Here is a 118,662-nt window from a genome sequence, read left to right as displayed (position 1 = left end):
CCTAATTTCACACACACAAAAAGACTACACAACAGTTTAGTGTGATTATGTTGTTTTGGTTGTGTCCTGTGGGATCTTAGTTCCCTCACCAGGGCTTGAACTCCAGCCCTGGGCCGGGAAAGCACAGAATCCTAATCACTGGACTGCCCTGAAGCTTCCCTGGTGTGATTTTTTAAGAGAATTTTTAAAAATATTTTATTTAAAAAATATTTTATTCTAAAAAATATTATTTTTGGCTGTGCTGGATCTTCCTTGTGGTGAACAGCTATTGCAGTGGCTTCTCTTCTTGAGAGGAGCACAGGCTTTAGGTCGTGGGCTTCAGGAGTTGCCGCACTGAAGGTTCACTAATAGCAGTGCACAGACTTTGTTGTTCCACAGGCATGTGGAATCTTCTTGGACCAAGGATCCAACCCATGTCCCCTGTGCTGGCAGGCAAATTCTTATCCACTGTACCACAGGGAGGTCCCCTTAGTGTGATTTTGAAAACCACTTTATGAAATAAAAACTAGAAGCATATTTACCACATATTATCAGTGGTTGTCTCTGATTTTGCTCTCTGATCATTTTCCAAGTTTTTTGCCTAGGCCCTGATTTTCAGGTTTATTTCTCTGAGAAACATTCTAATCAGAGAAACATCCTATCTTCCATGTGAAACCTGATGGCCCTAGAGAAACTTTCTTAAGTTCCTACTTTCTGTAATTATATTTGTTTGCTTGTTTTCCGTAACGCTAAAACAATTTTCTGGTAGGTTTTTGTTGTTTCCTTTGAATTCTGTTCTCCAATTGGCCAACATACTGCTTAGCATATAGAAAGTTCTCCATTTGTCCAATGAGAGAATATTAAATACCTCACGTTTGTGCCTTCTGCCAGTTTAATGAGGCACCCTATGCAAACAGTTTGCCAGACCAGGAAATGAGTTTTACATTTCCCTCACCAGTTTCATCGAGGATTTCCCTGTCATTTTATGATCTGAAGAAGACATCAGGCATATTGAAAATATGGGACATCAGCTTACAGGTTATTTGGTATACATAGGAAACTAATATTGGAGACTAGAAACATGGGATTTTTATGTAATGGTAAAACATTTAATGTAACTATCACACACAATAACCTGGGAGGCAGAAAATATACTTACTGAAATTTGAGCAGGGTGAACTGAACAGAAGAAGTTGAAAAATAAGTGTATGTTGGGTACTACTGGATGCATTTGGCAAGCTATTATTAAAAACGAGTGGAGCTCAGAGAGCAATGCTTAATTTCTAAAGCTGAAATGAGGGAACAGAGGCAACCAGAATTTGAGCCTTATATGTTTATGATTTTCAACTCCAAGCAGGAGATAAACTTTAGTAAGCCTGTTAAATGACAAAGGATCATTAAAACTCAGCCTTGCAGCAAAGATCATACCTGAGGGTGTAAACATCATAGTTATTTTAGAAATTTTCAATGGGTTAATTAGGGTAATCTAATTTTTTTTTCTCACTTGGGAAAAAAAATACCTAAGGATGAAAATGTGGTTAAGAGGATGGCTCTCCCATCAAAGCTTATAGACAGAAGGTACCTGCCATAATGTCAGGAGAGATGTATGGAGGTAGGAAATCAAAGAAATACACCCAACCCAAGAACTACTTGTCTCAAAAAAAAAAAAAAAAAAAAGTGGTATTGGCATATAAATCTGACCAGGAACAAAGAGGTTTACTAAGCTTTTAAGAGTTGTAGTGAAAAAAGAAACCAAAAACCTTAGCTAACAGAACTTGTGACTATTCCAAACTTTAAAACTTCAGCTCCCAATTATCTAGGAAAAGACTGGAAAAAAAGCCGTGCAACTTCCAAGGATGTCATACTCCTCAACAGCCATTCAAATGTAGCCAAACGGTGACGTCTGAGTCACAGAGAACAATGGAGAAGGGAATTCTTAAGAGAATAGAGGAAAGGGCTGATTATGAACATTTCCCATACCCAGGGTAATGACAATGTCTCCATTCTTCTTCCCCTTTCTGAACGAGGATGTTTATTGTGGTACTAGTTCCACTGGTTTCACCACTGTACAGTAAGTGTGTGGAAAACAGAATATACTCGTTTCCTGGGTCTCCAGCCTGACCAGTGGGAGCAGTGTTCAGACCTGACATAGCACTTCCAAAGAGCCTGGTTTTGGAAAGGTAGATGGTACTCTGGGGCTTATCTCTTGAAAAGACAGTCACTGTGCTCCACATGCAGAAAGAGCTGAGTATTTGGTGACCAGAGGGCAGATTCTGAGAGACTTTAGTGCACTCACAATCCCATTCTCCTTTTCTTCAGAGCCCTGGAGACTTAACTCTTCTCTTCCCATTCTTCCTTGCGATCAGACAGGGCTATGTGACTACTCCTTTCTGGTCACCGGGGTGTGCGAAACACATCTAAAGTGAAGAATTTAATTGCTGGTGCAAGAGCTTTGGTGTTCTCTTCCCCTGCCACAGTGAAGAGGCCTGGTGTTCAAATGACAGAGCCAGAACGCAGTGAGTGAGGATGATAGTCACCAGTTGGCAAACAGTTGCTTCTGCAGATTGTCCAGACTCTCAGACTCTCAGTGGACTTTGGATGAGGAAGAAATAAACTATTTTCCCCCCCTCAGTGCACCTGGATTTATTAAGTTAGAAATAAACTTTTATTGTGATATCATTGTTACTACAGCATAACCCAGCCTATTCTAATACATATGGGGATGCAGAAGTTTTAGATATTTCTGCTTGAGTACAACTTTAAAAATGTATGAAAATGGCTTCAGGGAATTCCCTGGTGGTGCCATGGTGAGGACTCCACACTTTCACTGCTGAGGATGTGGGTTCAATCCCTGGGGACTAAGATCCCACAAGCCGTGTGGCATAGCCAATGTTTAATTAATTAAACATCTCATATAAAAAATGGTTTTAAAATGGCTTCATGGGGTCCACGAACCTCAGAAATTACATTCAAAAATCTGGGGCATATATTTTTCTAATAAAATATAAACGTCAAATTTCCCTTCCTACCCTCTCTATTGCCATCAGCAGGAGTGAAGAAATGGCCCCAGAATTAAAACCTTCCACTTCCTCCAACACTCATTGCTTTTCTTTGGGACTATCAGAACTAATATCATCCATCTTTTATCCCTAGAACATCCTTCATCCCATGGAACTCAATTCCCATATGGCTCTGTGGGTAACGCTGCTTGATTGTTCTCTGTATCATTTAACATTTGAAATTCTTTTCCTTAATTTTCACTCCTTAGAATGTCTATTTCCTCACTTTTTGAAGAGACTTCTATCTCCTGTGGTCAGTACTGTATCCCCAATGCCTACCATACAGCAGATATTCAATACTTATGAAGGATGGTCTATAACATTCAATATAATCTCAAAGAGCTTCGTGTCCTAAAAACAGTTAAATGAAAAAAGGTAGACAAAATATTTCCTAATGAATTATTCTGCCTAAATAACTCAAAACAGTTTGAGAAACACTTGAAAGGATGCAGACTTACACTTGTTACATACTGCAGTCAAAATGAAAGAGGCCCCTGAGATATTTTATTTTGAAATAATAAACTTCTGAAATATGAAGGATATTTTAAATATAGCTAAGTAAGCTGATACAGTGTTGATACACAAAATATTCTGTCAATAATGTGCATTGAAAAGACTCCAGAACCAGTCTTTAAACATAAATATGAATTTAATATTTATTTTGCATGTTTATATAGTAACATCAAAATAATGTTCCATAAGTTACATAGCTATTTTCCAAAAACACTGCAGAAAAAGATAAAATAGTAGGAATGATATATAATCATTATTACTCAAAATTAAAAATATAGTTATCTATCTTTTAAATAGATTTGAATTGATGCATTTCTACATGAAACAGAGTATTTTAAATATCTAAAAATAGTCTTTCTTAATGCAATAGATAATAAAGAATCACATTTATTGTACACATCTGGCTTAGCCTTATTTCTTCAGGTAACATGCAGACAAATTATGAGGATGAATTTAATAAAAGTAGGCAAGATACTATTTTATACCTCAAAAATAAGATGAAGTTGATACATTTCACAGCTTAATCCTCAGGAAATTTTATTCAGATGCCATATAAAATCATTGACTAAAGTCACACATGCGAACTAAGAGCTCTTAAATATATCATAGTAAAATAGCTTTGTTGGCATATTTACAGTAAGAAAACAGGTATCACCTACTCTTTGAACTGACGCCACTCTCCATGGCCATTCAAAACGGTGGCCTTTACATCAGTTTTAAAAACATTACATGACAAAATCTTAAATATAAACATACTTTGGTTATGTCAAAAATATTCACATAATTTATATATAGTCAAAAATTTATCATTTTAAATATGGAATAACAATGGAAAACCGAGGTTATATATACACTGTAAGCCAGTTTCTAAATAAAGCTAAACTCTCATTTCTTAAATTCATCTGGCCAAACACTATGGTAGTTGTTTTGAGGATCTGTAAACATTCTCACTGATTTGTACTATTTCCTGAGGTCATCTGGAAGCTACTGTTACTAAATTAGCTTCACAATTTAATACCCCTGCAAATGTGCTTTGAAAATATTCAAAATAAAAGCAAAAATTTAAATGTAGATCCATGTGTAACTTAACATACTTTCTCTATTACAAAAGCTATTTTTAGTCAATTCTTAGATCTCAAAATTAAATTTATTCTATTACTAGCAGACCTGAAGAAATAAAGCATTCATAAACTTCAGGCCATTAAAAAAAATTTCAGAATTAACTCATTTAACACTGTGGAAATGAAAATAAAAGTATCTCATTACCTCTAGAATAATGTCTAAAATTTACACAGGCCTCATTTTAAAACATGTTAAAATAGTGCCAGTCCAGTGCCTGACTCCTGGATGATGTTAAATAAAATATATACTTAATGAATAAACATGAAGTTAAGCATAAAAACTACTGTAGTACTTGAGTACTGAGTTAATATTCTGAAGCTACAATGTATCACTCAATGAAAAGTCACTCTTAACTGGTATTCAGAATAAAGTTTAACAGATTTCCTAATTAACAAATATAGCCCTAGTTCATGTCCTAGCATGCTATCAATGAAAAAAGGAACTAGGCATTTTCCTTGATGCTTGTCCTCAGGGATTATTCACCATCTCTACTTAACTGTGTAATGGGTAAGCTAAGAGGAAACAGAAAAGAATGCTCATGTCTTCCCCTTCTTTCTTCTTTTCTTTCCTTTCCCTGTTTCTTTCCTTCTCTTTTTCATCTATCCATCTACCTATCAATGAAATAAGAAGCAGGTGACATCCAGTGAAATCTGCATGCCTCTTAATGGTATCTTTTCTAGAAGAAAAATGAGGCAACTTAACATTTACATTTGGGCGAGTGACAATTACATCTTGGTAACTGTCATGACCTAGATGGCTGACTTGAATAAAGAGATTTAACTAATAGTTTTCCAAAAAATTTCACTGCTCTGGTGCTGAACTCTTCAATGTTAATGGATTAAAGTTAAAGAGAAAATCTTTAAACACTGTTTACCTTTTACAGGATACAACCTGAGTTTACAGGTTAACTTATATAAAGATATATTTTTCCATCATTTCACTGTTAAAAATCAAGGAAATCACAACTACTGAAATTTTGACAGCTTAAAAATAGAATTTATGAAAAAAAAATAGAGTTTATGCAATAACTTTTTAAAGCTCTGAATTTCATATATTACTGTCTTTAACACTCATCACAATTCCATTCATCCATATAGCAAAAGGCAGCACTAATAACCTTGATAATATTATATACACTTAAATATTAAGAAGGGTCAGAATCTTGGGTAAATATTTCCACACATTATCTATAGCCACTTCCTTAACAAGAGGATAATGAACTAGGACCAGGCACTTATCCAGCACCTGCCTGTACTATCATTTGTGAGCACTAATGATGAGGATGCTTGAACCATGCAGTTATGTTTTGATTTAATAATGTAACACCAAAGTAGTCATTTTTTAAACATTTAAGCCTAAGGAATAGTAACATTTTCATGGCAAGTTTTGACAGCTTAATAATTTGTTTTCTAGGAGTAAGGGGAAAATACCATCATTTTGATATTAATTATTTTAAAAGAAAATCAGAAATGCCAACTTAACGGTCCATTAAAATAAAAACAAAACCTAGCTGAACTTACTAATGATGCTTACTAAAGACAAAAAGTGATCTCAAAACCCCAAAATCATATTTATTGCTCTACAGAACTAGAAAATGCATTATATTTTCCTGTTAAGTATAAGAATATAATTCTCTATCATTTACAAATATGATTTGGTAATTTACATTTCAAAAGTATCCTATGGTTCCATATGAATTAACAACTTCTATTTACCAATTCTGCATGTAACATTTATCTATAAATACATTTTGATCTTGGTTAATCACCTGTAAATTATTCTCAACTCCATCATGAATAGGCTGAAAATAGTATGTTGATAAAATATTTTAGTATTTTTCTAGTTCTCAAAACCTCAAAGCAATAAGCTAATCAATGTTATTTGTAAATCCATATTACTGAAGTTACAGTGGTACTTTTTTATATAGTTGAGTCATATAAAAAATGATAAAGTCACTATGCCAATTGTGTAAGTATATGTTCCAAAAAGGGCTTCTTTCCCTGATAGCTCAGCTGGTAAAGAATCCCTTGCAATGCAGGAGATCCTGGTTCAATTCCTGGGTCAGGGAGATCCCCTGGATAAGGGTTAGGCTACCCACTCTGGTATTCTTGGGCTTCCCTGGTGGCTCAGACAGTAAAGAAATCCACCTACAATGCGAGAGACCTGGGTTCGATCCCTGGGTTGGGAAGATCTCTGAAGAAGGGCATGGCAACCCACTCTAGTATTCTTGCCTGGAGAATACCTATGGACTGAGGGGCCTGGCAGGCTACAGTTCACGGGGTTCACAAAGAGCTGGACTCAACTGAGTGACTAAGCACAGCACAGCACATGTTATAGCAATGTTTCCCACACAGCCAGGTAATACACCACTGGATAACCCTGAGATGATTTTAAGTGGAGTGCTACATGAGTGAACAGTCTTTCTTTAATAGTTATACATTTATTTTAATACTGATTAGAAAAAATATAACTAGCACATAAAATGTGGAATAGATCAAAATAACACTATGGTTTAAAAAGGCTAAAAAATAAGGTTAAGAATAATAAACAATGGCATAGGAGAAATATACACACACACATGAAAACAGTAAAGTGGTATGTAACTCACATTTGGGAAACACTGTCTAAGGAATGATTTGACTTAGCCAGCATCATTTCTGAATGCCTGCAATAAGTCACATTATAAGTGAGTTAACTATTGTGAATTCTCTTATTTTTTCCCAGGACAAATAAGTTTTTAAAAACATGTGTTTATGTTTATTTTAAGGATATAAGTTTGAAAGCATTTAGTTTTGTTTTACTTTGTTTCCCTTTGGGCTGCATCCCACAAGGTATGCAGAATTTTAAGTTCCTTTACCCAGGGACCCAACCCTGCAGTGGAAGCTGAGTCTTAACCACTGAACCACTGGGGAAGTCCCTGAAAGCATTTAGTAAATTTACTTTAAAAGGATTCGCCAAAATGGTAACAATGTTCAGGAACATTTGAGGGACATGCTATTCCTACAGAAAAGACTACAAAGGCACATTGCATATTGTGGTTAACACTGCAGCATGTAAATAAAAGTGACCTCTATAATCATTATCACTACTAATTAACAAATAATTATAATATTCTTTCATAAAAAAGAAGGTACGCTTGTGCACTAAGCGCTCTTGATTCTGGAACCACCTGCACATAAGTGTCACTAACATGGACCCACTGGCTTGCTGATTCACTATCAGGTTCTTTCAAACCTAACAAAACAAAAAGAAGTATAATTTTACAATAAGTATGTTCTGACTTTACACTAAAGTTATCATTAACTACACGTATCTAATGTTAGACTTTATTGCATAAGGCTGTTTGGGGTTAAACATCTTCCAAAATGAACTCTTTCAAAGCATTAATATTAAGAGCATTTAAATATCTAGTAGAATACTAGATAGCCTTATTTAAGGAAAAGTGCATTTACACTAAAAGAGAAGGAAAGAAATACATAGACGACTGAAGCAAATTTTTAACTCCAGCTCTATTCTGAAGACCTGGTATATCTTCAAAAACTACTGATACTGTTAAATAAAATGCTATTCCACTGCAATACACGATGACTTAATACCTTGAAAAACTGGGTGCCACTTCACATGAAGGGTACAGTTTTATGATATTTAAGATTATCTAGGTACTCTTTCGGAGAAGGCAATGGCACCCCATTCCAGTACTCTTGCCTGGAAAATCCCATGGATGGAGGAGCCTGGTAGGCTGCAGTCCATGGGGTCGCTAGAGTCAGACATGACTGAGCGACTTCACTTTCACTTTTCACTTTCGTGCATTGGAGAAGGAAATGGCAACCCACTCCAGTGTTCTTGCCTGGAGAATCCCAGGGACGGGGGAGCCTGGTGGGCTGCCGTCTATGGGGTCGCACAGAGTCGGACACGACTGAAGCGACTTAGCAGCAGCAGCAACAGGTACTCTTTAAGGTATTTCTCACTTAACAAAGTGAATCCACACGAAGTACCCATTAAAAAACTTACTTCTTCCAGAAAAAGAATAAATTCATTTGTTTCTAAGAATAAAATAAACTTAGGGTGGCATACCAGGTACATTTTTCTTTCCAGTGATGTATTCCAGTAATTTCCTGGAGGGTGTTCTCACTTTCACGTAAGCGGTGTAGTGACCTCCTTTCATTGAGCCGCTATGTTCCACTACGCCATAGAGACCATAGAGAACTTTACCTCCCACACTTACATTCTTTTAGACAAAGAAAAAAAAAAGTCAATTAGTAATATTTAGTGAAATCTTATTATACAGAAAATTAAATTAAATGCACATCCTACTTAAAATAAGGGCAATTAACACTACACTGGGGTACCTGCCCACCTGTACTAGACTAGCAAAATGCAAAAACTTGACCTTTTCTGTTGCCTAGCCTGTCAGGAAAAAGAGTGCTCACATATGGGAATGCAAAAGGGTAGCTCTATTCAGAAAAATTTCATGTTATTTAGCTAAGCTATACGTGCATTACTCTTGGGTTTATCAATCCCTTTTCTAGGACTATTTCTCATAGGTACCATGAGCAATATGTAAAAATACATGCACCAGACAAGTGATTGAAGGATTATTTGTAATACCAAAAAACCGTAGACTCAAAAGTGCACATAAACTGGGGACGGCTTGAATAAGCTATAATGCATCCATAGAATACAGTATTATGCTGCTTGAAAAATGGAGTGCAGATTATCTCTAAACACTGCTATGAAATATTCTCCAGGATACAATGTTAATACGGTAGAAAAAAAGGATACATCTTATAAGCTATGATTATTAAAGAAGTGAGATATTATATATATATATAAAATAGATATGTATTTATTTGTTTATATTTTTAAAAATTACACATGTACCCCAATGTTCATCGCAGCACTGTTTATAATAGCCAGGACATGGAAGCAACCTAGATGTCCATCAGCAGATGAATGGATAAGAAAGCTGTGGTAAATATACACAATGGAGTATTACTCAGCCATTAAAAAGACTACATTTGAATCAGTTCTAATGAGGTGGATGAAACTGGAGCCTATTATACAGAGTGAAGTAAGCCAGAAAGAAAAACACCAATACAGTATACTAACGCATATATATAGAATTTAGAAAGATGGTAATGATAACCCTGTATGCGAGACAGCAAAAGAGACACAGATGTATAGAACAGTCTATACTGTTCTAACATTGTATGTTAGAACATACAATGTCTATACTGTTCTAACATTGTATTAACAGATGTATAGACTGTATAGAACAGTCTATACTGTTCTATACATCTGAGAGGGAGAGGGTGGGATGATTAGGGAGAATGGCATTGAAACATGTATAATATCATATATGAAATGAATTGCCAGTCCAGGTTCGATGCATGATACTGGATGCTTGGGGCTGGTACACTGGGATGACCCAGAGGGATGGTACGGGGAGGGACGAGGGAAGGCGGTTCAGGACGGGGAACACGTATATACCTGTGGTGGATTCATGTTGATGTATGGCAAAACCAATACAATATTGTAAAGTAATTAGCCTCCAATTAAATAAATTTATATTAAAAAAAAGAAATAAAAACAAAGGGGGAAAATTATAGATGAATAAATAATAATTTGAAAAAATGGTTATCTCTAAAGGAAGGAAACAGGTAGAACAGACATGGAGAAAACCTACACTTGTTTGAATTTACCTTGATTTATACATTTGACTTTAAAACTACATAAATACTTTATGTAATTATTAAACAACAACAACAAAATTTAAGTAACAATCCCTAAAAATGAAAATTTAAAATAAGCAAATGAACATCCAGTTGGTGGCATAATCATTCTGTGAGCAACCACAGGGGTCATATCAAAAGAACCGAGGAGCCAACCTGAAGAGGCTCTCAGTGGCTAACAATGGACCCACTAGACATATTAGACTATGAATTAAAAGAAGAGTGTAGTAAATTCAAACATATTTAGTGTGTTAAAATCCATGAAATCATAATGATAAATTTACTGATCACAGTTTGAGAATGGTAGTAAATTCATTATTCTGAAAACTGGCTTAAAAGGGGGATGGGGAAAGAACTGAGCATTTATCCTGCCTTTTCTAAAAGAACTATAATGTAAAATACCTAAAGAGATGAAAGGAATTTCTCTTTATATAGAAGTATTCCAGTAAATAAATGAAGAAAGAATAACAGGATACCACCATTCTGTAACTGTTAATGAACTCATTGAGCAACACTGGTTGCTAACATCACGGAAAAGAAACTCGCATTATGTGCCACCTGATGAAACAACAGAACACTCCCTATGAAACAGCCTTATCAGGGGTTGGGATGGGAGTGGGGGGGGTGGGGTGAGGATCTATTCAAGCTTCTCTTGATCCAACTACCTATTTGTAGGAAATCAAGAGGATAAAGGAATAATCATCAAAATCTAAACTCTGTGAAACTACCAGAAAGATGATCCAGTTTCTTCAACAAATAAATTCCAAGAAGCAGAGATGGGAGAGGGAAACTATGTATTAAGAGAGATATTTTTCAATCATGACATGTAGTCCTTACTTGGATATTAATTCATTTAAAAAATTTATTAGACAATTGGAAATATGTATGCTAGAGGATAGAAAGTGGAAGTGAAGTCCCTCAAGTCATGTCTGACTCTTTGCGACCCCATGGACTGTAGCCTGCCAGGCTCCTCTGTCCATGGGATTTTCCAGGCAAGAATACTGGAATGGATTGCCATTTCGTTTTCCAGGGGATCTTCCCAACCCAGGGATTGAACCCAGGTCTCCCGTACTGCAGGCAGACTCGACCATCTGAGCCACTAGGGAAGCCCAAAAGATTTAAAAAGTAATGCTAATTCTTTTAGCATGAAAGTGGTATTGTGGTTATGTTTAAAAGGGCGGGGGGGGGGGGGTAATTCTTATCTTTTAGAGACACATAGAGGAAAAGATTTATGAATGAAAGGATACCTAATACTTGCTTCAAAATAATGTAAGAAAAAAAATTAATATAGAAGGAAGAGGTAGATGAGTATGTGGACGGGGTGGGACTGGCCATATATGTAGGGTCTGGGGGCAAGAGGTTTATTTGTACTGTTCTCTTTGGTGTTTGTTGGAAATTCTCCATAATAGGTACTTTTAAAAAATATGTTTCTGTAAGTTTAATACACAGCTTGCTAGACATTTTGTTTGCCACATTATCAAATTCTATGAATATATCAAATTCTATGAAGACTGAATGTAAACATCTGGCAGAAAGTGCTGGTATTCCACAGTAGATGAACTGGATTCACTGAAAAACTGCATTTAAGATATTTTTGTCTTGACTGATCAATGTATTGAAATTATTAAGTTCAGTAAGTTTATGTACCACAAAACCTAGACTGCTAACCAGAAATGGCAAGCAGGACAATATGTGAGTTACCCCAGAACTGTGTGGTGTCCACATGGAAAGCAAAGTCATCAATTTCACCTACAGTTAGTTCTCACATATAAGCACAAGCAATTATAAACCAGCTTGCTTTCTATGCCTGATTATTAAAATATTAGTAATTTTAAGTTTGTGCTCAGCTGGCAAGTATACTAGTCTCAGTTACGTACGTGAAATGGCATGAAAGACAACGCACTAGTACACTGGTTTACAAAAGAGGAGATCAGATCAGATCAGTCGCTCACAAAAGAGGAGAAAACTCTCCAAATGCTAAAACTACTGCCAATTAAGCACATCATTCACAAGAAACAGGAGAGGGCACAAAATCTGCTTATTTCTCTCAGCAACTATCCGACTCTAGCAGCATTTACAAGCAGCTTTGATCATGAACATCATGCCTCACTTATGCTTTATGCATCTTTTCAACTTATTCTGTCTCCCAAAGGACAAAAGTCATTTTCTGTGTTAAATGCTGGATGGAAGAAGAAAGGGAGGAAGGGGACATGAGAGACAGAGGGTAGGAGGTAGGGAGAAAGACATGGTCTAATAAACAATACATAGGATATTCTAAAGCATATTATTTGCAAGACAATTAAATATCTTAATAATATACTATACCTTACAAGTAGCAGAACAGAATGGTGCTAAGTCAAGCATAAGTGGAAAATCTACATGTCTGTTTACTTTGCGAAGACTCAAACCAGCCTCAAAAAAAAAAAAAAATGTAACAAACTTAATTTATAGATCAATGGGTTTGTTAATTTTAATTAAAACCAAAAGAGAAATACAAAAGGTTCGTTTCTTCATAGCTATTAAAACATCAACAATCCAAAACTGATATATGACTAAGTTCTCAATTAGGTTTCATAAACTTATTGCAAAGATCATTCATTTACATGGGTATTTTTACCACAGACAATATGAAAATAATTACTTTCACTGTGCATTACAACACTGAAAAATAAACTCAATGTGATTGAAGCTAAGCTACTGACACATATGCTACCTAAAAATGTACTCAACTGAAGAGTCAGGAGTCTGGTGTTACAGGCCTGACTCAGTGACTGGTTAACAGTTAACTTGACTCTAGACAACCTTATCTAGATCAAGGCAGAAAATGGGTATAAATGGGTTAGATTAGGTCATTTTCAGTTCTAAAATTCAGTGATATTCATTCATTAAAAAGAAAAAAGCCTGAACACCCAAATCATTTTATCAATAAAAGTAAACATTACATATTATATAAATCAAAATGAATCTTCATGTTAAGAAACTCTACTTCTTTCTCTATTTTTAGTATCCAAAGGCAGGCCTTGAAAAACATATATTTACATTAAGTAATAATAAAAATTTATTGACAGACCATCAAATATATTGGATAGGAAACTCAAAAATAAAAATGGACTCTTTTTAGAATAAGAAGATACTTGAATCTGAGATGTTTGGGTAGACAAAATTAATATAGATGCAACCTTTCATGAAAAGCTTTCATGACTTACTTCAATGATTAGTCTTTTTATTTGCATACTAATCACATAACACTACAGATCGTTGCCTATTTCTTATCTTTCTTTAAAGAAAAAAAAACAACTTATTTTTTGACCGAAATATTGCCAGTGATTTGTATTTTCAAGTAATCTTTAGGAGTCTTAACCTGATATCAGACATGAAATTATGAAGTCATATCAGGAAAAATTAATCTGTATTCAATTTGTTTGCCTCCTTTTTTTCTTATCAGGTGACATCTACAAAGCAGCTGATACCAGCAACGTCTGAGATCATGTCAGGCTTCTGTGTCCTCCCCAAACAGTACTTTGCTGTTGAAAAATTACCCCTTAAGAGAAGAGACTTCTATCAGCACTGTTATAATCTTTGCCATTTTGGATAGGCTAAAAGAGGAATCTCACTGTCATTGTATTTTGTATTTGTTTTGCTAGAAAGAATGGAACTTCCTTTCACATTTTCTTTGAATTCTTTACTTCTATGAACTGTCAATTCATGTTCTTTACCCTTTTACTATTAGAGTCTTGATCTTTTTATTATTGATCTTTCAGTTCAGTTCAGTTGCTCAGTCGTTTCTGACTCCTTGTGACCCCATGAATCACAGCACGCCAGGCCTCCCTGTCCATCATCAACTCCCGGAGTTCACTCAAACTCATGTCCATCAAGTCTTTAAGGGCTCTTTATTTATTTTCAATATTAATCACTTGCTATATTTATGACAAAGAGCTCTATCTTGTTGAGATCTCTCAGGTACTGTGGATGTTTCTAATAGAACTCTAAAATTAGTATGGGGAAATAGGTTTTCAGGGACACAAGAAAGCCAGAAGCAGAGACACTGCTTAGAGATTCTGATCCCTTTATTTCAGTTCCAGGGAATGAGAATGTGGCTTTGCAGACATTACATCTAGCCTGAGATCAAGAAGGGGCCTAGACATCTATAAAAATTTCCCTGTAAGGGCATGAACTCCTTCTGTAGGTTATTCCTAAAAGGGATGCAAGTACCGAATATAAAATAACCGTGGTATATCATTCTCAAGTCCGGCATGACCCTAGCAAGTTCACACCAAGTCCCTGCAGATATACACCTTCCATTTAGCATTCTGATGTACTGTAATGAGACACAACACATCTGCTTCTGCTTTCCATGGCCATTTCCACAGAGTTTCTGTAATGTTGGCTATAGAAAATCAAGAACTTCATCTAATTTCTGTGGGTAGGGATGGAGATACAGAGAAAAATCTCTTCCAGGCCATCTGTGGCCCACCTGAAATGTTGCAGATATATCATCAAAGCTTTCCATCTCTTGAGATTTCTTTCAAAGGTTTTATATTTAGAAAATTGTTCACACAAGGATCAGGTTAGTAATTTTCCTGAAGTTTTGTTCTAGTCTTTCAATAATGTTTCATAGAATTAAAAAAATCTGTCTGAAAACAGTACTGATATCAACATATTTGGTCTAGAAGGAAGCTCTAAATTTTTATTTCAAACATCTTTCTTAAGTCCTTTAGAGAATAACCTAGCCTCCTTCCCAACTGATTTGAGATTCATCCTATATCATAACAACAGACTTTAAATTGTACTAAATTCACTGACAATTCTGACCATAGTATTTAATTACTAAAGTTTCTTCAGGAGAAACTTTAAAATCATTTTATCAAATTCAAAAAAAAAAAAAAAAGAGAGAGAGATAGACATTAAAGTATAACCAACTGGAGAAAAACGTTTAAAAATAGGTTCTTTCCCATTAGAGTCCTAAAAAAGTGAGGCCTGCCTTGTAGCCCTTTTTGCAATTAGTCCCAGCCAATCACACTCAGCCCAAGCACTCTTCTCCATTGGGATAAAACCTCAGAAAGCTATGTGTACCTTGTTATTTCCCTGCTTCTAAGGGTTCCTTAAAAATTCTATTTTCCACTGACACAAACCTACACACACACTCTCTCTCTCTCACAGACACACACCACTGAGGTTCCTATCATACCAACTAAATGTTCAAATATTGTGAATTAGACAATCTTATTTAGAAAAGTCTTATAAGCTATCATGGCTGAAAAAGCAGTAAATCTCATGAGAAAATTTTTAAATTCAATAAATTACTGTCTAATCCTTGACAGTACAAGACTTGTGTGTGTATGCTTAGTTGCTCAGTTGTGTCCAGCTCTTTGCAACCCATCAACTGTAACCTGCCAGACTCCTCTGTCTATGGAATTTTCTAGGCAAGAATACTGGAGGGGGCTTCCATTTCCTCCTCCGGGGATCTTCTTGACCCAGGGATCAAACCCGTGTCTCTTGCATCTCCTGCATTAGCACTTACCACTGCACCACCTGGGAAGCCTTACAAGACTAAGGCTCCGCAAAACATATGATGAAAATATGTGTAGTGCTACTAAAGAGAATTTTACCTGATGAAATCTTTTAAGATGGAGAATCAGGATAGCTGGAACAGCAGAAATGAGCAATTGCTTCCTGGCATTAGTATAAACCCCCTCTGCTTTCTTTTCTGCATAAGATACAATAAATTTATTTATAAATTACATCTTATACATTATTGCCCATATAGTATAGTAAACATTTAAACAGAATCATTATACCACATTTTTGAAAATGTTAGAAAAGAAATTAGATTTCTGATTACTGGGAGCCTCAACTCAACCCTAAAACTCCAACAATATGAAAGGGATTTTTTTTTTTAAGGCATACAGTTATAAGGACAAAGAATAGGAGAGGTGACACTTGCAACACAACTCTGGAAGCTGGAAAGCTGATAGACCAGAAGTGACTTATGTCAATGCCTTCCAGTAAAACACCACCAGAAACATACCTGTAATTGAAAAAACTGGGTCATTACTCACTGCAGTGAAAGAAGATCACCTATCATGGGAACAATGGGATATTTTCATAAAAGGTTGTTACATATGTAAAATAGATAGCCAGTGGGAATTTGCTCTTTGATGCAGGGAACTCAACCTGGGGTTCTGTGACAATATAGAGGGGTGGGGCAGGGTAGGAGGTGGGAGGGAGGTTTAAGAGGGAAGGGACATATGTATATCTATGTCTGACTCATGTTGATGCATGGCAGAAACCAACACAACATTATAAAGCAATTATCTTCCAATTAAAAATAAATTAATAAAAAAATAAGAGGTTGTTAGAAATGACTTGTGATAGGATTTGAATATGGCCAATTGCATACTTAACTTGGATTAGTATAAGCTGGCATTTCTTCCTCTCCCATCTAGACATTAATTTTAATGTATTAATCATATTTTCATTCTGATGCTTTGACATCTGGGGCCTTGCTGACACTGGAAAGGGCCTTTTCCATAGCCTAATTCCTAGATAGTAAATAAATTAAGCGTGCCTTTCATATGTATTTCCAAAGCCCTTACCCAACCACCTCCTTTACTGGGCTCAGATACTCTAGGTCACTATTCACCTGCCCTACTCACACCAGAGCCAGGTACCAGACCTCTAGAGACAGCCCCTATACCTCAGATTATTCACTTCTAAACCTTTCTGCCCTCCTTCATTCATTCCTTCCCTCGGCAACCACAATAAACGCACTTGACTGCACTTTCCCCCTTGCTCCCCGTCTCCTGACCAACCCTGGTGCTTCCCTTGTGGCCCTTGGCGGCATGTCTTAGTGTGTCTCCTCCTCTTGGGAACTTCACTTAAGTAATAAACTACCTTTTCAGTGGCAATCATCTCATCTGTTAGGCTCATTATACCTGAATAATAAAACGTACATTTTAAAAGTCATTAAGAATCAGAATTTTTTCTTCATTTAATCAAGGCTAGAGGTACACCAAAAATTTCCTACTTGACAAATCAACCTTTTCTACTTTTCTCTTGTCAACAAAACATAGTTAGTATATAGCTAGCTTTATAATATACAATTACTTAAAATCTTCAAATTTATATCTCATAATATGACTTTTGTGAAGGACATTAATCTCACTGGTGTTGCAATTAAGTTTTACAGAAATTATTTCTGGAAAGACTTCAGATAGCTAGTTCCCTGAAATAAGATTATGTGAATTTGCATTTTCAAGATGGATACTTCCTGTTCTTCAATTTATTTGGACAAAATTCTATTGAAAATTTCCCCTGCCCAGTCAGTGTCTTCAATGCTAAGGTACAGATATGAATAAGACAAGCCCTGACTCCAAGCAGCTAATGTATGGTGACAGGTTCTTAGGTTCCTCCATGTGGGATCTATTACCCACTAGTCACTGATTATCAGATAATCCATGAATACTTAAAAAAAAAAGTTAAGCTAAATACTTACCTGCAGAAGTGGTTTCCTTTTGGTACTTCTGTTTCTTCTCAGTACAGTTCTCACACAGAAGCTTGTTATTCCCCATTAGCAATTCCATAGATGTAAACTGATAGAGACAAGACTGAACTGAACATTCTTTAGAAGTGGTTATATAGCTCTGAGAAAGGGTCTGAAAAGCATTTTGGGGGCTCTGAGACACCATATGCTTGTCCTCTGAAAAACACAAATTATTTGAAACACTTAGTGGCTGATTTTCTCTGTCAAAATCCCTAGCTCGAATTATAGTGCTGCTCAAATGAAGTTCAGAAATAGCTTCCGCCACTCCCTCATCACCATGGTCGCCCTCCCTAGTGAGTGGTTCACTCTTGGACGGGTAGTGAGGGTGTCCATTTGTGTGCGTGTAGTATCCGCTTCTGGATCTCAACAACAAAGTCTGTTTCGGAGCACTCTCAGACTCCGAAGCCTCGCTGTCAGCATCAACGCTACTTTCAGAAAGGCTGTCTTCTTTCTCACTGCCATCGGTGGGGCTTTCAGTCAGAGTCAACTCAGTGTTCATGATGCTTGCAAACAATGAAGAGTCTCTATTCACCTCAAGGCTTTCATTTTCCTGGTCTATGACAGCAGCTTTATCTTCTCCAGATGATGATTTTCTTGTACATTTTCTGCCATGAATTAGCTGATTCTGTAAGTTGATAGTGTTTTCAGAGAAAAGAATCTGTGACCTTACTGAAAATAAATGCTAGTAAGTCTTACTTAAACATTTCACAATTATTAAAATAATATTTCTAGTACCCCTGAAATCCATTTACTAAATCTACCCAAACTACAATGAACAGTATGCTAACAAAAAGCTCTAATTTAAAAATAAATGTTTACACAAGGAACCAACTTAATGGTTACCTATTTATGGGTGGGGAACAGCACTTGTGTGGAACAGTGCTATGCTGGAGGCTTTTCAAGTGTAAACCTCTGCACAATTTATGTAGTTTTGTCCCTTAAAGGACTTTTGAACAGAGTAAGTTAAATCTGGTAATACATCAATTTGCCAAGTTAGTATAAATCATATCAGGTAAAAAAATTGTTTTTTTTTTTTTTTTAACAAGGTGCAAATTCAAATGGATGTCTTTAAATTAATCTGGCTTTATTTATCAATCACCATGGTCACCCTCCCTAGTGAGTCCCTGGGGAAACAGTGGATCAGATAATGGTCATCAATTACTGATAACATCACAGGAAAAGAAATATCAAACATAATATGTACCTCCTGATAGAAATACATACCGTCACTTGAAAAAGTTTTCTTGCAAAAAATTAAATAATCAAACTTAAACCTATTTAGGCCTTTAGTTCTAACTGCCTTAGAGAGGAAACAAAGGGAACAGAGGCATCTCTTAAGAACATGTAGATGAATTACTGCTTGCAAAACGAACTACCACAATATGCAAAATGAATTACTATTGATATAGGAAGGTGAGACTGCTGAAAAAAAAGATTTCATGTCTTCAACAAATAAATTGCAAAGAAAACAAAAGGTGGAATCTGTGGATTAAAAGACATTTAAGACACGTGGGAAGCTATAGATCTTTTTAAGATCCTAAATTCAAATATGCTTGAAAAAGCAAAAACAAATATTTTATGAGACAATTACAGAAATTAAAATTATGACTAGATGTTTGTCCTATTAAGTTTTAAATATTTTTAGGTACAATAATGATACAATGGTTATGTCTTTAAAAAGCATCTTTTAGAGAAATACATTTAGATATATGTTGGGATTTATTTCAGAATAATCTAGGATGAGGAGGAGGAAAATGTGAGACAGACAGATAAAACATGACCAGTTGTGAGATGACAACTATGACACTGAGGGTACCTGGGGGGTTATTATACCTTTTTCTCGATTTTTGTATACTTTAAAAAATTTTTCTTACTAAAATGTTTCAAAAAGCAGGATGTTTCACAAATGCATATAATCTTACCATATCTTTAGATGAAGAATGCTTCCTGATTGCTCTGGGTTGATGAGTATTTTCTACAGGAACAGTGCCACTGTATTGACCATTATCTGTCTCTTGTAAACGTCCATATTTACTTATTCTTCCCAAAAGTACAGGTTTTGAAACCTATATAGATAACATGTACATAATACAAAATTTCTTTAGGAAATGAATTCTGGATATCTACTTTTTAATATTTGTAACACTTGAAATATAATTTCCTAAATGATAATTCTCAAAATATAAAGCATAAGCGTTTAAATTCCTTGAGATTAGGAACTATATCGTCCTTCACTCATCCATATACAAACTCCAATATCAAATACACTGCACAAACTCAATTACTGTATATAAAGAGTAATGACTCTCAGATACTTGATAATATACTCAAAAATGCCTACGTTTTGAATTTATAAATGTCCTTCACAAAAAGACTTAAGGTTTTTCTCCTTACCCTTTCTTCTATTATAGGAAGTGAAATATCAATAAAAGGATCTTTCACCGTGGAGATCTTAAAAAGAAAACACATTGAAAACTTCAGTTAGAATTCTAATGTAGACAATGTAGTTTTGTAAACTCCTTAAAGAAATCAAACTTCCCAGGAAACTTAAAATCTTAAGTTAAAAAGCATTCTTGGAAGAAACAGTAATTTAATTGGGTATAGCAACACATTTGTTCAGTCGCTCAGTCGTATCCAACTCTGTGACCCCATGGCAACACATATGCGGTTAATCAAAATAAGATAATCCAAAGCTTAAGTAAACGCAACACAGTTGAATTTTATAATACTGTTAATATGACTAATGTGGAATATTTAAAGTAACTTTTAAAATAAACTGTGTTTAATAAAACTGATTAACTATATAAGCATATTTTTGGTGAAATTGGGGCCATAACATATCACATACGTTATGACATAACATAAATAAAATATGAAATGTTAAGAAAAAGCCATGAGAAAAGCTAGAGAACTTGACGGTGTTTTGAAGATTCTTCAGGATAATTCTATTTTAAAAGATACTCTATAGTTTGTGAAAAAAGAAATCAACTTCTATGTTGAATATATTAGAAACCTAAGTGGAGCTGACTATTGAACAATGTGGGGGTTAAGAATGCTGACCCCCATCCCACTGAATAGTCAAAAATTAGAGCATAACTTCACAGTTGGCGCTTTGTATCTGGGATTCTGTGTCTGCAGATTCAACCAAATGCAGAGATTGTGTAGGACTTTAGCAGTATTTACTGAAAAAATTTGTGTATAAGGGAGCCCTTGCAGTTCAAACCCATGCAGTTCAAACCCATGCTGTTCAAGGGTCAATCGTAATATCATGATGACACATTCTGTGCTTCACTATGATAGGCTTGAAGGAGATACAATATATAATCCTGATTTTATAAGATTAGAGAGGAAAGATACTCTACAATCTGGGATAGGAAGACAGATATAAAGACTCTCTCTTTTATGATTAAAATCTGACAGAAATTTAAACCTATTATATGCCATACAGTTCCAGAAATATTCCTTACCAAGCAATTGAAAAACCTGTAAAAATTTATACAGTCCTTAAGAAGCTATTGTGCTTTCCTGGTGGCTCAGAGGTTAAAGCGTCTGCCCGCAATGCGGGAGACCTGGGTTCAATCCCTGGGCTGGAAAGATCCCCTGGAGAAGGAATGGCAACCCACTCCAGTATTCTTGCCTGGAGAATCCCAGGGACGGAGGAGCCTGGTAGGCTACAGTCCACGAGGTCGCAAAGAGTCGGACACGACTGAGCGACTTCACTTAAGAAGCTGTTACAGTACAGATGGCATTCAAAATGAAATTATCACTAAATTCAAAAATGAGTCAAGTCTTCTTTTTTAAAAAAAATTGAACAAGTAATATAAATATAAATTTTTAAAGAAGATCAGCCTAAATTATGTTATTGAATTATTTCTTTTGGGATTACAATTTAGGGCAATGCATAATGATATTAATGTAGTTACTCTCTTCACAGAAGTTTCTCTTTCATTTTCAATCCAAATGAGTAGCTAGCACATAGGATTATACTAAAATAGGCTAAATGAACTTCACAGGTGTGTCAAGAGGAAAATTTAGATAACATTTACTTAAAAAAATTATACATTATGTTTATTTTCTAACAGTGAAGGATATATTTTTTAAAGACTTTCAAAAACTACTACATAGTCATCTGTCACAAATAAAAATGACTGCTAATGATTACATGTGAAAGAAAACAATAAAAACAATATGACTATAATCTAGTCCATGTTGAAGAGAATTACAAAGTACCTACATTTGAACATTCTTCACACATGACCGTGCTAGTTAATTCACCAATAAAGATACGATCTATGAAGTTCATTTTCACACCTTCTCTTCCATATGCTGTAAAAATAATACTTTTAATGAAAAAAACATATCAACCATCAACCTAACAATGTAACAGGCTTTTTTCCTGTGGAATCAAAAGAAATCTGAATAATCTGGGACCATATTTAATAATATATTTTACTATATGATCTTATAATTTTCTTTACAATTCTATAGAGAAAATGTGACTATCAACTACTGTAGTCTCAAATAACAAACTGATTATTCTTAAACTTTAAGAAGTAAAATAAGTAGAGTAATCACCACTGTTCATACCACACTCAACTGCTCCCACTAAACCCTTTAAAAAGCCTCTGTGCCTAACCTAGAGGTAGACAGAGGGATGGAAAAAGAGATTACGATTTAGGGCTACAAATGCCAGGACCATAACTATGGACACAACAGGGCAGTAAAAGACAAGTAAACACTGCAAAGCATACGAACTGACATGGAAATTAATAACTTAGCTATATATTTAACTCCTGTTCCATAAAAATGTTAAAATCATTCTATTTCTATATGATATACTACATATTTATATATTTATAAGTAAAAGAAAATGATGCCTATGGTTTGATTCAAAATAATATGGAATTGGGGGAGAACAGATGAAACATGAATCAAGTGTAATTTAAGCATGATTATGGGCACACAGGCACATGGGCTTCACACTATTCTAATGGAAGTTTGAAATTTCTCACAGTAAACCACGGGGGAAAATATATTAAAAAATTTTTTTTCAAACCTACTCACTCCTCTTTCAAATTTCTCTTCCATCCTTTTTGGATCTCTATCCTCAAATTTCATGCAAACAATTGAAATCATTTTAAAACATTACTTGAAGCACTGAATGACAGAGCAGATTTTTATCTGGACATATCAAGAAATACCTTTTAATTACGATGGTAACTATTTAGAAGTTATGTTTAACTAAGATGTTTCATTAAGGAAAACTGTAGAAGGGATTGAAAGTAAGTAAGATTACAAAACTGAAAAGGAGTGAAAGAAAAAACGAACAGTTATTCTAAACATGCACTAGATGGCACTATCTCAAAACAAAACAGAGCATACTTGAGACCCTATTATTTTTTAAAATCTTGAACCTTCAACTGCACACAGTTTTGTTATATACAAGCTTAATGTATTTATATTTGTTTATATAGACACCCTTTATATATAATGCTATAAAAAACAGAATTAGAAAAGAGAATAAATAAAATAAATAATATTTTTAAACATTTTCTAAAAATGAGTTACTACCTCAAGGAAGAATATATTTATAGGACACAGTAAATTGTTAATAACATGGGATATAAACCTACATTTAAATACTGATCATTATAAATGATAATTTATGATAAATTATAAATTTATGATAAAATATAAATGATAAATTATAATCAGCTTTGATCAGTTAGTTAATCATTGTTTCTGCCTCATATTTTGGCTGATCAAGAGTCAACACTAGGAGTAGACATGTATGCTTGACGTAACAGTACCCTCTTAAATAATGATTTCCTTGTAGGAATCTCTGGAACACTGAAGCATTTTGTCTAGTTAAGACTAGACAATATCCATAAATCCACTATCTAATAAGCACACTTCAAATGAAAAATGACACAGTATGATAAAAGTGAACTTCCAAGTGAGGTTGCTACTTTCAACAACCTTTCAAATCTCCCACAGGATACTTCTCTTAAGTGCATCAGTCAAACTGTATATTTGATATTAGTTTTTTTTTTAATTCACATAGATTCTAATATTTTCTTTCTATGACCCATTAGACTGTCTTGCCACCACAGGAATAAGTAAACTCTTAGCAGCAGCAGCAGCATTACTTCAGAGAATTAGTTTACATAATGTTCAGTTCCTCTCCCACTTCCCCACTAAAAAGAAACTTACAATATTTTCTTCTAGAAAAAACTTTTAACAGTGAAACTGTCAACATACCTTTGACTTTTTTTCTAGTTTCATCATCAGCAGTTTTAGTAGTTGGGTTGTTGAATGCTTTTAGAATGCCAGCTTGTATTCGCTATAAAACAAAATAATAAGAATTTCTTAAGAATGTATACTAGAATGTATCCTTTCAAAGCATTATTCTGTGTTCCCGTGACTAGAATCTGGTTTCAGTGACAACTGACTCAAACTTCATCCTCTTAAAAGAGGATTTTCAAACAGCAACATACACTGGATCTCAGTTCCCTAGTCTGTAAATTAAAATGACTGAATTTTTAGAAAGTTAAATGTGTCCTTTAGTCCAGTTCTAAAACTCCATGCATGAATAATTTTGTGTTGCCAGATTCTCCCCCAAATAAGTCAAGGTTCCTACATACAGGTTCTCTTGTGTTTAAAGTATTTTTCACAGTCAACAAAAAGCAAGCAGCCTAGTCCCATTTTTTTTTTTTTACAGGTTTAGAATAAGTTCTCCTTTTTTCTTCTATCCCCCATCTTTCCCCATCTCTTGCTTCCTCCCTCCCTCTCGCCAACTCTGTCCCTAAGATGATTTACTCCTTAACCAGGACAAAAAGTAACAAGTAGATCATATGAAATTTCTTATCTACGAAGAAAGTAGTAATACATAAGCAGCTATTAAACTGGTCACTATGACCTCCATATAGATATATATACACACACACATGTATCAGATCAGATCAGATCAGTCGCTCAGTCGTGTCCGACTCTTTGCGACCCCATGAATCGCAGCACGCCAGGCCTCCCTGTCCATCACCAACTCCTGGAGTTCGCCCAGACTCACGTCTATCGAGTCAGTGATGCCATCCAGCCATCTCATCCTCCGTTGTTCCCTTCTCCTCCTGCCCCCAATCCCTCCCAGCATCAGAGTCTTTTCCAATGAGTCAACTCTTCGCATGAGGTGGCCAAAGTACTGGAGTTTCAGCTTTAGCATCATTCCTTCCAAAGAAATCCCAGGGCTGATCTCCTTCAGAATGGACTGGTTGGATCTCCTTGCAGTCCAAAGGACTCTCAAGAGTCTTCTCCAACACCACAGTTCAAAAGCATCAATTCTTCGGTGCTCAGTCTTCTTCACAGTCCAACTCTCACATCCATACATGACCACAGGGAAAACCATAGCCTTGACTAGACGAACCTTTGCTGGCAAAGTAATGTCTCTGCTTTTGAATATGCTATCTAGGTTGGTCATAACTTTCCTTCCAAGGAGTAAGCGTCTTTTAATTTCATAGCTGCAGTCACCATCTGCAGTGATTTTGGAGCCCAGAAAAAGCCTGACACTGTTTCCACTGTTTCCCCATCTATTTCCCATAAACATATATGTATATATATATATATATACACATACACATGACTAAAGTCCAGAATATTGTCCACAACAAGAAGACAACTTCAGAACTTAATTGTTATTTTATTTGAATTTAGTTGTCAATGAAAATCATGTGTTCAAGTGCTCAGCAGCTCTTAGTAAATAAGTTTTATGGTTCTACACCTCTTACATATGGCTTAGAAAAGATCTAACCTCACGAAAAACTCTCAGAATAAAACTACATATATTCCAAAAATAAAGATTTATTTAAGCTAATAAATTATCATCTTTTACACTAATTGCAGCCCTCTTAGTGGATAAATTTAATCTTCTCTAATTCACATTTTAACAGTGGGGTGAGGGGAAAGGTAGTAAGCAAAGTCTTAATTACAGGTTTTCATATATGTGAAACCACTGTTTGACTTAGATTTCTTGATATGAAAATGATACATAAATCTTTTGTCAAAAAATTATCATGTCAAAGAGAAATTAAGCAGAATTGCAATCTTCTCAGAGAGTAAGAAAACTCTATATGTCAGAATCCAAGATACTTTTCACTCTTCAGAACAGCTTTATATATGTAAATCGATTGAAAAGAATTAAAAACAAATTAAGTAGCTAACTTATACATTTAGAAAAGGACATTAAACTGAACACAAGTATAAGGAAAGAGTTAAGAGGATAGAAGTAGAAATTGAAGAGAATAAATAAATGAATCAAAAGCTGATTTTCTGGGCAGCAGGGAATAAACCCACCAACTAACCTAAATCAAGACAAGCGTGAAAAAAAAAGATAAGCGTGAAAAGCATAACATCACATATAACAAAGATGGAGAATCACTACCTAAATGAAAGATATTGCAAATAATCATGAGAGACTACTTTGCTCAACTCTTAGGTAATTATATTTGAAATTTCAGGAAAAAGAAAACCAGATAATTTTTCAAAAAATTAGAAAATTTTCCAGCTTTCAAGGAAGGAAAAAAATATCATTAAAGTCACTGAATTACATAATCCCTACACAAACCTCCAGTACCTAATAATTTCACAGAAACAGTAAACCTATGTCCCAGGGCACAGAAAAAGGAAAGCTATCAAATTATCTTCATGAAGCATAATATTGGTACCAAAAGCTGACAAGAGTGTACACACAGATATAATATTACCTAAAAAAATTCTAAATAAAATATCAGTGACAGAATAGAGCTAGCTGCACAGTAAAAAAAAAAACCCACAAAGATTATAGTATGACCAAGAGGCCTTTATTCTAGTAGTACAGGGATATTAGGGAACTCTAATAACATTAATTAATATAAGTCATCATATACACTGAGAAAAAATAAGATCAAATCCCTCGATACCCCCATTCACTACTACTATTTAACACTGTAAAGTTTTACTGATGTATTTGACAAAAAATAAATCTCAGAGATATAAAAGTATAAAAGAGAGAAAATTATTTGCAGATGACATGACTTTTTACTTCGAAAAGCCAGAGGAACTAAATGAGATAAAAAGCTACTATAATAATGAGAATTTAATAGGGAGTATATAAAGATAATGAAGTCAATCGCCTTCACACAAACAGAACTGTTAGAAGATATAGAAGAAAACAAACAATAATCGCAACTGAAAATATAAAATAACTAGGAATAAACTAAACAAATGTGTAACATCTAAAAAAGGAACACTACTGAAAGAGACAAAAGAAAATTTGATCAAATGGAAATACACAGCACGTTCTTGGATAAGTCCTATCATTATGAACATTTCAATTCACCTTCCACCCAATTTATTTATTTAACATAATTCCAGTGAGAATGGCAATAGTATATAGATTTTAGAGTTTTCTTTTTCTCTTTTTAATGTGAGAGGTTGAAGGGAGAGGTAGGTTCTACCCAGGTATGGAAAAAATAAATAAGAATAGCAATGAAAACCTGGGGGCAGAGAGAAAAGTGTAGTAAGAGATGATTGACTAAATGCATTAAAATCTTCATAACTGAAAGGTTAAATCTAGTACTTAAACATATAAGCAAACACAACCAAGGGCAAGTTGAGAAAAAACCCAAATAATATGAAAAGTTAGTATAATTAGAGTGCTACCAATTTAGTGGGGAAAACATACTATATAGTTTGGGTAACTATAGGATAGCCAAATGGGAAAAATGAAAATATCATGGAACAGGGTAAATTTCAATAGATCAAGCTTTAGATAAAAGTCAATCATAAAAGTACCAGAAGAAAACATGGGGAAATTCTTTTATAACCTTGAAGTAAATTTAAAAATTTGCCTTTTCAACCAAGACTCAATATCCAGAAGCCATATAAAAATAAAAAAAAAATTTAAGATTTTTAAATTCAAAAACAAAAAAATGTTTAGCATTACATTACATTTAAAAAAAAAAGCTATTGTCACATTATAGGCAAAATCACATCACAAATGATAAACTTGGTAACATATTTCCTCTCTAGTACACAAAAAGCTTTTAGAAATCAGCAAAAGATCAAAACCCAGTAGAAAAATGGGCAAAAAAATAAGAACAAATGAAAAGATACTGGGCTTTATTCAAAAAGAGAAAAACATACACTAAAATTACTCTGAGATACCATTTGCTACCTATCAGATTGACAAAAATTTTAAAGTTTGGTATAACAGTCTTTTGGTGAGGTTATGGAAAAACCCTCTCCATATATGTTATGTTGCTGACAGAGTGAAAACTGTATGCCTATGGAGGACAATTTGGTAACAGTTATCAAAATTCCAAATGCGTGCATCATTTGACCCAGAAAGCTCACTTCTGTATTTATATAGATATTCTTACAGACATGTGAAATAACACACATACATTATTCATCAGAGCATTGTTCATAAAGGCAAAAACACTGGAAACCACATATAAGGAACAATCAATAAGGAAATGGTTAGAATTGGTTATAAAGGAACAAGTTTGTTTTTTTAAAAAAAGGAAACTTTTTATCTTCTGCTATGGAAAGTTGCTATAATATGTTACCTTAATCAAAAGGAAAAACATACATATGCATACACACACACAACCAAATGAGAACACAAACAAAGACAACAAAGTGGTTTACAGGCAACAGCAGGGGCATCATGTAAGGGAATGCCCAGGAGGACAGTTAGGAAGAATTTCACAATGATGCTTACACATCTAATGTGGGAGGCAACCAATCTAGACTGGGGCAGTGAGACTTACAAGAAGGATATATTGTTGACACCAAGATCCCTTCTGCCATTCTACCATGTTTTTCTCTGAGAACAGAATGTACAGGGAATGAGCTGCTAATGTTACATCTCCCCTCTCTGCTCTGCTACCTTGATCAGGAGAGGAAACAAACTACCACCCCAGAATTGTTCTGCTTGGGCCTATTCCCGAGAGTCATGAAGTGGGCCATGATGAACTCAGAAGCAGAAAACATGGAGCAGTCTCCAACTTTCTGGGATGAGAACTAGTACCTGGTCTCTTCTAATCTCTGTCAATTGACCTTGATTTTGACAGGTGTGACTCAGAACACATTCATGACCTTGCCTACTGACTTTCCCAGAAAGAGGTCTTCTAAATTGGGGAGCCAAAGCCAGACTACGTTCCAGAGATTCTCTCAACTCATCTTTTGGGAACCATCCAATAAAGGCAGTTAAGTTTGTGCTTGCTACCCAATAAAACTAAACAACATATTGTTTAAGCATATAGAAGTAGCTCTCAAAACTATGGAATGATTTCTGTAAAAGTCAAAATAGTGGTTTCCTGTGCTGAGGAAGAAGTATTTGAAAAAAAGAAACAGGTAGCTTTTATGGTACTAATAATCTATTTTTTAACTCTGGGGGTGGTGGTAGGGAGGAGTGCTAATAGTATTTATAGTATGCTTTAAACTATATCTGTACATGTTCTTCTATATGATGATATGTTTTATAATTAGTTTTTAATATTCCTCCCCAATAATTATGAAAGTAGGCTCTATTTATTAACTAGCCTATGATCAGCACATTATATTTCCTAGAACTGCTCGCTATTCTCTTTATTTTGAAAGTTAATGCAAGATTCAAAAATTTAAATATATACAAAGTAGGATATAAAAGTAAACATACAACAATTCATACCATGTTACTCACTCCTAAAATATACTTACATGTGAAAGAAATTGAAATATGTGTCCCAGAAGCTATTAAATATTGAAATAATCTCTAATTCAGACTCAATAAACTTGAAAATTGATATAATTTTGATACTGAGGTAAAAACTTGACTTTTTTACCTTGAAAAGAGAACACTGAACACTGAAAAAAGAAGCAAATTAGAACGGTGCAAATTCCATGCAAGAGAAATATTCAATGGACTTAAATGAAAGATGCCAATAAATACCCATGTTCACCTATAAATATCATCTATAGATAAAACTGTAAAAAGTCTATCCAGCAACTAAAGACCTCTAATTCAACTTACAAGTCTACAAATTTATTCTACAATTTGAACATTTTACCATTTCAGACATGACTTTTAATGAGCCTTTACCATACTCTGATATGTAAGCTGCAATATCACTCTTTTTTAAAAGAGTAAAAACAATGAAGCTGTTTAAACTCTTAACTTTTATTAAACTATTAGATATTTGCTTTTTTCATTGTATCCTAGCCACAAATTTACATTCTCTGCTCTAAACTGTTAAACTTAGTTAAAAGGTAGTTCATCAAGTTGAATAAAATAAATGGGTTTAGGTCCATCTACAACCTTCATTGTTAAGAGTTGTGCTTTGAGCCATTTAGATTTTAAAAAAAGACTGGTCAGAGAGCTACTAACAACTGCAGCACATTAATCAATTCACAGTATCAAGGTTCAACCAGTTCAAACCTCCTTGTTAAACTCTTTTTAAAAATAAGAATGCAAAACACATAATTTAAGTTAGCAGAGCTATTCTACCTTTAAAATCATGTTACCTAATAATGGATTAAAGTGATAAATCTTTGATAATAAAAATGTAATAATACCATTAATTTAGTGATAGCTCAAACTAAAAGGAAAAAAAGTCAAGAAGCATATATTTCTAAGCTGAAAAGACTGCCTATAAAAGAAGCCCTTATTGTGAATTTGACTTTATTTCACATATAAAAAATTTACAAATTTTCCACAAATGATCCCTTTTATCTCTCTACTTAGCAAGAAGGAGTCATATTCCTCAACTTCATAGTCATAAGAAAAAGACCTTAGTGAAACAAGATGAAAGGAGGTCAGCCATTTTTTAACCATCACTAGAAGGGTCTGGTGGCAGACATACCGCTGTAGCCTTCCTTCAATCAAAGAACACATGGCGCTGACAAACCACAACAGCAGCCAGACTAACAGCTGTGGAGTTCCCAGGCTAGACAATGCAGCTCCTGCCCGGGTACTCACTGTACCCAACCAGCATGACTGTCCTTGCTTACGAGACAGAAGAGATCCAAGACTTGACATTTTAATTCTGCCACTCCATCTAAAAGCCTCACGTAGAGGAAGAAAGATAAGAGCTTTCAAAAACTAATGTTTCCTGCTGTACTGCCTGAGTTTTCAAGATACTGTGAATCCCAATGCATCATTACGACAAAAGAATAATTACAACAAAGAATGCCATCAATGAAAGCAAAATCGGAAAAAAAATTACGATAGATTTTATTGTTTTACTTGTAATATCAACAGAGAAAAATATTGTAAAAAGGTGACTTTTAATTCCATTTACAATGATACATGACCACCATGTAGTAAACATATTCCTGTAAATCTCAGGGGAAAAGAAAAAAAATCTTTCTAGCAACTGATGGCTTCAATTAATCCTAAAGTAACTACTGTGTCATCTGTAGGCTCAGAAGGTCAAAATGCATTTACTATTCCTAACACAGAGCATCTCTTTCTACTTTGCTACCTTGTATCAATCCCTTCAATAAGAATATCAATTCTTATTGTATCAATCCCTTCAATAAGAATATCAATTAGTAAATCAGATTCAATACTTTTTCAAATAGTGAAATAATTATGGTTACATTTTAAATAGCAAGCTTTAAAATGTATATTCATACTAGTCACTGATGATCAAGCATTAATATTAAACTTTTTTTTTTGGCCACACTGTGAAGCATGTGGGATCTTAGCCTCCCAACTAGGGATCAAACTCGTATCCCTTGCAATGGAACTGCAGGGGAAGTCCCTAAAATTAAAGTTTAATCAGCAGTATTGTATAGAATTAGATCATTAGTTTGGTAGTCTGAAACACTTAAGTTTGTATCTCCATTCTTGGTATCAGTTTCTAGATCTAAGAAAATGTAATGAATTATTAGCTCAGGGGGACTGTGCTAATGTTCCCAAAACTTACTCTTAACTGATTTCTTCAAAACAAATTACAGATAAAATATAATGCGAACTACCCTTCAATTTAACAGTTTATTCAAATTATAACATATTCAAAATAAGTGCAAATGCCCCCCAAAACTAGCTAGTTTATTCATTTAAGAAACTGTTTTCTTCCCAATTCAATACGTAAATGAAATTGTCCATTTAGAGTAAACACAGACAACATATTGAACAAACATTAAATGAGCACCTACTAAGTGCAAGGCACATAGAATACCATTCCTTGAGGAGATCACAATCTGTTCAGAGACAACAGACCTGATTTTAAACAGTAGGTGAGTAAAAAGTAAAGTCGCTCAGTCGTGTCTGACTCTTTGCGACCCCTGGACTGTAGCCTACCAGGCTCCTCTGTTCATGGGATTTTCCAGGCAAGAGTACTGGAGCGGGTTGCCATTGCCTTCTCCAGGGGATTTTCCCGACCCAGGGATCGAACCCCAGGTCTCCAGCATCGCAGACAGATGCTTTACCATCTGAACCACCAGGGAAGCCCCATTAAAATGAAGTGGAAATTCAACTCATTTAATATGATACCCTATAAACAGCCAATTAAGGATAGAACTGTAATAAACACTGTTTGGTAACTGACTCATTCTTTAAGATAATTTACGAGAAATTATTAGAACCATTACTGTCTCTTCACTGAAAACTGGCCATACAGAATAAAGAAACACTACAATGCCATGTACAATTCAAAAAAACCGAATTAAAAAAGAAAAGATACCACCCTTCATAGTAACAAAAGAAACACCTACCACAAGCACATCAGCACTTCACTTGCACCTGGTTGTTCTACTGCATATTAACATATAGATTAAGAAATATATTCACCTTGAACAGGAAACAGGGTTTTCACCTGTTACGACAATTAGGATTGGCAGGGGCTGTCCAGAGTGCTATGTCAAGAACGATTCTGAGACTGAATCCTGACTCAGTGGAACGGCGATGAAATGATTAGCAGGGTCTGCTCCAAGTGAGAAAGGAGGAAGTGGGGGATATGTGCTTTATACTGGACATCTTTAATGTCTGGCATTTTTTCCGAAAAACTGTATCCTGTTTGCATAGGACCCCACCAAAAAAGGTGTAAATAACTAATTTAATATTAGAGTCAACGAACAGCCACTAAATTAAGGGACAGGGTTATAGTAAATACTGTTTGGGAAATCTATCTAGATCTTCTTTACTCAATAGACCCTGACTCAGGAGGCTGGGACCCCAGTCCTCTAATCCCTGAGTGAATTGTAATCCAACATGGGACAATGAGGTTTCTCTCTTTTGGGAATTTAAAATTAGGATTCACAAGCAGCCAGTTCATCTTTATACATGTGGAACTGCAACATGCAAGCCGTGGAACTGCAACATGCAAGCCATGGCAGTTAGGAGCTACCATTCAGACAGGGAAGCAAAGAAGCTACTCAGTCTGCAGAGACATGCATAAAGAAAATCTACAGAGCCAGAGAGACCAGGAGGAAAAGGAGAATACTTTCTGGATTTCTGAAAAACTTCCTGTCCTGTATCCCCATTTATCTGGAATATTAGATTCCTTTTTCTTTATTTAAGCTAGTTTTAATTAATTTGTTATTTATAGTCAAAGTATATAAACTAATAAAGGATAACAGAGCTGTAAAGTGATAAAAAAAATAATCTTGTGGTAGGCAGGGCAAAAAAGAGGAGGAGGATAAACAGAATAGTTTAAAGAAAAGTCAAATTACTTTCAACTGTACGTTAAAATTTTGGTAAAATTCCTTCAATTTTGTACCTTCTTCTTAAAGAGTATATGTGATAAACATTGAGAAATCTGACCTTTGTTTCTTCTGTCCTCACTGCATCCAGCAAATAATGAAGAAGTTCCTGACTGTCCTGTTGTTGAAAACTTTTAAATGCAGGGGCCCTATGATTTAAAAACAAAACAGGAAAGAAAAATAAAGAAATAAAGTAATTATATCAATAATATATTACTATTATTTAAAATCACCTCGAAATAACATATATTCAATATTCATATATTCCAAGGTTCAATTTACTCTTTTTTCTATAAATAGAAGCACAAAATATGGTTACTGTTCACATGAGGATGAGATCTTCAGGACACTGAAAACAATATAGCTAACATTTATTAAGCAATGACTACACATCAAGTACCGTAAATGTGTCAAGCTTCACAGTACAGTACACTGAACTTTTGAGAATTTGGGGACACCCTTAAGGTACATGATACACCACAGAATATCACAAAACTAGGAATATATATATATATATACACACACACACACATTTTTTTTTTTTTCAAATTTCTATGAAAGAATAAATGAATGCTTTAAAGTTAAGCCAGGTCCTTTATGAACGTGTTTATTTCTAGGCACATAAGGGTTTTGTTTTTAACCATATTGGCAATATCTTGGGAAATTTACTTAAACTCTGCATGCCTCAAAACTCATCTTAAAAAATAAGAAAACTAAGCTAGATGATCTATAACGGCACTTTTAGATTTTACAATTCTATAATTTTCTTACTTTATGGTATTACATAATGGGCTTCTGAGTCAGGACAGACATCTATTTAAACCCTGCCTTGTTCTCATGAAACACAGGAAGCTACTCAACTTCTGGCAGTCTCAGTTTTCTTATACATAAAATGGGGGAAAACAATCACGTCTTCAGAGCATTATGAGACACAATTTACATACAGGACACAGCTGCAACTAAACAAACGTTAGTTCCTTCTCTGCATGTGTGCTAAGTAGCTTTCAGTCGTGTCCAACTCTTCGCTGACCCTATGGACTATAGCCCACCAGGCTCTTCTTGTCCATGGGATTCTCCAGGCAAGAATACTGGTGTGGGTTGCCATTCCCTTCTCCAGGGGATCTTCCCAACCTGGGGATCAAACCTGTGTCTCTTATGTCTTCTGCATTGGCAGGTGGGTTCTTTACCACTACTGACACCTGGAAAGTCCCTTTCTCTTGGTAGTCCAAGACATAACAGCAAAGTCACAGTAAGTGTCAAACTACTCATATTAAGCTCTAGGAGATCTTCCCTACCCAGGAATCGAACCAGGTCTCCTGCATCATAGGCAGACTCTTAACTGTCAGAGCCACCAGGGAAGCCCAGATAAGCATATTAGTGCTTCGTAACTCATGATCATTCATATTAAGACAGTAGATGTACCCACTTCTGACAAAGCTGATTAAAAAGAACTTTGGGAGAAAGTGGTCCTCTTTCAGTCTCCTTCATGCTGTGAAGAAACAGGAACAAGGCTGAGGTCAATGGTCCAGGGCTTGAAAGTTCCACCACTAACGGGTCCTTTAAAAACAGGATCAATTCTTTGTCAGAAATAAACAATTTTAAAATAAAATGTCATTAAAAAATCTAAGAGAGAGTTATATTGTTTAAATGATGACTAAACCATCTCAAGTGTATTAAAAAGCTTTATTCCCTCATATACAAGAAAACTATATAAAAAATGAAATTAAATGCCTTACCTTGAAAAATATAGGTATTCTCATATCTTCTGCCCTTTATTTTATATAACTATTAGCTCAAGAGTGAAAAACCAATATTTCATTGCTTTTAACTGTCCCTTCATGTACTCTCCTAAAATTATTCATTGACTTGTTATTTGTACATATTCACAAATAATCATAAACATTTATTAGCAAAACCCCATATTCTTTTTTCCAAATATTTTACTAATAAAATAAGGAATGGGAATTATGTCACAAAATACATTACCTTGTACTTATTTTATACCTACTCATATTAATAATGAAGTACTGAGTGTTTTCTCTCTAATTCGGGGACTAAGACATTTATCACTTCTGTTCAACATATTACTGGTGGTTTGAGCCACAATAAGGTACGGAAAAGAAAGAAAAGGCATACAGATTACAAAGGCCCAAAGAAAACAGGTGGTGAAAGAGCAGTGATCTATACTGATAGTCCCACAACTCAGGTCAACTATTATGTCCTAAAAAACTAAGACCTAAGATTGAAAATTTCCCTCTTAGAATGACAAACCTACAGTGATCAGCTATAATATCTGATTGCCATATACTAATTTCACAGCTTCAAGTGTGAAATACTTAAATCTAACATCAGATCACAGTTAGTCAGAAATCTTTTCAAACCCTATCATTATTTTGTAAAGCAGTCTTCACTAGCTCCCAAGGTGGCAACTGGGCTTCACCATAAAAATCTCAAGAGAATGAAAGGGCAGTGAGTTTACAGACTGACTTTTTAACAAAAAATACAACCATAGTGTCTTTCAAAATTGCTTCCTTTGAAGAAAAACCTAAGGTTACTACATTGGGCTAAGAAGTTTTAGAATTCCTCTTTTTTAAGAATTTCAACAGCCAGATTATGAGCTATACCTTCACTCTTTGTTCCTCTAAAACACACATAGACAAATCAATTTCTGCTGCTGCTGCTAAGTCACTTCAGTTGTGTCCGACTCTGTGTGACCCCATAGACGGCAGCCCACCAGGCTCCCCTATCCCTGGGATTCTCCAGGCAAGAACACTGGAGTGGGTTGCCATTTCCTTCTCCAATGCATGAAAGTGAAAAGTGAAAAGGAAGTACCTCAGTCGTGTCCGACTCTTCGCGACCCCATGGACTGCAGCCTACCAGGCTCCTCTGTCCATGGGATTTTCCCGGCAAGAGTACTGGAGTGGGGTGCCATCACCTTCTCCAAATCAATTTCTAACTGGACTCTTAATTATTAGTGTAATACCCTCCAAGACCACCAGGAACACACTTGGAGCAGAACAAGATGGGTTCATTACTTGTTGGTTTGAGGGGGAACACACACAACAGGGAACCATGGAGTGTCTCAATCAGAGGTATTCAAAAGAACCAATGGAGGATTTGGGTTTCAGGTGGGTGGTTTAGGGAAGAAATTAAGGAAAATAATTTTAGAAAAGGTCTGTTCTCAGTTGGATGCTGTAATAAAGTGGGGGTATTTCTACGATGAAATATCTCAATAAAAGGAAACTAGAATGAAGCTAAAGCTGTAACAAGTGAAAAAAAAAGTCACAGTGACTCCTTTTGGCCAAGAGAAGGTGACTGGGATTTTCTCACTGGAAGAGTAATCTTGGTTTAGACAAAAGTATTAAGCGGACTTGTTTTGTCTCATTTAACAGTCTTGGAGTAACCTTGCTTGAGGCTGGTATTCTGTGAGGTTACGTGAACAACATGGCCTAACAGTGGGTATCAGGATAGCTTCCAAATGTCAGAGGCTGCCTTTTCCCCTTTCTCACTAGTTTAAAAACCCAATATCAAACTAGGCTCCAGAAAACCTTCAGATGATCACTATTAAAATTAAATCTACCTTTAAAGGATAAAAATGCTGTATTTAAGTAAATGTTACCATTAACTATCAATTTTATAATACAGATTTTATAATATAGAACAAGAATCCTAGATGTTTCATTCAACAAAAATCAAAACGCTATAGTCTTTTCTAGTATGTCTACTCAAAAGCTGCCTCAGTATTTTTTCTGTTGTTTGACTTATGAGATGTTTGAAGCATAACATATCTTAAAGCTCTGATCTTAGAAGTTTTAAGTCTTATTATTTATTTTCACAAAATGCTTTTGAATTATTTTTTCAAATTCTCTGACTACCATCTCAATGGATAGCTCTGAGAAGTAAGAAAAATAGATTTTGGCAACATCACCAGCTTATCTAAAAAGAGCTATTATCCAGATAATTATAATTCTTACCAGTTGAGAGTCAGAGGAAGGAACAATCTTGAGTTTTGTACCATGTTCTTTGATTTCATTCATCAATTCAGTAAGAATGTAAGACTGTGCCAAGTTCTGAAAGAAAATAAAAGTATTATCTTCTGATTCAGTTATAATATGCCTCCAATTTCACAGAATAAATACTCTCTCCAAGTTTCAAATATCATCTGATATAGCAAAAATGTCTTTAGGTTTTAAGAAAATTTAACTAAATACATTTTACATTTAATAAATATCACTATTACTGACAGAGCCATGGTAAACTACAGAGGTCTTTCAGAATCAATGTGGAAAAAGAAGGCATATGTACTATATGACAATGGCTAAAGTGAAAATGAAAGTCGCTCAGTCATATCTGACTTTTTGCAACCCCATGGCCTATACAGTCCATGGAATTCTCCAGGGAGAATACTGGAGTGAGTAGCCTTTCCCTTCACCAGGGGATCTTCGCAACCCAGGGATCGAACCCAGGTCTCACACATGGCAGGCGGATTCTTTACCAGCTGAGCCACAAGGGAAGCCCAATGGCTAAAAACAGCCAAAAACAATCAAAAAGAAAACAGATAAACTTCTAGATGAACATTTAGCAGTCCAAGGTGTGCTTGCTATTTGACGTCCAAGGTGTGCCAAAAAACACAAATTAATTAAAACAAACTTTTACATTTTACAAAGCTTTCTCATGGCTCTTACCTGCATGACCGCATTAAAGAAGCAAGTATTTCCTAAATTTGTAATTCCCTTTACAGATGTTACACTGCCACCTTTTCTTCCCTTATTTTTTTCACCTGTTTCACATTTTTCTTCACAAAGTTTTATGATTCTAGAAAATGCACCTAAGTTAGAGAAAACACAATGGATATGAGATTTTAAATACATATCATTTGATACAATTTAAATATATTATTTAAAATTAAACAAGATTTTTCCTCTGAATCTGTTTCTGAGGGGCAAGAATACAAATGGAAATAAGTAGTTCTTGTTTTGTATCTTACAGCCAAAGTAATTCATTTTAATTCATCCTAATACATACACATCCATTCTTCAAACCTCCCTGTAGAATTCCAGGTGAATTTAAAAATAAAGTAGTTTAAAATGAATTTTAAACAAGCAAGTAGAAAAGATCTTGGTTTCTAAATACCATTGTCCATTAAAACAAATGAAGACTCTTTGAAGAAAAGGCTGATTCTAAACCTGGGGCAGCAAAAGAGGCAAAATGAGCCTCTACCATTTTTGTTATTCCAGAAAATAAGTGCTCCAAAGAAGAAAAAAAGATGAGTATGTCAAAATACACAGGCATCATTTTGAACAGGTTTCCAGTGGTCCAATTTGGAACAATTTGTATATCAAAATAAAGAAGAGTACTGATAAGAGTATTACTCAATGAACAAAATGAGAATGGGTCTGAATTGATAATAGACTTTTTAAATGAGGATAAAAGAAAAAACGTTTCCTGACAAAAGAATGCCAATTAATAAACAGAAGAAATGTGATGGAATTTTAAAAACACCATACAGTAGTAATTTGGGGATGGTATAGTTCTTGCTTTCTATAAATTAGAAACTGTCAAAATAAAATCCATGGATGCTCAAGTCTCTTATATAAAATGGCACAGTATTTGCATGTAACATACACACATCCACCCATATACTTTAAATCATCTCTAGATCACTTATAATACCTAATACAATAAAAATGCTATGTAAATAAATAGTTGCCAGTGAACAGCAAATTCAGGTTTTGCTTTTAGGAAGTATCTGGAATTTGGGGGGGAATATTTCTGATCTGTGGTTGGCTGAATCCAAGGATGCAGAACCTGGGGCTAGGGGGTGGGGAATCCCACAGCATAATATAAAAAGTAAAATATCTAATACTTAAGAGTATGGTAAAGTGCATGTTTTGGGCTTACTGACTTGCATAATTAACACTGATTTGCAAATTATATCAATTCATCATGTTTAATAACTATGAAAATGAAGAAAAATTTCTAACATTTATGAACTGGTATTATTGATTATTATCTATTTAACAGATTTCTAAATCATTATAATTTGAAGTTTGACATGAAACTGCGAAGTTCTCAAATCTTCTGATTTTAAAGGGATGTTCTTTTATATTCCTTTCAACTCTCAGATTTTACAGTATTTACAATTATATTTTTATTTACTTAATACTGACAATGGAGAGGGAAATGGCAACCAACCCCTTCCAGTATCTTGCCTGGAGAATCCCATGGACAGAGGAGCCTGGCAAGCTGTGGTCCATTGGGAGTTTCAAAGAGTTGGATACAGCTGAAGTGACTTAGCATGCACGCATGCAATACTGACATGCTGTCCTGCATTGCTAATTAACTTTTAAGTGGCTGTCTGCTTCTCCAACCAGATTCATGGAGATAAGAGAATGTCTCTTATGACTGCTCTATCCTCCACAGGGGTATGATGTTGAAGAGAACATACATATTTTAAAAGCTCAATATAAATTAAAACCAACAACATTAAACAGCAAATACTGTCAAATTTTAGCTTTATATGCTTCCAATGACTTCTTAAGAGGAAATAAATTAAGACATCTCCTCCCCAGCCTTCTGTACAAAAGCATTATGGGAGATACAAAGGCGCTGAGGTGGCCCTTTTCTCATGGACAGGAGTGGAAAACAAACACCATCAAGAGAAACCTCAGTCTCAGGTACTGGCAGACTGATATCATGCACACCTTGTTGGTCAAAGGAACGACCTGTGACTTTTGCCAAAGGAAAGGCTTCTAGCCATAGGGTTCCACTATCAATCAAGTGGGATGATTAACATATTTTCTTATATAGTTTTTATAAGGATTAAATGAGCTAAACTTGCTTTGCAAAGTATCGGGCATGCTAAGCACTTTGTAAGTGTGTGAAAAACAGCCCAGAGAGCCCCCCGAAATTGCTATTCATGCCAACATCCACATCTTCATGAGCTATTTGTCATGTCCATTGTTTGTCTGCTCTCACTTTCTTCTCTTTAATCATTTCCTGTATTTTCTGGGGATTTTCCCCTCAAGTTTATCTCATTTCTAACTGGATTTCCTAAATTGCTAATGTGAGTTTTGCCTTTTACATTGACTTCATGGTTTTTGTGATCCTGCTTTTTTTCCTCATGTGGAAACATCTTAGGGAGAAAAATAGATTTGTGGATTCTCAGATGTTTCTTTCACTAACCAAATCTATTACAAAGAAAAGATTTTTCCTTCAACTCAACTTTTACCCTGTGACACAACATTTTATCATTAACTCTATTACCTGTTTTCCCCCCTTTATTCCTACGTTAAACACTATTGGTTGTTACTGGATATTTGTTATCCAGATAACGAGGAGTTGTTTTTAAATCCCAACCCTAGAATTCTGAATTAACACAGAAAAGAACTAGAAAAATAGACCTCTCCTCCTGTCCTCCAGATATTAAAAATAAATGATAAGAATTATACCCCATACTAGAGCCTGGAGACAAAGCTCGGTACAATCAATGGAGAGGGTCACTGAGGTACAGAGGCCAGGCGTAGAGAAAAGGAAAAGCGGGAAAAGGCCAGACAGTATTCAAACTTGCAAGGAAATGCAAAAGCAAATGAAAAAAGCCAGCCAGTGCTGAAGAAGCACTGCACAAACAAGAAGAAGCCCCATGCTGATCCTGGCTTGCAAACGGGAGCAGTCCACCTCTTAATTACATCTGATATTCCAACTGAAGTCCAGAATTGGCAGATTTCAGGCTCTCATTGTAGCTATTGCCACTGGATGGCTTCACAGTGATTTTTAAGAGATTTAGGACAAAAGAATAATTAAATCCAAGCAGTGTCCCGTCTTTTGGGGCAAGGTTGTTGCTGTGATTTTACAAAACTCATTCTCCAACTGGTTAAGTGATTTGCCCAGAATAAAAATGATAATCTTTTGATTATAAATCCATTGTCATTTTGCCAGGTAATTTCTCTTCAGTGATTTATGCACAATGAGAAGAATTACAAAAAAATAGCAGGCAAGATTCGTACAGATTTGACTGTTCTCAACCCCTAACAAATATGACTTCTCACAAGTATTCCCTTTAGTTAATGTTCTTAATAAATGTTGCCATGTTTTAGCTTATTATGAAAACAGAGTGGCTGGGGGAAATAAACTATTAACTCCATATAAATATATACTATATATCTATAAATTATATTTATTATTCACTTGGGAAAATACTTCCAGAAGTAACTTATATTTTAATCTTATAAGGCCAAATAGTATTTGTTAAACCATAAAGTGCAAATGATTTATGTATCTGTATATCACATTTACCCATCAGTTTTCAAAACATCTGGGATAGCATCTTAAAGTAAACAATGTTCATAAGACCATCTGGTCAAAACTGCAGGCAAAAAAAAGCATAAGCATATGGAAAACCAGATTTTACCCTTCCCTTCAGCAGTAAGGGATGACAAATGTCAAACCTAGATATATCCACGCTTCACTGTGCGATGCTTTTCAGCACCACCTGGCTCTCCATGCAGAGCCACCAAATATGGACAGCACTGCCAGGAAGAACATATCCACGGGGCAATGGCAATAAAAATAGTTTATTTCATGGTTAAATAGCTACTTCACATAAGTGGCAAGAGTCTGTTTTGTTGACTTATACATGTAACTCTGTGAGAACACGTTCAAAATTAATTATGTTATTAGGCTTGAATATTAAATAGATCCAATAATAGGACTAGAAAATGGACTGACATTTTCTAAGAACTATTTATATGTATCTTATTTAAAGTGCACGTTTTTCATTTTACTAAGCAGCATGGTTACAATGAAACAGTTATATACGAAATAGTTTATATAAATATATGTAAACTATAAATGTAAAAGGTAACAGTTCAAATAAAATTGCTTTATTAAATGTCCACTGTGTACCAGATACTGTATGTACCACTATCTATAATTATTTATAATTGCCTATGATTTATGACTGGAGTATAAGGAATTGACACACAGTGAATAGCATAGAGAAATTTAGCCTGAAATTCATGATTACATCATAGTAAAACTTTTAGAAACTAAGTATTCATGTACATTTGCTTACTGAAACTGTCAGCTGCGAGTTTAAGTTTCTAGTTGAAAACAAGGGTGTTTGAATCAGTCTCACAGTTATCTGACCTACAGACAGGTATGCATTTTAATAAAATGCAATTTGTTACTTCCAACGTAGAATAATTACTGATCATTTTGCTTTTAGAGACAACAAAGCTTTCTCAATCTGGCAGCAATTTTAGATCATATTCACTTTAAGAACTCTTCCTTTATGAACACAGAATGAATGCAACTAAGGGCTGAACTTCAAGATGTTTTGAAGGATGGTATAATTAAAAGGACAAAGCTGCTGCAACAACAAAAAAATAAACCAGACAAAGTCTTCACTTTCTGGCTGAAGCACCAGCAGAGCCAAAATAAAGAGAAAAGAAAATGTTTTCAAAATTTGGCTAAGATTATCTAAAAAGTAATCTTAAGCACCTCAAATTTTGCTACAATAAAAATGAGTCCAACACAAAGATTACCTACCGTTTAAACCAACTCTAGATATTAAATCAGAAGAAGGCAACTGCACCCCACTCCAGTACTCTTGCCTGGAAAACCCCATGGTCGGAGGAGCCTGGTAGGCTGCAGTCCATGGGGTCGCGAAGAGTCGGACACGACTGAGCGACTTCACTTTCACTTTTCACTCTCATGCATTGGAGAAGGAAATGGCAACCCACTCCAGTGTTCTTGCCTGGAGAATCCCAGGGACAGGGGAGCCTGGTGGGCTGCCGTCTCTGGGGTCACACAGAGTCGGACACGACTGAAGCGACGTAGCAGCAGCAGATATTAAATTATAAACTTTAAAAAATCCTTAATGTACCAGAAAATTGTGAGTGAATATGTTTATAACCTTAGAATAAAAAGACTTTCAAAGCATGATCTCAAAGGCTAAAAAACCGTTACAGAAAAGACTGGTGGACTTAGTAACAATGACTAAAAATTTCATTACTGCTCCCTCCAAACCCCCAAAAACAAAACCAAAAAAATCGCTAAAAACTATAAAGAAAGTTAGACACAGAAAAAAGAGTATTCTTGCCAACTATATCCTTTGCATAGTCTTTCTAGAGGGCAGCTTAACAACAGTAATCAAAATTCAAGATGTGCTTATAAATTGGCCAGAAATTCCAAAAAATTTAACCTACAGAAACAGAGAAGCAAATACAGAGATGCAGTTTTGCTCATCACAGGACCAAAGATGCAGTTTTGTTCATCATGGGAGAAGGCAATGGCAACCCACTCCAGTACTCTTGCCTGGAAAATCCCATGGACTGGGGAGCCTGGCAGGCTGCAGTTCATGGGGTCGCTAAGAGTAGGACATGACTGAGCGACTTCACTTTCACTTTTCACTTTCATGCATTGGAGAAGGAAACAGCAACCCACTCCAGTGTTCTTGCATGGAGAATTCCAGGGACGGGGGAGCCTGGTGGGCTGCCGTCTATGGGGTCACACAGAGTCGGACACGACTGAAGTGACTTAGCAGGAGAAAACTGAAAACAACCAACAGTGGATTTGTTGCCAAATAATATCAAACGTCGCTCTTTTCGCAAAGGCATAAATATTTGTGAACTGTCTTGGTTAAACCAGAGCTGGAACACTAGTGCATCCTGAGTGTCCCATAGGCATGAGGAAAGCAAACTTATTTTGCAGTTTGCTTATTTAAAGAAAGAATCTGAAAGCATCATCTCCTCTGTTAACTTTCCTCATTGTAAAGATCATGATCAAACGAAGGCACACAGCTAATTGTACAGAGTAGATTCAAACCTGGGCAATCTGGGTTCAGAATCCACACATCCATTATGATCTGCTATCTGTCTAACAATGGATGATAAGGTTTCTAAGTGTAACAACTTGAGACACTGATGAAATGCTAGTGGTGATAGAAAAGACTACTGCTTTCAAGCAAAAGTTGTATATAATCAATTGCTGGTTGTCTTTGGTGTATGAATTTATACCTTTATTAAAGTTTATAGCAGCCCTTCTCAAAGGGTTCATCAAAAAATATTAAGCCCTAATACTCTACGTACCCACTGTATGCAATTTAACATCTTCCTCTATACCCAGAAGGGTACAAGTTAGCACCATTTTGGGGAGAACTGAGTAAATTCATTCAAGTGGTTTTCTGTGTTCTGTAATTCGGAAGAGGAACTCCAGATTTAAATCCCTACAGGTAATAAGTTGTTTTTTTAAATGTTCAACATTTTTTTTGTCCCTAACCCCGTTCATATATGGGAATAACTATTTTTAGTACTTATTTTTGGAAAACGCAAATTTTAGGCATACGACTGTCACTTTATAGCAGAACTGTATTATTTATTTTAAAAAGTATTACATTATATATTGTTATTGTAAAAGGGTACAATATTATTTATACTCAGATATATTATTTCAGATTCCAAATGTATATACTTTCTTATTTCAAAAACAGGTACAACAAACTTAATAAAACCAAAGAACCAACATGTCTTTTTACATCAGGAGCATAAGCTTGATGAATTGAACAGAATATAATATTTCATGCTCTCTTTAAGTTCTTTGAAAATGGCATCCCATCAGTATTACTCAAATTTACTGGTTTAGAAAAGAATGTGGGATTCTCTATCATCTGCCTAGTTCACATATATGCAATGACACAATTTCGACGGGAATTCCTGTGTTTGTAGAATACTTCTGTGACATTTACAAGACTACCAAAATGAGCAATAAGCCCTCTGAGAAAACTGGCCCACATATTTCTGGTTTTCTGGATGGGTCTCACAAGAAAGTTTTCTTGCTCTTTTTCCAATCTTGTGTTATATATGACCTTTTCATTATAAGGAGATTTTATTTGTTGTTTTTAGTTTTCTGATATGTGTTTGAGGTGGAGATTGTGGAGAGTTTTTTTTTTTTTTTTTTAAAGCAAATTCTAGCATCAGATGTGAGATCTACACAGCTGTAAGCATTCTTCTGGGAACCAGCACTAGGGTTCCCTCAACTGCTTAATGCAATTACCTAAACCAGTCATGTAGTATTAATGTAATTTGCCCATTTCTACAGCTGAAAAGATTAATCTTTAAAGAATAAAAAGGAAAAACTTGCTATCCCACTATTCCTCTACCTTGGAATCAAATAACAATGACTTCACCTGTTTGTTCTCCACATTCCTCTACCTCCTGGCTAACCACTGTCCTCAGAAGTCTGGATTGAGTCATACAATAAAATGACACTGCCATATGAGTGGGCAGGTATACATACAAGGGCATTCCTATCTAACTCCATTGCACAGTAAGTGGTCTTTCTAAACTACGTAACTGATCATCCACTTCTCTGCTTAGAACCTATAAGTGGCTCAATACTGCCTGCAAGATAAACTCTAAACTTACAAGGCCCTTCAATTGGTACTTCCACTTACCTCCAGATTCTCACCTCTCACCATGGCCATCATCACAAAACTCAATCTTGCAGCTATACAATCCCTAAACAGATCCTTCATCAATAAGCTATCTCCCCTTCCCTTTCTGCTTAGCTAATATTTAGCTGTCCTTCAGCTCCCTGCTTAGCTAATATTTAGCTGTCCTTCAGCTCCCAACTTAGAAATCTCTTACTCTAAATAAAAATTTCCTGGATCCTCTAGGTTAGATACCACTCCAAACTGTTCTCATAGTCCACTGTACTTGCTCCATCACAGCACTATTTAAGCAGCAATTATAATTATGACTTGTCAATATCCCTCACTGACTAAATGATCAATAATGGCAGGAACTGAGAAACAGATCTGTCTCATGCACCACTGTATCTCCAACATCTAGCAGTTTCTGGCGCAAGGTAGAAACTCAGCTATATTAGAAGACTGAATGAACAAATAATTTGATAATATTCAGGGGTGTTTTGGTGAAAATGCAAGAATTCAGTTCAACAGTATTTACTGCCTAGTTCTATGAGAATCAGAAAGAACATAAGCCAGGGTACATTCCTCAAGACACGTACAGTTGTATAAATCAGACACAGATACACACAAAAGCTGAACACCACAAAACCGAGTGTTAAGATTATAATGTAGGTTACACAGAGAGATAAAACAAAGGACTGGGAAAGTGTCACTGAAGTAGGATATAAGCCGAGCCTTCAGGCAAGAAAGATGGAAGACAGAAACTACAAGGATAGAAATGTGCTAGTTCAGCAGTTCTCAAAGTGGATCTGAAGATGACCTCCATCTCTTGAGCGTCCTTAAGCTTAACAGTATTTTCGTAACAAGCCCAAGATGTTATTTGGTTTTTTAACTTTCATTCATTCTCAATTATACGAAGCAGTTTTCCAGCAGCTACATGCCATGTGATATCAGAACAGACTGGATGCATAAGTAGCTATGAGAATCCAGCTGTTTCTATTAAGCCAGACATTCAAGAGAGTTGTAAAAATGTAAAACAACGCCACTGATTAGGTTTGTGTTGTTCTGGAAACAGTTCTCTGTCCTAAAAATATGATATTTGTGTTAACATGTCATGGAATTACTACTATTTTCCAGTAAAATTAAAAAACATTCTAACTTTTTTAGTTTTAATATCTAATATGAGAAATATTGATAGAGTCTAAAGAGCTACTGGGAACAAAAGTTGAGATTCACTGAGCAGAGAGGCTAAACTAGATGCATCAGATGTGAAATGAGACCAGGCATCATGTAACTTAAAAACATGTTTAACGTACAGGTACAGGCTTTCCTCTCAGTAGTTATTTTTACTTAACATATAAAAAGGCTCCTTTTAAGTCACTCTTATCCTTTCACTTGAACACAGTGAATACGGTTTAATAGTCTTTTTGAGTTCCCATATACAGACGTTTTTATATTTCCACAATCTTCATGATTATCATTTAAAATAACTATATAATCATATCCAGCATTCTTACAAACCTCAATAGCAACTTCCATATTTGATCTGTAAAGCATTTTATAATAATATTACTATCCCAAAAAACTTACTTCTAGAATACCATGGGATCTTATTTTGAATCAAATTTGCCCAAGAGCTACTGAAACTTGGAACACAGAGATAATAACATTTTGACCTAGACCTTCTGGAAACCCTGAATTCAGAACTATGTCTCTCCCTGACTTTAAAGGTTCTACACACTCTCAAACTCTTTCAAGAACCTGTTCCCCCATTCCAAGTGCTACCCTGGTTTCATAAACAGTTAAAGCTTACATTAGCACTTCCTTCTCACCACCTGAAATGATGTCTTCTACCTGTCCAAAGTTTATCCTTTAAGGACCAACTTGGAAGCCAGCTCATCCACTCATGCGTGATTCCTACTGAGCTCAATTGAACACTGTATTCCTCTTTGAATTTCTGAAGGACTCTATGTGAATATCACTCAAAATATAAATTCTATTCGAATTACATCATTATATTTTTTATTTCACACCTTAAACCTTAAGAAAGGTCTTGTCAACCTCTATTCTCATGGGAAAGATGGATAAAGTGCTGAGGAAAATGAGGCTCAGACAAGACTTCCCTGGTGGCCCAGTGGTTAAGACTCCACACTCTCAATGCAGGGGGCCTGGGTTTGATCCTTGGTCAGGGAACTAGACTTCATATGCTGCAACTAAAGACCCCACATGTAGCAACTAAGACCTGGCACAGCCAAATAAATAAATAAATTTAATATTTTTAAAAAAAAAGAAAAGAAATAAAAGAACCTGAGACTCAGATAAACAATAATCTGTTCCAGGTCACAGAGCTAGTGATTGAAAAGAGTCAGAATTGAATGTCAAATCCCCCCACGATTTTTGTCCCATTCTACACTCCCTACCTTACAATATCCTTTGTGATAATAAATACACAAGAAATCTGTAAAATTCAATGGAATCAGACTGTCTTTATTCTTAACCTCAAGGAAACTCTAATGTAAAAAATCCAGAGGGAATAATTTCTACAACTGTATTTTTGGCACCCATGCCATCCTGTCCCTACATTTCTTCTTTTGGCCAATGAAAGTAATGTGCAGCCTTCAGGAGACAGCCATCAAGACCAACATCTGCTCTCTAAGTATTAAATATCTACAACCACCATATTTTCCAATGAGTGAGTGATAAAATTAATCGTTTCTTCTGCTGTCCAAGAACCTGAGTTTACCTCCTCTAGCTCCTCCTCTAGTGTTTTCACCATTACTGTCTCAGAGCAATAGCTAATAAAAATCATTCTCTACTGGGCTACAGAAAACACAGCTGAAAACTATACTTTTACATAATTTTTCAGTTTCTGATGCCACCTACTAAGCAGTTCAATTCCTGCTCCAAAGGCATTTCAAAATTATCACGGCCATTTATCCCCATTTGCCTTGTTAACCAAAATCCTGAGATCCGTACTTGATGCCTCCTACTCTCCCTCACTCATTACACCTAGTCCACCACTCTCCACCAGAACCCCTCCTCATCTCTTACCTGCTCTACCCCAATAACCTCCTTAAGGATCTCCCCACCTCCACTCTTCACGCACAACAGTCCATTCTCCATTTGGCAGAGTAATCTTTATTTTTAAAAAAGATGGAATGACTACTACATTTTTACTTAAAGCACTTCAACAGTTTCCATGACTTTTCCAATAAAATAAAAATTCTTTACCATGGAATTCCCTATGGTATTCTTCATAACCTGATAACCGTATCTTAACTTCATCACATTCTGCTCTCTGCCAGCAAACCACACTCCAGCCACGTAAGCCTTTCTTGATCACTATGACCATGAGACCACCTATCATGGCAATCTGTTCCTTTCCTTTGTAGCACTTATCAGAAGTTACATGTGTGTTACGTTTGTCTCTCTCCCTATGCTCTAAACTCCATGAGGACAAGTTAAACCTGCTTTTGTTTTACCACTTCATATCAAATAAAGTATTAAGTGGTAGGCACTTAACATTTTTGATTGAATAAACTGCTTCTCTATGTATTCTTAATATATATTAACATGTATTACATATTACTTGTATGTTAGATAAGAAAATACAACATATACATCACTTCCATAATAAAGAATTTGGCTGCTCTTTGTTCCAAGTTCCTGAGAAGACCTCTCTAAATCCTTGGATTACCAGAGTGACTGGAGAATCTATTCTACTTATGGTGGGCCCCTCACATCACTCTTGATAGTTTATGTTAGCAAAGTATCTTTTTTATTCATGTGGGACTCTAGAGGGTGTACACTAATGAGATGACTCGGGATGGGGGCCAGCCATACCAGAAAGAGCAAACGTGTGATTAGAGGGTTGGGATACTGGAGGCTCAGTTAAATCCTGTGGCCAGTGATTCAATCAACCACGCCTATACAATGAAACCCTACTAAAAACTCCAGACACCAAAGCTCCAGTGAGCTTCCCTGGTTAACAATACCCTGGGTGTACTGACACATCACTGCACTGGGAAGGTGATGCATCCTGATCCCACAGGAAGAAGATACAAAGCTTCATGTCTGGTACCTTCCCACATCTCAGCCTATATCTTTTCTTTTGGCGGGTCCTGATTTGTGTTTTTTTTTGTTGTTGCTGCTATATTGAAACTATAATTTTAAGTATAGCACTTTCCTATGTTCTGGGTCATTCCAATAAATTATTGAACTAAGAAGATAGTGGGCACCCTGATAGCCAGTTGGTCAGAAATGCAGGGGGCCTGAGAACTCCTAGCCTGAGAATGGTGTCTGATGTGAGGGCAATCTTTTGGGAACTGAGCCCTTAATCTGGCAGGTTAGCCTAACTCCAGGTAGTGAATGTCAGGATGGCATTACAATGATAACAAATAACAGACGTCATTTCATAAATATGTGTCAAGGTTTATGTAAGTATTTTTATACACATTACTTCCTAATCTTTAGAGAACATGTCTAAGCGTTACAACAATCCCACTTGATAGAAGTATCATATAAATAAGAAGTTAAAGTCACATAGATAATTAAATTATTTAGGTGGAACCGAAATTCAAATTCAGCACCATCTGACTCCAAAGCCCACAATCCAGTAACTTATCCTTTCCATCTTCTCATTATTAGTTATGTAAGATAACATCACAAAATCGCTACCTAAGAATTCACAGCACTCATACTGAGAGGTCACACTAAAACTCAAAGTACTCTTTATAAATGTATCATTTCTTTATAAGAATTATAAAATATTATACCTTAATACAAATTTCTTTAGCAACTGCTGTGAACTTACTTGTTTGTGTTTTAGAAACATGTTTCTGGAGAAAATCAACTATCTGAGCCAAAACCTTCTTATTACAATGTGTTGATAATTTTTCATCACACTCATAACACCTAAAAAGAAATAAATTTAAGCAAATATTATGAAAACATGTTCAGTAGTTTTGCACATCAAGAAATAAAGTTAGTATTTATCCACTTTTGTCTTTAAATTAAGGGGTAAGGGAAATACTTAGGGTGAGGCAAGAGCAATGAGATACATCTACAGACATAACCGGGGACAGTTCATACAGAGCCTTAGTATTCAAATTTAAGAGTTGGGGTCACTTATCCTAAGTGTAATGGAGTGCCATGAGAGGTTTTTAAGCAAGGGTTGCCATGATCCGATTTACATTTTAAAAACATCACTCTGTGTAATGGCAGATTGGATGGCATCAGGAATAGCCGGAGATCAGGGTAGATGCAATGGCTCGAGAGAGAAATGAACAGATTTATATACTTTCAGGTACAGGCAGGAACAAACTGGACATGAAAGAGACAAGGGAGAAGCTGATGTGGGTATGTCAAGTGACTCTCGAACAGGAGCAATTCTGCCCCACCCACACCCCTGGGGACATTTGGCAAAGCTGTGAGACAGTTTTGATTATCACAACTGGCAGAGCTACTCTTGGCACCCAGTGGTTAGAGGCCAGGGCTAACTCTGTCCTCTCATGAGACAGGCCCCTTCACAATGAAGAATTATCAACCCAAATGACAACAGTACTGAAACTGAGAGATCCTTAAGTTTTCACAAACCATATATGCTTAGGCTATCCCCTGTAGAGAATTACCAAACCAGTTGACTATTGAAGAACTGATACTTTCCTCCTCTGGAATTCTAATTTAGCAAAATCAACTAGCAAGAATTTTTCTTTAATGTACAGAGAAAATGTTAAAGAAAACTAGAGGTATGACTAAATTTCTTTCTTACTTAAATTTTATATTCATGGATGTTAATTTTCTTATTTTACAGATTGTGTTCAGGCTTAAAAGCACAAGCTGATATAATAGCTTTAGATATATTACCTTATAAAACTCAGATATTTTTTATAGTAGACACAAGTACTAACCAAATCTAACTTACCATATGATCCATGTGCTCAGATTAATTATAATACAGTGAAGCTCTGCTCTCCAACTCTTGAAATGCTTCAATGAATGCTGGCCTTCTGAGTTTTTACCACATCCCTAAAGATAAATAGAACACTCTTTGTATGACTTCCATACAAGTTCATTTCAAATTAATCAAAACCTAAATTATCCTTAAATGGCAACCCACTCCAGTATTCTCACCTGGGAACTCCCACAGACAAAAGAGCGTGGCAGGCTACAGTCCGTGGGGTCACAAACAGTTGGACAGGACTGAGCATGCAGCAGCACGCAGCACACTCTTGATATGTCAGATAGGAAAGTGAAAGTGGAGAGTGAAAAAGTTGGCTTAAAGCTCAACATTCAGAAAACGAAGATCATGGCATCCTGTCCCATCACTTCATGGGAAATAGATGGGGAAACAGTGGAAACAGTGTCAGACTTTATTTTTTGGGCTCCAAAATCACTGCAGATGGTGACTGCAGCCATGAAATTAAAAGACGCTTATTCCTTGGAAGGAAAGTTATGACCAACCTAGATAGCATATTCAAAAGCAGAGACATTACTTTGCCAACAAAGGTTCACCTAGTCAAGGCTATGGTTTTTCCTGTGGTCATGTATGGATATGAGTTGGACTGTGAAGAAGGCTGAGTGCCGAAGAATTGATGCTTTTGAACTGTGGTGTTGGAGAAGACTCTTGAGAGTCCCCTGGACTGCAAGGAGATTCAACCAGTCCATTCTGAAGGAGATCAGCCCTGGGATTTCTTTGGAAGGAATGATGCTAAAGCTGAAACTCCAGTACTTTGGCCACCTCATGCGAAGAGTTGACTCATTGGAAAAGACTCTGATGCTGGGAGGGATTGGGGGCAGGAGGAGAAGGGGACGACGGAGGATGAGATGGCTGGATGGCATCACTGACTCAGTGGACGTGAGTCTGGGCGAACTCCAGGAGTTGGTGATGGACAGGGAGGCCTGGCGTGCTGCGATTCATGGGGTCGCAAAGAGTCGGACACAACTGAGCGACTGAACTGAACTGAACTGAATGTAAACTGGTCTTTGTAAATGAGAATGTTAACTGATACAGAACTAATGAACCCCACAGGAATTAAAAGATTAAAAAAAAAACAAATGGCTGAAATTTGGCAGGGGGGGGAGTTTTGTTTTAAACTTTTTAAAAAAGTTTCAGAAAGCAATTTAGATTCTCATTAAACTCAACTTCTTGCAGAGAGGCTAATTTAATTTACTTCTTGTCATACAGTAAAAACAGGCATGAGCCAAGTTAATTTCCATACCATTTCTCTGATGCACAGTGGAACACTGAGCATCTTCACAGGGCAGCAGTGCCCGTCCCCTGTACACACACTTCTAATACTCTACACACCTCACCCAACTCCACTGAAAACTACTGAGACTCAGACCAATCACAGTAACTCCCATCACCAGGTAAGTAAAGAAATGAGATTCAATTTCTGTCAATGTGCCATGAGGGGCAGTCTAATGTATGTTTCTGAGAAAGTTTTACATATGGGAAGGGATGTACTTTTTGCCCTCCTTCTGACCTTTGGGGATTGCTGTATGATACATAATGCATGAAACATCTTTGACTATCCTGAAACCGTGGAATAGGATAGCACAGCAGAAAAATGGAAGACATCTCAGTTTTTAATGTTTTTTCCACTGAAGTAACTGACTCAAGAGTGACCCTACTTCTGGCTTTCTATATGAGATAATAAAGATAACTCTTATTGAAAAATATACATATATACTTTTAATTTTCTTTAAAAATTCCCTTGTTAATAATATCAGTTGCGTCTAAGCTCTTAAGAGAAGATACTCTGCAAAAAAAAAAAAAGAAAAACCACTTCTCGTAGAAAAGAAAATGAATCCCAAAAGATTTCTTAAAAAGGCTTGGATCCATTTCCTAAGTAAATACAAATAGGTAAAGGAGGGTCCACATATGAGAATACTGCAAGTAGGTTGGATTCCCTTTCAAAATACTTATAAACCATGCACTATAACTTTCTGAACACAATGTACATTTTACTTTACCTTAAACATTTCTAAGCTTGGCCTTGGAGAGTTCTATCTAAACACAGAATAAATTTATCTTAAATTCTAAGCACTACCAACAGTCCAACTCACAGCGAGCAATTAAGGAAAATATTTAAGACAAACTGTCACAGAAAAGAGACTTTTCTCACCTGAAAACCACACTTGAGGCACAACCAGATATCAGGAGGAAGTACTGGCTGTCCATCACAGAATCTTCTTTCTTTTACACATTCCAAGCAAACTGACCACAGGTTCTCAGCTATTGCTTTTTTTACATGGTGCACACTGACAGCATGACTTATATGTTGGCAAGTGAAACCTACTGAAAGAGGCAAAACAAAATTTGAACATCAGCAAGCAAAAGTCAACAATATTAAAATACTATTAACTAAAAAGCACAAAGATTCAAAAGACAAAATAACTTAAAAGAATACAAATGATTCCATTTATAAAACATCTGTGAAATAACATAATTATAGAGTTGGAGAACACATTAGCAGTTGCCAGGGACTTTCGATGGAGAGCAGTGGTGTGGCTATACATAAGCAGAACTCGGAGTGGCCAGAGTGTAGTCAAGTATCTTGACACTGCTGGTTATAGAAAGCTATACGTGTTATTAAGCTATACACACACATACATACACATGTATGTACAACTGGTGAAACCTGAATTAGCTCTAAGCACTGTACCCATTTCAGTTTCCCGGTTTTGATGCTGTGCGATAGAAATACAAGATATTATATCAGAAGAGATTGGATGAAGAGTGAATGGGGCCTCCTTGCATATGTTTTGTACCTTCCTGTGAATCTAAAATTAGTTCAAAAATTAAAGTTTAATAAATAAATTAAGAAGATTATTTATTGAGCAGCTACTATGCCTCAAGCATTTTGAACATATTTTCTTTCCACTAAGATACACAAGTAAAAATTTTTCCCATGGGCTAGCCCTGCTGTGATACTATTTTCACCACTGCTGAAAGAAAGAAAAGAGAGGAACAAACAACGGCATAGTTTGCAGGAACAAGAATTCTTCTCAATGAATATTCCCGAATAACGAATATATTTTGCATGGCCATTAATTGTCCTTTATAACAGATTCCAACTATGTGCACTGTGTGGAGACAAAAGGCCAAAATGAGCAAATATGTTCTTAATTCTTCAAATAACCATATTTGTCTCCCAAGGGCTCAGTACACTTCCATTTTTCCTAAATAACTGAACTCTTCAATTTCTCCACCTCAAATGTCCAAAATACCAAACCTACAGCTATCTGCCAAAATCAAACAACAAAGGCAGAGACTGAATACCTTGAAGAGGGAAACAGGAGTATGTACATTTCAATTTTCTCTACTTTCCTTTCTGAACATAAAGCATTCCTTTTTATCTACTGGTTAATGAGACTAAATATTACTTCCATTTCATTCTGAAGACAAAGAATGTGACAAATTAAAATACATAATTTCAACAAAAGTAAAATGTAAATCTGATAAAAGATTAAAACTTCTAATTTTACACCAAGAGCAAGTTGTAAGAATTGGCATAAAAGAAGTAATTCTGAAGTCCTTTGGTTGAACAGCAAAGATGCATGCCATTGAAAAAATGCATCTCTCTCTGTTTAGACAAAGACTGATAAAAAATGACCACACAAGAACTAGAAATGGTTTACCAAAAGTCATCACTTTTTGAGTTTTTATATTTTAAAATTCTAAGGGAAAAATCATTCCACACTCCTTTTGAATCATCTCTAGCATAAAATGTAGCCAAGGTACAACTTAACCGTCTCTGACTCTACAATTCAGACATACAAAACTGAAATTGTTAATGAATTCAGAGATAAGTGAATGCAAGATAAAAAGGTTCCAGGTTCTTCAATTAAACTTACTAGCTTTTAAATATCTCAACTGTATATACTTTTTATAAGTATAAACAAATTTAAAAGTCTGAGGTTTTCCTATAAGTGTTTAAACAGTATTTACTACCTTCTGTGAGGAGGGGAAATGTGAAAAATATCCTTCTACATTAATAAGTAAATTTCCTCAGTTTCCTGCAATTTGTTTAATCATATAATTGTCAAATTTTCATTTGACAAACAGGTCCTCTAGAGATTCCTGAATAAAAATATAAAAATGTATTAAAAGCAAATAGTTGTTTCACATTCATAAATCAAAAGCAATAATCAAAATCTTCACATTTTAAAAATATTAATAAAAATTTTACAAGGAGGGCTTCCAGCGTGCGAATGGTGACATAAAATCAACACTTCCCCTTTCTCCTCCCCAAAACTATCCAAGGGCAAAAAGAACAGAAAGCAGAAATGCAAACTTCATTCTCAGAGCAACCAGGACATAGCTGAAGCCCAAAGTCACAAATTAAATGGGAAGACTTCCACCTCAAAGCAGTGGAGATCAAACAGGAGTGCGCACAGAAGGAAGTGCAGAGAACACCGCAGCAGTGGATTCAGAGAACCACGCGTGCTTTGCGCTTACACAACAAAACCTACATCTCTGTGCTGCAACAACAGTGGCAGGAGCTCCCCTTTATCCAATTTTGTTTTCAGAAGAAATGAAAGAAGGGGATTTCTCATTCACTAAGTGAAAATAAGAAAGCAAGCCATAACGGCAGAGAACAGCCTTATTCCTACGGCAGTTGGAAAGAAGCGAGAGAATTTGGGTTCTGAAAAAGCCCAGGACTGAATAATCCTGGTAGTTGGAAAGAAGTAAAGGCTAACTGGGCTCAAACTCAACAGTTAGGTCTCAACAGTGCTCTGGCCCTCCTTCTTACACAAATATTCTAAACCAAACTGGCCCAAGAAAGGCAACTCTACATGAAAGAATAGGTAATCAAAGAAAATAAAAAAAAAAAAAACAAAAAAACAAAGAAAATCAAAGCTTGTGTGCTAAGATAGTAAGAAAAAGGAAGGAAGGAAAAGCAAAAATGGCAGCACGATCACTGCCATGAGAGGAAAACACACACAAAAAAGTGAACACTTGAGGCTCAAGTGGCAACACAAAGGGAAGGGACCAGAGAGTTCAGGAAAAATAAATAAAATGAAGGTAAAACCAAAAAGAAGATGAAAGAGACACTGCTGAACACACTAAAAAAAAATAAAAATGAACAGCAGACAAAAAGAAAAGGAAAACAGGAGTTTTAGAGGCTTTAAGAAAATACGGTAACTAGGGTAGATAGGCAAAAGAGTTATAAGAATAATCAAACCCCTGAAGAACACCGTATTAACAGAACAAATATTTAAAGACATAGTTCAGACTCCCTCAATTCAACAATCTGTCCTGAAACACTGTCCAAGTTAAAAACACTCAAAATGGAAATAACAGATTAAAAACATCTTTTTTAAATGGAGAACTGAACTGGTAAAGTCAGTAAGGAAAATCCTCAGAGGCTAAAACCCAAGGCATGAGGCTAAAGAGAAAGACAAACCAGGAAGCCCCTCAAGGTCATCAACCAACCTCACGGGCTTGAGGGCTCGGTTCTAATAGTCATGAGAAACAACAAGAGAAGATGCCAGTTCTAAGTTACTTTATAAAATAAACAAAATCTCAGCAAAAATGCCAACAGGGTATTTTGGAAATCGACAAGCTGATTTTGAAGTAATGCAGAAAATGGCTAAAATAAAGAGCAAAGGATTTATTCATTAAAAGCACATATGATTCGTCCTCTGAAACACTGTTCAGGATGCGAGACATCATAACTTACCAGCAACGTCATCTGACGAGTCTTCATCGTGAGGTATAGGAGGCCTTTTACTTCTCTTAGCTTTCTCAGGTGAAGCTTTGGATGGCTCTTTCACCCGCATCTGTTATTTACTGAAAAGATTGGGGGTTGGGGGGAAATACACATTAATCCTCAAAATTAAAAATTGTATGTATTTGACTTAATGCATATTAAAATGACTTCAAGTTTAACGAGCCTCGTAAATTAACAGAGGAGAAAGAGGGAAACATCAGCTGAAACTAAAGAAATTTTTATTATACCAACACACAAAGGCCACATTACATCTGACTTTAACCAACAGTTCCCTATATGTATGATGTCCAGGTGAATTAAAAAAAATAAACTTTATGCCACCTCTGACTCCTGTGCTCGCCTCGCCCTTTCTCTTTTTTCACCAGCTAGGAAACAGTGGGAGCTGGAAAAGCCTCAACAAGCCAGGGATGGATGCCAAGTGCCAAGCACAGTACAGACACCCTTCCTGCACTGTACGACCCAGTGGACTACAGAGAGAGAAATACATTTCCCACTTTTTAAGCTCTTGCCTTTTTTGTGTGTTTTTTCCCCATTTTTTAGTTATGAAAAATTTAAAACTATCACACAAGTTGAAACAGCAGTATAACGAACACCATAGACTATCTAGAGTCCACATCTGGAACATTCTGCCATATCTGTTTTATCTAAATATCAATGTTTATATAGACATATATCTACACATGTATGTGAGTACATCCTTTTTTGCTGAACTATTTAGAAGTTGCAGACAACATATATTCCTTAAGGAGATTCTCCTATACAGTCACATCATTATTTCTAAGAAAATTAAGAGTAATTCCCTAATATCATATCTTATCATATTCTAATTTCTTCAGCTAACCCAAAACGTCTGCTTTTTTGAATAATGATTCAATTGGTTACAGCAGTATCTTAAATCGACAGCTGTTCTTCCTGCAAGAAATGGGAGAATAGTGTTTCACCTCCCTAAGACCCTGGCTTTTTTAAGAGATCAGGACAGTGCATATGAGTCACATTGGAGAGCCTCTCAAAGTGTGGATTTTGATTCAAGTCTAGCACAGGACCTGAGAGTCTGCCTGTCTAAAAAGTTCCCAGCAGGAAGCCACTGCTGGGGTCCACAGACCACACTTTCAACAGCAAAGTTGTATAATGTCTCACACAGAATTTAATTTTTTGTTCATGCTGTTATTTACCTCTAAATATATTTTTAAGAAATCTCTTATATTTCATAAAAATTCAAAGTTAATTCTAAAGGTTTTAGATAGAAGTTAATGCATTTTTTAAAAACCACTATATCCCTGGTAGCTCAGCTGGTAAAGAATCTGTCTGCAATGCAAGAGACCCCAGTTCGATTCTTGGGTCAGGAAGTTCCCCTGGAGAAGGAAGAGGCTACCCACTCCACTATTCATGGGCTTCCCTGATGGGAATCCACCTGCAATGCTAGAGACCTGGGTTCAATCCCTGGATTGGGAAGATCCCCTGCAGGAGGGCACAGCAACCCACTCCAGTATTCTTGCCTGGAGAATCCCCAAGGACAGAGGGAGTCTGGAGGGCTACAGTCCACGGGGATCGCAGAGTTGGACAAAACTGAGCAACTAAGCACACACATATCCTAAATCCTACCTAATATCATGGTGCTACCTGGCTAAGCTATACTGTAATTTTTGTGGTTGTGTATATGCTTTGGTTGATCAAGGTAGAACAATCACTCAATTCAATAATAAATTCTGAATCCTGATTTAGTTGTACCAAGTTCCACATAAGGAAGCTTTTGAGTTTACCATTTTAAAAGCCATTTCCTTAGGCCCAAGGGTCATCACTATTGAACAACACTGCAATAAATTAATGCCTTCAAGGTTACAGAGATGAAGAAGGCCTCCAAGTTTCTGACCACTTCATTTCTTTCTGCCTTCACCCTCCAGACTACTTCATTAACTTATGGCTACATTTCAACCTCACAAAATCACTAATTCAAGTATTCCATTCTCTGACCACAACTTCAAATTCTGCCAGCTTGCTTGATCAGCCACTCCTATTCTCTTTTAATGCCCAGGTTGAGAAGAGGCTACATCTCAACAAGCCCTTAGCAGGGAAGGGAGAAAGAGAAGCAGAAAATCTAGCGCTGGTTCTTCAAGCTTTACTTGCAAATGGTGCAAGTCTGCTTATGTTTTACGGGCAAGTCATATAGCCACATTTAATTTCAAATAGACATCGTGGGGAAAGGGAGGGGTGAGGGTAAGGGCAGGTGTACAAAGAGTACAACCTTATCATGTACCTAGCAAGAACAGAATACGTGTACACAGCCTAATGGCTACTATGTCACCCCACTAACAATCTCAATCCTAGATGAGCCAATTAACCACGTTCTCCATGACAGTATCCAAAGAGGCTGGAGAAAAAGTCTTGTACGAAAGGCGACTGGGTCTACTAAATTAACAACCACAACTGCAAACAGATCAAGACATCCCATTATCTACTACAACTTCTGGTCAACTTATTACACAGCAATCTGAAATTGTTTTCACTCTCCCAATCTCCAACTCCTCTCCCTACTCTTTCAAATATCATCTGGTCTTCTACTTTACTGACAGAAAGGACACAAAAGAGATTGCAAATCAGATATTTCCACCCTTAAACTTACACACTTACCATTGTAATTATTGTTACAACTATTGTAACTTGATGTCCTGAAAAAGAGATGGGCATGACTAAGAGCATCCAAGAAATATGGTCCATAAGAAACTGGTCATATTTTTACACCCCCCCACACAGCTAAACTTGAAACTTCCAATGGTGGCTCAGATGGTAAAGAATCTGCCTGCAATTTAAGAGACCCAGGTTCAATTCCTGAGTGGGGAAGATCTCCTGGAGAAGGAAATGGCAACCCACTCCAGTATTTCTGCCTGGAGAATCCCACGGACAGAGGAGTCTGGCAGACTACTGTCCTTGGGATTGCAGAGTCAGACATGACTGAGCAACTAACATGTGCACACACAGGTAAACTCTTGATAAAGACGAGCATTAATACATAGCTAATCCTGGCAGAGGAACCAAAAGAACCAGATACTTAGAATCTATAAAAGACTTATGCCTTTTCTCAAAAACACTGACTCAAATGTGGCAATGTAGTCAATTTCCAGTGATTTTTCTGACACATGCAATATGTCTAAACATAGAGTCATTTTGGACAGTAACCTACTATTAAGCAGTCACTCATCTGTATAGCTTTCTTTTTCAATTCCCCGTTCACGTAAAAAGAGACAAAATTAAAGTCCAATTATTACAAAAAATTCCAATTATTAGAGCTTCACATATTGCATATCATCAATAATGTGTCTGGGGAGTTCGAGATCACTCTCACATGTGGAGATTTACTGCAAGGACTCACAAGACCTAGCATAGAGGTGTACTCACGGCTAACGTTTATTGCAGCAATGTAGTGTGAACACACAGACTAGCATAATGAAAAACACACAGGTGAAGTCTAGAGCAATCCAAATGCAGGCTTCCTTACCATTCTCTCCCTCCCAAGACTGGTCAAATACCCTACATCCTTCCCCCAATAAGTAATGTCTGTGCAACGTTTCTGCTCACAGAAGCCCATTACACACTCACGGGTGCAGGATTTTTATGGGCCTAGTAACTTCTGGATAAACCATGTCTTACAGAATAAACCATATTGTTCCCAGGCAAGCCAAGCAAGGGCTAACCTTGCAAGCAGACCTTTTTAAGGACAGCAGTCTCAGGCCTGCTATGTTAAGTCTTTTCAGCACAAATAAATTATGGCCATTTTTCTCAGGTGGTTTCCTAATAAAACTTTCCAACTTCCAACTTCTGCATTACCCTAATATCTGTCCATAATGTAGGATGTGCAACTAAACTGTTTATAAGTTGTTTTTTTTTTTTTTTTTTTAAGGCCATGCATGTAGAAGCCCATATTCTCAAGAAAGAAAAAAAAAATTATTTTCCTACTCTTGGGCCATTATTTTCTGCAAGGGTGCGAGGGGAGAGAAGAAAGGGACAAAAATTCTTTCAGAGGTTTAAAAGGGTACCAGGCTCAAAAAGATGACCAGCACTCACTTTTTCGTGCATCACACTCGGTTCTAAGGACTTCAATGATATTAACCCACTTCATTCTCCCAACCATCAATCACTTTATGAGGTAGGTTGCTATTATTTCCCCCATTTTACACTTGAAGAAAGACAGCCAGGCGTTAGGTGATTTGCACAGGCCAAGAGCCAGTAAGTGGTGGATGGTGATCTGGACCCAGGCAGTCCATCTCCAGGGTTCCTAATACTACACGATGCTTCCAGAAGACCTTGGTAAGACACGCTTTCTCTGGTCTCTAACAAAAACATCCCAAATTCCCGAAAAGAAAATGCGCCGCGAGGCTGAACGCGGAAGGGCGGCCGGAAGGTTGCTGGGTCGCCGCCCCGCTAGGTCAAGGTGAGGCGGCCCCGTCCCGCCTCCCCGGCTCCTCCCGCTGCCGCCCCGACACCCTGCCGGTTCCGCCACTCTTTCATGGCCCTCGGTGACCGCCTGGAGCCCCCAAGGACCGAGAAAGGCGGGGAGAGGGTTCTCTCCCAAGCCCTTCAAGCCACAAAGGGCCAGGGTTACATAAACGAAGTTGGACAAAATGAGGCAATCCAGCACCGGACCCGCAACTCACCCTGACAGGCCGAGCAGCCGCGTCCACAACCCCATCAGACTGCGCCTGCGCAGCTGCCCCTCCCGTCGGCAGGGGCAGGGCCTCGTGTGCCCGCCCCAATGTCCGGACAAGTTGGGACCGCCCCTCGCGTGGCGGCTTACCCGGAGGTGGGCGTGGACACCCGGCTCTGCTGGCTGCAGTCGCAACTGCTTCCCGTACTTACACAGGAGTAGGTAGACCCCAGCTAATCTTAGGGTAACCTAAATAGACTCCTAATTGGATCCCGATAGAGCTTGGAGTTTGCCCACCTCCCGAGTTCTCGGAGTGGGGTTTAAGTCCCACTTGTGGCTGGACACCCTGCCCAGACTGCCTCCGACTTCCGTGCTGTTAAGTCACATCTGACATCATACGTTTTCTTGCCTTTTTTCATTATTGTTGCTTTACCTGCCGTTCTTTTTTATTTGAAAATTTCCTGACCTATACCTAAACCTCTTTGAAGCTCGATTATTCAAAGTGTTTGCACTTTGCATATGTTTAGTAAAAGTAGTTGGTTGAAAAATATTTTGTTTGAATGATATAGCAAACATCCACCCTAGTTATGGATAAATGCTACGAGACATTTCGTAATGTCTTTAGATTCGTAATCTTTAGCAGTTCTTGAGACAAGGGACAGATGTGGGCTTATGGAGAGAGTCTTGGATTACGAGTTAAAAGTTACTACAAATAACCCCCCCCAAAACTGATTTTCTCTTTTAAAAACTTTGGTTCATTTCTTAAGAAATAGTTTAAATTATTTACAATTATTTACACATAGAGAACTTGGCAAAGGAAGTTATTAGACTTTGGCATTCTGTGTATGGAAACCATTCATTCAACAAATACAACTGAATACAAATATGTGAGTCATTGTGCTAAGTATTGGGGTACATAATCATGTATTAGGGTAGGGAATCATGTATTCCCCTAGGGAAAAAGAAAATACTCCACAAATAAGCCCAGGTTGTGTTGTAATTTTAAAGTAAAAAATGTCTGCTTCATAAATGATTTAACATTGGATTGGAAACAGAACATGGAGGAAAAAAGGACATGAAAATGAGCAAATCTAAATAATTTGAATACTAAATTGCATTATAGGGGCTTCCCTGATAGCTCAGTGGTAAAGAATCTGCCTGCCAATAAAAGAGATATTGGTTCTATCCCTGATCAGAGAAGCTCCAACGTGCCACAGAGCAACTAAGCACCTTGAACTAACCACAACTAACCACAACTATTGAACCTGTGCTTTTTAACCAGGAGCAGCTTGAACCAGAACCCGATGTGCCCTAGAGCCCCTGCTTGGCAGCAAGAGAAGACACCTCAATGAGAAACCCACTAACCCCAACTAAAGAGTAGCCCTGGCTCACTGCAAGAGAAAAGCCACAGCAACAAAGACTCAGCACAGCCAAAATTAAAAATAAATAAATAAAGGACACTATAATCAAAGGAGTTTTTTAAATATATCATGTACTGGAATCCAATTTACCAGGAAAAAAGGAGGGGACTGAATCAGAATATGAAATTTTAAGTTCTCTCTCATAAAAAGAAACTTATGAATTATGCAAATCATGATACAATACTTAAATTTTTCTTGAAAATGATGAATTTCCAAAGTTATTTTGATTTCCAGCAGATATACCCAAATCTCCAGAGACTGCAATTTCCATTTCAAAATTTACATGAGTTAAGGGAAATTGTCTAACAGATTTTGTTTCTGATGTTCTTCAAATTATTTATCTTTTCAGTTAAAGTGAAATTTATTATTCGATGGATGCTTCAAAGGAGGGAAATTATTTTTAAATAATACCTAGTAAGTATACTTTTATTGCTATTGTCAAGACATTATGGAAAAAAAAAAAGACATTATGACAAAACATCAAACAGAAACATAAGTGTGCTTAAGGTCAGCTGTATATACATTTCAAATAATGTTAAATATCTTAATATTACCATCATTGTTGTCTGGAAATGTATGGAGTACTTTGCTAAGCTATAGGCTATACATATATTAAGCTTTTATCATGTGTTTTAAGAGGTACATTCTTTATTATAAAAGTAATACATGAGAGTTTGGTATAACGTTCTTCATCTTTTCTGCCTTTCCACATTCCCATTCTCTTCCTCAGAGGTAACATTTCCTCTCCTCTATTTGCTGTTTCTTGTGTATAGTTTCAGGAATTGTCTTTGCACATGATATGCATTTGTACTACATTTTTATATGATTACCATTTGTTAAAAGAGATCATGGTCAGGTTAGATTACGGTCTACCTTCTATTCTACAACTTGATTTTTCTTTTTCACTTGATTATATATTTTGAACTTATCACCATACTAACCTTATTCTTTTTACTGGTTGTTTAAAATTCCACTGGATGCATCTTTTTTTCCCAATCAGCCCCCTCTTGGTGTACATTTATCTGTGAGTACTTGTGCAGGTATTTTCAATAAGTGATTGGCAGTGAAAATGCTGCATCAAAAGAAGTTTTGACAGAAACTCTTGAAAAAAATGTTGCATGAAAGGCAATAAATTTCCTAATTCTTCATTGAATTATCTAAAATGTGGGGGCTTGATGTGGATTTAGAAAGAAATGGAAAAAGTGCTAAGTCTCTTAAGAATCCCCTCCTTTCCAATTGTCTTTCACCTGCATTGTGGCAAAAAATAGAATGAGTTGTTTGAGAATGAATGATTGATATCAACTCAGCACTAGTAGACCTCTCCCAGAAAAGTTACGTGATTTCTCTCCCTTGCATCCCACTTTAAGCCTTACTTCCTTCCCTCAAACTAACTCTGAACGAAGAACTTGGGACATTTATTCAAGGAGCAATGATCAGTACTTCTGTTTGACAAGATCTTTTTGCTCTAAGCCTCTTAAATAAACTAAGTTTGGCACTCTGCTGGTTACAGAAGGACAAATTCATCTCTTCAGGAAAAAAATAAAAAAAACACAGAAAAATATTTCTCAAATAAATAGCCATGAACACTTGAAAAAGAATTGTTTAGTAATAAATGCTCTTGCAAAAGTATAAATTAGATTAAATGTGACTCATTGAAGTACATCGTTTTCATATCTGTGTCCATTCTACTTGTGGTTTATGATGGGGATCCTACAGAGAGTACTTGAATCTACAGTATTTAATGATATCTTAGTTCAAAGTCAGTCCACAAAGTAGATTTCACAGAGACTACGGTTAAACTCCAAATGACTTGGAAAAAACATAATTGTAAGTGATGTCATTGGTATAGAAATCTGAAGTGGTTTTATTATTAAAGTATTAAAACTGAATAATTTAAAACTACACCCTTCATGAAATTATTCATTGGATTCATACTTTAATAATGCCAGTTGGAAGCTTATTTTTAAAATTTTCACTGTGAATCAATTTGCAGTTAATATGGCTTTCATTATCCTTGGGAAACAAAATTGAGAATAAAAATAAGGTAATAAACCAAGTTGAAAACAAATTTAAAACAAGGTAATAAACTTTATCTAACAGGCTTAATATGCTCTCCCCACAACTACATACAATGTGTTCTAATTCCAAGAACCTATTATTATATTAGCTTACACGGCAAAAAGATTTTGCACATATGATTAAGATTATCCCAATGGTCTCACTGTAATCAAAGTTCCTTGTGAAAGAGAGGCAAAAAGGTTAGGAGAAGTGGACGTGACAACAAAAGCAGAGATCAGAGTCAGAGAGAGATGTGAAGATGACAAACTGCTGGCTTTGAAGATGGAGAAAGGGAAAAATAGCCAAGGAATTCAGGCAACCTTCAGTAGATGTAAAAGTTAAGTACAGAAATGCTCCCCTTCAGAAGGACCTTCAGATTTGCTGACACCTTCAGACCTTCAGAAGGACCTTCAGAAGGACCACAGACTTGCTGACACCTTAATTTTCACCAAGTGACTTCTGACCTATAAAACTGTACATAATAAAATTGTGTTTAGTCAATAAATTTGATAATTGTTACATTAGCAATTGCAAACTAACACACTTAGTTCAGTTCAGTCACTCAGTCTTGTCCTACTCTTTGCAATCCCAAGGACTGCAGCACACCAGGCTTCCCGGGCCATCACCAACTCCCAGAGTTTGCTCAAACCAATGTCCATCAAGTCGGTGATGCCATCCAACCATCCAACACATTCATGTTATCATCAAATATAGTCAACTATCATCATGAGTGAGGGAAAGATGAGATTATCTTAATACTGACATCAGTTGGAGTCAGCTATGGGAGTTAAGAGTGATTCTTAGCAAAGTGTCCATGTATTAAAGTTTGCTTTAATCCAATACATAAGAATCCTTGTTTTGAAGTAAACCGGAGGAATTTCTTACTTTATACCTTTAAATATTGCCTTCTATTTTCTTTTCACTTTTAAACTTTGCCTCTCCTTAAAAAAAAATAATTAAAATTAAAAAAAAAAAAAGCCCATACCTCAGTTTCTTCCCAACCCTCAGTTTCTTTCCCATTAATATTTTAAATTTTAAAACAGGGCACGTTTCTGTTCGCGATTACTCCTAGTGGCACTACCGGGTTCGGCCAGCGCCTAGTTGGAGGGCGCTCGAGAGCCCGGCACCGCTCGCCGCGCGGCCGGAAGTGAAGGAGCAGGAGAACGAAGTGGTTAGCAGCGATGGTGCTGCAGCGCCTGCTGCCCTGGAGTACTTGCCGGACGATCTTCGGGTCTGCGGAGGCTGTGCTCTGGGGTGAGTTCAGTGGTCCCCGAGGAAAGGGAGGACGCCTAACCACGAGCCCCTGGGAAAGGATGGCGTTCGTGACCGTGTTTGCTTCTTTAAGGCTTCCAGTTAAAAGTCAGACCCAGTACACTTGAGCCCTGGGAATGTAACACCCACTTAGAGTCCTTGTTTCTTCAGATTCCGGGCTACTGGGGTCTGGGGTTGCTCTCGGCAGACGCAGAGAGGTAAACATGACTTCAGGGGGCTCTCGTGGGAACAGTTAGAAAGCTTTGGTGCTTGACTTGAGCAATGAAGGTCAATTCGCGACTCAGGGAAATGAGCCGAGTGGCCAGTTCCTGCCATGGAGAGTGGCAATGAGAAGCCGTCTTGCGAGTTTTACTTGTGACCCACTAGAGAGCAGCACTCACGGGTTGATCAAACCCAGATACCTCGTTCGGCCTGTAATAGTACCACAACTGGCCGAACAGAAGCCAGAGAAGCGAAGGTGGTTAGTGGAAGAGGTGGTCTAGAACTCAGAGCAGACCTCCTGTCCCTTATCTCTGTTTAATATGCTGCCTCTCCTTTAGCAACAACTTTTGTGGATAAAGATATAGGGGCGCCAGTGTAACACTTCCCCGCCCCAGTTATTCCCTGATAACTCGGTACAGCCTGTGTAGTTGAAGATGTGTCATTCATACAAATTCTGTTATTTGGTTTTACCTTTAGTCTGCAATCATTTATTGAGCTCCTAATCTGACAGACATCCTTCTGGGATACAGTTTACTTCACCAGTTGGGGGTGAAGGTGAAAGTAGCTCAGTCATGTCTGACTCTGTGACCCCATGGGTCCATGGAATTCTCCAGGCCAGAATACTGGAGTAGGTACCTTTCCCTTGTCCAGGGGATCTTCCCAACCCAGGGATTAAACCTAGGTCTCTAGCATTGCAGGAAAATTCTTTACCATCTGAGCCACCAGGGAAGCCCATTTGGGGGTAAGACAGACACAAATAAACCATCACCATACACAACCCAGTCAAGTGAGACTGCATTGGAAAGGATGGAGTTGGAGGTGTTAGAGAAAAGGTGCCTGTTTCATTTTTTAAAAAATACTTGTAATACATGATTATATTCATTAAACAATAAAGCAAAAATTATATTAAAACAAATAAAGCACACTCCTTTATATACTCTCCCCAGATAGGAGTATACCTATATAAATGTATGTGCTTCCCAGGTGGCTCAGCAGTAAAAAAAATCTGCCTGCCAAGCAAGAGATAAGGGTTAAATCCCTGGGTCTGGAAGATCCCCCAGAGTAGGAAATGTTAATCTGGGTATTCTTGCCTGGGAAATCCCACGGACTGAGTAGCCTGGTGGGCTACAGTCAACGGGGTCACAAGACTCAGATATGACTTAGCAACTAAACAACAAATCTGTGTGTGCACACTCAGTTATGCCTGACTTTTTGTGACACCATGGACTGTAACTCACTAGTCTCCTCTGTCCATGGAATTTTCTACACAAGAATACTGGAGTGGGTGGCCATTTCCTTCTCCAGGAATCTTCCCAACCCAGGGATCATGTGTCTCTTGCATGTCCTGCATTGGCAGGCAGGTTCTTTACCAGCTGAGCCACTGGGGAATATTTAATATATAGTGTGATCTTCTGCACTTACTCTTCTGTAATTTTTTTTCTCACTTAGGTATTCAGAAGCTTAGGTATTCATGGCAGTACATAAAACTCTTTTAACCACTGCATATATCCCATAACTATGAATTACCCTAAAGCTAGTCCCTTATTGATGGATATTTTAGTTTCCAATTTCTTTGCTATTATTAAAAGTTCTTCAAAAATTATCATTGTACACGCTTCTTTTTGTATATGTACACCCTTCTTTGTGTATAAGTATTTTACGGGAATGGATACATAGAAGTGGAAGTGTTTGATCAAAGGGGAAGTGGTAAGTGACATTTAACAGGGTTGTAAAGGAGGCTTAGAGTGCCTGGTAGAGACGAGAGAGAAAGGTGTTCCCTTCAGAAGGAACAATGTGCATAAATCATGAAGGAAAGGTGGAGAGAGATTATTGTGTACTGTATAGATTATTTAAACCTCACAGCAACTCTAAAAGTTAAATAATATTATTTGATTTTACTCTCCCAGAGAGTTTAAGTAATCTGCCCAGGGTCACAGAGCTAAATGGGCAGGCCAGGATTTGAACCTTGATTTATCTGACTCTAAAACCCCTGTTCTTTCCACTATGAAAATGAAACTTTATATAAGAAGTCAAAAGATTGATATGGTGAGCTGACTTGAACATGAGGAAAACTCCTTTGACTTACTCTTTCCAGATATTAGTAACAGTGTCATTTTGAAGATAGCTAATTTTATTCTTTCCAGGTTTGAAGTCAATAAAAAGAAGCTGCCTCAATTTTTGTACTGCTATTTGTGAAGGTGTCACTTATAAGGAACTTAAAAACCTCCTGAAGTCTAAAAAAATTATGTTAATTGATGTTAGAGAGCCATGGGAAATTTATGAGTCTGGAAAAATCCCTGGGTCTGTCAATATACCATGTAAGTGATGTGTTTTAACCTGATTTGTTAGGAAAACATACATCCACTAATTGACTGTATCTAAAATTTAAATGAAATTCTTAACATTTTCTTTCAGTGGATGATGTAGGTGAAGCTCTACAGATGAACCCAAAGGACTTCAAAGAGAAGTACAAAGAAGTAAAGCCATCCAAATCTGACAGTCTAGTGTTTTCTTGTTTAGCTGGAGTGAGAAGCAAGGTGGCTATGGTCACAGCAATATCTCTGGGCTTTAACAAGTAAGTAGCTTAAGGATAAAAATGGGTTTAGGATATGTACTGCAGTGTTTCATAGGCATATTTTTATTGGTCTACTGAAGAATTTTATACTTACTATATTAACAGAAGTATAGAGTACAGATTATTATCGACTGGCTGTACTTTTCATTCTATGATCCTTTAAATATGCTTCAAGTGTAAATATTATGGTGAAAAGTCAATGCACTGCTAAATCTCTAAAGTCATCTTATCTCTAAAGTTCCTGTGAACCTTGTGCTGTAAAGCAGGAAAAATGGTTACAGCACTAATTATTTGATGTATGTTTTTAGTGCTCAACACTATGCTGGAGGATGGAAGGAATGGGCAACCTATGAACTTTCAGAGAAGAAACAAGGAAATTGATTTTTGGAATATAAGCTGACCCTTTCCTTGTGTACATGCAGCCCAGAATAGTGGAATAGGCAAAAGAATAAAAATGTAGCCCTGGAACCACTGGTTAATGGGAAAGGGAGTTTGTATATGTCAATTATTTTTTGTTGAATCTTTTTCTCACCTATAAATGGGGAATACCACCTCCCCCAGCCTATTTCCAAAGGCTAATGATGATTAAGGTAATGTATGTGACTCACCATGTAAACATAAAGGCTTCTAAAGTAAAGGGATTCTAAAATTAATTTTTAAATATTTTAGTAGTATTCAATCAGTTCAGTCGCTCAGTCGTGTCCAACTCTTTGTGACCCCATGAATCACAGCATGCCAGGCCTCCCTGTCCATCACCAACTCCTGGAGTTCACTCAGACTCACGTCCATTGAGTCAATGATGCCATCCAGCCATCTCACCCTCTGTCGTCCCCTTCTCCTCCTGCCCCCAATCCCTCCCAGCATCAGAGTCTTTTCCAATGAGTCAACTCTTCTCATGAGGTGGCCAAAGTACTGGAGTTTCAGCTTTAGCATCATTCCTTCCAAAGAAATCCCAGGGCTGATCTCCTTCAGAATGGACTGGTTGGGTCTCCTTGCAGTCCAAGGGACTCTCAAGAGTCTTCTCCAACACCACAGTTCAAAAGCATCAATTGTTTGGTGCTCAGCTTTCTTCACAGTCCAACTCTCACATCCATACACGACCACTGGAAAAACCATTGCCTTGATGAGACGGACCTTTGTTGGCAAAGTAATGTCTCTGCTTTTGAATATGCTTTCTAGGTTGGTCATAACTTTCCTTCCAAGGAGTAAGCGTCTTTTAATTTCATGGCTGCAGTCACCATCTGCCGTGATTTTGGAGACCAAAAAAATAAAGTCTGACACTGTTTCCCCATCTATTTCCCATGAAGTGATGGGACCAGATGCCATGATCTTCGTTTTCTGAATGTTGAGCTTTAAGTATATTCCAAAATACCCGGTTACTTGTATTACTTAATCATAATGTGTGACCAGGTGTTCAGCATAGCTTCTATACTCTTCATCAAAGAGGCTATGAGCTAGACCAGTAGATTACCAAACAGACTTAACCTTAAAATACCAAGAATCTGGGATGAAAACTAGGTGAAATATGAACAATGAAAATATATTAACAATATGCAAAGACTTATGGCACTATGACCAACATGGTAGTGATACAATTTGGAATCTAAAAAGGTAATATGATCTATAGAGATAGTAATCAGAACAGTGGTTGCCTCCATTGAGGATAAGAGATTAACTAGAAAAACAAGGAGGAAAATTTCTAGGGTGATGGAAGCACTTTCTATCTTGATTGAGGTGCTGGGACACAGATATAATCATTTGCCAAAACTCACTGAAGCAAACATTTTTAAACTGTAACTATCTGTAATTATATCTCAATTAAAAATAATGAAAATATTAGAAGAAAGTTTAAATGCAAATGATTCCCACTAGCATGAGTATATTCCTTTAGAATGTTAGGTCTTATACTTGTTCATATATTGGTGAGTGGTAAAACAACTTTGTGCTTTCTTCCATCTGTCTCTTCAGACCCATCTGTTTTTAGTCTCATTTATATAGTCACTCAGAACATGCAAGGCCTGGAAAGTAAACTGTAAAGACCTGGTTTTTGTCCTAAATAATTTATTAAGCTATTGGAGAATCTGGGGGTAGAGATGTGATGTTATCACCTTGAACTTCTATTTCTGACACATCAGTCTAGTTTCTAGCAGAGCAAACTCCCTACAAGAACTAGAAAAGATGGAAAATACATGTAATACACACACACACAGATACACTTTTCAATGTTGGCTCATCCTCCTCAGCTTTCCTTCTCCCCAGATCATGACTCTTCAAATCCTTGCTGCCTTTAAGCAAATTATATAAACAAATATTACTAGGGCATATATATTAACAAAGTGAGGATATTAAGAGCCACAAGCTCACAGAGAAGAAAAACTATAGAGAGTGAACTGCAGTTGAACTACTTGACCCAACAAGGAATAGGTAAATACGTCAGGGTAAAGAGTCTGCATAAACATACCAGGCTTTTAGTTAAAACCCCTACTCCCAGAAGGCAAAAAATATTCAAATAGAAAGGAAATACTACAGAACACAAAATTATCTGTGTATACTTAATATATACTGAATATAAGTTTAACAACATTTATGCAGTTTACCTGGGAGGATGATGGGAGTAGAAGTCCCAGGCAGGGTGGTGGTGGGGTAGATGGGAGTTGGAATGGAGAATAGGAGGTATGCAGGAAAAATTAAATCTTCAATAGTAGGAAGTTGCAATGATATTTACAACTGAAAAAAATTAAAAGAAACTGGAGGGTAAGCAGAGCAGGCAGTAAAGTGAAGTGTTTAAGAGCCTGGGCCTTGGAGTCCACTGCCCAAATTTTAATAAAAATCTAATCCAAGCTCGCTGGGAGAAATATCAATAACCTCAGATATGCAGATGATACCACCCTTATGGCAGAAAGCAAAGAAGAACTAAAGAGCTCCTTGATGAAAGTGAAAGAGGAGTGTGAAAAAGTTGGCTTAAAACTCAACATTCAGAAAACTAGGATCATGGCATCTGGTCCCATCACTTCATGGCAAATAGATGGGAAAACAATAAAAACAGTTACACACTTAACTTTTGGGGCTCCACAATCACCACAGATGGTGACTGCAGCCATGAAATTAAAAGATGCTTACTCCTTGGGAGGAAAGTTATGACCAACCTAGACAGCATATTAATAAGCAGAGACATTACTTTGACAGCAAAGGTCCGTCTAGTCAAAGCTATGGTTTTTCCAGTAGTCATGCATGGATGTGAGAGTTGGACTACAAAGAAAGCTGAGTGCTGAAGAACTGATGCTTTTGAACTGTGGTGTTGGAGAAGACTCTTCAATGTCCCTTGGACTGCAAGGAGATCCAACCAGTCCATCCTAAAGGAAATCAGTCCTGAATATTCACTGGAAGGATTGATGATGAAGCTGAAACTCCAGTATTTGGCCACCTGATTTGAAGAAGTGACTCACTGGAAAAGGCCCTGATGCTAGGAAAGACTGAAGGCGAGAGAAGGGGACGACAGAGGATGAGATGGCTGGATGGCATCACCTACTCAATTTTTGGGGACATGAGTTTGAGTAAACTCTGGAAGTGGCGATGGACAGGGAGGCCTAGCATGCTGCAGTCCATGGGGTCGCAAAGAGTTGGACACGAGTGAGGACCTGAACTGAACTAAATCCAAGCTCTTGACTTGTGATTAGGTAAATTATTTAACTTTCTGTTCCTGAGGACAAGAACATCTCTGAAAAGACTGCCTGAGAATTAAATGACTTCATAAGGTAGAGAGCTTAGAATATACTTGTTACATAGTAAGTAAGTGCTCAATAAATGCGATAAGCATGTTACTTGAAAATGTGGAAGTAACACAACAGCAAAGAAATGACTATAAGTTGCTCTGAGAGCAGGAATAAAAAGCAGAGAAAATGGAACTGGATCTGACATTTTCCTTATGTCTTATGGCAACACTGTCCAAAAGAATTATGATGCAAGCCATTATGTGATTTTTAATTTGCTTACATTTAAAAAGAGATAAAAGAGGTGAAATTAATCTTAATATTTGTATTTACTCCTAGGTATCTAAAAAATCATTTAAAACATATAATCATTATAAACAAATTTGATATCTTACATTCTTTTGTACCGAGTATTAAAATTCAACATATATAGCACATTTCAATTCAGACTAGCCACATTTTGAGTGTTCAGTAGCCACACGTGGCTAGCGGCTGTCTTACTAAATAATGCAGCCTACGCTAATACTTAACAATACACATCCTCGATGGCTGCTAAATAAAGGAAGAGACAACCAGCCATTATATGCCTCCTGAGGGAAAATATCCATACTTTATACAGTAGTTTATAAAGAAAAAAAGAAAAATTGAGCCTGAACCTGATCAAGCTTTTGCATTCCATTACCAATATATAGAAATACAGAGAAAAGAACATGTTAAGTAGCACCTCAAAGATACAATCAGCAAAGTACATATGGTGGGAAATTCTTAGTGAACAAGCAAACCAAAATGGGGAACTTCTGAAATGAAATAAAGGAAGAATCCAAGAATTTTAAAAGATTTATCAATGAATTACACATATGGTCTATATTTAGATCCTAAGTAGAATTATTTAATAATTTTTATGATATTAAGGAAACAACTAAAAATATAAACGCTAGATATTTGATTATTACAAAATTATTTTGACAAATTCTCTTCTAGGTATTTTACTCTTAGGGTTACATACTAAGAAAATTATGGACAAAATATTTTGGATTTGCTTCAAAATAATATGCATATTGAAGGAAGTGGTGGGAGTTTAAAATGAAATTGGCCATGAGTTGACAGGTATTGAGGCTCATTATAACATTTTATCTACTCTTATTTATGTTTTTTACATTTTCTACTTAAGAGGTTGAAAATAAAAGTACCAGGCATATGTATTTTCAAACTAAAAACTTTTTAGAAATATAGGTAGGCTTAAAAAAAAATTAGGGTTAAATCAATGATTGTGATATATATAATCATTCTGCCCTTCCAACCCAAGCCCAATCTTAATTCCTTCAGACCTGAGGAGAGCTTTTTTTTCTTATTTCATAATCCTAGGAGACCAATGTTTATCAATGGTACTGACTTTATAATCTTTTTCCAGCTTATGTGATACTCTCCACAAGGAAGCAGAATTCTAAGTCTGTTTATAAACTATATGAAATTACTACTTGATAAACCATAGAAGGCTTTAATACTTATCCAAAGGAAGAAAGACTCCAAAAACAACAGAAAGAAGAGTCAAAAAAGATAAATTCAAGACACTAGCCAATATAGCTGGAGAATGTATTTTTATTCTTGTAGTTTTATACTAGGAAGTCAACATTTAATAATCCATTATTCACAATTGAATTATAAAAATTTTTAATCCTTAAATTGTACATCAATATCCTATGACTCCAAATTTTATCACTCTCCTTCAAGTCTGAAGAAAACGATCATGTAATTTAGTAACTTCTACAGACAGCAAAGTCCCACTGATATAACATTTAGTCTGAAGTCCTACACTCAGATAAGAATTAAGAACAGCCAGTATCTAACTGGCCTGAAACCTGACTGTGTTCCTGGCTCAGGATTCCTGTAGTAAATCTGTAAGTCCACACTAAGACACAAAAATAAACTAGAGTGTGTACATCATATAAAAACTTCACAGTAAAAATAACAAAAATGTTACCAAATTTCAACCATATTACAGTTTTCATCCAATTAGCTTTCAAAATGCCTGATTAACTGAATTAAATGCACGTTTTTTAAATGTTTGCCCAGCATTTCAAAATGGTTATGGAGTATAACTTTTAAAATGTCAAAGTATGCTGTACATATTGCACTTTTCTGCTAGGCTGGGCTAGTATCCTCCATGGCAAGATACCAAAACTACTGAATAAAATACACTTTAAAATCATAGGTAATTGATTCATTTCCCTGAAATCATCATCATCACCAACACCTTCCAGGATTTTGTAAGATTTGATTCCTTAAATACAATTTTAAAGTTTAACTTAAGGAGGGAAAAAAAAAAAAGACCCTCATATATTTGACTTATTTCCTTTTTTTGGTCATTCAGTGACCAAAGAGAATTTTAAACAAATTATGTTTCATGTTTTCTGGCTTAATAAAAAGTTAAAATTTCTATTATCCAAATTAAGAAAAATTATACTAATCAGAAGCTATTAATTTTCAAAAGTCTGTATGTCTGTCTGTAGGTCCTCTTAGAACCTTTCCAAACTTTCATAAACAATAGATTTTAATCAATTATGTATTAGAATCAAATTAGGTAAGGAAAACATTTTGCAAAAATAAAATCACTTCCCAATATGCTTGACAGAAACAAGCTATTCATTTTCATTTGTGTTCCACTGAAGACATTACTGAAATCTGTCCAATGGTTTATTTCCAACTGGTCCACTATGAAATTCTTCGGAATGTTTTAAGATTGGCTGTAGCTAGAGTTCTGACTTCCATTTGGACCCTGCTCTCCTTCACTGTTCAAGTGGGGAAGAAAGAGATTTTACACCAATTAAAAGACTCATTTTCAAAACCCTAGTAAGGCTACTAATTTTTAAAGTTATTCTTTGCTATAGGCTCTACAAAACAAAGACATTTCCAATCATAAGATACAGATGTGGAAAAATTAAAATCCAGAAGACTACATTTGGTTTTATGTTTTTATTCTTATGTAACTTGGTGCCCTCATACATATAGCAAGCATTCTGGAAGTTAGTGTCCATACACACTCAAAAATTTAAATTAGGGTATTTTGTTGTCATTACAGGTATCACTCAACATAGAGATTCTTCTAGACAAATTTCCTATGAAATTAAATTATACATGGAAAATCTTATTCCTACTAATAATAAAAATCAAGAAGTGTTCTTCCAAAAAATCATTGTCCAAAAGCATAATAAAACCATACGTGAATACAGCAAACCTTTAAAAGTCAGAAAGAAATATGGTAATTTCCTGGAAAGCACTGAATATTTAAACACTGAAACTGAAAATACCAGTAACTGTGGCAATAGGATAACTGCCTTATCTTGTCCATCAGCATCTTGCAGCTTCAGGCCCTGCAACTAGTGAAGAATCACTCAGGGAATTTCTGCAAAAAATGCATCCAAAGGCAGCTGTTTGAATGGCTGCTTTAAACAGCTCCTTGTAAAAGTATTAATTTTTCCAAATGGTAACCTTAACATACCAGATCTACAAATCAATCTTAACGTTATATAACTTATTTATTTTTCTTGATAAATGATTAAGATGGGTAGTTTCCCTTCTGACCTTTTCCCCCTAAACGAAATGATCTGATGTACATTGACAGCTGAGAACCACTGAACGTAAATGAATAGATCCAGTTAAAAAACAATAAAACACATAAAAAACCCCACCACAACAAAAAAACCCTTTTAGCACAAGTAACTCATACTTAGCAAAATTATGTTATTATGTGCAATGGATCTCTGAGTCACTCGAAAGTCAAAATTATTTATCTTTACAGTATCAGATCAATCATCTAAGTTTTTGAAAAATGATACTGAACTTTATCAACAGGGTAACAGCCACTACTGGGGGGAAAAAAGATGACACAGAGTGAAACTGACATGGAACTACTACAAAATTCTTTATCCCTGAATTTTAGATGGACTTGCCTATCTCTGTTCTGTTTAAACTTATGTAAGTATATAGCCATATGTTGAGGGATACCTGTAATAGACCTGCCATTATATCAAGAAAAGTTACTTAACAGATGATCAGATTAATGTATTTTTTAAAATGAGATGTCTTCAAAATATTAAGTCACAAAAAAACATGTATCATGAAGTTTTAGAAGACATTTTATAAAAACAAAATAGCATACTCTTATTAAAAATATGATAATGCCTATGATATATATAATTAAATAAAAGCAATAATTAAACTCTACAAAGTACCTGTTTGGAGGAGGTTTTGGTTTCGGCATCTTACTAAGAATAGTTGCCATCTCTTTTCTCTCATCAAAATTTTTCCATTGCTCATACAACTTTAAAATAACCCTGATTATTTCCAAAATCTAGAAGAAAATATTTGAAAAGTTCTCAGTGGCAATATCAAGCAACATTTGGTATATAAAGACCACACATCACATCCTAGACATCATTTAGGAAACAGTGAAAAGACAGTCTCTATCCTTCAGATTAGGTTAGTCAATCCCAGTAAATGTGAAAGCACATGTATGCTAGGTCTTATCCTTATCCATCTCTGCAGTTGGTTTCCTTCTATCTACTGATATCTTAAACCAAAACAAAACAGTGAGGTACGAGGAACAAAAGTCTAAATCATTAAAAAGAATACCACTATAGAGCGTGTGTGTTCTCCGTCATATCCAATTCTTTGCCACCCAATGGACTGTAACCTGCCAGGCTCCTATGTCCATGGGATTCTCCAAGCAAGCATACTGGAGTGGGTTGCCATTTCCTTCTCCAGGGGATCTTCCTGACCCAGGGATCGAACCAGTGTCTCCTGCATTGGCAGGCAGATTTCTTACTACTGAGCCACCTGGGAAGTGCTACCACTACAAAGTACACTCCTCTAAAATCATTGTTTCAAAAAATTTAATGAGAGGTAGTGCACAAAAGATTTTGATTCTCTACTAACTACTCTATACGTGAATTAAGGTACTCAAAAACCAGCAGCTACAAATCTATCAAGTCCAGTTTCCAAATTAGATCTTTTTTTTTTCCCCTGAGTAAATCTATCCCTGGACTGATTCTAGAACACTTCAGCAAAAAAAGGTAGAAAAAAGGGCAACAATCCAATGTCAGGAGATAGGTTGTGTTACTGGAGTTCAGAGTAGTATTACAGTAGTCACTAGGTAGCTTTTAAAACAATTTTGGCAATTAGAGACTGCTTTGCAACCTCTAAGTTTACCATTGTATGTAATCCTAAACTGAAGAGAAATATAACCTAAATGGTCAAAATCAATTCTTCTTGCCAACGTATTTCTTAACATTTTTTTTTTTAACCAAGAAGTACTCACTGCCTGGCTGACATCATGAAATTTTAGGCACATGGTAAATAAATACGACATTAACTTCAAAATGTTCAAGTTTATATTCAGTTAAGGGAATTCTAAAGATTACCTTCTCCATATCCACAGAAAGCTCAGCAAACCACTGTCTGGCATCTTTCTGCTGTACAACACAGGCTACATGCAGGCAAGCTGGAGAGAAAATGAGACACAAATTACATGTTTAATTGCACATGGAATTTATGGAGTCACAAAGATATTCATTCACTTATGTGTATTTTATTATATTCTTTTTAAAAATTATACAGATTCATATAATTTATGAATTATATGACCATCCCATCAATTTAATCTTACAGGGAGGAAAAATTACTGGGTGATATATATACAATTTTTTTTTTAAGGTTTTTGACATCTGCTCCTCATGGTGAGCATGAGGTGAGCTAGTCATGGTGCAGTTGCCTTAAGGGTTAGGGCATGTCAGAGAGGAAAAAGTCCACTGAGAAAATTAGCACAGGGGAAGAATCCCTGAACAGCAGTACAAAGTAGTGGTCAAAATGCACCCAAAAGTCAGAGTGACAAAAAAACAAACCAGAAAAACCAGCCAATCTATGCAATGATAAATTTCAACACTACTCTGTTTTGGTATTTCAATTAAAAGCAGTGTTGCTTCTGCTTTTTCAAGTCATTAGCATATGATCAAGTTAGGTGAAAACTGGGCATTCTATACAGAATTTAGTGTTGTAATCCAACAGAGCGGAAGAAAAAAAAATGTAATGAACTATAACAATGTATTTATATACATTACTTACAATACAAACTAACAAAGATAATGAAAGAGCCCAAGGATGACAATCTACATCTTAACTTTGCCTACTATAATTTTTCCCAAGCAGCCTGCCTACCCTGATCCCACAGGCTTATTAAATATTGTATTCCCTGGTCAGGGAATGTGACCATATGACTTTGTTAAGAGTGACATTCTAGGCAAAGAGTAACTCAAATGTGAAACAACATACTGGTTGCCCCAAGTTAAACAAAGTTACAAAGTAGGGCTTGTCCAAGATGAACTGAAAGGCCAAAGGTCAGAATTATAAAAATAGGTAATAAAAATACAGTGGAAAATGCCATTTCAGGGCATACACAGAGTATACTAGGGACAGAGACATCCTAAACAAAGACTCAGGTGATTCAGGGAGTACGAAGTTGAGGAGCATGTCACTAAAGAGATGATATCTAAGCTGAGTTTTTACAAAAGGTAGAAGTGGAGCAGACAGTGACAGGTATATAAATGCTAAAACAAAGCTATGGATTTTATCCAGAAATTGGGATCAAACTACCAACATCCACTGGATCATCGAAAAAGCAAGAGAGTTCTAGAAAAACATCTATTTCTGCTTTATTGACTATGCCAAAGCCTTTGACTGTGTGGATCACAACAAACTGTGGAAAATTCTGAAAGAAATGGGAATACCAGACCACCTGAACTGCCTCTTGAGAAACCTATATGCAGATCAGGAAGCAACAGTTAGAACTGGACAAGGAACAACAGACTGGTTCCAAATAGGGAAAGGAGTACATCAAGGCTGTATACTGTCACCCTGCTTACTGAACTTATATGCAGAGTACATCATGAGAAACACTGGGCTGGATGAAGCACAAGCTGGAATCAAATTTGTCAGGAGAAATATCAATAACCTCAGATATGCAGATGATACCACCCTTATGGCAGAAAGTGAAGAACTAAAGAACCTCTTGATGAAAGTGAAAAGAGGAGAGTGAAAAAGTTGGCTTAAAACAACATTCAGAAAACTAAGATCATGGCATCTGGTCCCATCACTTCATGGCAAATAGATGGGAAAACAGTAGAAACAATGACAGACTTTATATTTTTGGGCTCCAAAATCACTGCAGATGGTGACTGCAGCCATGAAATTAAAAGATACTTGCTCCTTGGAAGAAAAGTTATGACCAACCTAGACAGCATATTAATAAGCAGACATTACTTTGACAACAAAGGTCCGTCTAGTCAAAGCTATGGTTTTTCCAGTAGTCATGTATGGATGAGAGTTGGGTCTACAAAGAAAGCTGAGCACTGAAGAACTGATGCTTTTAAACTGTGGTGTTGGAGAAGACTCTTGAGAGTCCCTTGGACTGCAAGGAGATCCAACCAGTCCATCCTAAAGGAAATCAGTCCTGAATATTCATTGGAAGGACTGATGATGAAGCTGAAACTCCAATACTTTGGCCACCTGATGCAAAGAACTGACTCATTCGAAAAGACTCTGATGCTGGGAAAGATTGAGGGCAGGAGGAGAAGGGGATGACAGAGGATGAGATGGTTGGATGGCATCACCAACTCAATGGACATGAATTTGAGTAAACTCTGGGAGTTGGCAATCGACAGGCAGGGCTGGCGTGCTACAGTCCATGGGGTCGCAAAGAGTCAGACACAACTAAGCGACTGAACTGAATTGAACTGGGAGAAGCACTTAAAGATTTAATTGGGGCACAAATTCTGCATTTTAAAAAGTTCTTTCCAGCTCAGATTCTAAATCTCAGCACTACTGACATTATGAACTGGACAATTCTTTAAGACTGCACTATGCAGTGCAGGATGCTTAGCGGCATCCCTGGCTTCTATTCACTAGAAGCCAGGAGCATCCCACCCCAGCTGTCATGACCAAAACCATCTCCAGACACTGCCACACATCCTGTGGGGAGAAACATCATCCCTGGTTGAGAACCTCTAGCCCTGCTCAACTGTGGAGGACAGACTGGCTCATGAGAACAGGGATGCTGGAAGCCAATTAGTCAGGAAGGAGATAGCTGTAATAATCTGGATAAAAATGAGAAGATAGCTATGAGATTACTAAAGAGAGATACAACAGGTGTTGGTTACCAGCTAGAAGTAGGTTATCAAGGGAGATAAAAGAGCCTAACTACTGGGTTTCCAACTAACTAGTCCTATTCATCAACATAACAAAGACATTTAAAAGTATATTTTGGAGCAAACTGCTGAGTTCCGTCCTAATTAAGAGTCTGAGGGCCAGTGAGATGCCAAAGGAAGCTATCCAAAAGGCACAGATTGATATAAAGACCAGTTCAGGAGCACATCTTGGTTGAATAAAGAAATTTAAATGTTTCAACACACAGAGACAGCAGAATCGATGAGCCTGCCAGGGGAAGAACAAAAAGAGCATGGATGACAGAGATGTGGCACACAGCCTTCCTACCCATGCAGATCTCTGCATTCCTCCCCACTGAACCCAGATGCCACTTCAGAATCCTTCCAAACACAGGACTCCAGCGAGCCTCCAGTACTATAAAAGTATAACCTATTTGCCATCCCTCATGTAAGAAGGCTGAGAAACATAAACATTAAAGGGGTAACTGAATACAGAGAAACCAATGAAAATAAGTCTGAACTGGTAAAAGAATACGGAGGAAATCAAGAAGACAAGAGTTATGGAAATGAAGACAGAAAGGAAACAGAAACTAACAAGTGCCTAATATATGGCAGGCATTATTTAAAAGAAAGCTTAATTCCTGTAACAAATTTATACAGAGTTTTAGTACCGCCCACATTTTATAATTAAGGAAACAAACTCAAAAAGGGTTAGGTAATTTTCCCACAAATGTAAATTAAAGGAAGTTTAAACCTAAAACCATCTGTTCTATTAGTAATTCATGACAGTACTGCCTTTCACAGATAAAACTGACAGAATAGTGGCTAACTTTCCCTCCAGCAAGGCACTAAGGACCACAAAAGGCTCCTTTATTTGACCTCTGAGGACTTAACTGGGCTCAGGAAATGAAAGACTTAATTTTATATAAATATCAACTAATGTTAAAAGTCTTAATTCCAAACTTCTCTGCCAAAAAACTCATATACTGGTTAAAATTATTTTAAGCGATTAAAAAAAAAAACTTACCAAAAAAGGGGGGTGGGGGGGAAATAATCCTGATTTGTGACAGTTGCAGTTCATATTATTGAAAGTTCACATGCAAGGAATAGTCTATTACTTCAAGGAACATAAAAACATAAAGCACAATAGGGTGAAATTTCTTTTAGGATGAGCTAAATAGGTTTATAATAATTTAGCTAATAAAGATACACCACATTTACATACCTAAAGCTATCATGAAAGGAGGATACAGTAGGCAAAGATCCGTTCTGTAGGTATCATTCACTATCCTCCTATAGAAATGTAAATCATGTTATTACTGAAAGCAGAACTACTTCATATGATTGTACATTTCCCTCCAGAGAGGGCCAGATTTCCCCTATCTGTATATATTTATATCTCTTTTATATTACTTTAACAGACATAAAGGTGAAAACATCAAAGGAAAAAGATGGATACATGAATGTGACAATAAGCCAATTTATTGAATAAAATTACAGCTAAATATATTTAAATTTTTAAAACTTCATAATAAATTTTAATATAAGAAAGTTTTTTCTAAAATTAGAAAATCAGTTAGGAAACTAGAAATTATACAAAATATTAATATGTATGCTGAATACCACCCAAAATATTCTGATTAAAGATAACATTTTTAAATTTATTTTACTGAAGTATAGTTGAAATCAGTGTTCATTTCTGCTTACAGCACAGTGATTCAGTTATACATTCCATTATTGTTTAAAGATAAAATCTTAATTTTCATGTAAACTGTTTTTCATAAGAATCAAATTTTAATGGAAATATCCATCAAATAGATCTTTATCATTTTAGCATTTATTCCCACATAGTTATTAAAATTCAATAAGCAGATATTTCACTGAACATAAAATATCTTGGGGCACTGTTTACTTTAAAAATGCTAAACTTCATATTTAATTGTCAACCTTCCTAACTAATAACATGTCACACTATGAATAACTTCTGTTCTAATTACCATGCAAGGGGAAGCAACATGTCTTCTTGGCCCATGTCCTGCACATACTGGAGCAAAGGTCTATAAGGATGATACACTATCAAGCAACAATCCTAGAAACAGTTTAAAAAATGTGTATGTATAAAAACAGATTTATTATAGCACAAAAACCTTATCATTACCCAACTGATTTTTAATTGTATATTTCAAAATGTATTTTTTTCTATTTTTAATAGTGTATTTCAAAATGTATTTTTTTTCTAACTCATGCTTGCTTCCCTCTTGTTCTCTTAAGCAAGCAGCATGGCAGCCCTAAACTCTACTGTAACAGTGAAGGCAGTGCTCTCTCTGGAATATACCTTGGTAAATCGGTTGGCAGTCAGTCAGCATCCATTCCCTTAGAGACTCAAAGTGTCACATCTGCAACACACTGAAACCTCTTATTAGCCTATAAATCCGTAATTCCCAACTGGTGGAGCAGAATTCTGCCAAAGACATAATCTATCTTTAAATAATCCCACACATATACACAAATTGTGCAAATAATTTACAGTGGTTTACTGTCCTGACTGGTTTGATTGTAATCCTATTATAGTTACTATAGAACAGAAAACACTTCCCATCCTAAGTAAGATATACAATTTTACAGGCTTCCAAGAGCATACAGGTGATGATGCCACTACGAACTATGGTTTACCATCACATATTACTCGGATGGTTTTAAAATGCACCTCCCTACAATTATTTCTTTAAATTTATGACTTCACTAAATTTCAAAGTTAAGTTTTACTCTATTAACCATAAGGAAGAAATATACTTACCATTAATTCTAAAAGATAGAATTCACATTCTAATACCTGTTTTAAAAAGATTATAAATGTCAACATGAAAGCAAATTAAATTGAGTCTACTTAGGTTAACATAAGAATATATAGCTATTTATCAAAAGTTCTAAAATGTTTTTAAATCAAGAAAACAACAGCTTATGTCAAAATGAACGTATGCTATAAAAAATTACTTTTTACACAATGCATGCAACTGTGATTATGAGACATTTTAATTCTTGTAAGGAAAAGCCCGTCTCATATAAGCATTCTTATTACTTGTTTTTATTTAAAATATCCTGTATAAACTTCAGATTTTATAATACACTTTCCACTCAACAAATGCAAAAACACAATTATCTCCACTTAAATATCATTCTTGTTACAAATCAATAATAGAAGAGTACTAAAATGAAACAAAAATACAATTTAAAGAGAAAAAAAAAAAACCCTTGCAAGGTGGAAAAAGAATATGTCTATTAAAATGGCAATAGAAATTCATCTTTTCCAGAGCGCCCCTGACATCAGTATTATTAAAAAAGCTCCCAATGTGATTTAATGGGCACCCAGGGTTAATAACCACAGCTATAAATTATTTTTTTTTATGATAGAAGCAGGTTACCTTTAATTTAGAAATAAAGTCCACATTCTTGTACAATTTTAAATTGCCATTTCTAGGAGACTATTCAGTTTATTTTAATATAAAATGGAGATATAGTTTATATACACAGCTTTGACAAGTAGTTTTATTTTATACAATATACTTACATGGTTCATCTTATAAGGAAATTCCTTTGGAAAGGCATATGAAAATCTAGTTTTCACTGAGAAAACAAACAAAAAAACTTAAACTGAGAAAATGGGGAGATCATTAACACAAACTTTTTTAATACAGTGTAAAATATTCATGGTAAAGCTAAATCATTTTTAGTAAGAACTCTTGAGGAAGCTTAGAGATGAAGATTTTTCTTCCTTTCTCAGGCAATGGGAAAGACTGAGTGGAAGAAAGCTCTAGGACCCCATCCAAATTACAATTAGAGAGTTTCAATGATATATTTAATATATTAAGACAGGATTCTGCTGCTTAAAAAATACAGGAAATGGGAAAAAAATCAATGGCTTTTATCATTTCTAAAATCTGTTCAGCTCTAGAATGGTATTGCTTTATTCTTTAGTAATTTAGCTTAAAAGGAACACGGGTTATATATGTGTTTACAAGTATCTATCTATTTGTAAATATATACAGTTGACCTTGGGCTTCCCTGGTGGTTCAGACGGTAAAGAATCTGCCTGCAATGTGGGAGACATGGGTTTAATCCCTGAATTGGGAAGATCCCTTGGAGGAGGGCCCTGGAGAATCCTCATGGACAGAGGAGCCTGGTGGGCTACAGTCCATGGAGTCACACAGAGTTGGATACAACTGAGCAACTAAGCAAAGCACAGCTGATCCTTGAACAACACAGATATGAACTGTGTCTACACATACATGGATTTTCCCAATAAGTAAGTACTATATGAGCCAAAGTTCTATATGCAGATTTCTCAACTTAGCAGAGTTGGTGTCCCGATCCCCTGTGTTATTCAAGGTAAACTATATATATAAATATTAGAAGGATAATATAACCAAAAAATGTTAACAGTGGTTATCTCTGAGATTTAAGGGTTTTTACTGATCTGAACATTCTAAACATTTTATAATATGTATTTTTTTTATCAAATGATACATTTTAATAAAATCATGAATATACATGCAAAGGGCTCTAGGATTTTCTTCAAAACTACACACACACATACACACAGTTACTACTTAGTCACCAAAAAAGTACAAATGAAAACACTGTTAATCAATCCTCTTATCTCCTCAAAAAAGGTAGGAATTGAGTATTCTAACAGCTCATTTAGATAGGTAACATCTGTCAAGATCTGAAATCTTAAACCACTTAAACTTGACATTAGGAACTGTCTACTTAACCTTTCCATTCCTCTCCTTTTAGTTATTAGTAACTTAAAAATGATCACCTATTAAAGTTTCTAAGATTTATAAATCTCCCTCTGCTTTTTTTGTTTTTAAATAAATTTTTTGGCCAGGCTGCATGCCATGTGGAATCGTACTTCCCTGACCAGGGACTGAACCTGGGCCCCAGCAGTGAAAGCTCCAAGTCCTAACCACTGGTCCTCCAGGAAACTCCTGGTGGCTTTTGAATTATGATAAAATATACATTACATAAAATTTATCATCTTTAACTCTTTTTAAGTATATAGTTCAGTAGTATTAATTACATTTGCAATAGTGTATGGGCTTCCCCAGTGGCGCTAGTGGTAAAGAAACTGTCTCCCAGGACCAGAGACATAAGAGACAAGGGTTCAATCCCTGGGTTGGGAAGATCCCCTGGAGGACATGGCAACCCACTCCAGTATTCTTGCCTAGAGAATCCCACAGACAGAGGAGCCTGGCAGGCTACAGTCAACAGAGTCACAAAGAGTTGGACATGACTGAAGTGACTGAGCATGCATGCAGGTACACTTCATCTCCAAAATTCTTTCTCCTGCAAAACTGAAAATGCCCCCTTTCTCTCCCTCCCTCCAGTCCCTGGCAGCCACTATTCTACTTTCCATCTCTATTAATTTGATTATTATAATTACCTCATGTAACTCAGCAGTGGCCACAGGACTGGAAAAGATCAGTTTTCACTCCAATCCCAAAAAAGGCAATGCCAAAGAATGCTCAAACTACCGCACAATTGCACTCATCTCACACGCTAGTAAAGTAATGCTCAAAATTCTCCAAGTCAGGCTTCAGCAATATGTGAACCGTGAACTTCCTGACGTTCAAGCTGGTTTTAGAAAAGGCAGAGGAACCAGAGATCAAATTGCCAACATCCGCTGGATCATGGACAAAGCAAGAGAGTTCCAGAAAAACATCTATTTCTGCTTTATTGACTATGCCAAAGCCTTTGACTGTGTGGCTCACAATAAACTGTGGAAAATTCTGAAAGAGATGGGAATACCAGACCACCTGACCTGCCTCTTGAGAAATGTGTATGCAGGTCAGGAAGCAACAGTTAGAACTGGACACGGAACAACAGACTGGTTCCAAAGGAAAAGGAGTACGTCAAGGCTGGATATTGTCACCCTGCTTATTTAACTTACATGCAGAGTACATCATGAGAAACGCTGGACTGAAGAAACACAAGCTGGAATCAAGATTGCCGGGAGAAATCTCAATAACCTCAGAGATGCAGATGACACCACCCTTATGGCAGAAAGGGAAGAGGAACTAAAGAACCTCTTGATGAAAGTGAAAGTGGAGAGTGAAAAAGTTGGCTTAAAGCTCAACATTCAGAAAACAAAGATCATGGCATCTGGTCCCATCACTTCATGGGAAATAGGTGGGGAAACAGTGTCAGACTTTATTTTTTTGGGCTCCAAAATCACTGAAGATGGTCACTGCAGCCATGAAATTAAAAGACACTTGCTCCTTGGAAGGAAAGTTATGACCAACCTAGATAGCATATTCAAAAGCAGACATTACTTTGCCAACTAAGGTCCGTCTAGTCAAGGCTATGGTTTTTCCTGTGGTCATGTATGGATGTGAGAGTTGGACTGTGAAGAAGGCTGAGCACCAAACAATTGATGCTTTTGAACTGTGGTGTTGGAGAAGACTCTTGAGAGTCCCCTGGACTGCAAGGAGATCCAACCAGTCCATTCTGAAGGAGATCAGCCCTGGGATTTCTTTGGAAGGAATGATGCTAAAGCTGAAACTCCAGTACTTTGGCCACCTCATGAGAAGAGTTGACTCACTGGAAAAGACCCTGATGCTGGGAGGGATTGGGGGCAGGAGGAGAAGGGGACAGCAGAGGATGAGATGGCTGGATGGCATCACTGACTCGATGGACGTGAGTCTGGGTGAACTCCGCGAGTTGGTGATGTACAGGGAGGCCTGGCGTGCTGCGATTCATGGGGTCACAAAGAGTCGGACACGACTAAGCGACTCGACTGAACTGAACTGAACTGAAGTGGAATCACACAGATTTACATTTTTGTGACTGGCTTATTTCACCTATCATAGTATCCTCAAGGTTCATCCATGCCGTATCACATAAAAAACTTCAAAATTTGTCCATCGACTTACACTCAAACTCTCCTCCAATTCATCTTACGTAATTCTGCCAGAATCACTTCCCAACACACAATTCTGGAATCACCCTCATGTTGAAAAAAAGCTATGAAAGGTACCACCACTGACAACAGAACAAGCTACAGATTCCTCACTGAAGGCCATCTATTATCTGGCCTTAGTCAGGTAGTGCTATTTTCCCACTATTTCTTTACTCACCATTTGCCGAATGTAACTCATTAGCTTTTCCATATATTTATTAACTGCACTGTTCAATGTTCCTAGGGTGTCTTTCCCCTGCATTTCCTTGGGTACAAATTCTTTATCAAATTCTATTTAAGTCTTTTTGGATTCATCTAACAAATCATCTTTGCCCGTGTAAAACATTCACTGCATCCTCTATTACTCTTTTATGCCACTTACTTTCTTCTGTATTAGTATTTCTATATTGATGTCTTATTTTCTTGTCCTTTAATTCTTTGTACTTATTTTTCTATCCACCACTGCATCCAGTATAGTGTTTTCCAGTGATAACTGATGCTGCTACTGATGAACTTGATGATAGTCACAAGTTTACTGAGTACTATGGGGTGAATAATGTCCCTTCCCCCCAAATTACATTTTGAAGCCCTAACCCTCAATCTGACTAGATGCTGAGACAGGGCATTTAAAGAGGCAATTAAGGTTAAATGAGATCATAAGCATGGGGCCTTAATTCTATAAGAGCGGTATCCTTACAAAGGAAGAAATACTAGGGATGTACACACACAGAGAAAGGGGCATGTGAGGACACTGCAATAACGTAGGCATCTCCCAGCCAGGAAGAGGCCTTAACAGAAACTAACTTGTTGACACCCTCATCTTAGATTTCCAGCTTCCAAAATCCTGAGAAAATAAATAAATGTTTAAACTGTGCAGGCTCTGGCATTTTGTTATGGCTGCCCTAGCAAATTGCTAATAACACACTGAGCAAAGCATGGTTCTAAGAGCTTTATTAATATTAACTTATTTGATCCTCTCAACAACCCTATGACATAGATGTTAATATACTCATATAACAGAGAGGTTATATTTTGCTTAATTTGCATGTCAAAAGCACTGGAGCTGAAATCTGAAACCTAAGCTGTCTGGGCCATATAATACACTATAAAAAAAAAAGCTTCGAAATAGGTATTTTACATTTTTTAAAATATACACCTTCTAAAAAATCTGGATAACAGAGACTAACTAAAGTAAGAAGAAAATAAGGCACCTATAATCTTCTCAGAGATGAGCACTGCTAATATTCTGGTAGATTTCCTTGTAGTCATTTTTCAATTTTTTAATAATACTGATTTTCCAGATGACAATTTAATACTTCATCACTGGGATACATTTGGTATATTAAATTCTATGGCAACACTGATTATTACTCTTCTATCCTCAAAATAAGACATGACATGATAAAGATTCAATTTTATTAATACACTCTTTTCAGAAAGGGGAATGACCCCATAATATGAAACCTTGGCTCATAAACTTAAAACACCTTCTGTCTCTTCTGTGTAAGATCACAGGAGGAAAAAAAAAATTATCTTTTGTTAGGCGATATCTTTTGGCTTAACCTAGGAAGACGGAGCATAAGATAATATTGTTATTACCTTGTGTACAGTACTTTACAGTGTTATTTCCTTTAATTCCATCATTCACAGGTAGATAAACCCCATCTTTTTAGATAAAAAACTAAGTCCAAAAGGTAAAACAACTTGCTCAAAGTTACATAGCTGCTGCCTAGACCCAAACTGGTGCTTAGAATCAGCTCTAGGACTAAAGAGTCAGCATATTTTCCTGCACCGTATTTTTCCATATGGAGGAAAAATACATAATCTCCATCAAAGACGTAATTACAATTGCTGAAGAAATAGTTTACTTCACCCACAAGAGTAGCACAATAGCTAGTCATTATGGAGCAATAAAGTATAATAAAATTGAAAAACAAAAATTTTCTTTACCCTAATTACAAAATTAAGAGCCATAGAACTGATGTTTTTTGATCAATAGTAACTACCCATTTTTAGTAGTCAAAGTAATAACCTCACCTCAAGAGATTTAACAGACCAAACTAATCTCTCATAGCTCTCATAAACTGCAAAACATCTATGTCCTATGGAGCCTTCTTCAGAATTACAATTTTAAAGCAGGATATAATTTTTGCACTTACATACAGAAGTAGCAGCAGCAATCAATCTTGTATTTGAAACTACTCCAAATTCCTAGACAAAGAAAAGTAAATGAGACTAAATAAGTACACAGTAACCCAATGAACCTAAGTATATCTGAAGTCTATTAAAACAGAGTATTTCCTATGTTTCTCCGATGTTTGCAAAAGAATGATGTTCTTAAATATCTAAATTTATGACCTTTCCTTAAAATTACTTTAAACACAAATGCTTAAGTAATTTTATAATTTATTATTATTGGAAGGTACCAAAGTAGATAGCTCAGTTGGTAAATCATCTGCCTGCAATGCAGGAGACCCGGGTTCGATTCCTGGGTCGGGAAGATCCCCTGGAGAAGGAAATGGCAACCCACTCCAGGATTCTTGCCTGGAGAATCCTATGGACGGAGGAGCCTGACAGGCTACAGTCCACGGGGTTGCAAGAGGCAGACAGGACTTAGCAAATAAACCACCACACCACCAAAGTAGAAACCAAGCTCTAAAGTGACAGTGCCAGTTTTCTGTACTCAAATTCATTTCCATGGTATGGCATTAAGGCTTTGGACATCAGTTCCTATTTCTTCTTTGAACTTAACATACCACTGCTGTAAAAATAACAAATTTATGAGGTGATCTACCTTACATAGTCTTAATTAATTTGTAGCTAACCTTATAAAGTTAAAAGGTTGTATTCTTTTTTTTTCTGGCTGCACAGTACAGCCTGCGGGATCTTAGTTCCCTGACCAGGGATCCAACCCAGGCCCTCGGCAGTGACAGTATGGAGTCCAAACCACTGGACCACCAGGGATTTTCCCAAAGCTTCATTTTAAAACTGAAAAATCAAGAATTGGTTCCTTAGTCAAAAAAAGAAACTAATTACTAGAGCCTGTCCAAAAACCTTCAACCTACATCCTTATCTAATTGTGTTTGAACCCATGTATGCCTGTAGTATATATTTATATTTCATATAAACTTCAAGCCATAATAAATGAAACTGAAATTTAAACGGCTCAGACATTTTCTTAAATGACATTTCAATATAGTTCTCACACAACTGGATAAAACACAGAAAGATTTGGTCAAAGTTAAAAGATTTTTTTAAAATGCTATAACCAAATATGAAAGAATACATCATCTTCCAGGATAATTCTACCCAAAATTCTTCAAGCAAATACTTTCACTTAGTAAATTATAAGAGTTCTATTCAGTAAATCATGTAACAAAAGATATCTAACAAAGAAGACAAATTAAAACTCTAAGTTAATCTACAAGAAGTTTATAAAGATTTTTGTCTTGGTTTCCCATACTGGTTGTCCTTCAGATACATACAATTACATGGTAATATTTGGACAAGCCACCCCATAACACAGGCCTTTTATAAACACCTTCTTTTCCATTAAAGAACTTAAAAACAAAGTTGGTTCTACCTCCTTAAATTACCACTTACAATTAAATTCCATTCAGTATTCAGAAATACAATTACTATTCTAAACACAGCATCTAAAAATAGAAACATAATATAAAGGATTCATATTACTAAAGATTACAATGGATTATTATAAAGACCAGTTAATTATATCTGCTTTGTTGTCTGGATTTTAGCTGAGCTCTCTCAAAAATACTGTAAAGGTTAAGTAAGGTAAACAGAAATTTGGTCTTAGCTGAAAGTTCCCATCTTTCTCTTTCCCTCACCCAAACCATTCTTTGCTGGAAAGCATATAATAGCTATAACCTCCCCAGTGCTTGCTTTCCCACTTGCTTTTCCACAGCCCACTAGGCAGCCAATCAGGAGGCAAGAAGGGAAGCCAGCAGAACACAGGAAGCATGCAGAGGAAAAGGGAAAACATTCTCAGCTTACAGTGGACAAGCCGTACCATCTATGCAATACTCCTTAGTGCCAAACAACAAATGTCTTAGAGGCCAAAGATATTTCTTTGATCCTGTACAAATTTCAATATTTTATATAAATCGCCATCTGTTATTATTTTTACACAGGTAATGTGAAAACTGGAACAGATGAACCAATATACGTTGACTGTACTTTGATGAAGAACAGAAAAGGAATTCATACCTCTACTTTGGATGCCAAAAACACACATGTAGGAGCCATTAATACAGGATCTATACTTTTCAGAGAATACCTAAAATATGATTAAATAGTTAAATGTCATTCATACAGAAAACATATACGAAAACATTTCATATAGAAAATATTTATATGAGAAAAAAGAATAACTCTGGCAAACACATGATTCACTTATACAAGGTCATCAACATTAGACAAGGGTTTAAAATACGCATAAAATATTTCCAAAATAACACATCCCTACCTTGCATAGAATCTCTTGAAATAGACCGTAGCAGTGGCAATAACTTGTTGTCTTAATTTAAGATGTTCACCTAATGCTTGGATAACTAAAAGAGAAATAAAGTTAAATGTATTTCTGATATAATTAACATTTAACAATAGTTTCTATGTGGTTAAATGATGACTATATTCATTTTAACACAGAGAAAAACCTATACATGCTGTACAGCTCTACTTGGATCACAGTGGTCTAGTACTAGGGCTGAAAATTTGTTTAAAAATACATAGATCCACATAAACAATAACAAAAAAACAGAAATTGTCTCACAGTAAAAACTATTCTTGAATCAAGGAGACTGAATGATTATTTCCCTTCTACCTGCTAAGCATTTTCAATGCTTTTCATATTATTAGACACCTATCAGCATTATAACAACTACTTAATAAAGCTGATAAAAAACCCAAAATGAATCCTCAAAACAACAGAGAGGTAGTATTGCAATGAAAGTGGACAGAGAGTAATAAAGATTCTGTGACAAAGCTATCATGTGGCAGAACAAGGATCTTCTGACTCTAAATCCTAAAGCACACCTGTAAGATAGGAATGACCAATACAGGATGCCAATCCAAATAATCATTTATCCTCAAATGATTTAGCCAATCTTAAATTAAGTTTAATGATACATTATAAAAGCTTTGGGAAATTAATACTTTTGGGCTGTCTTGAGGGTCTCTAACATGTAAAATTCACAAAAGACTTTAAATCACTTTTAAAATGATATATAAATTATAAAAAGAACATACATGCAAATAAAAGTATAAAATAGGGACTAAAACAGTACATCACAAATTACTACAGAAAAACATTTAATTCAGAGGTAACCAACCGCACCATTTCAACCAATTAAAAGAAAAGTTTACCATTTGTAAAAAATATCTGTAATTTCCAATACTCTTCTTCCGAGAGAAACTTTAAATCTTTCTGGCGTTCCTTCAACAGATCTTGTTTATCCAAAATCCATTGTAAGCTAAAAAAGGCAAAGATTCAGACATTCTATAGAAAATTCACTAACAAAGTTATATAAAATATTCTAAGATTGAACAGGCTGCTAATATTGTGAGAAGTACAGAATACATGTAACCTTTAAATACAGTTTTTCACATTTCTTGGAACATTGACACTGAGAATGATCTCACTAATAAATGTAAATATGCCCTAAAAAAATCGGCTGTTTTATTCCTTCCTTCTCAGTCTATTGATCTGTCTCTCCCCACCCCAACCTCGTCACTATTCTGGTGTGTTTCATTGATCCTAAGACTGAGATCAAGATGCATCTTCAGTGATGCCTAGCATTTTAATTAGGCAGTAATATTTACACTTTCTTAGTGACACAGAAATTATTTGATACCAATTGATGGTGCCTAAGATTTGAAGTGTATCTTTTCTCAGTTGTTCATGAGTAACTAGAGTATCCTACTTCACAAATTCCATTCATGTTAAAAGCTGCTTCAGAATTTATTTTACCAATAGTCTCCTCCTCCTGCCTAGTCTATTTTTAAATAGACAAGGCAATTGACATGATCCCACAAAATACTCTACAACATGCTTTTGTCACTCAGTGTGTCTTGAAAGTTTTATGTCAGTGAATTTGTTATTCAGCATCCCTTTAAACTGATGCATGTTATTATGATGGATCATTATTTTGTTAATCCTTATTGATAGGCATGTAAGTTATTTTTTTCACTATTACAAGTAATGCTTTAATGAACATCTGTAATTCACCCTTGTATATCTGATTAATATATGGAACAACTTCTTAAAAGTAGAACTAATGGGTCAGTTTTGCTGGTAATTTTGATATGCGTTGTCGGCTTGCCTCCCACAGCAGTTTCCATTCACACGAGTGACATGAGTGTGTCATGAAATACTTGACCCAACAGGTTACTACCTATCTTTTTTTTTTTTTTTAAGTTTTAAAATCTTTTAATAGTTCATTACACAGTATTTAAAAAAAAAAATACTTGGGCCTTTTAACTTTGTTGATCTACAGAGAGAATTAACAGTTAATTTTAAGGGAAGAAATGTGCTTAAGATATTGCTAGGTAAGATACCTATTCAAAACAAAGCTGTTCCTACTATAATCAAGCAAATTTTATACACAACTAGTTTGGGATATGACCTTTCTTGAGCTTATCCACCAGAGTGGAAATAATGTCTGTACCAAACCAAATGTTTGCATCACAATTAAAATCCAAACAGTTTTTTTAAAACAGTCAACTCAATCAAAACCCACTACTTCAGAATCAATAACTTCTTTGAAGCCACATTAACGCTCAAATATGGTTAAGACTCAAATGCAGAAATTTGTTTGGTTGGAAAGCTAATTAAACTTCCAACTTTCTCAAACAGAATTACAAAAAGGCAAAATTGTGTTTTTCACAGAGATACAGTCCACTGGAATCCCTAGCACTGGACGGCTGTTAAGAGTATTAGAGTCCTGAGATAATAAGGAGTCCAGGCATCCTTTAGACAGTCTTCTGTTGTCCTTTCTTCCCACTACCTATGTTTTAAATAATTTACAATTTTAAGGCAAATTAGCATTTCACTATTTTATTTAAATTTACTTCTAAGGTAAAACCTTTATTGTTTTAATAAAGTTCTTTGGTACACTGTAATTCTAAAACTGAGCGACTGAACTGAACTGAATTCTTACATGACCATTTTTCTAATAGTATGGTCATCTTTTTTATGATTCAGATAGTCTTATGATCTAAAATTTGTATATTATGGATTAAAAAATCATTTCTTTGTCAAATATGCTCTATACATTCCCCAATACATGATTTCTCAGTATTTAATGATTTGTGACACAGAAATTTGAATCATGTATTTATTCAAATTTATTTACATTTTACTTTGATTTTATGTTTGTCACACATGGGAAGGACTTCCCTGACACAAAATGACTTACAAAAAAATTTCCAGTTCAGTTCAGTCGCTCAGTCATGTCCAACTCTTTGCAACCCCGTGAACTGCAGAACACCAGGCCTCCCTGTCCATCACCAACTCCCAGAGTTTACCCAAACTCATGTCCACTGAGTCGGTGATGCCATCCAACCATCTCATCTTCTGTCGTCCCCTTCTCTTCCCACCCTCAATCTTTCCCAGGATCCAGGTCTTTTCAAATGAGTCACCCCTTCGCATCAGGTGGCCAAAGTACTGGAGTTTCAGCTTCAACATCATTTCCACATATTTTCTAATATCCCTAAGGCTTTTTTCTTTCAGTTTTTGTGATCCATCTGGAAACTGATATGGGGTATAAAGCAAGGATCCCACTAAATGTTATGTTAAATGGTTATTCAAATGTCATCAGAATTTCACAGTGTATAATTCTATCATCATATTTGGATCTTCTTTATAATTTCTTATTTTTAATTTGTTTTTCTTGTTCTTATGCATTGTGCTTAGTCATTCAGTCATTTCTGACTTTGCAATCCATGGATTTTAGCCTGATAGGCTCCTCTGTCCATGGGATTTTTCAGGCAAGAATACTGGAGTGGGATGCCATTTCCTCCTCCAAAGGATCTTCCCAACTCAGGGATTGAACCCGCATCTCCTGTCTCCTGCATTGCTGGTGGATTCTTTACCCTCTGAGCCACAGGGGAAGCCATGTTATTTTAAAACATATATGCTTAGTTGCCCAGTCATGTCTGACTCTTTGCAACCCCATGGACTGTGTAGCCCACCAGGCTCCTCTGTCCATGGGGCTCTCCACGCAAGAATACTGGAATGGGTTGTCAGTCACTTCTCCAAATTTAAAACATACAAAATCAAGTAATTAAAATCTGGTATGGAAAAAACCTCTTGCTACTATTCTTTAGAAAATTTCTGGCAGTTCTATTATAATTATATATTATTCTAAAACACAAACTTTAGAATCATTATATCACGTCCCCAAAAAGGAAATTCATACAAAATTTTGTTTGGGACTGCATTATATTTAAAGGTCAATTAGGGAGAAATTATACCCTTACAATGATAGCATTCAAACTTCATTTATTAAAATCTTTATGTTCTACTTCTATAGGTCTTCCACATTTAAGTTTATTCTTGAATAGTTTATATTTTGTTACACTGTAAATTATTTTTTTCCATCAACATTAAAAAAAAGTTTTCAATTTTTAAATTTTGTTAACTGGTCATTTTATCAAACCTTTATTATTTCTAATAATGTTTCAATTAAATTTTCTGGTTAATTTTATCTCCTTGTATTTATAATTTTGTCATGTTTCATTATCCTACTAATTGGGCCTCCCCAGTGGCTCAGGAGTAAAGAATCCACCTGCAATGCAGAACACTCAGGAGACCCAGGTTCCATCCCTGAGTGGCGGAAGATCCCCTGGAGAAGGGCATGGCAACCCATTCCAGTATTCTTGAAGAATGAATGAACTGTCCATGGACAATCTCATGGACAGAGAAGCTTGGCAGGCTACAGTCCATGGGGTCGCAAAGAGTCACGACTGAAGTCACTACGTACAAGCACGAGCATCCTACTAATTACATTAGTAGTAGCATATTCAGACCAACCTTAAAGAGGCATCCTAATTTTCCTAATGTTTCACCATTATATATCTCCTAATGTTTCACCATTAATGCTCTGATATGTATTCACGACATTACCATCCCATTTCTCTTTTAGTAAGAGCTTTAGTCAAGAATGAATGTTGGAAAAAAAAAAGAATTAATTTTATTAGGTGTCTTTTTAATGCCTTCACTGTTTACTAACAGATTTCCTAATATTGACTAATTTCTACAATAAAACCAGTGTCATTTTTTATACTTGTAATGTGGGACTCTGATAGTAATTTACATTTATATCAATATTTGAAAGTGACCATTGTTGGTGCTACATTTGCTAGATTTTTATCTGTGTTACCATGGCCTCAAGAGAACTGGAAAACTTTTCATGTGAATTGGAACAACTTTAATGGCAGATCCTCTTGAAAGTGGGTAAAAATTTACCTATGAAATAATGTGGGCCTGGAGCAATTTTTAAAGAAGTAGCTCTCTGATAACTTTGTTCTGGCTTTACAATTTACTTTGAAAATGGAGATAACCCAAAGGTACATCTGTGATTACTTACTTTTCTCATACATAATTCTGTATTTCTGCATCACCGACTAGATGGACATGAGTTTGAGCAAGCTCCAGGAGTTGGTGATGGACAGGGAACCCTAGTAGTGCTATAGCCCATGGGGTCACAAAGAGTCGGACACGACTGAGGGACTGAACTGATCATTCCTTTTCCCCTAAATTCAGTAGCATAGTTTAGTCTACTGTTTTGGTTTTCCCTTCCAAAGAGGCAGCTTTTATAATTTGACTGTTTTTTCCTTTTCAATATCAGTGTTACCTTTATTATGCCTGTTTTTTCTTAGATTTATTTCACTGTTTCCTTTTTAATATTCTGAAGTAAAATATATAATTTTTATTCTTTTTCAGTTATTCAAGATGTTAACTTTCTTATATATTTGGCTTTGGCCACATTCCATAGACACGAATATATATTAATCTCGTTATACCATTTCCTAGATAATATGTAACTGTATTTTAAATGTTCTCTTTGATACAATAAAATATCCAGAGTTGGTTTTGTACTTTTATTTTTTGTTACCTGTTCATTATTTCAGTCAACCAGCAAATGTCTAGTGTCCTTCTAGTTTTACTGCACCATGGTCAAAGAATGTATCATGTTCTACTTAACTTCCTGAAAAATACTACCAGTGTCTCTGTTTCAAAATCATCAATTTCTTCTCCACAGTCATTTCAAATATTTAAAAAGATAAATTCCACAAACAACTATTTTCAAGTTTTTCTTCACCAGTTAACACCACGTATTCTCAAATTTAAAATTACACATGATTCACCATTATTTCCTGTGTTACTAAGGAAAAAAAAAACTGCCATGCTGATAGCAGCAATGTTATCCATTTTTTAACTGCTGCTGGCAGCAGTTAACGTTAAAGGGCAATTTAAAGCCATGAAAACTCATATCAATCTTCCTCTTTCACCAAAATCACCTAAAACAGTGGCTTTCATGTTTTTGTTTTTCCTGAATTGACTGTCTTGTCTTTCATATTTGTTACCTTTTGCAGATCAGGGACTCCATGATTCCCAAGGGATCTGAGTAAGATAAAGTGGCCCCTTCCTTCAGGACTATTTGAATAGGGAGGCAAGGATAGTTTTCAAAACAGCACATTTAACATTATAATAATTTTATATTTGAAAAGTGAAAAAGTGAATTGATTTTATAAAATAGATCCTGCCCCCCTTTTAATAAGCCAACAGTAAATGAAAGCATAATGAAAAGACTTATCAAAGGGTCGAACTTCTTTTTTTTTAAGTTGAAAAAGGGCTGTAACTTCTGATAAACAAGAGCTGGCTATCTGTCAAGTTTTTCAGCTTCTTTCAGAGTTTACCAGAATACTACTGCTTCACTACCGAAATTTCCCAAATTTTAATTTTGCCCAAGCAAATATTTCAGTCAGTGAACACAGTGCAAATTAAATATGATCGTAAAGCTTCTATAGCCTTTCATCTCCAGAGAACCACTTATAGCAAGAAAACCTGCTTTTCTGAAAGTAGGTTTTAAAGCCCATTGTTTCTTTTTTCTAGTGCAAACTGCTAAAATACCAATTGAATAATATAGGAATCCATCCTCACACTCAAAATTTAGTTACTTATGCTCTCTTGGCATGAAAAACTATTTACACTAAGATACCATCAGGTTCTGTTCGTCTTTCAACTATACACTGTATAGCCTACCCAAAGTTCAATTAGTCCCACCACTATCGTCCTATCTGCTTACACAAATGTATTTAGGGAGAAATGTTTTCAATATTACTCTAGTTATTCCACGGTACAGACGTCAACAAAAACTTATTCATGAAAACACGTTAAAGATATTGGTAAAGTCTCTAGAAAATACACTTTTAAAACAAAACAAGAGACACAGACTAACAAAATGGGCAAATGTTGAGAGCACTTGATCTATATCTTACAAACATAAATACCATATAGGCTTAAAGGCAGTGGCAGAATGCGGTTCATGAGCAGAAACAAGCCTGACTCCCTCCTTTCCCTGGAGTAATATTAATCCGCTCAACACAGAAGAAAAATGACAAAAGACTACTGATGCCAACCTACTTTACAAATATCAGGCGAGAGCGAACCACAACTGTCCTGAGAAGCCAGCCTCACAGTTCTGAACTGTGTCACATTTCCCATACCTGTGCCCATCCCATATCCCAACCCTCGCCAGCCCCGCCTCTCCCCTGCCCCCAACCTCGGCCTAGCTAAACCAAAAATCAGAAGCTAAAACTCTCGAACCTTCTTTCCCCGGAGACGCAATCCCTCTTTACCCACCGCCGCCAAGAAATTTTCTACCACTCCGAAACCCGGCCAAGGGGGCGCGGTGACGGGAGTCGCCGAAGAAAAAGCACATCCCGCCTCCGGCCGCCGCCTCCCGGGAGCCTCCGCAGCGCTCCGGACAGGGGCCGAGATCCAGGCCAAAAGGAGTCGCAGGCCCCGTACACCCAGCACGTCCAAGAGCCAGGACCGGAGAAAAAGGAAAGTCACTTACTAGTGGGAGCTCTGCCAAAAGTTCCCTGCCATGGAACACAGCTTGCCCTGATAAAAAAGCACCAGCCGGCGGAGCGGCGCGAGGAGCGACCATAGACCCAACACTCCCGGTCACCGCGCTCCTTGATCTGATGGACTCAGCTCCGCTCCGCGGCGGCGACGGTGAGAGGAAGAAGATAGCACCCTATTCTCCTTGACGCCGGCCGGCAACACTCTGCAGTATAAACCAGTTCCTACGGACAAAAGTTCCGGCCCGCCCCGCCGTAGCGGAGGAAGGAGGCGGGGAGGAGATAGCCCTTGCGCACACTGAGAAAGAAGACGGGAACTGACTCTCACGAAGTCTCGCGGCAGTTGGGAGAGTATCGCGAGAGTTTTTCGTCATTTCCGGCCTAGAGCCCGCGCGGCTCGGGCGTCTGTGGTAATTCCGACTGACGGAGAAGGGTTGGGATGGCGTAACCGTCCCTTGTTCGGGTTAACGTTACTCCATCTTACAGGCTTCCGAAGCAGCACAGTGGCTTTGTATTAAAGTATACGACTTCCTGACTTCTGTTCTTTCTTCTGTGTTTGGAAAGAGAAATAAAGTTAATTTTGGCCTCAAAGGGCTTCCCTTGTGACTCAGCTGGTAACGGAGCCAGCCGCAATGCGGGAGACCTGGGTTCGATCCCTGTGTTTGGAAGATCCCCTGGAGAAGGGAAAGGCTACCCACTGCAGTATTCTGGCCCGGAGAATTCTATGGACTGTATAGTCCACGGGATCGCAAGGAGTCGGACACGACAGTTTCACTTGGCCTCAAAACCTACCAAGCCAAATAGGTTCTTAATGGAGTTCATTTGGAATGAAGTGACTGCGAAACAATGCAAAAAGAGGTACGATTAGAGGCTAGGAGACTCAGGTCCCTTCCTTCTGTGAACTTTTAGGCAGTTTACCAGAATACCACATAGAAATACTTGCTGTGTGCAACCTGGTTTCTGCTTCCTACCCAGAACTCCAGCGTCTAAATGTCCAGCATCCCTCAGTTTTCTCAGTGGCCATGCAAGTAAGGGGCATACAGCTTAGGCTTCATTAGTTCAAGGGTAAATCATCTTTGAGGGACCCCATAAATGTAGGTTAAATTGAATTGGCTTGAACCAAAAACTAGTTTCCACTCTTTCCCCATCTATTTGCCATGAAGTGATGGGACCAGATGCCATGATCTTCGTTTTCTGAATGTTGAGCTTTAAGCCAACTTTTTCACTCTCCTCTTTCACTTTCATCAAGAGGCTCTTTAGTTCTTCTTCACTTTCTGCCATAAGGGTGGTATCATCTGCATATCTGAGGTTATTGATATTTCTCCCTGCAATCTTGATTCCAGCTTGTGCTTCTTCCAGCCCAGCGTTTCTCATGATGTACTCTGCATAGAAGTTAAATAAGCAAGGTGACAATATACAGCCTTGACATACTCATTTTCCTATTTGGAACCAGTCTGTTGTTCCATGTCCAGTTCTAACTGTTGCTTCCTGACCTGCATATAGGTTTCTCAAGAGACAGGTAGGTCAGGTGATCTGGTATTCCCATCTCTTTCAGAATTTTCCACAGTTTGTGGTGATCCACACAGTCAAAGGCTTTGGCATAGTCAATAAAGCAGAAATAGATGTTTCTCTGGAACTCTCTTGCTTTTTCCATGATCCAGCGGATGTTGGCAATTTGATCTCTGGTTCCTCTGCCTTTCTAAAACCAGCGTGAACATCTGGAAGTTCACAGTTCATGTACTGCTGAAGCCTGGCTTGGAGAATTTTGAGCATTACTTTACTAGCATGTGAGATGAGTGCAATTGTGCAGTAGTTTGAGCATTCTTTGGCATTGCATTTCTTTGGGATTGGAATGAAAACTGACCTTTTCCAGTCCTGTGACCACCGCTGAGTTTTCCAAATTTGCTGGCATATTGAGTGCAGCACTTTCATAGCATCATCTTTCAGGATCTGAAAGAGCTCAACTGGAATTCCATCACCTCCGCTAGCTTTGTTTGTAGAGATGCTTTCTAAGACCCACTTGACTTCACATTCCAGGATGTCTGGCTCTAGGTGAGTGATCACACCATCGTGATTATCTGAGTCGTGAAGATCTTTTTTGTACAGTTCTTCTGTGTTTTCTTGGCACCTCTTCTTAATATCTTCTGCTTCTGTTAGGTCCATACCATTTCTGTCCTTTATCGAGCCCATCTTTGCATGAAATGTTCCCTTGGTATCTCTAATTTTCTTGAAGAGATCTCTAGTCTTTCCCATTCTGTTGTTTTCCTCTATTTCTTTGCATTGATTGCTAAGGCTTTCTTATCTCTCCTTGCTATTCTTTAGAACTCTGCATTCAGATGCATATATCTTTCCTTTTCTCCTTTGCTTTTCGCTTCTCTTCTTTTCACAGCTATTTGTAAGGCCTCCCCAGACAGCCATTTTGCTTTTTTGCATTTCTTTTCCATGGGGATGGTCTTGATCCCTGTCTCCTGTACAATGTCACGAACCTCTGTCCATAGTTCATCAGGCACTCTGTCTATCAGATATAGTCCCTTAAATCTATTTTTCACTTCCACTGTATAATCATAAGGGATTTGATTTTGGTCAAAATCAAATGGTGCAGATGGTGATTGCAGCCATGAAATTAAAAGACGCTTACTCCTTGAAAGGAAAGTTATGACCAACCTAGGTAGTATATTGAAAAGCAGAGACATTACTTTGCCAACAAAGGTCCATCTAGTCAAGGCTATGGTTTTTCCAGTGGTCACGTATGGATGTGAAAGTTGGACTGTGAAGAAAGCTGAGCACCAAAGAATTGATGCTTTTGAACTGTGGTGTTGGAGAAGACTCTTGAGAGTCCCTTGGACTGCAAGGAGATCCAACCAGTCCATCCTAAAGGAGATCAGTCCTCGGTGTTCATTGGAAGGACTGATGCTGAAGCTGAAACTCCAATACTTTGGCCACCTCATGCGAAGAGTTGACTCATTGGAAAAGACCCTGATGCTGGGAGGGATTGAGGGCAGGAGGAGAAGGGGACGACAGAGTATGAGATGGCTGGATGGCATCACTGACTCAATGGACATGAGTTTGAGTGAACTCCAGGAGTTGGTGATGGACAGGGAGGCCTGGTGTGCTGTGATTCATGGGGTTGCAAGGAGTTGGACACGACTGAGCGACTGAACTGAACTGAACTGAATTGAAAAACTAGTTTAGGATATCTCTGGTGGAATGCAGCAAATTTCAAAAGCTGTTAAAATGTCTAAATACCTCAGCTTATCTGGATGCAAAAGGTAATGAGCCATGTAGTTTGCTGGCATTTTTTTTTCTTCTGATACTTAAACTTCCTTTATAAGTTTAGGAATATTCTTTCTCAGTCCTTACTACACATATAATTTGAACTCACTGATATTAAATCAGTCTGAAGATTCCCAGTGAAGGAAAGTTACACAGCTCAAAACTCCCCTCTGGGTCCTCCCCACCATTCTATGCAAAACAAAGAACTCTCACACCAAAAGAAAAAAAATTTACAGAAAGGTTGATTATGCCCAGCTCCCAGCTGGTACCAGCCTCTGGCCAATCTCCAGAATTCCTTGCCCCAGACATTTAAGAGATAACTCTGAACAACCTTGGAGAAGAACAGGCCCCCTTAAGACAGTAGATTTCCACATATATGCCTGTATATTGGAGAAGGAAATGGCAACCCACTCCAGTGTTCTTGCCTGGAAAATCCCATGGACAGAGGAGCCTGGTAGGCTGCAGTCCATGTGGTCACAAAGAGTTGGACACGACTGAGCGTGTCCAACTTCACTTTCAATTTTCACTTTCATGCACTGGAGAAGGAAATGGCAACCCACTCCAGTGTTCTTGCCTGGAGAATCCCTGGGATGGAGGAGCCTGGTGGGCTGCTATCTGTGGGGTTGCACAGAGTCGGACACAACTGAAGTGACTTAGCAGCAGCAGCAGCCTGTATACATTTACTCTTTTCTTGGGTTAGTACAGTAGCTCACTGATCTGACTGCTGCCCCTTCTCACCTTATTAAAGGTGATCTGTTCCTGTAAAGTGCTGGTCTCCTTTTTCCGAACCTCCCCTTCTCTAACTCCCTTACCCTACACCCAGGACCAAGAAACAGAATATTCCCAAGAAGATCCTCCAGAACAAAAAAATGTCTAAATAACAAACATGCTAAGCCTAGGCAGCGTGAACCAATTACAGAAGCCTGTCTGAACTGTGATTTTAACTAAAAGTTTACACCAAGTTACTGTATTATTTTGCTTAAGAAAGACGGTATTTAAGGAAGGGAAATTTCTGAAATATATAAATGGAGATCAGAAAGATCAAATTTGGCAAGGTGTGTGTTTGAGTTTACTATTGCTATAACAAATGACCATAAATTTGGTGATGTGAAACAGCACACATTTACTATTTTACAGTTCTGATGGTCAGAAGTCCTGAATTCATGGGTCTCTCACTGAGGCTAAAGTCACAGAGTCCCCAGGACTGTGTTCCTGCCTAAAAAGCTCTAGAGGAGAATTTTTTCTTGTCTTTTCCAACTTCTAAAGGTTGCCCACATCCCTTGGCTTACAGCCCCCTTTCATTTTCAAAGCCAGCAATGGCCAATTAACTCACATAGCATCACTCTGACAGTGACTCTTCTGCCTCCCTTTTCTGCATGTAAAATACTCTGTGATCACTACGTTGGGTGCAGCTGAATAAGCTGGATTCTTTATTTTAATTTCAACCTATTAGCAACCTCAACTCCATCTTCAGACTCAATTTTCCTTTGCCCTGAAACTCAAGATTTGATCGCTGGCCCACCCACTCACCTCCTATTGTGTGCCTGGTTCATAACATGGGGTGGAGGACCCTAGACCTAACTTATTCACAGGTGTTGAGGATTAGGATGTGGACATCTTTGGATGGGGTGCGCTATTCTGACTTCTGTAATGCCTTCCGATTATTCAATGGCTCTGGCTCACGGACTTAAGTATTGAGGCTCTTCAACAGATATGGTCTTAGAATGCAAGTGATGCTTCAGAGTGATATAGCTTAATAGCCCTGGCTCCTACTGATTTTTAACTGTGTACTTACTAAGTAATCCTCCAGTAATAATTTGGCTTTTCACATGGATTTGCCTATAGAAACATAATGCTCTGAATAATGAACAAAAGTATTTAGTCAATTTGGCAATTATTATTATCCTCATAGATTAACAAATTTATACTGGCTTTTTAACATATGAATTCCTGTGTGTTTGGTTAATGTGTTTCCACACCTAAGAGATGGTCTAGACTTGGTAGACTGGCAGCTCAGGTTTTTGAATCTGTGAGAATAAAAGCCAGATTGTAAGACTCTGAAGAAATCCATCTGTCTCAGTAATCTTCCCAAATGATTGAAATCTGACTTTAATATATTTTTCAAACTCATACTCAGAATGGATCTCACAGTCTGGCTGTGGACTGAAAGGCTCTCCTAATTGCTCCCATCACATCCTTTACTCCTGGAACACTGGCTAATTTCCTTCAATGAATGAATCTTTTCATTCATTCTTTTTTCAAATTTGTGTGTTTTAATTAGACTCTTTTGATTGCTAATGTTCCTTTCAGAAATGTACAGTTCACAATACAAAGACACATGAATTGACAATATAACTGTAACTAGAAAACTATGCAAGATTGAGGCATACTTCTTTTTTTAATTATCTTTTTGAACTAGGTTTCATTTTAGACTTGCTTAAAAAGTTGAAATATAGGTGATTTACAATTTATGTTAATTTCTGCTGTACAGCAGAGTGATTTAGTTATACATATACATACCTTCTTTTTTAAAAAATACTTTTCCATTATGGTTTATTATAGGATATTGAATATATTTCCCTCTGCTATACAGTAGGACCATGTTATTTGTCCACTCTATATGTAATAGCTTTCATCTGCTAACCCCAACCTCCCACTAAATCCTCCTCCCCAGCTCCATCCCCCTTGGCAACAGAATCTGTTTCTGTTTCATAGATAGGTTCATTTGTGTTATATTTTAGATTCCACATATAAGTGATATCGTATAGTATTTGTCTTTCTCTGACTTACATCACTTAACATGACAGTCTCTAGTTGCAACCATGTTGCTGCAGATATTTTATTCTTTTCATGGCTGAGTAGTACTCCATTGTAAATATGGACCACATCTTCTTCATCCATTTATCTGTTGATGGACATTTAGGTTGTTTCCGCATCTTGGCTGTTGTGAATAGTGCTGCTATGAACATAGGAGTGCCTGTATCTTTTTAAATTTTTTAAATTGTATCTTTTTAAATTTTGTCTGGATATATGCCAAGGAGTGGGATTGCTGGGTCATATGGTAATTCTATTTTCAGTTTTCTGAGGACCCTCTGTACTGTTTTCCATCATGGCTTCACCAACGTACATTCCCACCAACAGTGTAGGAGGGTTCCCTTTTCTTCACACCCTCTCCAGCATATTTTATTTGTAGACATTTTAATGATGGCCATTCTGATTGGTGTGAGGTGGTACTTCATTGCAGTAGTTTCTCTAATAATTAGCAAACTTGAGCATCTTTTCATGGAGGCATACTTCTTTTTGTATGTTTTCTTGTTTTTGGCTAGCCTGTGTAGTTCCCCCCATTCTGTGTCTACTTCATAGTCTCTGCTCACTGTAATTTTTGTGCTCTTCAGCTTTTCTTTACATCGTGAACTTTGAATTTAGCTTCCACTCTATTTCATTCATCATTGCTATTCTGGTTTATTCATATATGTACAGGTCACACACACAAAAAATATTTTTCAGGGATTCCACACCATACAGCTAGGGGCAGTTCTGATTAGAATTACCATGACTGGCTAAGAGGATGATCCTTAACCTTGACTGTTTTAGAGTTTACTTGTGGCGGGGATTGGGATCAGGAGGGTTCCTAAAACATTGTATTTCTCAAGCTTTACTTCCAGACCAAAATCTTCTGTAGAACTAATGTACATATACATGTATTTATATGACTGTATATGTATTTAAGTTCGAACAAGGAAATACTGGAAGAATATGCACACAAAGTTGTAATGGGATTAGTGAGATAGAACAAGGCTACTGCTAAGATATGGATTCTTGGGCAAAAATTTTTGTGGGCTCTCTTTCTGTATTAACATTCTGACTAAAAATGTACTCCACTGGAGACGGTAAAGTTAAAACCAAAAAGAACTGTAGAAACATTGTACTCTGGTTTGTACATTCATTTTTCATAAGAATATTGGCTAACAATTCTGAATATGCTTTGCATGTATGCTGAGGTTGAACAAATAAGTAAATGGATAGTAGCTAATAGGAGCCAGATTTCTTACTATCAAATAAAGAAGTTACAGATAATCAACAGAGAAAGGATAGACTGAACTCTATGGTAATGAATTAGAGTTAGAGATCAGAGAATTAACTCTGTTTAACTCTGTTTAGCTCATTATATCGGAGAAGGCAATGGCACCCCACTCCAGCACTCTTTTTTTTTTTAATTTAATTTTATTTTATTTTTAAACTTTACAATATTGTATTGGTTCTGCCATATATCGACATGAATCTGCCACAGGCATACATGTGTTCCTCATCCTGAACCTTCCTCCCTCCTCCCTCCCCATACCATCCCTCTGGGTCGTCCCAGTGCACCAGCCCCAAGCATCCAGTATTGTGCATCGAACCTGGACTGGTGACTCGTTTCATATATGATATTATACATATTTCAATGCCATTCTCCCAAAGCATCTCACCCTCTCCCTCTCCCACAGAGTCCAAAAGACTGTTCTATACATCAGTGTCTCTTTTGGTGTCTCATATACAGGGTTATTGTTACCATCTTTCTAAATTCCATATATATGCGTTAGTATACTGTATTGGTGTCTTTCTTTCTGGCTTACTTCACTCTGTATAATAGGCTCCAGTTTCATCCACCTCATTAGAACCGATTCAAATGTATTCTTTTTAATGGCTGAGTAATACTCCATTGTGTATATGTACCATAGCTTTCTTATCCATTCATCTGCTGATGGACATCTAGGTTGCTTCCATGTCCTGGCTATTATAAACAGTGCTGCGATGAACACTGGGGTACACATGTCTCTTTCAATTCTGGTTTCCTCAGTGTGTGTGCCCAGCAGTGGGATTGCTGGATCATAAGGCAGTTCTATTTCCAGTTTTTTAAGGAATCTCCACACTGTTCTCCATAGTGGCTGTATTAGTTTGCATTCCCACCAACAGTGTAAGAGGGTTCCCTTTTCTCCACATCCTCTCCAGCATTTATTACTTGTAGACTTTTGGATCGCAGCCATTCTGACTGGCGTGAAATGGTACCTCATAGTGGTTTTGATTTGCATTTCTCTGATAATGAGTGTGTTGAGCATCTTTTCATGTGTTTGTTAGCCATCTGTATGTCTTCTTTGGAGAAATGTCTATTTAGTTCTTTGGCCCATTTTTTGATTGGGTCATTTATTTTTCTGGAGTTGAGCTGTAGGAGTTGCTTGTATATTTTTGAGATTAGTTGTTTGTCAGTTGCTTCATTTGCTATTATTTTCTCCCATTATGAAGGCTGTCTTTTCACCTTGCTTATAGTTTCCTTTGTTGTGCTGAAGCTTTTAAGTTTAATTAGGTCCCAATTGTTTATTTTTGCTTTTGTTTCCAATATTCTTGGAGGTGGGTCATAGAAGATCCTGCTGTGATGTATGTCGGAGAGTGTTTTGCCCATGTTCTCCTCTAGGAGTTTTATAGTTTCTGGTCTTACATTTAGATCTTTAATCCATTTTGAGTTTATTTTTGTGTATGGTGTTAGAAAGTGGTCTAGTTTCATTCTTTTACAAGTGGTTGACCAGCTTTCCCAGCACCACTTGTTAAAGAGATTGTCTTTAATCCATTGTATATTCTTGCCTCCTTTGTCAAAGATAAGGTGTCCATATGTGCGTGGATTTATCTCTGGGCTTTCTATTTTGTTCCATTGATCTATATTTCTGTCTTTGTGCCAGTACCATACTGTCTTGATGACTGTGGCTTTGTAGTAGAGCCTGAAGTCAGGCAGGTTGATTCCTCCAGTTCCATTCTTCTTTCTCAAGATTGCTTTGGCTATTCGAGGTTTTTTGTATTTCCATACAAATTGTGAAATTATTTGTTCTAGCTCTGTGAAGAATACCGTTGATAGCTTGATAGGGATTGCATTGAATCTATAAATTGCTTTGGGTAGTATACTCATTTTCACTATATTGATTCTTCCAATCCATGAACATGGTATATTTCTCCATCTATTAGTGTCCTCTTTGATTTCTTTCACCAGTGTTTTATAGTTTTCTATACATAGGTCTTTAGTTTCTTTAGGTAGATATATTGCTAAGTATTTTATTCTTTTAGTTGCAATGGTGAATGGAATTGTTTCCTTAATTTCTCTGTTTTCTCATTATTAGTGTATAGGAATGCAAGGGATTTCTGTGTGTTGATTTTATATCCTGCAACTTTACTATAATCATTGATTAGTTCTAGTAATTTTCTGGTGGAGTCTTTAGGGTTTTCTATGTAGAGGAGCATGTCATCTGCAAACAGTGAGAGTTTTACTTCTTCTTTTCCAATGAATTTCACCTTTTTTCAAGCGCACATGGAACCTTCTCCAGGATAGATCACATCCTGGGTCATAAATCTAGCCTTGGTAAATTCAAAAAAATTGAAATCATCCAAGCATCTTTTCTGACCACAATGCAGTAAGATTAGATCTCAATAACAGGAGAAAAACTATTAAAAATTCCAACATATGGAGGCTGAACAACACGCTGCTGAATAACCAACAAATCACAGAAGAAATCAAAAAAGAAATCAAAATTTGCATAGAAACAAATGAAAATGAAAACACAACAACCCAAAACCTGTGGGACACTGTAAAAGCAGTCCTCAGGGGAAAGTTCATAGCAATACAGGCATACCTCAAGAAACAAGAAAAAAGTCAAATAAATAACCTAGCTCTACACCTAAAGCAACTAGAAAAGGAAGAAATGAAGAACCCCAGGGTTAGCAGAAGGAAAGAAATCTTAAAAATTAGGGCAGAAATAAATGCAAAAGAAACAAAAGAGACCATAGCAAAGATCAACAAAGCCAAAAGCTAGTTCTTTGAAAGGATACATAAAATTGACAAACCATTAGCCAGACTCATCAAGAAACAAAGGGAGAAAAATCAAATCAATAAAATTAGAAATGAAAATGGAGAGATCACAACAGACAACACAGAAATACCAAGGATCATAAGAGACTACTAACAGCAATTATATGCCAATAAAATGGACAACATGGAAGAAATGGACAAATTCTTAGAAAAGTACAACTTTCCAAAACTGGACCAGGAAGAAATAGAAAATCTTAACAGACCCATCACAAGCACGGAAATTGAAACTGTAATAAAAAGTCTTCCAGCAAACAAAAGCCCAGGTCCAGATGGCTTCACAGCTGAATTCTACCAAAAATTTAGAGAAGAGCGAACACCTATCCTGCTCAAACTCTTCCAGAAAATTGCAGAGGAAGGTAAACTTCCAAACTCATTCTATGAGGCCACCATCACCCTAATAACCAAAACCTGACAAAGATCCCACAAAAAAAGAAAACTACAGGCCAATATCACTGATGAACATAGATGCAAAAATCCTTAACAAAATTCTAGCAATCAGAATCCAACAACACATTAAAAAGATCATACACCATGACCAAGTGGGCTTTATCCCAGGGATGCAAGGATTCTTAAATATCCGCAAATCAATCAATGTAATACACCACATTAACAAATTGAAAAATAAAAACCATATGATTATCTCAATAGATGCAGAGAAAGCCTTTGACAAAATTCAACATCCATTTATGATAAAAACTCTCCAGAAAGCAGGAATAGAAGGAACATACTTCAACATAATAAAAGCTATATATGACAAACCCACAGCAAACACTCCAGCACTCTTAACTAGGAAATCCCGTGGACGGAGGAGCCTGGTGGGCTGCCATCTATGGGGTCGCACAGAGTCGGACACGACTGAAGCGACTTAGCAGCAACAGCAGACGCTTTTGCTTGTCACAACTATGAGGTGGGTGCTAAGGGCATCTATTAGGTAGAGGCCAGGGATGCTGTTAAATATCCTGCGATGCTGTACATGCAAAAACACTGAATTATCCATCCCAAAGTGCCAACAGTGCCAAGTCTGAGAAACTTCTGTCTGTGATATATGTGGTGAGAGGGATGTGTTATGATTATAAGGACAAGGATGACAAAACTAAAAGACAGGGGGAGAAAACTGGTTCATTGTGGAATTAACCCACCCTCAAAAAACTGCCTCCAGACTTCCTGTTATGTGGAAATAATGTCCCTTTATTGTTTAAATAACTTTCAGTTGCCACTTCTAATACCCACGGACAAGATCATCCTAACTGAAAAGGAGAGAGAAGAAGGATTAGGACAAAATATGGTAAGCATGCTCTATAAGCACAGGGTGTCCCAGGGCAAGAGGAAATGGCCAATCTGGTACTGACTCTCTGAAGTGTTATTTGCTCTGGGAAGCTCTCCAAAATAAGTTCTGTTGTTGAAATTCTCAGCTAGACACTTCCATCACATTAAACCACACTGATTTTATTTGTTCTTCTCAGAAAATTGAATAAAAACTATCTGTGAGTTGAAATCAGGAAGCATAAATTATACTTTTTATATATTCTTTGAAGAAACAGCCTCAAAACTTTTCAAAGACTTTAAAATGCTGAAAAGGGGGGAAATAGCATGATCTCTTTAAATCTGCAACTTAGAAAAATGGTTGGAACTGAACTTTGTTGTTATTCAGTCGCTAAGTCGTGTCTGACTTTTTTATGACCTCATGGACTACAGCATGCCAGGCTTCCCTGTCCTTCACTGTCTCCTGGAGTTTGCTCAAACTTATGTCCATTGAGTTGCTGATGCCATCCAATCATCTCATCCTCTGGAACTGAACTTGAAAAATGATTTTTATGTTAATTATAAACCAATGGATAAATGGGGATAGGAAAAAATGGAGAAAGAAAAACATTACTGTATTTTACTTTTTCTTTTTCCTCTCTAATGTGATACAAGGGAGGAAATCATGGAATACAGAGCATAGTGAAAAACTTTAAATGATCTTATGGGAGCTATTTATTTAATGAGATGATTAAGGCAATACTGGGGGCAAGAGATTCAGGGATCCATGGCCAGTAAGAAAAATGCCTTGTATAATCTGATTTAAAAGTTTTCCTTGTGATAAATCATAGTGGAAAAGAATATAAAATATATTTATATAAATAAATAAAAATATAAACAAATATTTTAAAAGAATATATATAGGTGTATGTATATAGGGCTTCCTTGGTGGCTCAGACAAGAAAGAATCTACCTGCAATGCAGGAGACCCAAGTTCGATACCTGGGTCAGAAAGATCCCCTGGAGAAGGGAATGGCTATGAACTCCAGTATTCTTGTCTGGAGAATGCCATGGACAGAGGAACCTGGTGGGCTACAGTCCATGGGGTCGCAAAAAGTCAGACACAACTGAGCGACTAAGACACACATATATATACATGTGTTGTTTTTGTTCAGTAGAAATTAACACAATATTGTAAAATACTTGAATTTGGTGAGTTCATACTCTAATGCTCTCTCATTACACATTGTACATTTAATAATGATTAGAAACATTTTTAATATGAGCAGTCTTCTAAATGCACAATTTTTAATACAGAAATCCTTATTTAGTGCTTGCTTCAGCAGCACATATACTAAAATTGGAATGATATAGAGATTAGCATGGTCCCTGTGCAAGGATAACATGAAAATTTGTGAATATTCACATTTAAAAAAAAAATCCCATTCAACTGCTGGGTAATCAATTCTTGATCTTCTATCTCGTGAAATCAAATTCAGCTACCCAAAACTATAGTTAATAATAATTACATGTATATATTTTACCTAATCCTATTGACATGCCTATTAAGTGGTATTATTAGGCTCTTTTTATGGATAAATAAATAGGCTGAAAAGTTAAACAACCAGCTCAGGTCTATAAATGTAGTATGGTGGAGCCAGAAGGCAACACCAGTCTGCATGTCTGGAGTGGGTATGACTTCTGTATTGTATCAATAGTGCCATGAAGGGACAAACCAAGTACTTGTCAACATTGAACATATTCAGTTCAGTTCAGTTCAGTTGCTCAGTCGTGTCTGACTCTTTGCGACCCCATGAATCGCAGCACGCCAGGCCTCCCTGTCCATCACCAACTCCCGGAGTTCACTCAGACTCACGTCCATCGAGTCAGTGATGCCATCCAGCTATCTCATCCTCTGTTGTCCCCTTCTCCTCCTGCCCCCAATCCCTCCCAGCATCAGAGTCTTTTCCAATGAGTCAACTCTTCGCATGAGGTGGCCAAAGTACTGGAGTTTCAGCCTCAGCATCATTCCTTCCAAAGAAATCCCAGGGCTGATCTCCTTCAGAATGGATTGGTTGGATCTCCTTGCAGTCCAAGGGACTCTCAAGAGTCTAACACCACAGTTCAAAAGCATCAATTCTTTGGCGCTCAGCCTTCTTCACAGTCCAACACTCATATCCATACATGACCACTGGAAAAACCATAGCCTTGACCAGACGGACCTTTGTTGGCAAAGTAATGTCTCTGCTTTTGATTATGCTATCTAGGTTGGTCATAACTTTCCTTCCAAGGAGTAAGCATCTTTTAATTTCATGGCTGCAGTGACCATCTGCAGTGATTTTGGAGCCCAGAAAAATAAAGTCTGACACTAGTTCCCCATCTATTTGCCATGAAGTGATGGGACTGGATGCCATAATCTTCATTTTCTGAATGTTGAGCTTTAAGCCAACTTTTTCACTCTCCACTTTCACTTTCATCAAGAGGCTTTTTAGTTTCTCTTCATTTTCTGCCATAAGGGTGGTGTCATCTGCATATCTGAGGTTATTGATATTTCTCCCAGCAATCTAAGGACCAGCAAATATCACACTCCCACAGGCCCTCACACAGTACTGAACACTTTACTAATGATTCCTCAATAAATACTTATGATTAATTTTTAAATGTCCTTGTTGAAACAGAACTATACTGTTCATGAATAGTGGGCAGAGCACTGAATAGAGCAATAGACCCAGATGTTAACAAGGGCTCTTCTATTCACTAGTTACTATGTGGCCTTGGACAAATTACTTGTCTGAGGCTCAGCTTCAAAGTCAGAATAATGGTTCTCGGTGGTCAGTTGTCACGGTTGGTGAGTAGTAGCTGAGCCAAGATGCTATGGAATCTTCTGTCTCTCCATCAGATTACTAAGAGGACCATAAGTACTGCTTTACGCAGGCAGTTTGAAAATAAGGTTCCAGCAAAACAAAAGCTGTTTCAGGAGGATAATGGAATTCCAGTGCATCTGAAGGGTAGGATAGCTGATGCCCTCCTGTATAGAGCCACCATGGTTCTTACAGTTGGTGGAACAGCATGTGCCATATATCAGCTGGCTGTGGTTTCACTTCCCAAAAAGCAGGATTGACTTCAGTTTATCTTCCCAGCAATCATTTGGTTCAATTCCATTTAGCTGTCTGTGGACCAGTAAATCTGATACACAACTGGGTTCTTTGGGGATCAGTATTTATTGACTTGAACTAACTGCCATCAATAAAGCAGTCTTTACCATGAAAAATACAAGTAAAGTCAGAACAACAATACCAGCTGGGCCTGCTTTCCAATGTCGGACAACATATGGAGGTGATCTTTGGAAAACATGATTTGTTGAACAAATGAAAGGCTTTACAGTCTCAAATTCTAAGCTCAAGAAGTCCATTTAACCTCTGCTATACTGACTGAATTGATTATGGTGTAAACCTAGCTCAACAGCCCACCATAAGTCTGGCTGATAATTTCATCCTTTCATTGGATTCTACTTCTCTGAACCTATTCTTTGGCATTTATCATTTGATTCCATCTCTCCTTCACCCAAACCAATCAGTTTCCAAAGTAATTTTCTGGCACCAAAGAGAAGAAAGTATGCTGCCCAGATCACAGGGGCAAACTGTTCAAAAGACCACAGGAAACTTCTGCCCCTTCTTCTTACCCCAGTTGCGTTAATCATATTTAAAATTTTTCTGTATGACATTTTGACATCTTACATAATCTTTGTGGCTGTGGAAAGACTGTTCCATCAGGGCTAGCTAATTCTTAGGGAGTGCAAAGGATCCAACAAGATGTATGCCCTTGATATATAAACTGATGAATCCAGAGCCATCATACCTTTGCTATCTGGCCCATATTCCTCTGCCTTAATCACCACAGGGTTAGGTGCCAGGCAATAAGGACCACCACATCATAGGAACAGAATAAAGGGACAAAGTACAGCAATTCAATAAGTAATCCCACTGGGGAAACATAAGTAAAGAAAAAAGTATGGGATGGGACTTCCCTGGTGGTCCAGTGGCTAAGACTCTGAATTCCCAAAGCAGAAAGCCTAGGTTTGATCCCTGTTCAGGGAAGTAGATCTTACATGCCATCACTAAGAGTTTGCATGCTGCAACTAAAGATTCCACATGCTGCAACTGAAGATCTATAATACGTGCTGGAACTAAGACCCAGCACAGCCAAATAGGTAAATAAGTAAATATTATTTTTGAAAAAGAAAAAAATGTATGATAGACCCCCGTAAGTTAAGGATCACTCAAGAAAGCATGTTTGCTTAACAAAACCATGCCAGGGAACCATAAGTTATGGCCCAAAGCAATAAAACAATGGTGGAATGAGACCCATATCCTGCCCAGCAAGGGCAGTAAGTTAATGATTCCTAGGACATGCTCCTCTGCATACACTAAAAACAAAAATACAAGGAAAAGGTGACATTATATGGAAACCTGAGATGACTTACCATATTTTAGTATATGTCACCACTTTTTTGCTTATTTTGATTGTGCCATGACAGTCCCCATTTTGACCATGTAGGGACAAGAACACGTCCCCACCTGATGTGGAGGGGGAACTAATGATGGAGCGTGATATCTACTTAAGAATGAGCAAGCTGGTCTTCTCCACCTCCTCATTTTTCCTTTGACTGTAAAACTGTAGCCCACTAAGCTCTTGGGCAGCACTCCCTCACCTGCCTGCTTGTAAATCTCACATGCTTCCCTACACTACTAAACTTTTTCCTTACCTGTCACTGCCTCTGGGCAGCACTCCCTCACCTGCCTGCTTGTAAATCTCACATGCTTCCCTACACTACTAAACTTTTTCCTTACCTGTCACTGCCTCTTGAATTCTTTCTGTGCCAACACAGAAAAGCCTATGCTTGGCTGTGTCCTGAAATGCTTTCTCCTGTTTCAGCTATAGCCTAAAACTCAAGGACACTCTTCAAACTAGCCATTCCTAAATTGTTCATGCTGCCCGGCCTTACCTTTCCCATAGGAACCCTAATAAAAAGTCTGGCCTAAATATATTGCACACTCCTGCCTTTGCTTCATGATCAAAATCTGGTGTTTGTTCTGTGGCTGTGTGATGAGCTGTCCCTTTTGTTTCTAGGGGAATTGTGAGAAACGTTAAACTTTTCTTACAGTGGCACTGACCTCTCTGTGTTGTCACTCAGTCTCCTTTATAAATAAGACTTACACACAGAACACAGACCAGCAGGTCTTTTCAAAGCTAAAGAAGCTTAAGAGGGAGAAGAGTACTGAGTATTATTAAATAATGACTTGCCCTTCAGGGCAAGGTTATCAGGATGTACTTATTTTATGATTCTAATTCCTTTACTTGGCAGATCTTGATTTATGTTTAAAAAAAAACAAACAGTGGATAGTTCACATGTGTGTGTTAGTTGCTCAGTTGCATCCGACTCTGCGAGCCCATGGACTGTAGCCCGCCAGACTCCTCTGTCCATGGAATTCTCCAAGCAAGAATACTGGAGTGGGTAGCCATTCCTTTCTCCAGATCTTCCAGACCCAGGGATTGAACCCTGGTTTCCTGCACTGCAGGCAGATTTTTTACTGTCTGAGCCACCAGGGAAGCCCCTAGTTCACATGACTTAAATTCAAAATATTTCTTTGTGAGAAGGGAAAATGAGACTTGGTGTAAATTAACCCCACCATTCTTTTTGTTTGTTTCTAATCATTGGACTGCTTGAATACTCATCTCCCTTTTTATTCACCTTATTTATTCTTTGTCTTCTTTGAGTTTTCTTCCTTGAGACTAAAATGATAGATTTTGTTTAAAACTTAAAGACAGAGCTCTGTCTTCAGTATGGAAAATATACTGAAATTCTTAGTCCATTTGGGCTGCTGTAACAAAATACCATAAACTGGGTGGCCTAAAAACAGAACATTTACTTCTTGCAGTTCTAGAAACTGAGAAGTCCATGATCAAGACTACAGACAGAATTATGTCTGTTGAGAACCCTTTTCTTGGGTCATAGGCAGTTTTTCTCTGTCTTCACATGGCAGAAGGGGAAGGTGGTCTCTGGAGTGTCTTTTATAAGAGCACCAACCCCATTCAGGAGAGCTCCACCCTTATGACCTACCACTTTCTTAAGGCTCCACCCATCACATTGGTCATTAGGTTTCAATATATAAGTTCTGGAGGAGGCAAAGATAAAGACCTTAGCACTAAATACAAGAAAGTAGGTTAATTTGCCCACAGAATACATTCAAGAAG

At 36.8% G+C, this 118,662-nt stretch overlaps 3 protein-coding genes, 1 non-coding gene and 1 pseudogene across 10 annotated transcripts; 3 read left to right on the top strand and 2 right to left on the bottom strand.

The window, feature by feature from the left end:
- Positions 1-3,686: 3,686 nt before the first annotated feature.
- On the bottom strand, positions 3,687-62,787 carry USP45 (ubiquitin specific peptidase 45). 4 transcript variants are annotated; one of them, XM_070376556.1, is made up of 18 exons: positions 62,489-62,787; positions 57,789-57,898; positions 54,228-54,397; positions 52,022-52,125; positions 50,912-51,012; positions 38,354-38,496; positions 37,643-37,738; positions 35,095-35,225; positions 33,730-33,817; positions 24,210-24,291; positions 22,183-22,274; positions 20,343-20,399; positions 19,871-20,014; positions 17,901-18,573; positions 16,015-16,112; positions 12,731-12,817; positions 8,748-8,901; positions 3,687-7,907 (listed from the first exon to the last, which is right to left on the bottom strand). In XM_070376556.1, exons 2-18 carry the CDS (start codon positions 57,886-57,888, stop codon positions 7,777-7,779), a joined length of 2,451 nt encoding a protein of 816 aa, XP_070232657.1. In that variant the 5' UTR covers positions 57,889-57,898; positions 62,489-62,787; the 3' UTR covers positions 3,687-7,776. The 4 variants fall into 4 exon arrangements, with proteins under 4 accessions (XP_070232657.1, XP_005902670.1, XP_070232658.1 ...); XM_005902608.2 differs by having other exon boundaries at positions 54,228-54,400; positions 62,489-62,570; XM_070376557.1 differs by lacking the exons at positions 3,687-7,907; positions 8,748-8,901; positions 12,731-12,817; positions 16,015-16,112 and having other exon boundaries at positions 17,907-18,104; positions 18,481-18,573; positions 54,228-54,400; positions 62,489-62,568.
- Positions 62,788-64,202: 1,415 nt separating this feature from the next.
- On the bottom strand, positions 64,203-101,235 carry CCNC (cyclin C). Of its 3 annotated transcripts, none has more exons than XM_070376553.1 (12): positions 100,994-101,235; positions 94,275-94,381; positions 93,376-93,460; positions 93,117-93,186; positions 91,049-91,100; positions 85,500-85,555; positions 84,729-84,764; positions 83,929-84,020; positions 83,157-83,224; positions 79,136-79,215; positions 77,948-78,066; positions 64,203-66,429 (listed from the first exon to the last, which is right to left on the bottom strand). In XM_070376553.1, the coding sequence occupies exons 1-12, from the start codon at positions 101,023-101,025 to the stop codon at positions 66,396-66,398; spliced, it is 831 nt and encodes a 276-aa protein (XP_070232654.1). In that variant the 5' UTR covers positions 101,026-101,235; the 3' UTR covers positions 64,203-66,395. The 3 variants fall into 3 exon arrangements, with proteins under 3 accessions (XP_070232654.1, XP_014335893.1, XP_070232653.1); XM_014480407.2 differs by lacking the exon at positions 64,203-66,429 and adding an exon at positions 75,297-76,504 and having other exon boundaries at positions 100,994-101,223; XM_070376552.1 differs by lacking the exon at positions 64,203-66,429 and adding an exon at positions 76,674-77,118.
- Positions 66,505-93,179, top strand: LOC102281833 (thiosulfate sulfurtransferase like domain containing 3). Of its 2 annotated transcripts, none has more exons than XM_070376555.1 (4): positions 66,505-67,211; positions 69,575-69,748; positions 69,846-70,005; positions 93,041-93,179. In XM_070376555.1, the coding sequence occupies exons 1-4, from the start codon at positions 67,139-67,141 to the stop codon at positions 93,042-93,044; spliced, it is 411 nt and encodes a 136-aa protein (XP_070232656.1). In that variant the 5' UTR covers positions 66,505-67,138; the 3' UTR covers positions 93,045-93,179. The 2 variants fall into 2 exon arrangements, with proteins under 2 accessions (XP_070232656.1, XP_005902671.1); XM_005902609.3 differs by lacking the exon at positions 93,041-93,179 and adding an exon at positions 70,314-71,915 and having other exon boundaries at positions 66,515-67,211.
- A 12,502-nt stretch (positions 101,236-113,737) lies between the features above and the next one.
- LOC138989290 (U6 spliceosomal RNA) lies at positions 113,738-113,841 on the top strand. Its single transcript, XR_011465528.1, has one exon. It is a non-coding gene; the product is annotated as a U6 spliceosomal RNA (small nuclear RNA).
- Positions 113,842-115,276: 1,435 nt separating this feature from the next.
- Positions 115,277-115,540, top strand: LOC138989222 (cytochrome c oxidase subunit 7A2, mitochondrial pseudogene; annotated as a pseudogene).
- The last annotated feature ends 3,122 nt before the right edge of the window (positions 115,541-118,662 follow it).

Source organism: Bos mutus, chromosome 9, assembly GCF_027580195.1.
Source record: "Bos mutus isolate GX-2022 chromosome 9, NWIPB_WYAK_1.1, whole genome shotgun sequence".
In the NCBI taxonomy this organism is placed as follows: Eukaryota; Metazoa; Chordata; class Mammalia; order Artiodactyla; family Bovidae; genus Bos; species Bos mutus.
Note: the sequence above shows the minus strand (reverse complement) of the source record. Positions and strands in the feature narration are given on the sequence as shown.

Excerpts from the sequence above, each read along its gene's own strand:
- USP45 (XM_005902608.2), bottom strand. The coding sequence starts at position 57,888 with ATGCGGGTGAAAGAGCCATCCAAAGCTTCACCTGAGAAAGCTAAGAGA. Across the intron at positions 51,013-52,021 it reads CTGAGCACATGGATCATATG|GTGTTATGAGTGTGATGAAA; the intron begins GTAAGTTAGATT and ends ATTTCTTTTTAG. Across the intron at positions 35,226-37,642 it reads CTTCCTCTGACTCTCAACTG|GACCCGTTAGTGGTGGAACT; the intron begins GTAAGAATTATA and ends CTGTTTTTAAAG.
- LOC102281833 (XM_005902609.3), top strand. The coding sequence starts at position 67,139 with ATGGTGCTGCAGCGCCTGCTGCCCTGGAGTACTTGCCGGACGATCTTC. Across the intron at positions 67,212-69,574 it reads TGCGGAGGCTGTGCTCTGGG|GTTTGAAGTCAATAAAAAGA; the intron begins GTGAGTTCAGTG and ends TATTCTTTCCAG. Across the intron at positions 69,749-69,845 it reads TGGGTCTGTCAATATACCAT|TGGATGATGTAGGTGAAGCT; the intron begins GTAAGTGATGTG and ends ATTTTCTTTCAG.
- CCNC (XM_070376552.1), bottom strand. The coding sequence starts at position 101,025 with ATGGCAGGGAACTTTTGGCAGAGCTCCCACTA. Across the intron at positions 84,021-84,728 it reads TCTATCTTTTAGAATTAATG|GATTGTTGCTTGATAGTGTA; the intron begins GTAAGTATATTT and ends AACTGTTTCTAG. Across the intron at positions 78,067-79,135 it reads TTTCTGTGGATATGGAGAAG|ATTTTGGAAATAATCAGGGT; the intron begins GTAATCTTTAGA and ends ATTTTCTTCTAG.